This window comes from Haliotis cracherodii, unplaced genomic scaffold (genome assembly GCF_022045235.1).
Source record: "Haliotis cracherodii isolate W230 unplaced genomic scaffold, xgHalCrac1.p SCAF_13, whole genome shotgun sequence".
In the NCBI taxonomy this organism is placed as follows: domain Eukaryota; kingdom Metazoa; phylum Mollusca; class Gastropoda; order Lepetellida; family Haliotidae; genus Haliotis; species Haliotis cracherodii.
Window position 1 is genome coordinate 2,101,602 of NW_027266268.1, and position 144,179 is coordinate 2,245,780.

Below are 144,179 nucleotides of genomic sequence, written 5' to 3' on the forward strand. Positions count from 1 at the left end.
TGTTATTACCATTTAGACTCATCTAAAGCAATGATTGGACCCAGGTATTGGTGAGCTGGAGTCAATTTAGTTTAATCTCATGACTATCGTTGAATCGCATAGTCATTTACACATAAAAAATGCTACCTGTAGTAGCAGTATAGGTATATGAATCCAGCTCCAGTGGAAGTGAGCCAGAACCATCATTACCTATAAAAATTTATATCATTGGCTCCAGGTGGTGGTGAGCTGGAGCTGAATCTTATGACTATCATTGAATCGCATAGTCATTTACGCATAAAAAATCCCCCCTGTAGTGGTGGTATAGGTATATGAATCCAGCTCCAGTGAAAGTGAGCCAGAACCATCATTACCTATACTACTTGTTGTGTGTTGGTGTGAGACCTGGAAAGTGTTGTTTGCTATTTATGGGTGTTGTGAAAAGGGAGGTGGATTGGGGAGATGAAGAGGGGGGGAGCCCATGCTGCAGATGGAATGGAGTGGGGGGTAGGGAGGGGGGTGGGGGTGGTTGAAGTAAGTGGTCTGGGGAAGTGTAGTACAGTAATAGCACAAAAATACAGATAATAGGGAGAAAATAAGCATGCAGTAATAGGAGGAGGGGGAAAAGGTAGGAGTACTTATCAGTGAGAAAGATGGCACTTTGCTGTTGGTCTAGAAGGTTTGTGGGCTGAGAGCCGAGTCCGATTCCTAGCCCGCTGGCCGGCTTGGCCTAGGGGCGTACGTGGTGTTCGCTAGGGAGCCTTGGAGGGGTTATAGTTCGGAATCCCTACTTTGTGTAAAGTTCAAAGTACCGATATATGGTTTTGAAGGCGTTGATGATTGAATGTTAAGGTGTGACAAAATGGCGTCCGATCATAATGCCGGAAGTAAACAAACCTGTGTGTTTAGGTTAATTAAACGAAATTGTAACATATATACTCCCTAAACTGTGAGTCCCCTATCCCTACTCAGTACTTTAATCTAATTAGGACTGATCCATTACACCTGTAGGTATATTCCCTCTTTGCCAAAATAAACATGTCTAACAATTGGGACGTCTAACTAATGGGATATAACCTTCGTTAGTTACCGGCAGTCAGGATAAGGATGGACACTGGTGACCGCGGTGTCACACATTCCCAGACCTGGTGGAGGACGGACACACGCTTTGTGAATGAGACCAGGGTGCGTTCTGGTCGAGTCAGCTGGCTGTAGTTGTGGTGGATATTCTAATTCTAACATATATAAATATAGGAACACATATTCCGGCAATAATCTGACAGTCGACTGCAAGAATACGTGACACTACATCCGTAAGTGTATGATCCAAAGTATGGTAGTATACCCTTTCCCCTTCAGTACATGCATACATTAGTAACCAATCTCAAGTTTTGTACTGGGGTACGAGAGCGTCAGTGGCTAGATAAACATTAAATTATTCCTAAAACAATCCTCCACCACTCACTGCCGCAACACACGTCGCACTGCCGGATCTTTAACGTTCCTTAAGAAACGATTCAACAGTTACATGAAGCGCGTGTGTGAGCGCAGGTGGGGTTGTGTACCCTGATCTTGGACAGTACAGTCCTCACAGTCTGCCGAGATGGTGTGAGCAGGTATTGGATAGTATCACCCTTCAAGCAACACATCTGATGTTAGTCGTCTCCGCTAATCGTGTTTGACTAAATCAGACAACAAATCTCACACAACTTTTGACAGGAATGTTTATTTTATTACGGAATGTACATGCGCATGTGACATGATGTTAGCGGGACGTGTAATGTGACGTCTCAGTTGTCGAAGTTGCATGTCCAGATGCTGTCGTCCCAGACAAGACCCTTAGGACACTTCATGAGGTACGCAATGTAGTTCCCACACTGGTAGTAGCGACCTCTGTTGGTAGGATGGGGAAAGAACTTCACACGTCTGTCCGGGCAGTAACCTGTAACACACAACACGTATATCTGACATGGGTCATCACAACAGCCAAAGCTTACTGTTTACTGTCCACCAGCCTGTTAGTAACAGCAGTTGTCCACAGGAATCTTACCCCCACATCCTTGTGTGTTGCACTCCACTACTCCTTGCTCCACACTCTTGCCTTCACAGTCAGCGCCGCCGTTTTCAGGTTCTGGGTTGTCACATGACCTGACACGTGACTGCTTGACCTTGCCCCCTCCACAAAATGCTGAGCACTCCCCGCCGTCACTGGCGGTCCATTCACCCCATGCACCCCATCCTCCATCCACTGTGAAGTACAGAAGCAGGTGATAAGTCAGACAACCAACCAATTACTACCATCGTAAGCATACTACCACACATATTACCTCTCAACATGTATCAACCTTCCATTTTACCGTCCATTACCAACGTCAGGCTTTCTATGACACAACACAATCACGCATAAAGTGTCACGGATAAAAACACAGCGGACACTGTACAAGATATGAACGTAGTTATACCACAGTGGACAATGATGGGAATGTGAATACCCGGTATATGACAGCTGTCGGTGTTACAGGCCTGGGTGTACGTCTCCTTGCCCCCGTTGATTGGCTTACAGAACAGACCGCCCTGGCACTTCCTGGTTCTCACCACTGTCTGCGAGCCTCCCCCACAGCTAGCGCTGCACTCCCCTACACTCTCGCTCCACGAGGACCATTTGCCCCACACTGCAAACATGGCGAATATCAGGTCATGTGGGTAACCACCCATTTCTTAATTGTCATAGATGAACTTCTTTTCAGTTTGTTTGTGGACATTGTGAATTATAACGTTATTGCTTCTTTTTATGTGCTTATGAAAAACATCAGCAAGTGTTGGTAACTGAGATATGCTGCAATATGGAATCTACACAGCTGTTATCATCTTAACCAAAGTATTGGCATTAATAAAGAATTAAGGACTACTTATTCATTCTGCTAATCATTATTGTCGTGTGGAACCTTTTTTGCGAGTAAATGGACTGAACATTTTTACATACCGAAGTTTTGCTCAGGCTGGATTCTGAAAATGTCGAAAATGAAAACCAACTTAATGTTACAGTATGTGATAAGGTCAGGGCAGTGATGCAATAGAAGTATTATCGAAACGTATCAGACAGATCTCTGTACTCGCATCCTAAGATTGGAGGAAGCAGGACGATGGGTCCTCCACAATGGTAGAAGAACAATATACTTCTTTGACATATTCTGTGATATACATCATCATTGTTGGTTTGTTGTCGTTCCCAGATAAACAAGCTGACCTGTTAAATGAACAATATGTGAATGACGAGGTAAGTTCAATGTGGTGTATATGATAGAGGGTTAGTGACCTACTTCCACGGCAGAGCACACGACAGCCTTGTATAAAGTGAACAGTGACAATGTTCACCCCCTTTCAAGCCACACGAACTGATGGCTCATCTCGAGGTACATGCGGGTGGAGTTGGACGAGTATATAAACTACACTGGTACATTAGCGCTTTATAATTGTTCTACGCCTTGTCCAAATGAGAAACACCCATAGAACCAGAGCTCCTTTTTAAACAATAAATTGGAGTCAGTATAATTGTAATGCGAGCCATTAAACCAGTGGATGACATCATGAGCACCGTCGGGGTACGGGGACATCATCCATTCATTGTCACAAAATATATTAATTCAGTCTGCTCTTTGTCAAGCATGGGACTGGATTATTTCCCCTTCGGAAAGTATATCTGAGACTGTCTATCGTAAAACATACCAATCCACATAAATTCGAAGCAAAACAGTATCGATGTGGCATCAAGGGTATTTATAAATACGAGGTGGCATATGATTTAACATGACCTACTCCGCACGCTACTTACGTTGTCCCGGAGACGACGGCAAGGACGGCCACGACTACCACTGCAACACACACAGTCTGCATCTTTTACAGTTGTGCCAGTCTACTAAACTCTGTTGTCTTTTATAGGAAGTTCATCCAGCCTTTGAACGTTAGATGTTATACTGTCGTAGAGGGGCACTTAGAAACATATTTACAGAACGTTTTGAAATGAAATACATAATAAAGGAACAAGTACTTTAGAATGATATAAATTGAATATTTAAGTTGATAAGTACAGTGTGACGTCAACGCACCTAACTTTACAGTGTTTGCAGTGTCGGGGGGGGGGGGGGGGGGGGGGGGGGTGCTGTTCATGTAAGTTGTGTGATTTATGACATTGTACCCTGTGCATATAAAAAGACTTCACTTGAATTATAAGTTGTTCATTAATCTTGCTACAAAAACGTGTATTGACTAATTGTTGGAAGGGTAGTTTTGCAGCGTAAGCATGTTTGGTTTTAATTTGATCCTATTCATTTCCCCTTGATGTTTGTCCCACTTGAACATTCACACTGAGTGTAGCTGGTGTACAGTGTCCACTTGTGTAATACCATTAATCAGAGAGTGACAGACGGATAGTTTATTTGAGTTTCACCTTCAGTACAACACTTTATAAATAACGACACACACACAAGCCCCACATTGTGGAACTTCGAGAGACTGGAGTTCATCTTCCGCACCATCATACACATCGGACAATTTCTTTCCTCGGTCGCTAGATATTCATACATCCAAATTCTTGGAAAATGGGAGCAATCAATTAGCTATCAATGCATAAGGAACATAACGCTGTGTTTACTGTTAAATTTTATTTTTCTGAAATTACATTCCGTGAATATAGACGTCTTTTATGCCTATTTGGAATTGGTGAATTACCGCTGATGGTAAATAGAGGTAGGAGATATGGTATCGAACGATGTAACGGATTATGCACGCAATCCCAGTTTGTTCCCATCAGGAAATCGAAGATGACAACCATTTCTTACTCGTTTGTCCGTATTTTAGTTCCATAAGAAATGTATGCCACGATACTATTTAAATAACCCTAATGTAATCCAATAAAATGATTAATACTTTGATTAATTAACTGTGCTACATATGTGTTAGAAGCTCTTGCTTTACATGGGCCTGTGGTCTTTCTGCCGAAGAAACCAATGAAATAGATAACTTGTAACTCTCTGTTTTTAGGTTATGTTGTTTAGGTATCGAAAGAAGTTTTAACATCTGTATGGAAACTCTTACCATGGCAAAAATGTATCTATAGCGTCCCCTAGCTAGTACCACGTTCCTTCACATTACTTTCCGACTCACCTCGCTACATACAGCGGGAACACGATAAAGTAGCGGGGGAACACTATAGTATAACGTTTGTTTGTTGTTGAACGCCACTGAACAATAAATCCAGCAATACGACGGTGGTCTGTAAATAATCGAGTCTGGACCACACAATCCAGTGATTAACATGATGAGCATCGGTTTTCGCAATTGGGATACGATGACATGCATCAACCAAGTCAGCGAGCCTGACCACCCGATCCCGTTAGTCGCCTCTTACTACAACCCTGGGTTGCTGAAGACCAATTCTAAGCCGGATCTTCATGTCTTAAGCATAGCGATCGAACACGATATTATTGCGTTGTTATCCTCGCGGAGCAAAGTCGGAAAAATTAATCCAACTCAAGTCTAAATGATTTGGCACGTCCAGATTGTCTCAGCCCTGAAATTAAGCATTGGTCACTTATTCGTTCCGAGATAATTTATATTTGTTTCTGGGAAACCTTTGTTTCGGGGACTTAATGGTAATCTAAGCGGCCTCATCAACCCACGTGTGAGACGCCGTGTATGAACAGGCTGACGTTACCAGCTTCCCAAAGCCCGACTTAGTGGTCAGGAGCACGGTGTGCCAGAACAAGCATGTAGCATTATGAGAATCAAGGAGAGGTCACCTAGTATTAATATACCTAACAACGTGAGATCGACACTTGCATAACAACATCATTCCTGTTTTCGTCTTTACGTTCATCATTCAAAGTGCAGTAAAAGGTCTTTTCATCTGGCTTCGACAGCACATGCTTTATATATTCAAGGGATGCACGATCGCATACCGAACTGACATACGCAGTACTTGCCTAAGCATGTTCACTGTGTCACTGCTGGGCTGGCTGATAACACCATAGACTATATTACCAAGTGGACGTGTGTGGCGTTCAGCTGATCTCGTGCAGCAGTGATGGAACGTTGGGCGGGTCGTGTTGCTTTGGTGACGGGGGCTTCGGCGGGGATCGGAGCCGCAATCACCCGATCACTGGTCAAGAGTGGGATGAAAGTAGTTGGATGTGCCCGTAATGTAGAGCGAATCCAGGTAATGTCCTAGATTGACTTCTCATCTCTATCTCTAAATTATGTTATCAGCAAACACCTATGATGATATTTATAGCCATGTCTCTCATAAAGTTAACACCGGTGGATATACATTCCCGCAGTGTTGATGGCATGGCAAAGAGTATACGCACTACACGCACTACATACTTTACTATGCTTTCATATATTCGTGTTGTAGAAAATCGCCGATGAGCTGAAAGACGAGCCAGGATCACTGAAACCAGTGAAATGTGACGTCAGACAGGAGGAGGACATCTTGGCAATGTTCCAAAGCATTAAATCTGACCCTGACCTTGGAGGGGTGGACGTGTGTGTTAACAACGCCGGGTTGGGGCACGATACCTCGCTGATGGAGGGCAACTCAAGCCAGTGGCGGGAAATGTTGGATGTGCGTACACACCTACGAGGAGTGGCATATCTCTTTTGTATTAAAATTGTATTATTGTATCGATGTACTAATTTTGTATTTCCCGAACGATATGAACACGCGCATTCTGATACATGTTTAGCAGAATCAGTTTGAGACGTTAGTAATGATTCAACTAGTGTGAGATATTTTAGCAAGAGGTTGTGCTTCCTGTACTTTTAAAGAAAGAAAGGAAAAAGGGACAAGATCAACAGTGACACAATAACAAAAATATGAAGAATGATTTAGAATTTTAAAAATAAACAAATTTATTATTTAATGGTTTGGGACAGACATGTCACTCTGGTGTGAGGAATTGCAAAGCATAATAAGTGTCCTCCGACTTGGTCCTCTGTATACCTGCTCTACATTGATATCTGTGTCCTCCAGCTTCTGGCACTGTGTGTCTGTTCTTGTATCCTCCAGCTTCTGGCACTGTGTGTCTGTTCTTGTGTTCTCCAGGTGAATGTGCTGGCACTGTGTGTCTGTTCTTGTGTCCTCCAGCTTCTGACACTGTGTGTCTGTTCTTGTGTTCTCCAGGTGAATGTGCTGGCACTGTGTGTCTGTTCTTGTGTCCTCCAGCTTCAGGCACTGTGTGTCTGTTCTTGTGTCCTCCAGGTGAATGTGCTGGCACTGTGTGTCTGTTCTTGTGTCCTCAAGGTGAATGTGCTGGCACTGTGTGTCTGTTCTTGTGTCCTCCAGGTGAATGTGCTGGCACTGTGTGTCTGTTCTTGTGTCCTCCAGGTGAATGTGCTGGCACTGTGTGTCTGTTCTTGTGTCCTCAAGGTGAATGTGCTGGCACTGTGTGTCTTTTCTTGTGTCCTCCAGGTGAATGTGCTGGCACTGTGTGTCTGATCTTGTGTCCTCAAGGTGAATGTGCTGGCACTGTGTGTCTGTTCTTGTGTCCTCCAGGTGAATGTGCTGGCACTGTGTGTCTGATCTTGTGTCCTCAAGGTGAATGTGCTGGCACTGTGTGTCTGTTCTTGTGTCCTCCAGGTGAATGTGCTGGCACTGTGTGTCTGTTCTTGTGTCCTCCAGGTGAATGTGCTGGCACTGTGTGTCTGTTCTTGTGTCCTCAAGGTGAATGTGCTGGCACTGTGTCTTTTCTTGTGTCCTCAAGGTGAATGTGCTGGCACTGTGTGTCTGTTCTTGTGTCCTCAAGGTGAATGTGCTGGCACTGTGTGTCTGTTCTTGTGTCCTCCAGGTGAATGTGCTGGCACTGTGTGTCTGTTCTTGTGTCCTCCAGGTGAATGTGCTTGCACTGTGTGTCTGTTCTTGTGTCCTCAAGGTGAATGTGCTGGCACTGTGTGTCTTTTCTTGTGTCCTCAAGGTGAATGTGCTGGCACTGTGTGTCTGATCTTGTGTCCTCAAGGTGAATGTGTTGGCACTGTGTGTCTGTTCTTGTGTTCTCCGGGTGAATGTGCTTGCACTGTGTGTCTTTTCTTGTGTCCTCAAGGTGAATGTGCTGGCACTGTGTGTCTGTTCTTGTGTCCTCCAGGTGAATGTGCTGGCACTGTGTGTCTGTTCTTGTGTCCTCCAGGTGAATGTGCTGGCACTGTGTGTCTGTTCTTGTGTCCTCCAGGTGAATGTGTTGGCATTGTGTGTCTGTTTATGTGTTCTCCGGGTGAATGTGCTTGCACTGTGTGTCTTTTCTTGTGTCTTCCAGGTGAATGTGCTGGCACTGTGTGTCTGTTCTTGTGTCCTCCAGGTGAATGTGCTGGCACTGTGTGTCTGTTCTAGTGTTCTCCAGGTGAATGTGCTGGCACTGTGTGTCTGTTCTTGTGTCCTCCAGTTGAATGTGCTGGCATTATGTATCTGTTCTTGTGTTCTCTAGGTGAATGTGCTGGTATTATGTATCTGTTCTTGTGTTCTCCAGGTGAATGTGCTGGTATTATGTATCTGTTCTTGAGTCCTCCAGGTGAATGTGCTTGCACTGTGTATCTGTTCCCGAGAAGCCTATAAATCTCAGAGGGAACGAGGTGTCAATGATGGCCACTTCATCCTTATCAACAGGTGAAAAGATACATCAATCCATTGCTCAGTTATATGAAACGTTATTCAAATAGCCTCATCAGATTCAACCCTTTAATTACACTGGGGAAGTAGCTTTCGGGCAGAATAGAGGACAACACTGTCACGGAATATTTTATACACAATATATGAACAATAAAACAACACATACACAGAGAGCCTAACACTCACTCTGACATTTAAAGCACAACGATGAATGAGTGCAGCGCAGGCATACGTGAGGTGAGTTCCAACTCAACCTGCGGGCGTTACCATACAGCTGCACAGCATACTGCTGCTATGACAATGCTGCTATGATCATGGCAATATAAACGAAGATCACTCGATGAGACACCATCTTCTTTGACAAGACACAGGGTGTGTCAATTGCGATCTGGGGAAACAATAGTGTCATTGGGGATGACTGAAAGTGGTTCCGCATAAAGTGTTCTTTCTCTCAGTCAAGTGTTGGTCATATTTCTACGAAGACGAGTAGCATCGAATTTCACCTCTACAATATACACTGTTTCAGCATGTCTGGCCACAGAATCCAGCTCAGCAAAAGCAACCACTTCTACGCTGCCACCAAACACGCTGTCACTGCTATACTGCATGGGATGAGGTTTGAGTTCAGGGAAGATAAAGTGGCTGCCAAGGTGACGGTATGTACATGATATCCATCCATGATCACAATGGTTTTCCTTAATGTTGGTATTGGCACCCCAGTGTCATCGTGCCACTGAGATAGACCGACTGTCAACTGATTGCATGATGCAGACGACATATAATAAGTTATCCACGCGCCCATGTGCACACACATATCCATATCATAGAGCTACGAGTAACCTACAAAAGTACCCCTGTAATAATGCAGTGAAGTTTCCTAACTCACTAACTGATATTTTCCTATCCGACCTTGTGTCAAGAATGTTATTTTCCTATCTGACCTTGTGTCAAGAATGTTATTTTCCTATCTGACCTTATGTCAAGAATGTTATTTTCCTAACCGACCTTATGTCAAGAATGTTATTTTCCTATCTGACCTTGTGTCAAGAATGTTATTTTCCTATCTGACCTTGTGTCAAGAATATTATTTTCCTAACTGACCTTGTGTCAAGTATCTTTTTTTCCTAACTGACCTTGTGTCAAGAATCTTTTTTCCGTGATCATGAATACTGTTCTTTTACAGTCAATTAGCCCAGGTGATGTGGAGACGGAATTCCTGAACAGAATGTTAAAAGACGATGCTAAGGCTAAGGAAATCTATGGCTCGTCCACTGTAAGTTGTTACATTGAATGTCAATGTAGGTGTCCTTCCTACTATGCTGTTAAATATATCAATTATGGCTCAGAAACCAAATTTCTGTCATATCTGCCTTTTGCACTACGATTCAAGTAAAACATATCACTTAAGATGCCACCTTAAAGGGCCTGAGTAACTGATTTTCGGATATTTAAATCTTGATAAAATCGCAACCCTTTTAAAGGATGGATTGGTATTGATTCATGTCCGAATGTACTGGAATGTTGCAGTGCCTGCAGCCGTCAGATATTGTGGACGCCGTCATCTACGCTCTCAGCTCTCCTCCACGGGCACAGGTACGCCATGGGACTCAAGATGTAATACTACTGCAGTATAATTTACATAAATTAACATTATCATGACACCATCATTCTGCGGAGATAATCTGCTTGAGCTGAAACATTGTATTTGGGTGTCCTTGTGCATCCATGGAATAGACTCACTCACTGGCTGCCTGAGATGGTGGCACATGGACTTTTTTAAAGTGATGTTATACTAGTATCTATCGTGTACTGTAGTTCCTGATCTTGCAATACTACATGCCCACTGAGTCAATGGTTACTGCATATATAATGTGCTTCTGTTGGCAGATCGACGACATCTGGCTCCGCCCAATCGATCAGCTGGACTGATGCACACCGCGACCTGCACCTGCCTGTCCTTGTATCGTCGCCAACTACAATAAAAAGTTTTATAAAACGATTATATCACATTTGCTAAGTATTTTAATCATAACATGTTGAAGTTTTGGATAAATATGGTGAAACTACGAATGGAATTTTCTTATGTTCAACGACACATGTATATTTTTGGGATTCTGTTCGATATCTTTATGAATTACCGTTTGATGTTGTTTTTCTAGCACTTTTAATGATCATTAAATCTTGACTGAATCATCATCGCTGAACGCATTGGATACATTTAGTCAGTTATACAGCCAGCATTGCTAAACGCATTGGATACATTTAGTCAGTTATACAGCCAACATTGCTAAACGCATTGGATACATTTAGTCAGTTGTACAGCCAGCATTGCTAAACGCATTGGATACATTTAGTCAGTTGTACAGCCAACATTGCTAAACGCATTGGATACATTTAGTCAGTTATACAGCCAACATTGCTGAACGAATTGGATACATTTAGTCAGTTATACAGCCAACATTGCTAAACGCATTGGATACATTTAGTCAGTTATACAGCCAACATTGCTAAACGCATTGGATACATTTAGTCAGTTATACCGCCAACATTGCTGAACGCATTGGATACATTTAGTCAGTTATACAGCCAACATTGCTGAACGCATTGGATACATTTAGTCAGTTATAAAGCCAACATTGCTAAACGCATTGGATACATTTAGTCAGTTATACAGCCAACATTGCTGAACGCATTGGATACATTTAGTCAGTTATACAGCCAGCATTGCTAAACGCATTGGATACATTTAGTCAGTTATACAGCCAACATTGCTAAACGCATTGGATACATTTAGTCAGTTATACCGCCAACATTGCTGAACGCATTGGATACATTTAGTCAGTTATACAGCCAACATTTCTAAACGCATTGGATACATTTAGTCAGTTATACCGCCAACATTGCTGAACGCATTGGATACATTTAGTCAGTTTAAAAGCCAATTTTTGCTGAACGCATTGGATACATTTAGTCAGTTATACCGCCAACATTGCTGAACGCATTGGATACATTTAGTCAGTTTAAAAGCCAATTTTTGCTGAACGCATTGGATACATTTAGTCAGACAGACAGACAGACAGACAACACTGCTGAACGCACTGGATACAGTCAGTCAGACAGACAGCACTGCTGAACGTACTGGATACAGTCATTCAGACAGACAACACTGCTGAACGCACTGGATACAGTCAGTCAGACAGACAACACTGCTGAACGCACTAGATACAGTCAGTCAGACAGACAACACTGCTGAACGCACTAGATACAGTCAGTCAGACAGACAACACTGCTGAACGTACTGGATACAGTCAGTCAGACAGACAGACAGACAGACAGAAAACACTGCTGAACGCACTGGATACAGTGAGTCAGACAGACAACACTGCTGAATGCACTGGATACAGTCAGACAGACAGACAGACAGACAACACTGCTGAACGCACTGGATACAGTCAGTCAGACAGACAGCACTGCTGAACGTGCTGGATACAGTCATTCAGACAGACAACACTGCTGAACGCACTAGATACAGTCAGTCAGACAGACAACACTGCTGAACGCACTGGATACAGTCAGTCAGACAGACAGACAGACAACACTGCTGAACGCACTAGATACAGTCAGTCAGACAGACAACACTGCTGAACGCACTAGATACAGTCAGTCAGACAGACAGACAGACAACACTGCTGAACGCACTGGATACAGTCAGTCAGACAGACAACACTGCTGAATGCACTGGATACAGTCAGACAGACAGACAGACAGACAACACTGCTGAACGCACTGGATACAGTCAGTCAGACAGACAACACTGCTGAACGCACTGGATACAGTCAGACAGACAGTCAGACAGACAACACTGCTGAACGCACTGGATACAGTCAGTCAGACAGACAACACTGCTGAATGCACTAGATACAGTCAGTCAGACAGACAACACTGCTGAACGCATTGGATACAGTCAGTCAGACAGACTGACAGACAGACAACACTGCTGAACGCACTGGATACAGTCAGTCAGACAGACAACACTGCTGAACGCACTAGATACAGTCAGTCAGACAGACAACACTGCTGAACGTACTGGATACAGTCAGTCAGACAGACAGACAGACAGACAACACTGCTGAACGCACTGGATACAGTCAGTCAGACAGACAACACTGCTGAACGCACTAGATACAGTCAGTCAGACAGACAACACTGCTGAACGCACTGGATACAGTCAGTCAGACAGACAGACAACACTGCTGAACGTACTGGATACAGTCAGTCAGACAGACAACACTGCGGAACGCACTAGATACAGTCAGTCAGACAGACAACACTGCTGAACGCACTGGATACAGTCAGTCAGACAGACAGACAGACAACACTGCTGAACGCACTGGATACAGTCAGTCAGACAGACAGCACTGCTGAACGTACTGGATACAGTCATTCAGACAGACAACACTGCTGAACGCACTAGATACAGTCAGTCAGACAGACAACACTGCTGAACGCACCGGATACAGTCAGTCAGAGAGACAGACAGACAACACTGCTGAACGCACTGGATACAGTCAGTCACTCAGACAGCCAACACTGTTAACAGTGGAAGATACTTGTCGAATCTGAACCCTGTGGAAGGACAGTACTTTTGGTATCGGCCGACGAGTCAGTGAACTAGTGCGACAGCCGACATTGCTGTAGGTTGTATAAATGCGCAGTGAAGCGGTCATAAAATAATAAGACGCATTTATTTTTCAGTTATCCAAATTTATTCCGTCTAATTTTATTGTGATTCTATTGATTGTCCAATCAAATTTCAAGTACTTGTTGTAGAATTGGGAATATGTGAGTCCGGCAATCGGAGGCATGACGCAGCTGACACTAATGTCACTACATTGTATTAACATGAAGACAAATGGACAAAATTTAACAACTATTTCATAATGTTACATGCGGCATATTAAGGATTGGGTATAGTGAGAAACTGAAATAAAGCATTATTACAAACTAACGGTTGTGTTCAGTTGTGTTAAACCGGCCAAGGGTCAAATTGATAATGCTCTTCAGACATAATCCAGGACAAGTATCTCTTATTGTGTTGGTCAGACAGAGTTAGACAAACACATGTAACGCATTAAAACCTTCAGTTTTGTTTAGCAGATAACATGCACCACATTTACAAACAGTGGCATACTAGCTTGTCAGCTATCCTTCTTCATTCTTAACTTCACTCATAAACACGCTCATCACCAATGCCTCTGTCAAACTAAATTATGCAATTCCGTGGGAAAAAAGACTCAGTGGAGTTAGCAATAACTTTATCGCCATTTTAATAAGAAAATAAGATAACCCGAAGTAGGTATAATAGGTATAACACGGACGACAGCCACTCACATCACTCTGAGTCTTATTAATAAATGCACTGTTTATTCGTTACTATGTTTACTTTGTTAAATATTCACTATATGCTATATTTTACATTTGGCAATAACTGCAAATTCATGTGGTTATTGGAACATGTCACAATTATGTGTATATTTTAGAATGAATGATCTGTATTTCCTCCATTAATTTCGGAGAGTGATTGAATGTAATGAATAGATCATGTCAGTTATGGTTAATTTCATTAAGATGTTTTTAAACAAAGTCCAAAAGATATTCATTATGACAGCACACTGTCCATCATTTGAGTGTCGGCTCACTCGAGTGCACTCTATTTCGGGATCACTGGGGTGTACTCTATGTGTTTGCTCACTGGAGTGTACTCTACTTCAGGATCACTGGAGTGTACTCTATGTGTCGGCTCACTGGAGGGTCCTCTACGTGTCGGCTCACTGGAGTGTACTCTACTTCAGGGTCACTGGAGTGTCCTCTACGTGTCAGCTCACTGGAGTGTACTCTACTTCAGGATCACTGGAGTGAGTACTATAGGTAATGGGGGTACTGGACCACTTCCACTGGAGCCGGATTTATTACCTATACTGCTACTACAGGTGGCATTTTTTATGCCAAAATGATCATGCCATTCAATGATAGTCATGAGTTGTATTAAACGAAACATCAATATTAATCAAGAAGGCGTCTTTTTCTTGTTTGGCACCCCCGATTTCGGCATCCCTACAATATTTTTTTTTTTTCCACTAGCGCAATAGGATGTGTCCAAAGCATACAACTGTGCCCAACGAATTTCCAATTGAACATTTGTGCCCAACTACAGTATAGAACAAAAATGGAAGAAGCGAAATATACAACTATGGAGAGCATGGGCATATGTGCAGAAATGTCTGTGTTCCAACATATACTAGTGGAGAATGCATACGAAGACAACTTGCTACCCGATATATCCAAGGTAGACTATTTGGAAGGAAATCTGGGTAGAACACATCTAGAACCTTTGGAGGGCCTGCCAACATTTGTAGACGATATGTATGTATTTGGCTATCTAGAAGAAAACGATATAGTATCTCTACGAGGATCTGTGTCTTGCACAACTGGAGAAAATAGATCTGCAAAACGTATACTACAAGAAATACAAATAGCAACGCAGAAAGTATACGGATGTCGCGTGCATGCTACTATTGCAAATACAATTTCCTATATAGGAGGCTCCGGGATCAAAATACGAGACACAATACAACGAATACAAAAACAAACAGAATACAAAGTGAAGAAAAAATGGATGGAAAGATTTTCCAACGAAGAACCCAAAGGCATATTTGTATGCAAAATAGATGTCTCCGAGTTGTCCCTAGAGGAAACACAAAAAGGGTTGGATGCACTACACACGCAACTATATTCCTTCAGAGACGAGATATATTCCATAGACTATACTAGAGACTTTTCTGGTGTACTAGATAAGAAAAAACTAGTGGAATACCTACAAAGCGAGGGATACTTTCTACAAGGTATACAATACGATTGTGGAGAAAGAGAAGGAACAATTCTAGACAATACAGCGTCTGTAGGAGAACATGTATGTACTTGGGTATACAGTAGGAACAATAGAACATTTTCTGCGAAGATATACAACAAAGTTGTTTCCAATTTCGAAGCGGGGGACGTTTGGAATCCAATAGGAGCACATCTTTGCGAATATGTAGATTGTCCAAATAGACACCTACGAAAAACATTTTTGCATCCAGACGTACAGAAAAGAGGTTGTTCTCGAATAGAAGTATCTGTGTATGCACCAGACGAAGACATAGGACCTTGGGTTGTAGACGAAATTCTAGAGTTGGTATCCCCAAAAGAAGAACCACTATTTCTCGAACAACCACCAGAAAACCAATGGAGAAACTTGGCAAAGAAATTGGATAGATGTTGTATAGTCGCCTCTAGACCTCTTGGGAAGATATTTGTAGCATGGTATGCACACACAAAAACTAGGAGAATAGCAGGGATACATATACATCCGAAAAAAGAGACAGTAGAGGATACGAAGAAATGGGAAAGAGCAGTAGAATTTGCAATAGGAGACTTTGGGTTTCGCGCTTGTCCAATATTTCGTATAGACATCCTATCTTCCACAAATGAAGGTGTAGAGTTTGGACCACTTCGATGCTATACAAAAGCAAAGGATTCCAAAACTATTCTTGCGCCATCCAAACAACCAACAAAAATATCCAAGGCAGATACAAACCCTTCCATGCTTCTCCCAAGCACAGAACACATAGAATGGATATTCCGGAAAAACAAATTCCAGAGAATAGGAAAAGAAGTTTCCCAATTCCAAGCAATAGAAATGGAAACCAAAAGACAAATATCCACTCTTTCCAGATCCACTAGAGAACAAAGATTGCAAGACATAGAAGACTGGTTGGATAGCAATCTATGGAAAGAAAATATTGCAAAAATACACAAACAAAAAATACAAAAAGAAAAGGAGGAAAGGAAAAAGAGAGAACAAGAAATCGAAGAAATACAAAAAACATACAAGAATATAGAAGAATATAGAACTGCATCTACAGATACCAAAAATATTGTAGAACAAAATTTGGGAAGCTGGTGTAGAAAGGTGTCCGAATTTTCGGGAAAAACTATTTCTATACTTGGATGGAAAGGAGAACGTGTTGTAGCTAGATGTATCGAAAATATCGAAAATGTAGATGTATATTGTTTTCCCGTTATTTGGCAAACAAAAAGACTGCGAAAGATACTAGAATTGCTAGAAACAGCTGCACAACACACAAAACCGGATAGATATGGAAAGTCTTTGTATTGGATCCCAATGGTAGAAGGAGACGAATTGTCTTTGCACGTGGAAGAAACAAAATGTTCTACAACAACGAGAACAAAAAAATAGAATACAATCCACTAGTTGTAGAAAAAACACCAAACCAAGAACTACTAGCAGCAAATACAAAGATAGACAAATTCGAAGAAGAAGTGGAATATTCTTCCATACAATATATAGAAAAAGCGCCAGCATGGAAAGAATGTACAAAAGCATTGGATTTGGAAGGAGAATATACATGTAGAAAATTTGCAAAAAGTATATTTCGAGGATTTGAAAGGACTATTCTGTTTCTACAAACAACAGATGGATCGGAAATTCCAGTATATGGAACATTTTTGCAAGAAGAAATTGCAAAATTGGATCCCTTGGATACATATACAGCACACTGGAATGTACTCTATGTGTCGGCTCACTGGAGTGTACTCTACTTCAGGATCAGAGAAGAAGAAGAGAAAAGAGAACAATACATAGGAAGAAAGATAGATTGGTATCTATATCTGCAAAACACTAGTACGCAAACATACCACAAGGCAAAACAAGTCTAGAGTGTCCTATTCTATTTGTAGCAATATACAACTTTCCTCCATATTTTTTCCTACCCCAAACTTTCTCTTCTTCTCCTTCTCCAAGGTATCCATCTATTTCCCATCCCCCTTCTCCACAAGGATGCTTTCTGTTTTTCTCTATGTATTCTTTTGCAGTATATACATGTTTGGCATTTCCAAAATCATATTTCTTCCAATCTTCTACACAAAATCTTCTGGGCATACCATTTTCTTGGACATATTCCATCGTTGTTTCTATACTATACTATATATAGCAAATATCCAAATGGAAAATTTATAGCATTCGAAAAGCATCCTGTTTTGTGGGAGGGACCTGCGGTGGAACAATGGGAGCTTCCTTTTTTCTCCGTAGTTTCCATAGTACAACAATTGGAAGGAGAATATATCCCGCTATATTTGTGTATTTGGCAAACCATTGCGCTTTCTCTACATTCTTTTCCAAGGACTCTACTTCTTCTTCTATATCCTCCACATCCTTCCCCAAGGACTCTAATTCTTCTTTCTCCTTCGCAATATTGTTTCGTATATCCAACAAAACTCTATATATATCTCCCAATATATCTTCGCGAGACACATGCTCTATAGGGTTGTATGGTTCCACCTGTGTCGTGCTTTCTACAGGGTTCTCCGAGTTTTTCCATATTCTATACAACCTCCCAGCTCCAATACTATATTTTCTTTTCGCATCCGCCACAGAGATGCTCCCACGAAGGGCACAAATTTCTTCCAACTCTTCTTCAGATAGATTTTTCTTTCGCGGCATCGTATACATATTCTACGATATCTTGTCTCCAATAGGAATCCTATACATAGAAATTCCACGCACCAAGAATCCTGTACCTAGGAAAAGCAAGCAAATGCTTGTAGCAAAATATAGCAAAATATAGCAAAATGCTATAAATATTGTAGGGGTGCCGAAATCGGGGGTGCCAAACAAGAAAAAGACGCCTTCTTGAGCTAGAGCCAATTTAACTTAATCTCATGACTATCATTGAATTGCATGATCATTTTGGCATACAAAATGCCATCTGTAGTAGCAGTATAGGTAATAAATCCGGCTCCAGTGGAAGTGGTCCAGAACCCCCATTACCTATACTACTGGAGTGTCCTCTACGTGTCAGCTCACTGGAATGTACTCAACTTCAGGGTCACTGGAGTGTCCTCTATGTGTCAGCTCACTGGAGTGTCCTCTACGTGTCAGCTCACTGGAGTGTCCTCTACGTGTTTGCTCACTGGAGTGTACTCTACGTGTCAGCTCACTGGAGTGTACTCTACTTCAGGATCACTGGAGTGTACTCTACGTGTCGGCTCACTGGAGTGTACTCTACTTCGGGATCACTGGAGTGTACTCTATGTGTCGGCTCACTGGAGTGTACTCTACTTCGGGATCACTGGAGTGTACTCTATGTGTCGGCTCACTTGAGTGTACTCTATGTATTGGATCACTGTAATGTACTCTACGTGTCGGCTCACTGGAGTGTAATCTACTTCGGGATCACTGGAGTGTACTCTATGTGTCGGCTCACTGGAGTGTACTCTACGTGTCAGCTCACTGGAATGTCCTCTACGTGTCAGCTCACTGGAGTGTCCTCTACGTGTCAGCTCACTGGAGTGTAATCTACTTCGGGATCACTTGAGTGTACTCTATGTGTCAGCTCACTGGAGTGTAATCTACTTCAGTATCACTGGAGTGTACTCTACGTGTCAGCTCACTGGTGTGTACTCTACGTGTCGGCTCACTGGAGTGTACTCTACGTGTCAGCTCAGTGGAGTGTACTCTACGTGTCAGCTCACTGGAGTGTACTCTACTCCAGGATCACTGGAGTGTACTCTATGTGTCGGCTCATTGGAGTGTACTCTACTTCGGGATCACTGGAGTGTACTCTATGTGTCGGCTCACTGGAGTGTACTCTTATGTGTCGGCTCACTGGAGTGTACTCTTTGTGTCAGCTCACTGGAGTGTACTCTACGTGTCAGCTCACCGGAACGTCCTCTACGTGTCGGCTCACTGGAGTGTACTCTACTTCAGGATCACTGGAGTGTACTCTATCTGTCAGCTCACTGGAGTGTACTCTACATGTCAGCTCACTGGAGCGTCCTCTACGTGTCAGCTCACTGGAGCGTCCTCTACGTGTCAGCTCACTGGAGCGTACTCTACGTGTCGGCTCACTGGAGTGTACTCTACGTGTCGGCTCACTGGAGTGTACTCTACGTGTCAGCTCACTGGAGTGTACTCTACGTGTCGGCTCACTGGAGTGTACTCTACTTCAGGATCAGAGAAGAAGAAGAGAAAAGAGAACAATACATAGGAAGAAAGATAGATTGGTATCTATATCTGCAAAACACTAGTACGCAAACATACCACAAGGCAAAACAAGTCTAGAGTGTCCTATTCTATTTGTAGCAATATACAACTTTCCTCCATATTTTTTCCTACCCCAAACTTTCTCTTCTTCTCCTTCTCCAAGGTATCCATCTATTTCCCATCCCCCTTCTCCACAAGGATGCTTTCTGTTTTTCTCTATGTATTCTTTTGCAGTATATACATGTTTGGCATTTCCAAAATCATATTTCTTCCAATCTTCTACACAAAATCTTCTGGGCATACCATTTTCTTGGACATATTCCATCGTTGTTTCTATACTATACTATATATAGCAAATATCCAAATGGAAAATCTATAGCATTCGAAAAGCATCCTGTTTTGTGGGAGGGACCTGCGGTGGAACAATGGGAGCTTCCTTTTTTCTCCGTAGTTTCCATAGTACAACAATTGGAAGGAGAATATATCCCGCTATATTTGTGTATTTGGCAAACCATTGCGCTTTCTCTACATTCTTTTCCAAGGACTCTACTTCTTCTTCTATATCCTCCACATCCTTCCCCAAGGACTCCAATTCTTCTTTCTCCTTCGCAATATTGTTTCGTATATCCAACAAAACTCTATATATATCTCCCAATATATCTTCGCGAGACACATGCTCTATAGGGTTGTATGGTTCCACCTGTGTCGTGCTTTCTACAGGGTTCTCCGAGTTTTTCCATATTCTATACAACCTCCCAGCTCCAATACTATATTTTCTTTTCGCATCCGCCACAGAGATGCTCCCACGAAGGGCACAAATTTCTTCCAACTCTTCTTCAGATAGATTTTTCTTTCGCGGCATCGTATACATATTCTACGATATCTTGTCTCCAATAGGAATCCTATACATAGAAATTCCACGCACCAAGAATCCTGTACCTAGGAAAAGCAAGCAAATGCTTGTAGCAAAATATAGCAAAATATAGCAAAATGCTATAAATATTGTAGGGGTGCCGAAATCGGGGGTGCCAAACAAGAAAAAGACGCCTTCTTGAGCTAGAGCCAATTTAACTTAATCTCATGACTATCACTGAATTGCATGATCATTTTGGCATACAAAATGCCATCTGTAGTAGCAGTATAGGTAATAAATCCGGCTCCAGTGGAAGTGGTCCAGAACCCCCATTACCTATACTACTGGAGCGTCCTCTACGTGTCAGCTCACTGGAATGTACTCAACTTCAGGGTCACTGGAGTGTCCTCTATGTGTCAGCTCACTGGAGTGTCCTCTACGTGTCAGCTCACTGGAGTGTCCTCTACGTGTTTGCTCACTGGAGTGTACTCTACGTGTCAGCTCACTGGAGTGTACTCTACTTCAGGATCACTGGAGTGTACTCTACGTGTCGGCTCACTGGAGTGTACTCTACTTCGGGATCACTGGAGTGTACTCTATGTGTCGGCTCACTGGAGTGTACTCTACTTCGGGATCACTGGAGTGTACTCTATGTGTCGGCTCACTTGAGTGTACTCTATGTATCGGATCACTGTAATGTACTCTACGTGTCGGCTCACTGGAGTGTAATCTACTTCGGGATCACTGGAGTGTACTCTATGTGTCGGCTCACTGGAGTGTACTCTACGTGTCAGCTCACTGGAATGTCCACTACGTGTCAGCTCACTGGAGTGTCCTCTACGTGTCAGCTCACTGGAGTGTAATCTACTTCGGGATCACTTGAGTGTACTCTATGTGTCAGCTCACTGGAGTGTAATCTACTTCAGTATCACTGGAGTGTACTCTACGTGTCAGCTCACTGGTGTGTACTCTACGTGTCGGCTCACTGGAGTGTACTCTACGTGTCAGCGCAGTGGAGTGTACTCTACGTGTCAGCTCACTGGAGTGTACTCTACTCCAGGATCACTGGAGTGTACTCTATGTGTCTGCTCATTGGAGTGTACTCTACTTCGGGATCACTGGAGTGTACTCTATGTGTCGGCTCACTGGAGTGTACTCTTATGTGTCGGCTCACTGGAGTGTACTCTTTGTGTCAGCTCACTGGAGTGTACTCTACGTGTCAGCTCACTGGAACGTCCTCTACGTGTCAGCTCACTGGAGTGTACTCTACTTCAGGATCACTGGAGTGTACTCTATCTGTCAGCTCACTGGAGTGTACTCTACATGTCAGCTCACTGGAGCGTCCTCTACGTGTCAGCTCACTGGAGCGTCCTCTACGTGTCAGCTCACTGGAGTGTACTCTACGTGTCGGCTCACTGGAGTGTACTCTACGTGTCGCTCACTGGAGTGTACTCTACTTCAGAATCATTGGAGTGTACTCTACGTGTTTGCTCACTGGAGAGTACTCAAATTGGACATGATTTGTGACACACATGACTGTCTTGGAGCAGTGCTGGACAACTGCAGCTAGTCTGTGTTCTCTGCTGCAAATATATTTTCAGAATTCATAGACTGGCAGTAGAAAACAGGTGAGCCCTATTTGAAAGCCATTATACCGAACAATGTCATGTAGTGTGTGAACATATGCTTGTTCCATGGAGCTCCAGTTGCCGGCAGGTCCAGTAGATCCTATCACTGTGGCTTAGCCCAGATCGAGATGACATCATACAGAATCTTGTACAATCATATGAATCATTCAGATTCAAGTTCTTAAAAGGTAATGTGCAATATTAGATATGATATACGATCAGAAATTGTGACTTACAACCCGACTTGTGACGGAGACGACTTGTGTCTGAAAGACAGGTTTCTTGTTCAATAATGAAACGTTCCTTAACAAACCTTGCTGTCGTCGACCTTGTGTCATGCATTTTAGGCTGGTCCCGTTTCATCCCTCTATATACACTCTTCTAATGCAACCTCAACTTTGTCCAGACTGCTTAATGGATTACCAATGTACTCTTCAATATTGTATTTGAGTATGATAGCGACAGAACACATGGTTCTTTCATCATGTTAATATGATCTACAAGAACAGTTTGAACCCAGAGGGTCTGGGCATATTTGTCAGCCTTTATGTTTGCTGCTATATGCCACAGAATTACAGTGTGTGTACAGCAGGATTACAGTGTGTGTACGGCAGGATTACAGTGTGTGTACAGCAGGATTATAGTGTGTACAGCAGGTTTACAGTGTGCATACAGCAGGATTACAGTGTGTGTACAGCAAGTTTACAGTGTGTGTACGGCAGGTTTACAGTGTGTGTACAGCAGGTTTACAGTGTGTGTGCAGCAGGTTTACAGTGTGTGTACAGCAGATTTACAGTGTGTGTACAGCAGGTTTACAGTGTGTGCAGCAAGTTTACAGTGTGTGTACAGCAGGTTTACAGTGTGTGTACAGCAGGTTTACAGTGTGTGCGCAGCAAGTTTACAGTGTGTGTACAGCAGGTTTACAGTGTGTGTACAGCAGGTTTACAGTGTGTGTGCAGCAAGTTTACAGTGTGTGTACGGCAGGTTTACAGTGTGTACAGCAGGTTTACAGTGTGTGTACAGCAAGTTTACAGTGTGTGTACAGCAGGTTTACAGTGTGTGTACAGCAGGTTTACAGTGTGTGTACGGCATGATTACAGTGTGTACAGCAGGTTTACAGTGTGTGCAGCAGGTTTACAGTGTGTGTACAGCAGGTTTACAGTGTGTGCACAGCAGGTTTACAGTGTGTGTACAGCAGGTTTACAGTGTGTGCACAGCAGGTTTACAGTGTGTGTACGGCAGGTTTACAGTGTGTGTACAGCAGGTTTACAGTCTGTACAGCAGGTTTACAGTGTGTGTACGGCAGGTTTACAGTGTGTGCAGCAGGTTTACAGTGTGTACAGCAGGTTTACAGTGTGTGTACGGCAGGTTTACAGTGTGTGTACAGCAGGTTTACAGTGTGTACAGCAGGTTTACAGTGTGTGTACGGCAGGTTTACAGTGTTTGTACAGTAGGGCTTGGACGGGTCCAAATTCACTATTCGGGTACCCACCAGGCTATTACCCGACCCTCCCCGGATACCCAATATATGTTTCAAGACTTCGGTGTTAAATGTCTGATTGGGATCAGTTTGACCGTAGCCCTGGTAAAATGTATTTAGATACACGCATAAAACGATCTGGTCATGCATACACTGAAGTTGACTGAAGTTTCATCTTTATTCTAACCTTTTAAGGTCAGTTAGTGAGTAAGTGAGTTGGGTTTAACGCCGCTTTTAACAGTATTACAGTTATATCCTGGCGTGTCAGCTTAATGTGGGAGGAAAGCCCGAAGTGATGCAGGTCTCAGACGTTTACCACTTTGGTGAAACCCATGAGCTCGGGTATGGGGCTAACAAACCTAGAAACATAATCGGGGCGAATCGGGATTCGAACCCACAATCATAGGTTTCTGGCGCATCCGAAGAGACGCAACTCTGCACAGTGAATCGCAGCACCTAAGACGACTGGGCCACCCGTGCCCCCTTTAAGGTCAGAACGAAGGGGCGAACATTAGTGATTTGTAGTGTAACCATAGAGTTTTAGATATTTTTTTTTGTCATTAATAAATCATGTGACAAACCACAGGTCCGGGTGGTCCGATTGGAAATAGTTTGACTATAGCCCTGGCAACATGTATTCAGATACACATATAAAACGATATGGTCATGCATTCACTGAAGTTGAACAAATGAAAGTCAGAAGGAATGTGTGCATAGTCAGAAAGAAATGCGAACGTAAGTGACTTGTAATGTAACCATGGAGTTTGAGATAATGGTTGCCACTATACCACGTGATATCCGGGTCCGGATAGTCCTGTGGGTACCCGGGACCTACTCTGTACCCACCCAACCCGAGTATCCGAGTGACCCGTCCCAGCCCTAGTGTACTGCAGCTTTTATGTTTATACTTCCATGAACACAAACACTGTTGAAGTTCATTATTAATTATCCTCAAACATAATCCTATGTTGTATATCTCCATTCTATTGTGATAATCGAGAATATCCGCGTTGATTGTTTTCATGTAAAATACCAGTGTGGATGCACAAGAAGACCAGTACATACATAATAGATAATCCTCTTCTGCAAATGTGAGTGAGAAGTGGAGACATGGATAGGGGCCACTGGCTGACCACTCATTGTGTATCACTTTGCGAACAAAACAAATGTGCTTCAAAACAAAATGAATACAGAATGCAGCGTCTATTTTCCAGGTGTATCGTTTATACCTGTGTCCCGTCCCTGTCTCCTAGACTGCACACACTACACATCTAATCAAAGATGGTGTTACTCATCAGCATAAAAACAAACAGAACAAAGTTAATTAAGCATTTAATAAGTCAAGAAAATGTCGAACAATATATGATTTGTACATGAATGAAATGTTAAAAGCTACTTATCTACAATAAACACTATTTGAAATCGCCCTTTGAAGTGTTCATCTCCAGCCTGGTATGGATACCACAGGATGTAGTTGGTGTTCCAGATGTTGTTGTAGAAGTTGAAGGCTGTGCCGGTGATGTCCTGCTGGGTGATCGGTGTGAGGGGCACTGGGAAGGGGGATGGAGGATGATGCTTCGTACCCACATACACCAGGGGGACATCGGAGGACAACAGCCCCAGGCCACTCACTGCATTGACTGTGTAATACACACCTCTGTCAGTGGCTGGAGGAAACAACAGGCTCAAACATTACTGATAGCTTTGACATCTGACTACAAGTGACAGCAGGTCAGTTATATGGTTCACAACTTACAGGGTCAGTTATATAGATTACAACTTACATGGTCAGTTATATAGATTACAACTTACATGGTCAGTTATATAGATTACAACTTACAGGGTCAGTTATATAGATTACAACTTACAGGGTCAGTTATATAGATTACAACTTACATAGTCAGTTGGTCAGTTATATGGTTTATGATTTACATGGTCAGTTATGTGGTTTATGACTTACATAGTCATTTGGTCCGTTATATGAATTACAACTTACATGGTCAGTTATAAGGTTTATGACTTACATAGTCATTTGGTCAGTTATATGGATTACACCTTACATGGTCAGTTATGTGGTTTATGACTTACACAGTCAGTTGGTCAGTTATGTGGTTTATGACTTACATAGACAGTTGGTCAGTTATATGGTTTATGACTTACATAGTCAGTTGGTCAGTTATGTGATTTATGACTTACATAGTCAGTTGGTCAGTTGTATGGATAACAACTTACATGGTCAGTTATGAGATTATGACTTACATAGTCAGTTGGTCAGTTATATGGTTTGGTTATATGTTTACTTAATCATATCAGGAAATTATACAGTTGCAAGACTTGTGTTGATTATATTGAGTGAGTGAGTGAGTTTTGTTTTATGCCGCTTTTAGCAATATTCCAGCAATATCACGACGGGGGACACCAGAAATGGGCTTCACACATTGTACCCATGTCGGGAATCGATGTTGATTATATTGGTTAATACTGGCAGTAGAAGTTGGAGAGGTAGAGAGAGACAGAGACAGAGAGTGAGAGTGAGAGTGACAGTGAGTGGGAGTGAGAGTGAGAGAGAGTGAGAGTGAGAGTGAGAGTGAGAGTGAGTGAGAGTGAGAGTGAGAGTGAGTGAGAGTGAGAGTGAGAGTGAGTGAGAGTGAGAGTGAGTGAGAGTGAGTGAGAGTGAGAGTGAGTGAGAGAGAGTGAGAGTGAGACAGAGTGAGAGTGAGAGTGAGTGAGAGTGAGTGAGAGTGAGAGTGAGACTGAGAGTGAGAGTGAGAATGAGAGTGAGTGAGAGAGAGTGAGAGTGAGACTGAGAGAGAGTGAGAGTGAGACTGAGAGTGAGTGAGAGTGAGAGTGAGAGTGAGACTGAGAGTGAGAGTGAGAGTGAGACTGAGAGTGAGTGAGACTGAGACTGAGAGAGAGTGAGAGTGAGACTGAGAGTGAGAGTGAGAGTGAGTGAGAGTGAGTGAGAGTGAGAGTGAGAAAGTGAGTGAGCGTGAGACTGAGAGTGAGAGTGAGAGTGTGAGTGAGACTGAGAGTGAGAGTGAGAGTGAGAGTGTGAGTGAGACTGAGAGTGAGACTGAGACTGAGAGTGAGAGTGAGACTGAGAGTGAGTGAGAGTGAGAGTGAGAGTGAGACTGAGAGTGAGAGTGAGACTGAGAGTGAGAGTGAGACTGAGAGTGTGAGTGAGACTGAGAGTGAGAGTGAGAGTGAGAGTGAGACTGAGAGTGAGAGTGAGAGTGAGTCTGAGTGTGAGACTGAGACTGAGAGTGAGACTGAGACTGAGACTGAGAGTGAGACTGAGAGTGAGAATGAGAGTGAGAGTGTGAGTGAGACTGAGAGTGAGAGTGAGACTGAGAGTGAGAGTGAGACTGAGAGTGAGAGTGAGAGTGAGACTGAGAGTGAGTGAGAGTGAGACTGAGACTGAGAGAGAGTGAGAGTGACAGTGAGACTGAGAGTGAGACTGAGAGTGAGAGTGAGAGTGAGAGTGAGACTGAGACTGAGACTGAGAGTGAGAGTGAGAGTGAGACTGAGACTGAGAGTGTGAGTGAGAGTGAGAGTGAGAGTGAGAGTGAGACTGAGAGTGAGTGAGAGTGAGACTGAGACTGAGAGAGAGTGAGAGTGAGAGTGAGACTGAGACTGAGACTGAGAGTGAGAGTGAGAGTGAGACTGAGACTGAGACTGAGAGTGAGACTGAGAGTGAGAGTGAGAGTGAGACTGAGACTGAGAGTGAGAGTGAGAGTGAGAGTCATTGACAGAGGTAACTGGCAATAGTAATACTATCAACAAGACTGCCAAGTCCCATTTCGGTGAGCAGTTTGGCTGGGGTCGTACATGGCCTCATGGAGATGGACAGCCAGGCCATGACTTTCAGTCAGGTGAGCTAAAGACATCAGTTTACAAAGCAATGGATTTTAGAAGACATTAGAAAATGTAGTTTTACTAGATTAATGGCGCATATGAAGGTCACAAGGCTTTCTCACCATGCACATACTGACTGCCATTGAGGACAACACTGTCTGCAGCCACCAGCCTGCCAATCTTGGATATGTACCACTCCATGCGGGGCTGGGGAGTGGGGCTGAAACTGTAGGACAGTGACTCCGCCAGACGGGTGGGGTCCTTTTCAAACCACTGGACAGTCACATCAATTCCTGAAACATCCCTCGGGCCTTTTAATACATCCATGAACCTAATTAGAAGTATGCAGACACGAAGAAATACATTGTATTTCATGTTAACATGCTAACACTAGAAAATACATTTCCCAGTAGCACTAAGCTACACATATATCTGTAACATTAAGCTACACACCTCCCTGTAACACAAAACTACACACCTCACTGTAACACAAAGCTACACACCCACTGTAACACAAAGCTACACACCCACTGTAACACAAAGCTACACACCCACTGTAGAACTAAGCTACACACCCACTGTTATATATGCTACACACCCACTGCAACACAAAGCTCCACACCCACTGTAGAACAAAGCTACACACCCACTGTAGAACAAAACCACACACCCACTGTAACACAAAGCTACACACCCACTGTAACACAAAGTTACACACCCAGTTTAACACAAAGCTACACACCCACTGTAACACAAAACTACACACCTCACTGTAACACAAAGCTACACACCCACTGTAACACAAAGCTACACACCCACTGTAACACAAAGCTACACACCCACTGTAGAACTAAGCTACACACCCACTGTTATATATGCTACACACCCACTGCAACACAAAGCTACACACCCACTGCAACACAAAGCTACACACCTCACTGTAACACAAAGCTACACACCCACTGTAGCACAAAGCTACACACCTCCTTGTAAGTGTTGTTCATCAGCTCCGTGGGTGACATGATGCAGCCAGATCTCCCGTGGGGCTCCATACTTCTGATACATTGCTTGGTCTGCTGTCCTCAGTTTCATGAGCAAGTCACAGCTTTGATCATCTGCTAATTTGGTGAAGCAAAAAAACCAATTCATAGTCTGTAAGCAGGAATATGGTCTCCATACACTTTGAGGACATCTTTGACAATACAATTTTGATACACTGAATATTGACAGTCTTATATGTAGAAAGCTAGGTGAGGCACTTCCTACTGGAAGCATAGATGTCATTAGGCCTAGTTGGCTGCCACAGTGACAATCATAAGGCCTTTCCAATATTTTTCCAATTTGTGGTCAATAAATATGCAGATGTGTTCTATATAAGCAAATTATTCTTATGTGAAACAGATGAAAATAACTGTATGCAAAATACACCAACTCTTTGTTTAGAATAAACTACAGTTCCAATGTGCGATGAAGACACTCACACATTCTTTCATACAGACTCTCCATGAAGAAGCTCCACTGTCTGGAGTCTGGGCTGGCGTTCTTGGTGGAGTTGGGTTTATCATAGCCAGCCCCACCTCTGTAGTTGTACATGGAGGCCATATAATCAAAGTCTGTCTCGTTGTAGGTGACATACTGCATCTCACCCATAGGGTTCTCAGCAGACGCCCACCTCACCTGTCAGTTAAATCACAAGTAATTACCATGGAAACTTTCCCTTTTCCATAAGAAACATGTCAATAAGGAAACACTATCTGTAAGCATGCCTGTGAAGAAGCAGGAGTGTATGGCCTAAAGAAATGGCTAAAGCAAATTACTGTCCTGCTATAGTATGACTTACACCGCAACCCACTCCACATTCTTGTGTTTGGCTAAAGCAAATTACTGTCCTGCTATAGTATGACTTACACCGCGACACACTCCACATGCTTGTGTTTGGCTAAAGCAAATTACTGTCCTGCTATAGTATGACTTACACCGCGACCCACTCCACATTCTTGTGTTTGGCTAAAGCCAATTACTGTCCTGCTATAGTATGACTTACACCGCGACACACTCTACATTCTTGTGTTTGGCTAAAGCAAATTACTGTCCTGCTATAGTATGACTTACACCGCGACCCACTCCACACATTCTTGTGTTTGGCTAAAGCAAATTACTGTCCTGCTATAGTATGACTTACACTGCGACACACTCCACATCAGTATGCTGCGTTTGTCAAGTGATTCAGCTACACTGTGGCTGCCAGCCTACTGGAGCTCACCTTTACTACTTCTGTGACAGCCTGCTTCAGCCTGATGACTGATATCTACCACAGATTATCAGCCATTGAGGAGGACAATCTTTTAGAGAATGACAGTAGCATACATCATGAACATGAGAGCTTTGTGGTTCTCACTTTATTTATGCCTGATTCACGAGAACCTTCAAAAACTTGTAAAACAAAGCTACAGGGCTTACTTACATTCCCAAACCTTATCATTTCTCCAGACATATATTTCATAGCCACCATCTTCTCATTCAATGCAGACAAAGCTGTTTTAATTACATTTTATCACATATATGTACACAACTTTCAGTACGGAAACTATTTGGAATAGGATGCAGCATATTACAGTCATTACATGTGTGATAGATGCCAGCGGGGTCACCATCACTCAGTAAAGTGTGTGTTACCCTTGGTCCATATTACAGTCATTACATGTGTGATAGATGCCAGCGGGGTCACCATCACTCAGTAAAGTGTGTGTTACCCTTGGTCCATATTACAGTCATTACATGTGTGATAGATGCCAGCGGGGTCACCGTCACTCAGTAAAGTGTGTGTTACCCTTGGTCCATATTACAGTCATTACATGTGTGATAGATGCCAGCGGGGTCACCGTCACTCAGTAAAGTGTGTGTTACCCTTGGTCCATATTACAGTCATTACATGTGTGATAGATGCCAGCAGGGTCACCGTCACTCAGTAAAGTGTGTGTTACCCTTGGTCCATATTACAGTCATTACATGTGTGATAGATGCCAGCGGGGTCACTGTCACTCAGTAAAGTGTGTGTTACCCTTGGTCCATATTACAGTCATTACATGTGTGATAGATGCCAGCGGGGTCACCGTCACTCAGTAAAGTGTGTGTTCACCTTGGTCCCTGAAGGGTGCCTGTGAACATCGAGGCAGTGACATGCAAGCACTCTGGGACCAGTTATGTGTGAGCAACAAACAGAGGTTTCGTTCTTGATGTAAATATCAATACATGTGGAAACTTTAAAGATGGTCATAAAGATGGTCAACAGGTGAACGTCTGAATGTATGGCTACATGGTGCTGTTTACAGTATACAACACACCAGTGGCCTGCTTCCTCTCCACTTCCCCAAGTTTCTCTGGCCAATGACCAATAATGTGTCACATCTTCATTCACAGGGCCAGGGTTCATAGAATTGGGTACAGTTGCCCAATGCGTTTTAAAAATATCATGCCAAAACTTTCAAAATCCTTTAAGGCTACAGCAATAATGTCATTTTGGCAAAATCTGCCTCGTATGTTTTAATCCTCTAGGCATCGATGACACTCCATGAGAAGCAAGGCCACTGGGTGTGAAGAGAGTGTGGCTGTACTGACCCGGTTGTAGGGATCATATAGCTCCACCAACGACCCGTCCTCTCTGAACTGCAGCTTGATGCCATCAGTACATGTGAACACCTGGGTCATGTTGACTACCGGCTTGTAGCCTGAAGTAGAAGAATCACATAACAAGAGGCCCATAGGGCCTGTATCGCTCACCTGGTTATTTAAGCAATCATGACAAAATATACATATGCATTGTACATGTATATAATACTGCAAATATTTCGTAAGTTTGACTCAGCATTTAAAATTGGTGGATGGCAAATCTGACAGAATGAACATGTATTTCTCTAGATACAAATGTAGCATAAAGACCTGAACCATTTCCATGTTATGATCCAGGATTAATCATATTAAAGATATTATTCTCTTTATAACAAACAAATGTATCCGTTTATTATAGGGTGGGGATAATATTGGTTTGCATGTTATGGTCAAGGTTCGTACTCCTTTGGGAGTGCCAGAACTGAAGGGCCAGTCCTGGTAGCATATGTGCATTCGTCTCATTATACTCTCAATTGTACATATGGTTATACGGTGGGGATCTTAGCTGTGTACAAGTTATAAATAAACCCTTTTAGCCCCACCCCTTAGTCCCGGGGTTTGGGATAGGGTTCAGCCCCTCCATTTCTCCAATTTGAATCGCCACCATTGGAGAATGCTTCCAACCAAATATGGTTGATAACTATCTCTTAGTTCCAGGGAGGAATTCGTTTAAAGCAATACAGCCAAATTACCCCTATTTCGCCCCGCCGCTCAGCCCCTTAGGGGCTGATCAGCCCTTCCATTTGTACAATTTTGAATCCCCACCACCTAGGGATGCTTCCAACAAAATATGGTTGATATCTATTCTCTTAGTTCCAGAGAAGTAGTCATTTAAAGCAATTTAGCCAAATTACCTCTACTTCGCCCCACCCCTCAGCCCCACCTTTTTTACAATTTTGAATCCCCACTACCTAGGGATGCTTCCAGTCAAATTTTGTTAATTTCCAATTAGTAGTTCAGAAGAAGAAGTCGTTTGAATAAATTGTTGACGCACGGACGCTTGGTCCTTCAAACCCGGTGAGCTAATAAACCACTCTGCTAACTGCATAATCTATGTTCAGTCTGATTCAAAGCACTTCTGTTACTCATGTGACAAACCATCATAGGCTAAACCTGAGTCACTTGGACTGCCCAATCAAAATGAAGGATGCATGAAGGATTTTTCAGCCAATCAGTAAGCATTCTATAACAATTTCACTAAATTCTTAAATTGGTCAACATGATCCATTGTCAGTTACCGTTTCTGCTTGGTAAATATCTTCACCAAATCCATCTCCAAATTAACGATTTCAGTCTCAGCAAAAGTAAAACTTTCAACATTCCTATGACAGTACACTCAGTCAGGTTTGGATGTTGTCGGTGTTGGATATTCCTATGACAGTACCCTCTGTTCCTATGACAGTACACTCTGTCAGGTGTAGATGTTCCTGAAAGTACATTCTGTCGGGTGTAGATGTTCCTATGACAGTACACACTGTCGGGTGTAGTTGTTCCTGACAGTACACTCTGTCGGGGGGAGATGTTCCTGACAGTACACTCTGTCGGGTGTAGATGTTCCTATGACAGTACACACTGTCGGGTGTAGATGTTCCTGACAGTACACTCTGTCCGGTGTAGATGTTCCTATGACAGTACACACTGTCGGGTGTAGATGTTCCTGACAGTACACACTGTCGGGTGTAGATGTTCCTGACAGTACACTCTGTCGGATGTGGATGTTCCTATGAGAGTACACTCTGTCGGGTGTAGATGTTCCTGACAGTACACTCTGTCCGGTGTAGATGTTCCTATGACAGTACACACTGTCGGGTGTAGATGTTCCTGACAGTACACTCTGTCGGGTGTAGATGATCCTGACAGTACACTCTGTCGGGTGTAGATGATCCTGACAGTACACACTGTCGGGTGTGGATGTTCCTATGACAGTACACACTGTCGGGTGTAGATGATCCTGACAGTACACTCTGTCGGGTGTAGATGATCCTGACAGTACACTCTGTCGGGTGTAGATGATCCTGACAGTACCCTCTGTTCCTATGACAGTACACTCTGTCAGGTGTGGATGTTCCTATGACAGTACACTCTGTCGGGTGTAGATGTTCCTATGACAGTACACTCTGTCGGGTGTAGATGTTCCTATGACAGTACACTCTGTCGGGTGTGGATGTTCCTATGACAGTACACTCTGTCAGGTGTGGATGTTCCTATGACAGTACACACTGTCGGGTGTAGATGTTCCTGACAGTACACTCTGTCGGGTGTAGATGATCCTGACAGTACACTCTGTCGGGTGTAGATGATCCTGACAGTACCCTCTGTTCCTATGACAGTACACTCTGTCAGGTGTGGATGTTCCTATGACAGTACACTCTGTCGGGTGTAGATGTTCCTATGACAGTACACTCTGTCGGGTGTAGATGATCCTGACAGTACCCTCTGTTCCTATGACAGTACACTCTGTCAGGTGTGGATGTTCCTATGACAGTACACTCTGGGAGGTGTGGATGTTCCCATGACAGTACACTCTGTCGGGTGTGGATGTACCCATGACAGTACACTCTGGGAGGTGTAGATGTTCCCATGATAGTACACTCTGGGAGGTGTGGATGTTCCCATGACAGTTCACTCTGGGAGGTGTAGATGTTCCCATGATAGTACACTCTGGGAGGTGTGGATGTACCCATGACAGTACACTCTGGGAGGTGTAGGTGTTCCCATGACAGTACACTCTGGGAGGTGTGGATGTTCCCATGACAGTACACTCTGTCGGGTGTAGATGTTCCTATGACAGTACACTCTGTCGGGTGTAGATGTTCCTATGACAGTACACTCTGTCGGGTGTGGATGTTCCTATGACAGTACACTCTGGCAGGTGTGGATGTTCCTATGACAGTACACTCTGTCGGGTGTAGATGTTCCTATGACAGTACACTCTGGGAGGTGTAGATGTTCCTATGACAGTACACTCTGGCAGGTGTGGATGTTCCTATGACAGTACACTCTGGCAGGTGTGGATGTTCCTATGACAGTACACTCTGGCAGGTGTGGATGTTCCTATGACAGTACACTCTGGCAGGTGTGGATGTTCCTATGACAGTACACTCTGGGAGGTGTAGATGTTCCTATGACAGTACACTCTGTCGGGTGTAGATGTTCCTATGACAGTACGCTCTGTCAGGTGTGGATGTTCCTATGACAGTACACTCTGGCAGGTGTGGATGTTCCTATGACAGTACACTCTGGCAGGTGTGGATGTTCCTATGACAGTACACTCTGGGAGGTGTAGATGTTCCTATGACAGTACACTCTGTCGGGTGTAGATGTTCCTATGACAGTACACTCTGTCGGGTGTGGATGTTCCTATGACAGTACACTCTGTCAGGTGTGGATGTTCCCATGACAGTACACTCTGGCAGGTGTGGATGTTCCTATGACAGTACACTCTGGGAGGTGTAGATGTTCCTATGACAGTACACTCTGTCGGGTGTAGATGTTCCTATGACAGTACACTCTGTCAGGTGTGGATGTTCCCATGACAGTACACTCTGGCAGGTGTGGATGTTCCTATGACAGTACACTCTGTCAGGTGTGGATGTTCCCATGACAGTACACTCTGGCAGGTGTGGATGTTCCTATGACAGTACACTCTGGGAGGTGTAGATGTTCCTATGACAGTACACTCTGTCGGGTGTAGATGTTCCTATGACAGTACACTCTGTCGGGTGTAGATGTTCCTGACAGTACCCTCTGTTCCTATGACAGTACACTCTGTCAGGTGTAGATGTTCCTATGACAGTACACTCTGGGAGGTGTGGATGTTCCCATGACAGTACACTCTGTCGGGTGTGGATGTACCCATGACAGTACACTCTGGGAGGTGTAGATGTTCCCATGATAGTACACTCTGGGAGGTGTGGATGTTCCCATGACAGTTCACTCTGGGAGGTGTAGATGTTCCCATGATAGTACACTCTGGGAGGTGTGGATGTACCCATGACAGTACACTCTGGGAGGTGTAGGTGTTCCCATGACAGTACACTCTGGGAGGTGTGGATGTTCCCATGACAGTACACTCTGTCGGGTGTAGATGTTCCTATGACAGTACACTCTGTCCGGCGTGGATGTTCCTATGACAGTACACTCTGGCAGGTGTAGATGTTCCTAAGACAGTACACTCTGTCAGGTGTAGATGTTCCCATGACAGTACACTCTGTCCGGCGTGGATGTTCCTATGACAGTACACTCTGGCAGGTGTAGATGTTCCTATGACAGTACACTCTGTCGGGTGTAGATGTTCCTATGACAGTACGCTCTGGCAGGTGTGGATGTTCCCATGACAGTACACTCTGGCAGGTGTGGATGTACCCATGACAGTACACTCTGGGAGGTGTAGGTGTTCCCATGACAGTACACTCTGGGAGGTGTAGGTGTTCCCATGACAGTACACTCTGGGAGGTGTGGATGTTCCCATGACAGTACACTCTGTCGGGTGTGGATGTTCCTATGAGAGTACACTCTGTCGGGTGTAGATGTTCCTATGACAGTACACTCTGTCGGGTGTAGATGTTCCTGACAGTACCCTCTGTTCCTATGACAGTACACTCTGTCAGGTGTGGATGTTCCTATGACAGTACACTCTGGGAGGTGTGGATGTTCCCATGACAGTACACTCTGTCGGGTGTGAATGTTCCTATGACAGTACACTCTGGGAGGTGTAGGTGTTCCCATGACAGTACACTCTGGCAGGTGTAGGTGTTCCCATGACAGTACACTCTGTCGGGTGTGAATGTTCCTATGACAGTACACTCTGTCAGGTGTAGATGTTCCTATGACAGTACACTCTGTCGGGTGTAGATGTTCCTATGACAGTACACTCTGTCAGGTGTAGATGTTCCTATGACAGTACACTCTGGGAGGTGTGGATGTTCCCATGACAGTACACTCTGGCAGGTGTGGATGTACCCATGACAGTACACTCTGGGAGGTGTAGGTGTTCCCATGACAGTACACTCTGGGAGGTGTGGATGTTCCCATGACAGTACACTCTGTCGGGTGTGAATGTTCCTATGACAGTACACTCTGGCAGGTGTGGATGTACCCATGACAGTACACTCTGGGAGGTGTAGGTGTTCCCATGACAGTACACTCTGGGAGGTGTGGATGTTCCCATGACAGTACACTCTGTCGGGTGTAGATGTTCCTATGACAGTACACTCTGGCAGGTGTAGATGTTCCTGACAGTACACTCTGTCGGGTGTGGATGTTCCCATGACAGTACGCTCTGTCAGGTGTAGATGTTCCTATGACAGTACACTCTGTTCCTATGACAGTACACTCTGTCGGATGTGGATGTTCCTATGACAGTACACTCTGTCAGGTGTAGATGTTCCTGACAGTACACTCTGTCAGGCGTGGATGTTCCTATGACAGTACACTCTGTCGGGTGTAGATGTTCCTATGACAGTACACTCTGTCGGGTGTAGATGTTCCTATGACAGTACACTCTGTCAGGTGTGGATGTTCCTATGACAGTACACTCTGTCAGGCGTGGATGTTCCCATGACAGTACACTCTGTCGGGTGTAGATGTTCCTGACAGTACACTCTGTCAGGTGTAGATGTTCCTGACAGTACACTCTGTCAGGTGTAGATGTTCCTGACAGTACGCTCTGTTGGGTGTAGATGCAATTGTGCTCAGAAATGAGAGGTTGTAAAGGAAGCACAGCGTTACTTATATATAGTCGGCATTTCCCACTCAAATTTGTTTTCAAGGTATAGAATACAGATATGTTGCTGTACCTAGGGTGTAGAAGGCTCCACAGGATTTGTGAATTGAAGTCAAGATTTGTTTGACCCAAATGACCACCATGTGGCGCATACCAGATCAACTCCCCATCCACCCACCTGTGAGATCCGGTCTAGACGGGTCCTGTTCCTCCCACTCGCGCTTCACCTCCACAGCCAGAGGGTGATCCTGGAGGCTGAAGAACGCTAAGTCAATGAACTGCCGCTGTTCCAGCCATGCATTCTCACAGTTCTTGTAGTTCTTTCCTGTAGATTAGGTTACATGCAACATATGAAAGTTCTCTGCATGAAAGCTATTAGACAGTAATAAAGAAATATATATACAATACACAAAACACACCTGTGGATTGGAGGGCGGTGCATATCACACACACACCTGTTGACTAGAGGGAGGTGCATGTCACATACACACCTGTTAACTAGAGTGATGTGCATGTCACACATATACCCGTGGACTAGAGGGAGGTGCATATCACATACACACCTGTTGACTAGATCGAGGTACATATCACAAACACACCTGTTGACTAGATCGAGGTACATATCACAAACACACCTGTTGACTAGATCGAGGTACATATCACAAACACACCTGTTGACTAGATCGAGGTACATATCACAAACACACCTGTTGACAAGAGGGAGGTGCATATCACACACACAACACACCTGTTGACTAGAGGGAGGTGCATGTCACATACACAACACACCTGTTGACTAGAGGGAGGTGCATGTCACATACACACCTGAGGACTAGATCGAGGTACATATCACAAACACACCTGTTGACTAGATCGAGGTACATATCACAAACACACCTGTTGACTAGAGGGAAGGTGCATATTTCCACATGGGTGCATGTCAATACATGTTGTGTCTTCAATGTAGAATTTCAATTGTGGATTTGATACCTGTTAATTTCATTGAACTTAAAAAATGTTCATGTTCAAACAGTTGGTTTATCTCCAATCAACTATGACAAATTAAGAAATATATTTTGTAATAGAGGCAGTGATGGGGGATGTGGGAACTGTTAAGTCTAACATTGTTTTAACCCCCGGCCTTTCGCTCTCCATGTGGACGCTCTACCACGAGACCACAGATGCGGTTATAGGTTACTTAACTTCCTTTGAGAAGTATACATGAAACAAAAGACAATTTCACAGAAATTATGCTTTAATACAAAACTGACCATTCTTTGCAAGATTGAAGGCAGTGTTTGTCCAGTTGACAGTGTCTCCAACAGATGGCAGGCCCCATGTGTGTTCTGGGGCCTTGATGAGGTAGCGGACAGCAGCCTTGATTCGGGGATCATCTCCCGAACATTCACCTAGTGATAGAGGTCAGAAGTCATGAGTCTGAAGTCAAGGCCAAATATGCAAGTTAGTAGAAAGTGTCGAAAAAACCATGTAAGTCTTGGAAGGGTTCAGACCATTCCAAACACAACTGTGTAGACATGGAAAGGGTTCTAACCATTCCGACCACAACTGTGTAGATCTGGAAAGGGTTCAGGCCATACCCCACAACTGTGTAGATCTGGAAAGGGTTCAGACCATTCCGACCACAACTGTGTAGATCTGGAAAAGGTTCAGGCCATTCCGACCACAACTGTGTAGATCTGGAAAGGGTTCAGACCATTCCGACCACAACTGTGTAGATCTGGAAAGGGTTCAGACCAGGGGTCTGGAAAATTTAAAATCCCAATCGGACATTTGCATTTAGGCCACGCCCCTTCAAATAGCGTATTTTAGTACGACTTTTCACACACATTACAAGTTTACGTATTCATAATATGATGAATTATGAATTGTTTCAATTTAAATTGTTAAATTCACCGTACAATTAATAACAAATAATATCATTTTAGATATACATGGAAAACATACGTTTGTTTCTGTTATAATAACGATCTGTTAACGTAGTAAACGGTCTAATTAATATTCATGAGTTATATTCATGAGTCTGCTCAAGTGTACGCGTTGTAACATTTGGATCGAGACTATTATCCCATATTTGGTTATCACGTGACCTCATGGGAAAAGTGTTTTTTTAAACTAAAGATTTTTTAAAAACAAGACAGATAATTTAATCACAAATACTAAACTATCGTTGAAAGCAATAGTTATTTGAATACATTTTTCATCTGTACTTAATTATTGACCATAAAAAAAATTGATATTGATCGTCCGAGAAAGCAAAATGGCGGTCAATCAAGATTCAATATACGACTAGCTACTGAAAACAATAAAATCTGCAAATCTTCATTGTATGTTAACCAAGTGAAAGTCGTTAGCCATGACTTACAAAATGATCGTCTAGACTTTGAGGGTTTGGCAGATCCGCTCGACTGATCTGCATCGGTCGACTGGCTGTCGTCACGCTTTCGCTTTTTGTCTGAGGTTACGTATCGTAACATTGTGAGGATAATGAGGTACATCGATGATGCAAGGTATTTATGTACAGTTGTAAACACCTTTCACGCAAATTAACAAGATGTTCTCAGTAATTAATCCTCCATTAATCAGTGTCAAGTCAGTTTATTGCCTATTACAGTGATTGACCGATTGGACTATCATGTAGGTACGATGTATTTAAAGCAATCAAAACAAACAAAGCTTGTCAGTGTAGAAAATCTTCATTGTGTTGCAACTGCAGACAGAAACTGCTCAGTCCTAACTGTTGATCATGTCTGGTCAAAATTTAAGAATGTCCGGACAATACTTTTAAAATGTCCAGTAAGCAATATTTTAAACCGGACATTTGAGATTCCCAATCGGTCATGTCCGGCGCATATGACGGTTTCCGGACCCCTGGTTCAGACCATTCCAACCACAACTGTGTAGATCTGAAAAGGGTTCTGACCATTCTGACCACAACTGTGTAGATCTGGAAAGGGTTCAGGCCATTCCGACCACAACTGTGTAGATCTGGAAAGGATTCAGACCATTCCGACCACAAATGTGTAGATCTGGAAAGGGTTCAGACCATTCCGACCACAACTGGGTAGATCTGGAAAGGGTTCAGACCATTCCGACCACAACTGTGTAGATCTGGAAAGGGTTCAGACCATTCCGACCACAACTGGGTAGATCTGGAAAGGGTTCAGACCATTCCGACCACAACTGTGTAGATCTTGAAAGGGTTCAGACCATTGAACCCGCAACTGTGCATATTGAATATCCATATGTGCAAAAGTGCAGAAATTCATGCAAGTTCTCAACTTTACCCAGATGAAGGCAATAAAGATGACGGAGACTTTATCTGACAGTGAGGCCTACTGCACGCCTTGACGCGCCTCAAACACCTTTCTCCTGACTGTAAGGGTCTGGGTTAAGGTATACAACTAATCCCAGTACATGTAATGAACATTGCGAGTCAGAATTGCAAAATGTAGGCACATCTCTTCACAGGCACTGTTTGCTCCGGGAAGTAAGTCTGACAAATCCACAAAGCATGCCCTGCCTTCTGACTGGCTCAAAATGTAGCATGCACCAGTTTTGATTGACAGGCTTGACTGTCCTATATACATCTAATTATATACTTGTCTTATGAAAAACACCTTACCATGTTTGTCCATGTTTATAACATTTTTTTTCCATAAATCTATATATGGCTAAAGTTGTCCGGCCTGTCCGCTCTGTTCTGCATGTCGCCGGATATATTTAGGGTTAGTTGCCAAGAGTTATCTCTGTTTCATTTTACGGACGCTTCATCTCTCAATCTTACTCCTGGTTGTCTTACCAGCACTATCTCGTGCTAATACCTGGGATGTGACGTGGACACTTTCAAATGCCACTTTATGTCACACCATTGTCGAGGGAAGACATTCTCTCTTCCTCGACTCATCAATTCATGTTGATGTGATTTATATATTTTTACAGGTATGTACCCTTGTCTATCTACTTTCTTTATGGAAATCTAGTCAATAGAATAGGTAACGCGATTGTAGAAACTAAATCATTAATGTTGAAAATTGTGAATATAATACTCGGTCAAAAGGCATCGCGTTGCACGAGATTACTAATTCAACCACTAAGTTTAAAGCACCATCCATGTAAGTAAGATTGTGAGTGAAAGATCGTGTAAGTTCCATTCGTTTATCATGTATATATATATTTTATTAATACATAAAAGATCATAAAAATGTTACTTTGTTTATAATGTGGTGACGTCACATCTAACGTGTGCTGCCGAAAACATTTATTGCTTCAATTGTAGTATATAAAGTAACAGCGTTTGAATATTATATTATGTCATGCTATTCAACGTAATTATATTAGACTTTATGTCACGCCATTGTCGAGGGAAGACATTCTCTCTTCCTCGACTCATCAATTCATGTTGATGTGATTTATATATTTTTACAGGTAATAAATCCTTTTATACCTCATCCGCACCGCCTCAGTTCCCTCAATTACATCGTTGGCAGAACCCGCAACAAAATGGCGCCCGAACAGGGACTGAGGTAGAGCCACAACATCATTATCAACGTCATCACAACATCAACATCATCATTGAAGTCGTAATCGTCCACGTGATCATCGTTTTCAACCATATCATCCTTATCACCTGAATCACCTTCACAGACTTTTTAAGTATATACTTTGACATTTTAATGATTTTATGATCATAAATCTTTATTGTCAAGCTGTGATAATTTATATTCAGACAGTGATATTCAAGGATGACTGTGATATTCAAGGACGACTGTGATAGACATTATATGCAGGCAAGGGTGCTTTAGAATATTTCCACCTGTACTTGTGTTGTACGCTTCTCATGGCGATGGACTCCGAACACTTCAAGAAATGTTGACATTATTTTTTACAATCTGCAAAGATGAACTTTAACGTCTACTGATGGACTATTACACTTCTGAGTTCACGCTGGAAATGTGTATGCCGTGGAAATTGGTGATATCTATACTGCATGTTTATGCTTTACTACCAGCTTTATCTATTTATTAGTATTTGTGCGCAATAGGTCCTGTTGCATGTATATGTATAGATATATATTCTTATAAATCCATATAGTAGATACTTCAAGTGTTTATTATGTGATGATAAGAATATTGACTAACACTGCAGTTATTTATTATTAGTTAGTTGATACTTTGTCTGGGATAAACATTAGTGTTTAGCTTTAGTTATTAATATTAGCGTTAGATATTGGGAGACAATTAGACAATCTGTATAAACGATGTCTACTTAGATAATTGTCTCATCTTGGACTTTGTTATTCAATTTCTTAGATTATTTCTTAGTTTATTTCATTCTTCAATATCTTAATTTAGCATTAGTTTTAGTATTTACTTCATTGGGTGAATGAGAATGATCGCGACCCACATCACCGGCATTAGCACTTACTAATTAAACAAGCACTTGTTTTCGCGTCACTTTTCGCGTTCCGTGCCTTCACTTCGCGTGTTTACATCCGGTTACTTAACTTGTTCTTGACTACGCGTGTTGACATCGGTACTTCGCTTCCGCGTTATAGAAAATCTTATTTAATAAAATCATGTAAGGTTCATACCGAGTTTTCTTTTTAATTACTGGTGACACTATTCCTGACTTTGTCATTGGTAATTACCTCCCTTTGCTCTTCACTGTTATATGCTTTACATTTTATTGCTATGAACTGACGTTTGGGTTACACGGTATCCTTAGCGATATTGGTTGGCTGTCACATCCGTGGTTTGTATTTGGTTGGTTTGCTGTTCCTGAGTTGGCAGTTGGTCTTGTGTATACACAAGCTGGTATTATTTTTGTTCTTTATATTGGCTTCAGTTGGTGAGGCACTTGTTGTGTTCCTGTTAATCCTTGTTTACCACTGAGGATAATCGGAACTTTGGTGATTGTGCATCTGTTGTTCTGGCAATAGATAGTCCTGTATCCGTACTTCATTGTTCAACATGGCTTCTGGAGGTGAGAACTGGAATGATGACAAGCCCATAACACAGGAAGACGAACAGAAGATGTTAGCATATCTCACTACCACTGGCCGGTATAACATTCATCCTGTACCCCCTTCCTTCTTGCTTCACCAAAGCAACGTATCTACGCCAGTACATAAAAGGGAGCCCATCACGCCAAAACATCTAGGATTTCAACCTGGACACACCACTGATCAACATGTCCCTACAAATAGATCACCATACGAACACAGAGGATCTCTCAACCAGCAGATGTACCAATTTCAATTGCCTAGGATTTCCCATTTTTCCGGAGAAACTCCTGTACCGAAAACGGAGTCATCTTTTGAAACTTGGAAATGGGAAGTAAGATGCCTTATTCGAGATGATGCTTACCCACCTGCTATTCTGTCTCAGGCTGTGAGGAAGTCCCTCAAAGGTGATGCATCCAGTGTTCTTCTTTCACTAGGTGAGAGGGCAACAGTTGACACTATCGTGAGGAAACTGGAAGGACTATATGGCACGGTGGATAATCCGGAATCCCTGATGCAAGCTTTCTACACGACTCGTCAACAGGAATCTGAATCAGTTGCATCATGGGGAATTAGATTGGAAACCCTACTACAGAGAGCCACAGACAGAGGAAGCTACATGGATGCTACATCGAGAGACAGTATTCTGAGGAATAAATTCTGGAGTGGATTATTAAAGAATGCTACCCGACCTTCATTTTACTCAGGACAGGATTTTGAGGATCTTCTGCAGACCACCAGAGAAATTGAACGTGAGATGCAAGGAGAGCCACATCCAAGGATGAGATCCAAGGTCCAACAGCAACCACACGTCATGGATAGGAACCCCACACCAGATACAGATTATTCTGCCAAGATATCTCAGCAGCTATCAGAAGTTATAAAGAGACTGGACAAGCTGGAACCAGCGCAGCCAAAGCAACAGCCCCAGACGGACAACAAACTTTTGAAGCAGATCTTGGATAGACTTTCAGTATTAGAAGCCCAGAAGGATTCTTCTACAGTTACAGGTATCCCAGTTAGAGGCAGAGGTCGTGGAAGACTTGAACGTGGGAGACGTGGTGGATCTTTAAACTAGAATGGCCTACTGCTGAAGGGCTAGTAGAGGCCAATGGAAGTGATAGCCCTAAACCAACAGATCTACATGACAGAATGATCGGAGAGGCTAATGAAACTCAAGTAGTCATCGCTGGAGTTAAATGTTCTGCACTTTTAGACACCGGATCCCAGATTACAACTGTCAGTCAAGCCTTTTACAACTCTACATTATCAGAGATTGAATGTCGGCCCCTAACTGAGTTTGAACTTCAAATAACTGGAGCTGGAGACACTAACATACCTTACTCTGGATACATTGATGTATCAATCTACATTCCTTGCTATGATGTCGAATTGCAGATTCCTATACTAATAACCAAGGATACAAAATACAACAAGGACATCCCTGCAGTGATTGGCATCAATGTTCTTAAGAGATTAAAATCCAGAAACCAGGAAACAGGAAAGGTATTACCAAAGGAATGGACTACTGCACTGGATTCAATTAGTTACAATGGCATTCTAGGAACAGTCAAGTCTACCAATGATAAACCTATCATTATTCAGCCAAATCAGATGGTCACCCTCAGTGGAATTATTCGTCATAGTCCAGGGAATTACACTGCTGTTACTGAACATCTTGAAGTTGAATACGACATGCATACAGGTTTGTCTGTTTGTCCACGCCTAGTTGAAGTTGGAAAACATGGGAAGTTATCCAGAATACCCGTTCGATGCTGCAACCTGTCTGAAAGAGTCATCACCATTCGTCCAAAGACCAGACTCTGTCAACTCCACCAAGTTCGTGTCATTACATAAGTGCCCCTGGATGTATCTGCTAAAAAGACGAATCATGTATCAGAGGACACAACAGATACTTCTTCTCAGCACTGCAAATCAAGGATTGATCTCTCTTACAGCCATCTTGATGACCCACAGAAGCAAGTAGTCTCTGACATGCTACAGCGTTGGGATTGCATCATGTCTTCAGATATCACAGACTTAGGTTGCTGCAACACTGTGAAGCATGGAATCAGGTTGACAGATGATACTCCTTTCAAGCAGCCACATCGAAGAATCCCTCCTGGATTATTTGAAGAAGTAAGGGAACACTTACATGAGATGATAGCATGTGGAGCCATTAGAGAATCTCACAGTCCCTACTCATCTAATGTGGTGTTAGTCCGCAAACAGGATAACAGTCTACGTTTCTGTCTTGACATGAGATTGTTGAATTCAAGAACAGTTCGGGATTCCTACTCAATTTCAAGAATTGATGAAACTTTAGATTGTCTGTCTGGATCGAGATTGTTCTCCAAGTTGGACTTGCGCTCTGGATACTGGCAAGTTGAGCTTGAGGAAAAGGACAAGGAGAAAACTGCATTTTCCGTTGGACCATTAGGTTTTTATGAATGTAATAGAATGCCATTCGGTCTAACCAATGCTCCAGCAACATTTCAAAGGCTCATGGAGAAATGCATGGGAGATTTAAATCTAAGAGAATGTCTCATCTACCTTGATGACATCATCATCTTCTCAAGCACATTTGACGAGCACTTGGAAAGACTGGAAGCAGTATTTCAAAGACTCAGAAATAACAGACTGAAGCTAAAACCATCTAAATGTCAGCTTTTCAGAGAAAGGGTGAAGTATCTTGGTCACATTGTATCTGTTAATGGAATCGAGACTGATCCAGAAAAGATTAGTGCTCTGAAGACCTGGCCAGTACCACAGAATACAGAAGATGTTCGCAAATTCCTAGGATTTACTGGGTTCTACAGGCGATTTGTGAAGGATTTTGCCAAGATCACAAAGCCACTCAATGATTTGCTCGTAGGACAACCCAAGAAGAAGAGCAGGCGACCTACAAAAGAGATCAACAATTGGATCTGGTCAGGAGAACAGCAAGCAGCATTTGATACTCTCATCCATCATTTAACGCAACCACGGATACTCGCCTATGCTGATTATTCCCTGCCTTTTGAGGTACACACAGATGCAAGCGGAGCTGGACTTGGAGCAGTTCTTTATCAGAAGCAACAAGGACGTTTGAGGGTTGTAGCCTATGCCAGTAGAGCTCTACGGAAGAGTGAGAAGAATTACCCAGCTCACAAACTGGAATTCCTGGCACTCAAGTGGGCAGTAACTGACAAGTTCCACGAATATCTCTATGGAAACAAGTTTGAAGTGAAGACAGATAATAATCCTTTGACATATGTCCTCACTACTGCTAAACTTGATGCCACTGGACATCGCTGGCTAGCAGCACTTTCAGCATATGATTTCAAGATCATTTATCGCCAGGGAAACAAGAACCAAGATGCAGATGGATTGTCCAGACGGCATAATCATGGAGCTGATTTAACCAAACTGGATGTTCCAAGTATCAAGGCCATCTGTCAAGTTCACCAGGCGATAGGTACTCGTGCTGAAAGTCTCACCTTTCATGAGGATGCCATATATCCAGAGGAACCATCCCTGCCTTTAGCCTCGAAAGAACACAACTGGAGGAAAGAACAATCACTGGATAAAACACTTGCTCGGCTGATATCACTTTTGAACCTAGGACACAAGCCAACAGCACGCCAACGTTCTCTTGAAGATCAATCCATCAGGAAACTCCTTCTGGAATGGGACAAGTTTTTCCTAAACAAAGGAGTTCTCTATCGAAGTGTGAACAGTTGTGATGGAGTTGTACATCAAAAAAAAATGTTACCAACCATACACAAGGAAACAGTTCTCAAGGCCATCCATGATAATTCAGGACATCAAGGCAGAGACCATACTCTTGACTTAATTCGAAACAGGTTCTTCTGGACTGGTATGAATGAAGATGTAGAGAGATACATTCGTAAATGTGGAAACTGCATCAGACGAAAATCACCTGTAACAAGGAAATCAGCTGAGCTAGTCAACATTCAGACAACCCAACCAATGGAACTAGTGTGCATGGACTACTTGCAATTGGAGGAATCAAAAGGAGGATTCGGGAACATTCTTGTGATCACAGATCATTTTACAAGATATGCTATTGCCATACCAACCAAAAATCAATCCGCAAAGACAACAGCAAGAGTTCTTTTTGATAATTTCCTTGTGCACTATGGATTTCCAGCCAAACTTCACAGCGACCAAGGGAGAAACTTTGTAGGCAATATCATCAAGGAGTTATGTCAACTGACAGGAATTCGGAAGACTCGAACCACACCATATCATCCCCAAGGAAACGGAATGTGTGAGAGATTCAACCAGACTCTTCTGAACATGTTGGGAACCCTTGAAGAAGATAAGAAAAATGACTGGAAGACTTATGTTTCTCCACTGGTTCACGCCTACAATGCCACAAAGCATGAGAGTACAGGATACTCACCTTTCTACCTTATGTTTGGTCGACATCCACGCCTGCCTGTTGATGCTTTCCTTGGAGTCAAGAAGATTGGTGATGACCACACTACAACGACTGAATATATCAACAAATTGAGAAAGAGATTAAACTTTGGCAAAGGACCGACGAAGACACTTCATCGGAACATGCTCCTCCCACTTGTGTCAATACCAGCAGAACCAGTGTTTGGACATCAAAAAAAAAATGAAAGAAAGGCAGGGATGAAGAAATCTGTGTCCTTGAAGGTGAAAGAATACCAAGAACTCATGGAGCCAGAAGACGAAGAACCCGAGGAAGTATTTGTATTGTTACCAGATCATATTAGTCCACCAGTGTCTCAGGTTACTGGATCCAATGGAACTAACTTTGGTCGAGATCTTGAAGAAAGAACTGACGCTAATAGAGAGGAATCCATGGAAACAGTAGGAACTGTAATGGAGCTTGAAGACTCATTTCCTGCTGACACGTCTCCTGGACCATCATCTAAGAGTTCTCCAACACACTATACTTCCAGCCCTCCTTAACAGTCATCTGCTTCAGCGGAAGAGGAGCCCGGTACAACGTCTGCTCATGACGAGGATGTAGTTGCAGACTCCACTGATCATGTGTCAGAACGGAACTCTGATATGGGGAGGCCTACCCGTAACAGAGCTCCTCCGTTTTGGCTCAGAAATGGCGATTGGGTAACTGACTACAGTATTCTTGCCAAACCATCTGTTTACTCTGATAAGGATGTTTTCCTTTCTGAGGATACATCATCGGCCGCTGGTATCCCAGAATCGTTTGAGGTTTTTGTATAGTTGTGTTATTAACTTTCAACGTTGTGAGCTCATAATGTGTGTAAGTAGTTGTATAAAGGTTTCACTTTTCTCTGTTTGGATGCTTCAGCACATTTAAATGTTGAGGACAACATTTCTCAAAGGGGGGGAAGGTGTCGCCGGATATATTTAGGGTTAGTTGCCAAGAGTTATCTCTGTTTCATTTTACGGACGCTTCATCTCTCAATCTTACTCCTGATTGTCTTACCAGCAGTATCTCGTGCTAATACCTGGGATGTGACGTGGACACTTTCAAATGCCACTTTATGTCACACCATTGTCGAGGGAAGACATTCTCTCTTCCTCGACTCATCAATTCATGTTGATGTGATTTATATATTTTTACAGGTATGTACCCTTGTCTATCTACTTTCTTTATGGAAATCTAGTCAATAGAATAGGTAACGTGATTGTAGAAACTAAATCATTAATGTTGTAAATTGTGAATATAATACTCGGTCAAAAGGCATCGCGTTGCACGAGATTACTAATTCAACCACTAAGTTTAAAGCACCATCCTGTAAGTAAGATTGTGAGTGAAAGATCGTGTAAGTTCCAATCGTTTATCATGTATATATATATTTTATTATTACATAAAAGATCATAAAAATGTTACTTTGTTTATAATGTGGTGACGTCACATCTAACGTGTGCTGCCGAAAACATTTATTGCTTCAATTGTAGTATATAAAGTAACAGCGTTTGAATATTATATTATGTCATGCTATTCAACGTAATTATATTAGACTTTATGTCACGCCATTGTCGAGGGAAGACATTCTCTCTTCCTCGACTCATCAATTCATGTTGATGTGATTTATATATTTTTACAGGTAATAAATCCTTTTATACCTCATCCGCACCGCCTCAGTTCCCTCAATTACATCGTTGGCAGAACCCGCGACATGCACATACTGTATGTTAATAGGAAAACAAGGGGTGCGATGTGCCCATGCCTTGTGTTGTGTTCTGCTCCCTAGCAAGGTGCAGGTAATTGTCCACTAGCATGTGGCATGTAGGAGGAGACTTGATGGTGTATATACCCACCCTTCCTCACACAGACCTGCAGCTTGTTGGCAAAGGCCCAGTACCTGGCCATCTTGACCGGGTCCGAGGAGATGCCCTGTACCCAGGTGTCGCCAACCTCCACTTCCACCACAGGGAGCTGGCCTTTGATTGGTTGAAGTGCTTCGATGAAGTTGTCAAACGTAGATGCCATCAGTTTGGCACCAGGAAATTCTCCGCGAAGGACTTCATAATTGCTTAGAATCTCCTGGTAAACAACGTTAATGTCATTAGAAGGTATACTCACCAAACATGAGGCAGTTCAGAAGAGTGTAAAACAATAAATTTACAATTAATTTGGAAAATTCGCAATTCTGATTGGTCAATCAGAGGTATCAAATCACAATAATAACCTCTGATTGAAACTGCCCTATATAGTTATTTTGTTTGACATTCTTTCTCAATCATTGACCATGTACAATTTGAAACAACACGCTAATTAAAAACTGAGAGATGCACTTATTCAAAGAATGTGTAGCAGTACTGGTAACTTTGGGGGCAGAAAGAAAACATATTGATTGTGTATATCAATTTAGCACAGTTAAATGTACAGGTACCCTAGCTCTACAATGAAAACAGTATGTGTAGCTCCTAAAACTTGATGTATATGAAAAGTCTGGATCATTTCAACATTCTAAAAAATATGGGGAAAACAAAACAATACTATTTCATTAACAAAATGTTATGTTGGCCATATGAGAAGGTCCTTTCCAGCCTTTGAGACATGTCTTGATTGCAGACAGTGTTAATGTGAGAATGAAGCACCCTGTGCCAGGTAAGTATGTGTGAACTGTGTGCTTGTTCAGTAAATCACAGGTAAGTATGCGTGAACTGTGTGCATGTTCAGTAAATCACAGGTAAGTCTGTGTGAACTGTGTGCTTGTTCAGTAAATCACAGGTACGTATGTGTGAACTGTGTGCATGTTCAGTAAATCACAGGTAAGTATGTGTGAACTGTGTGAATGTTCAGTAAATCAAAGGTAAGTATGTGTGAACTGCGTGCATGTTCAGTAAATCACAGGTAAGTCTGTGTGGACTGTGTGCTTGTTCATTAAATCACAGGTAAGTATGTGTGAACTGTTTGCTTGTTCAGTAAACATAAGTAGGTCCTTCCCAGCCTTTGAGCCAGGTCTTGTTTGCAGACTGTGTTAATTTGAGAATGATGCACCCTGAGCCAGGTAAGTATGTGTGAACTGTGTGCTTGTTCAGTAAATCACAGGTAAGTCTGTGTGGACTGTGTGCTTGTTCAATAAATCACAGGTAAGTCTGTGTGAACTGTTTGCTTGTTCAGTAAATCACAGGTAAGTCTGTGTGGACTGTGTGCTTGTTCAATAAATCACAGGTAAGTCTGTGTGAACTGTTTGCTTGTTCAGTAAATCACAGGTAAGTCTGTGTGGACTGTGTGCTTGTTCAGTAAATCACAGGTAAGTCTGTGTGGACTGTGTGCATGTTCAGTAAATCACAGGTAAGTCTGTGTGGACTGTGTGCTTGTTCAGTTAATCACAGGTAAGTATGTGTGGACTGTGTGCTTGTTTAGTAAATCACAGGTAAGTCTGTGTGGACTGTGTGCTTGTTTAGTAAATCACGGGTAAGTCTGTGTGGACTGTGTGCATGTTCAGTAAATCACAGGTAAGTCTGTGTGGACTGTGTGCTTGTTCAGTAAATCACAGGTAGGTCTGTGTGGACTGTGTGCATGTTCAGTAAATCACAGGTAAGTCTGTGTGGACTGTGTGCTTGTTCAGTAAATCACAGGTAAGTCTGTGTGGACTGAGTGCTTGCAATTGTTCAGTAAATCACAGATAGTTATGAGTGGACTGTGTGCTTGTTCAGTAAATCACAGGTAAGTATGCGTGAACTGTGTGCATGTTCAGTAAATCACAGGTAAGTCTGTGTGAACTGTGTGCTTGTTCAGTAAATCACAGGTACGTATGTGTGAACTGTGTGCATGTTCAGTAAATCACAGGTAAGTATGTGTGAACTGTGTGAATGTTCAGTAAATCACAGGTAAGTATGTGTGAACTGTGTGAATGTTCAGTAAATCAAAGGTAAGTATGTGTGAACTGCGTGCATGTTCAGTAAATCACAGGTAAGTCTGTGTGGACTGTGTGCTTGTTCATTAAATCACAGGTAAGTATGTGTGAACTGTTTGCTTGTTCAGTAAACATAAGTAGGTCCTTCCCAGCCTTTGAGCCAGGTCTTGTTTGCAGACAGTGTTAATTTGAGAATGATGCACCCTGAGCCAGGTAAGTATGTGTGAACTGTGTGCTTGTTCAGTAAATCACAGGTAAGTCTGTGTGGACTGTGTGCTTGTTCAATAAATCACAGGTAAGTCTGTGTGAACTGTTTGCTTGTTCAGTAAATCACAGGTAAGTCTGTGTGGACTGTGTGCTTGTTCAATAAATCACAGGTAAGTCTGTGTGAACTGTTTGCTTGTTCAGTAAATCACAGGTAAGTCTGTGTGGACTGTGTGCTTGTTCAGTAAATCACAGGTAAGTCTGTGTGGACTGTGTGCATGTTCAGTAAATCACAGGTAAGTCTGTGTGGACTGTGTGCTTGTTCAGTTAATCACAGGTAAGTATGTGTGGACTGTGTGCTTGTTTAGTAAATCACAGGTAAGTCTGTGTGGACTGTGTGCTTGTTTAGTAAATCACGGGTAAGTCTGTGTGGACTGTGTGCATGTTCAGTAAATCACAGGTAAGTCTGTGTGGACTGTGTGCTTGTTCAGTAAATCACAGGTAGGTCTGTGTGGACTGTGTGCATGTTCAGTAAATCACAGGTAAGTCTGTGTGGACTGTGTGCTTGTTCAGTAAATCACAGGTAAGTCTGTGTGGACTGAGTGCTTGCAATTGTTCAGTAAATCACAGATAGTTATGAGTGGACTGTGTGCTTGTTCAGTAAATCACAGGTAAGTCTGTGTGGACTGTGTGCTTGTTCAGTAAATCACAGATAGTTATGAGTGGACTGTGTGCATGTTCAGTAAATCTCAGGTAAGTCTGTGTGGACTGTGTGCTTGTTCAGTAAATCACAGATAGTTATGAGTGGACTGTGTGCTTGATCAGTAAATCACAGATTGGTATGTGTGGAATGTGTGTGCTTGTTCAGTAAATCACATGAAGGTCTGTGTGGACTGTGTGCTTGTTCATTAAATCACAGGTAAGTATGTGTGAACTGTTTGCTTGTTCAGTAAACATAAGTAGGTCCTTCCCAGCCTTTGAGCCAGGTCTTGTTTGCAGACAGTGTTAATTTGAGAATGATGCACCCTGAGCCAGGTAAGTATGTGTGAACTGTGTGCTTGTTCAGTAAATCACAGGTAAGTCTGTGTGGACTGTGTGCTTGTTCAATAAATCACAGGTAAGTCTGTGTGAACTGTTTGCTTGTTCAGTAAATCACAGGTAAGTCTGTGTGGACTGTGTGCTTGTTCAATAAATCACAGGTAAGTCTGTGTGAACTGTTTGCTTGTTCAGTAAATCACAGGTAAGTCTGTGTGGACTGTGTGCTTGTTCAGTAAATCACAGGTAAGTCTGTGTGGACTGTGTGCATGTTCAGTAAATCACAGGTAAGTCTGTGTGGACTGTGTGCTTGTTCAGTTAATCACAGGTAAGTATGTGTGGACTGTGTGCTTGTTTAGTAAATCACAGGTAAGTCTGTGTGGACTGTGTGCTTGTTTAGTAAATCACGGGTAAGTCTGTGTGGACTGTGTGCATGTTCAGTAAATCACAGGTAAGTCTGTGTGGACTGTGTGCTTGTTCAGTAAATCACAGGTAGGTCTGTGTGGACTGTGTGCATGTTCAGTAAATCACAGGTAAGTCTGTGTGGACTGTGTGCTTGTTCAGTAAATCACAGGTAAGTCTGTGTGGACTGAGTGCTTGCAATTGTTCAGTAAATCACAGATAGTTATGAGTGGACTGTGTGCTTGTTCAGTAAATCTCAGGTAAGTCTGTGTGGACTGTGTGCTTGTTCAGTAAATCACAGATAGTTATGAGTGGACTGTGTGCATGTTCAGTAAATCTCAGGTAAGTCTGTGTGGACTGTGTGCTTGTTCAGTAAATCACAGATAGTTATGAGTGGACTGTGTGCTTGTTCAGTAAATCACAGATTGGTATGTGTGGAATGTGTGTGCTTGTTCAGTAAATCACATGAAGGTCTGTGTGGACTGAGTGATTGTTCAGTAAATCATTGGTAAGTCTGGGATCACAAATAATATAAAGAATGGTTAGCGTTGTGCTCATTCGAAAGTTCGTCAACTATTATTCACTTACATTGATACTTTGTGGAGGCCCACTGTTGTCAGATCTAAAGGCAAAACACAGGACATCTGTGAACCCGTCCACAATGACACAGTTTTCTTTCGACATCCCTTGAGGGTTGGCAGGGTTTGGTCCTGGGTTTAAGGGATACCCACCTGACAGGCAAAGAAACAGTAGGTGATGAAGAACCAGGCATATCCCCAACATAAACAGGGTCAAATGAATGGGAGTGGGTGCTGCAAGCTGATTGGTTGAGAAACATTGTTAAATGGGACTGGGTTTTATTGTGGTCGAAAGTGCAAAAGTCCAATCAAGTCCACATTAAGAAATATCTCATAAATGATTCCATAAATGTATGCACAAAATCTAGAAAAATAAAGTAGTTTATTTCACAATAAAACATTGTTCTATCATGACATCATTTCTGGAGATTCAAACATGCGCTCACAACTTGACGACGTCACATGTTGGACAACGTTATTTTTGAGAGGGGAGTGTCTGTGAGTTGTTCCCCATAAATGTAGCTGGGCAACACAGATAAATGTGATGGCCGAACGACCGCATCCAAAAGCGGAGGAGTTATGACAATCGCCATGGGGAGAAAAGGTCCAGGTAATCAACGGGAGGATTGTGAGAATATTAGGGAAATACCAACCTGTGCATAAATTGTACTTCTAGCTGATTTGATTCTGTTGAGGGAGTCATCATTATTAAAATATGGGTAAATATTTTTAAAACTTGTACATTTCATCATCATCCTTAAAGAGGCTGTATATAATGCTGATATCTCATATAAGAAATAAACACCCCGAGGTCATTGTTTATCGTACAAAAAACACTGCAGTGAGTAAAAAACATGTTGTGGCCGAAATATCAGATGTTACTTTTCCATGATATCATTTGTCCTTTTCGAGTTCAGCAAATTAAAAAATTAACTCAGACCTCATTCCTGTTACTGAAATTTGCACGATATAGTCTGTTCCAGTATTTGCAAAATGTATATCATGTATGGCGTTACTTTGTGAATATTTTACAAAGCATCCTGAATAAAATGAATATATATATACATGTATATATATGTATATGTTTACAATTTCAGGAAGTATTTGTTATGAATAATGAATTGTCGACAATATAATGAAATTGTAACAAGAATGAAAGCCAACAAACACAACATACAGTTTATAGTGGTATTTCTACTTAATAAGTATTATCCCATAAGGAAGAGAATAACGTTTCAGAGTATATGCTTAATCCTTTCTTCAGGTGAATGAATGCTATGAGGCAGAGAGCATATATATAATAATATATAATTAGCGCTTATACTATGGAAGCCAGTACTTAAGTTATCATAGATAAGTAAGGCAATGGACCCCATACATCCATATGACTATATCACCCTATACATCCACATGACTACCGGTATATCACCTTATACATGCACATGACTATATCACCCTATACATCCACATGACTATATCACCCTATACACCCACATGACTATATCACCCTATCCACATGACTATATCTCCCTATACATCCACATGGCTATATCACCCTATACATCCACATGACTATATCACCCTATCCACATGACTATATCACCCTATACATGCACATGACTATATCACCCTGTACATCCACATGACTATATCACCCTATACATCCACATGACCATATCACCCTGTACATCCACATGACTATATCACCCTATACATGCATATGACTATATCACCCTATACATGCACATGACTATATCACCCTATACATCCACATGACTATATCACCCTATACATCCACATGACTATATCACCCTATATATGCAAAAGACTATATCACCCTGTACATGCACATGACTATATCACCCTATACATCCACATGACCATATCACCCTATACATCCACATGACTATATCACCCTGTACATGCACATGACTATATCACCCTATCCACATGACTATATCACCCTGTACATGCACATGACTATATCACCCTATACATCCACATGACCATATCACCCTATACATCCACATGACTATATCACCCTGTACATCCACATGACTATATCACCCTATACATGCACATGACTATATCACCCTATACATGCACATGACCATATCACCCTGTACATGCACATGACTATATCACCCTATACATCCACATGACTATATCACGCTATACATGCAAAAGACTATATCTACCTGTACATGCACATGACTATATCACCCTATACATCAGACTTTATCCACTATAAATCTACATGACCTGCCTGCACATCTCACCTTTGTTCCACATCCCAATGACCTGAACGTCTGTGAACTTCCATATGAAAGGGTTTGGGACAGCCGGTGGACTTGTACCTGGGTTGACCCCAACCGACACAGCCACGATGTTGAACTTAGTCAAACTAGGGAGCACCGCCGCTGTCATGCCTGCACAGAAGGCAATCAAATCATGCTTTACCAAGAGAGCACCAATGTCTACTTCTGAAGGCAAGTCAAGGTGCTACTTCCAGCCACACCAGTATTATCTGTCCTTCCACGTACCTGGGACATCCCTCTGACTCAGTGTAGCATACTTTCTTTTTATGCCAAACTCGGCATCCACATCCAGGCTGATGTTCAGACTGAGCTCAAACAAGGCTTGGTTCATGTTCTCCGGCTGCATGTTCATAGGTCCAGCATGCCACGTGATATCACCACGCATCACTGCATCCCTGAAGGCTGCCACATCCTTGGTACTGGGGCACTAAGGAGACAGCAGATACCGGTAAACAACATCCTTCAGTGGGGCACTAGGGAGACAGCAGATACCTCTATACAACATCCTTCAGTGGGGCACTAGGGAGACAGCAGATACCTCTATACAACACCTTCCAGTGGGGAACTAGGGAGACAGCAGATACCTCTATACAACATCCTCCAGTGGGCCACTACGGAGACAGCAGATACCTTTATACAACATCCTCAACTTACCAAAATGTTCCCAACATTCAACAGAGGCATCCACTTAACTTACCACAATGTTTGCAATATTCAAGAGAGGTGTACACTTAACTTTCCACAATGTTTGCAACATTCAACAGAGGCGTCTACTGAACTTACTGCAAGAGTGATGTTGTTGAGAATAAGGTTTGGACAGTCTAGATACAGGCTGACCAGCCAAGGATGGGTGGTGTAGATGAAGGTTTCTTCATACTGATCATGCCTCAGTTGTTGGGACAACTGTACGGCCCGGGGAAAGTACAGTTGAAAGTAAGTATTCAGTACATTGTTGATGAAACCTACTGTTGGAGAAATACCATTGTAACCTACATCTGAAAAATTCAAAGACATACCTCAGTTAATCAGATGGAGACATAATGAAATTAAAGAACTTCATCTACTGTGCAGTAAAATTCATATAAAGTCACATGAGTGTTAGACTACTAAGCAGGGGCTAGTAACAACATGAACAATTAACTAGTCACTTTCCCAGCTTCAGACTGATTGAATACTAAAGTTATGTATGAATGAGCAGGCTCCAGAACCAGCATGGCCAGGGGTCACCAGGGGTTTCAGGAACCAATGCCTGGGTGCCTGGCATTAGGGTAACTAACTGTCATGTAACTTTTTTTCACTACAAATAACCTCAACTGAACACTGAACATTGTTTTGATCTGTTCTATTGTCTGCCTACATCCAAGATAATCTGTTGTACTCACCAAGGTGGTTCATAAAGATGATGTGCACTGTCTCCACACTGCTGGCTGCCTTCCCACACTGGACTGGCTGCCCTACCTACAGGCAAACAGTCACACAAGAGTACACAACATTGGAAGTCACTGTATGTACTTGTGTTTGGCAGTTTATTGTTTACATCAACGTAGCCTGTAAATTCATGGCCCAGTTCGGACCATCCAAGGGAGCGTCCCTTACCCACACCGTCAGAGCATGAGCACATGCAATCAGCCGAAGGACAGAGAACCACCATCCTTTCACATAAAGTCAGCACCCTGACCAATAAGCACCCCTCACTAATTTCTAGATGCTTACAAGTGTCCCCAACAAACACTGAACATTTACATCACTGTCCCTATTTTGTTAAAAAATTCTTTTTAAAAAAACAGCAAGGTAGAAGGGTTAGATAGGTATTTACCTGGTTTATCTATTTTCACAGATATCGTTAGTGCATCAGAAATAACAGTGAAAATGCAACCATTCAGAATTATAATTGGTGTAGCTGAAACTTTTGAACATTTAAAGAAGAAACATTATTTTGTTGAAATGCACAGTAAAAGATGGTATCAGTAATTATTTTCTATCACCTCCTCCATCTTTTGTGAGTGAGTATGGTTTTACCCCGCTTTTAGCAATATTCAAGCAATATCATGACGGAGGACAACTGAAATGGTCTTCACACATTGTGCTCATCAGGGGGTCGAACCCCACTCTTCGGTATGACGAGCAAATTATTTAACCATTAGGCTACCCCAACGCATCATTTAAAGTATGTGAACAAAATTATTTATCATGATATTTAAAATGATATGAAAGAGCAAGTGGTTGCGTGGAATTCGATATGTTAACCAAGCAAACAAGTCTGCGTTTATGTTTCCATAAACCCAAAAAATAATAAGGCCACGCCCATTAATGGACTACTGTTTCCTGATTGGCTGATAATAGAATGAGCTGGTCTTGGGTTGCTATGGTGCTGGACCAGATGTCACTGATTTTGTATTGCCGTCATATAATAGTCTATTATATGGTCTCTGGTGTTATTGAATATAAAAATGATAAATAAGTAGTATCATGTGCACATTTTGAGTGAATTGTCTACCGGTAAAAATGTTTCTTCCTCAATTTACGCAAAAAGCATGTTGAAGTCAATTCTTAAATATTCATATGAATTAAAATCAATATAGATATTGAATTACAAGTTTTGGAACTTTCTAAGGTAATGAATACAGTTTGTTTATGTGTAAAGTAACATGTTATACTTGTAGTACAAGTAGGCTGATTATGCACTGTTGTATTTGGCAGAGATCAGCTACAAGAACAGATGAAGACTAACTTTAGGACAACACATACAATATAAGGAATTAAAGTTATGAATTCAAATTCCTGTTTTGTTTTCATTCAACATAGAAAACCCTATTTCAGACCATACTTGTTATGGATTCTGTTGCAGGAATATATCATGCTTTCCATTTATTACAATTTTGGGAATGACTTCCACACATGAACTAGACATGCTTGCACACGAATGGATCCACTTTGGTTTCATATGTTGATATCACACCAAGAAAATCTGGTATAGGTGTTGTATGAATATATATATAAGCAAGATATACGTTGTCATAATGTTTGACATGGACATGGTAACCACGTCCTGCATTGGTTGTATTATCCTCCACATATATGCAAAACATTCGCTGTCCCAATATTTTCAAAAAAAGTGTTTAAACATAAGACATAGATGTTGTGACAACATTCTGCATTGGTTATATTTTGGTTTACACACAATGCTGTAGCAAACAATCTGGGAGTCTACAGATTGACATTGTGGCAACGTAACCTCACAACGTTGTAGCAACCAATCTGGGAGTCTACAGATTGACATTGTGGCAACCTAACCTCACAATGTTGTAGCAACCAATCTGGGAGTCTACAGATTGACATTGTGGCAACGTAACCTCACAACGTTGTAGCAACCAATCTGGGAGTCTACAGATTGACATTGTGGCAACGTAACCTCACAACGTTGTAGCAACCAATCTGGGAGTCTACAGATTGACATTGTGGCAACGTAACCTCACAATGTTGTAGCAACCAATCTGGGAGTCTACAGATTGACATTGTGGCAACGTAACCTCACAATGTTGTAGCAACCAATCTAGGAGTCTACAGATTGACATTGTGGCAACCTAACCTCACAATGTTGTAGCAACCAATCTGGGAGTCTACAGATTTACATTGTGGCAACGTGTGGTAGATAGTAGATCTGTATATATATTAATCATTTTTTATTAATTAGCTTTTAATTTACTATGTATGTTGTCAATAATGTTATTTTGTATATTTCAGATATTGCAGTAATCAAGAATTATTTATTGTATTTCTCATTTCAGGCTGCATACTTAAGTAGTTGTATGTCAAGTATTATCATTAAAGCCCTATTCTAATGTCATGTTTTACTTAGTGGGTCAGTCAACTGCTTGGTGGTTAATCAGAGTGTAAGCCCAGGCGTCCTCTGGATTGGCTAGTTTTAAATCTCTGTGTCCCACTTTCAAACCCCTTTGTATTCACCCTGCACTTGGCATTACTACTTCACTGTGCACTGGACTGGAAGAAAGGATATACTTATATAAAGGTTAGTAGTTAAAGTTATAATTGTATTTTATGCCAGTATAATTATGCAAATCACTTAAGTTTAATAAATGTCTATATAGATCCTTAATTATATTCAAACATGTCACATTTACTAGTATTAGTGTGTGCATGGTGAGTGTATGATTACTAGATAAATTTCATTTCACTATATGTGTGTCTGTGTTAATCTAGGACATTTGTGTATTCTGTAACTTGTATTGTGTATTAATAAGTTGATAATAGTTTACATGTAATGTTCATCTGTGTAGATAAAAATACCTTCATGATGTATTTTATATCATGAACAGGTTTTCACGAGGGATTTGATATATTTACAAGGGATTGTGACCACCGACCATACACCCCAGTGGGATTCACCGGGTATATATATACTTATATATTGCTTGCATTGTAACATAATATTATATTTATTGTACCATATTTATATTAAATGTGTAAATCCATTAAACTTACATATCTAAGTTTATAATTGTGAAATGTTATAAATGATATATCATGTATAGCTTATAAGTGTAGTAGATTATTATTTAATCTGCTTCGGTTTTGATGTACTAGATATAATTGTATGTTTATTATTGTATTCATTGTTCCAGGGTGTCGGTTTATCACGGCAGAAAATAAATTAATCAGACCTCACTCCCTAGCCTGTGTCATTATGTTAATTGGGATAATACATATGCACATATAATGGCTACAACAAACGTAACCTCACAATGTTGTAGCAACCAATCTAGGAGTCTACAGATTGACATTGTGGCAACATAACCTCACAACGTTGTAGCAACCAATCTGGGAGTCTACAGATTTACATTGTGGCAACGTAACCTCACAATGTTGTAGCAACCAATCTGGGAGTCTACAGATTTACATTGTGGCAACGTAACCTCACAACGTTGTAGCAACCAATCTAGGGAGTCTACAGATTTACATTGTGGCAACGTAACCTCACAAAGTTGCAGCAACGAAAATCAACGTCACAACACTGTCACAACGTAGAATTTTGCTGGGTATCCTTCAATTGTAGGAATCCCAGGTTAAAAGCTGGAGGTCCCCAAAGTCTAATATTGAATATTTATATCATGTATATAACATCTGACACAAACTGTATACTGCATATGGCACTAGTTTATATTACATCTGACACAACTGTATATAGTCCATATTGTACAAATGTATATTAGGCCTACATATGACATGTATATATATATTATATTAGGCACTGGTTTATATTACATCTGATACAACTGTATATAGTCCATATTGTACAAATGTATATTAGTCCTACATATGACATGTATATATATATACTATATTAACACTGGTTTATATTACATCTGACACAACTGTATGTAGTCTATATTGTACAAATGTATATTAGACCTACATATGACATGTATATATAATATATATGGCACTAGTTTATATTACATCTGACACAACTGTATATAGTCCATATTGTACAAATGTATATTAGGCCTACATGTGACATGTATATATATACTATATTAACACTGGTTTATATTACATCTGATACAACTGTATAAAGTACATATAGCACAAATGTATATTAAGCCTACATGTGACATGTATATATACTATTAAGGCACTGGTTTATATTACATCTGACACAAGTCTACATTAAATCTGACACAACTTTATAAAGTACATATAGCACAAATGTATATTAAGCCTACATATGACATGTATATATACTATATTAGGCACTAGTTTATATTACATCTGACACAACTGTATATAGTACATATTGCACAAATGTATATTAGGCCTACATGTGACATGTATATATTATATTAGGCACTAGTTTATATTACATCTGACACAACTGTATATAATAACAGCAGCGGGTGACCTCGCCTTGGTGAACACTATCAAGCTGACTGTCGTTCATTTCCCGATGAACATAAGTATGTCATGTGATTACGTTGTCAATCGAGAGGAATCATACAGAACTATGTTAGGGGAATTCCTCAATGTCTAAAATAACATTAAAAATGATTAGGGACAACTGACGACTTTGATTCAGGCTATGAATGATGTGGGATTTGAGTCCAGACAGATCATGTGTATGTCGGGTCACTGACATGAAGGATCCATTCCAAGCTGAAAAAGAGAATGCTCAACTTACCGAAAGAAATCATTGAGCTCCATACTGCCGTGTATTGCTTTGGGAAATGCAAACGGCCACCTCAAGCGGTCATCACCAGCAGTAGTATGACTCAAACACACACCGTTCACAGAACATTAATATCAATCCATTTTCAGCATCAGACATGTCTAAATTTCTTTCCAACACTAACTTTTTCTGGGTGCTCATTTCGAGTGAATGACATTTCCGTTGCCGCCATTTTCTACCGTTTGTAAAACCAAGGGATGTCACTCCAAATGGAATGTTTGGGACCGATGACGTCACGACGTCACAACTCTCCTCATTGATATAGTTCGCTTTAAATAATTAAAGTTTGATGTTTAATGGATTGTTTTGTTATGATTTATGTATTTGTCAAGATAAGGATTGAAGTTGTTGTTTTGTTGACATTCATCAGCTGATGAAGACAGTGCCTCACGTGTGCAAATTTACCATGATGCGTCAACAAATACAACTTAAATCCTTGAATAGTACATATTGCACAAATGTATATTAGGTCAACATATGATGTGTATATATACTATTTTAGGCACTGGTTTATATTACATTTGACATGAGTCTATATTACATCTGACACGAGTCTATATTATATCTGACACAAGTCTATATTACATGTACATGAATACAAGGGTATAAACCATACATGAGGCCTACATATGACACAACCTGTGTGGAGTCTGGGTAAGTATTGGCCTATACTGGTCCCAGAAATCTATCTATTCTTGTCGTAAGATGCTAAATGGATCAGGCAGTAAGACTCGGTACTTGATTAATTACATGTGATTGTACCCAGACAGTGAGTACCATTGCTCGTAATATTAATCGCTGGTTTGTCTGGTTCTATTTTAGGACCAATGTCATATAGCTGGAATATCATTGCGGAATGCACCATTACACAACAAAGACACAAATCATAAGACACTAGTGTAGGCCTATATTATATATATCCCAAGGGTTTTTCATACATCACGGTTACAAATTAATCCCGGAAGTCAATTGATCCTTGTCATAATGTCAATAAGGATTTTAGTGGGTCCCTAGATTCTTGTATCACAGGAGCAATCCTCAAGGACCCAAGGACCCACATTACTTTCGAATCAAACACAACATGCTTTCAGACTGCTTAATACATATATATTGTTACTTTAATAGGCCTACAAAGTTAGCCTACAAAGTTAGCCTACATGTGACCCTAACTTAGTTGCATGCCTTCGCCTCACCCCATCAAACATAATGAAATCATAAATGAAATATTATCGGGTTTCTATTGTCACCTAGCAATAATTATTTATCGTCATACAAATACATCTACTGATTCACCATATCACTTGAATGTACACCTACCAATGCAACGCCAATGAAAAAACATATCGTTTTTGTCAAATTCCGAATGCTTCTCCACGCGGCCATTTTGTCTGTCATATGATCAATCACGTGTTCTCTTCACGGCCCTCGATATGTCACATAACCCAAAGCAGTGCAATGTCCAGAGCACTCGTGAACTTACGAACTCGTCCAAACCAGGCTATATTCCATTTTTACGGATTTTGTTTCTGAAGCGTTTGGTCGGTCGGTCGGTCGAAATAAAACAAATTTCATTCAACGTTGTGTTAGGGGTTTGGATGGTAGGTCGAAAAAAGAAAGAAAAGGTCAGTAACCCGAGGGAATAAATGAATGGCCTGACTATATGGGTTATTCTCTAAAAAAATAACATTTCCTGTCCAAATGAATTTTCTTGAAAACAACTCATAATTCATGTTTTCAGATTACTTGATAATGAAGATATTTAGCAGATGTATGTAATATTCTGATCAAATTGCTGCTATAACCTTATGTTAGCCAGCAAAATACGTTAAAAGTGCAGAAACTTGTTGTCCACAAATAAAAAATCAAACTTTATCAAATTATCTTAAGTCTCTGGGAACAAATACTTCCCAAAGCCCTGGTGATTTATGTAGCATGACATCATGAAAGGCTGATAACAGCAGAAAGCGGTTGGTTTTCCACTTGGATTTATTATTTTTGGAAACAGTAATCTTATCCAGAGTAGTAGTGTCTATCCTGTCACCAGATAGTACAAATACAAATAATAATTGCTCCTTTGGTAAGCCAGAAGGCTAAGGTCTTTGCAGGTCTCTTCCTTTCCAGTACTATCATGGCACCATATGCTCAAGCAATTTATATTGGTGCAGTGTCTTCAAAATAACTGGTAAATGTTGTCTTTTGATGTGTACTTTTTGTAGGTGTCTGTGCTGTCACCATGCATTTTGGGTTTCGAAATTGTTATTAACAAAATCAAATATAATGAGTATATTTGACTGTCAGAATGGAACTCAACCAGTGTGCTTTTGTTAGTGCAAGAGAAAAGTCATTGTCCTAAGCTGGCATTATGTCATAGTTTGTCTCTCCTGTCACTGTCTCTGCTGTCACCTCAAAACAAATGACAGGACAGACATATTTAGGCAACAGCACAGACATATAGTGTTCAATAAATGTTTCAACATATATATATTAAAAGACAAAGAAAACATGAATGGTAATGTATTTTGTATGTTTGCTTGTTGCATGAAAATCTGAATATTATTAACATTTGGGTCAATAAACACTGATTACACTGCGCAGTAGATCTTTGGTAACAGCACAGACTTTTAATAGTGACAGCACAGACACATTTCAGTGACAGCAAAGACATTTTAGGATTTTTTTTATCATGTTGACACAAATAATGAACAATTATTCATTTACTCGCATTACTGTTGTACATGATTAAGAAATGTAACATATTTAGCAAATTTAAATGAAAGTAATGTACCATGATCACTTCAAACACAGTGTCTATGAGTGACTGTGACAGCACAGACACGTAACAGTAACAGCACAGACATTTAGTGTTTAATAGAGATTTTGAGAAAGTTTTGTTCAATGTTTCAGTGTCTTTAAAACTCTACCTCTTAGGCTTTTGTTAGTTACAGGCAAAAATGAATTTCCATTAACATTTGGGTCAATAAACACTGATTACACTGCACAGTAGAACTTTGGTAACAGCACAGACACTTTTCAGTGACAGCAAAGACATTTTAGGATATTTTTACCAAGTTGACACAAATAATGAACAATTATTCAATTTGCTTGCCCGACTGTTGTACATAATTAAGAAATGTAACATATTTAGCAACTTTAAATGAAAGTAATTTTACATGATCACTTCAAACACTGTGTCTATGCGTGAGGGAAAGAGAGAAGTGGAGGTGTGTGCTGACATAATGGAGTGTATGAGTGGGAAAAAGAGAGAAGTGGAGGTGTGTGCTGACAGAATAGAGTGTATGAGTGGGGAAAAGAGAGAAGTGGAGGTGTGTGCTGACAGAATGGAGTGTATGAGTGGGGAAAAGAGAGAAGTGGAGGTGTGTGCTGACATAATGGAGTGTATGAGTCAGGGGAAAGAGAGAAGTGGAGGTGTGTGCTGACAGAATGGAGTGTATGAGAGGGGAAAAGAGAGAAGTGGAGGTGTGTGCTGACATAATGGAGTGTATGAGTGGGAAAAAGAGAGAAGTGGAGGTGTGTGCTGACAGAATGGAGTGTATGAGTGGGGAAAAGAGAGAAGTGGAGGTGTGTGCTGACAGAATGGAGTGTATGAGTGGGGAAAAGAGAGAAGTGGAGGTGTGTGCTGACATAATGGAGTGTATGAGTCAGGGGAAAGAGAGAAGTGGAGGTGTGTACTGACAGAATGGAGTGTATGAGTGGGGAAAGAGAGAAGTGGAGGTGTGTGCTGACAGAATGGAGTGTATGAGAGGGGAAAAGAGAGAAGTGGAGGTGTGTGCTGACAGAATGGAGTGTATGAGTGGGGAAAAGAGAGAAGTGGAGGTGTGTGCTGACATAATGGAGTGTATGAGTCAGGGGAAAGAGAGAAGTGGAGGTGTGTACTGACAGAATGGAGTGTATGAGTGGGGAAAGAGAGAAGTGGAGGTGTGTGCTGACAGAATGGAGTGTATGAGAGGGGAAAAGAGAGAAGTGGAGGTGTGTGCTGACAGAATGGAGTGTATGAGTGGGGAAAGAGAGAAGTGGAGGTGTGTGCTGACAGAATGGAGTGTATGAGTGGGGAAAAGAGAGAAGTGGAGGTGTGTGCTGACAGAATGGAGTGTATGAGTGGGGAAAAGAGAGAAGTGGAGGTGTGTGCTGACAGAATGGAGTGTATGAGTCAGGGGAAAGAGAGAAGTGGAGGTGTGTGCTGACAGAATGGAGAGTTGGAGTGGGGGAAGGAGAGAAGTGGAGGTGTGTGCTGACAGAATGGAGTGTATGAGTGGGGAAAAGAGAGAAGTGGAGGTGTGTACTGACATAATGGAGTGTATGAGTCAGGGGAAAGAGAGAAGTGGAGGTGTGTGCTGACAGAATGGAGTGTATGAGTGGGGAAAGAGAGAAGTGGAGGTGTGTGCTGACAGAATGGAGTGTATGAGTGGGGAAAGAGAGAAGTGGAGGTGTGTGCTGACAGAATGGAGTGTATGAGTCAGGGGAAAGAGGTGTGTGCTGACAGAATGGAGTGTATGAGTGGGGGAAAGAGAGAAGTGGAGGTGTGTGCTGACAGAATGGAGTGTATGAGTCAGGGGAAAGAGAGAAGTGGAGGTGTGTGCTGACAGAATGGAGTGTATGAGTGGGGAAAGAGAGAAGTGGAGGTGTGTACTGACAGAATGGAGTGTATGAGTCAGGGGAAAGAGAGAAGTGGAGGTGTGTGCTGACATAATGGAGTGTATGAGTCAGGGGAAAGAGAGAAGTGGAGGTGTGTACTGACAGAATGGAGTTTATGAGTCAGGGGAAAGAGAGAAGTGGAGGTGTGTACTGACAGAATGGAGTGTATGAGTCAGGGGAAAGAGAGAAGTGGAGGTGTGTGCTGACAGAATGGGGTGTATGAGTCAGGGGAAAGAGAGAAGTGGAGGTGTGTACTGACAGAATGGAGTGTATGAGTGGGGAAAAGAGAGAAGTGGAGGTGTGTGCTGACAGAATGGAGTGTATGAGTGGGGAAATAGAGAAGTGGAGGTGTGTGCTGACATAATGGAGTGTATGAGTGGGGAAAAGAGAGAAGTGGAGGTGTGTACTGACATAATGGAGTGTATGAGTCAGGGGAAAGAGAGAAGTGGAGGTGTGTACTGACAGAATGGAGTGTATGAGTCAGGGGAAAGAGAGAAGTGGAGGTGTGTACTGACAGAATGGAGTGTATGAGTGGGGAAAGAGAGAAGTGGAGGTGTGTGCTGACAGAATGGAGTGTATGAGTGGGGAAAGAGAGAAGTGGAGGTGTGTGCTGACAGAATGGAGTGTATGAGTGGGGAAAGAGAGAAGTGGAGGTGTGTACTGACAGAATGGAGTGTATGAGAGGGGAAAAGAGAGAAGTGGAGGTGTGTGCTGACAGAATGGAGTGTATGAGTGGGGAAAAGAGAGAAGTGGAGGTGTGTGCTGACAGAATAGAGTGTATGAGTGGGGAAAGAGAGAAGTGGAGGTGTGTGCTGACAGAATGGAGTGTATGAGTGGGGAAAAGAGAGAAGTGGAGGTGTGTGCTGACAGAATGGAGTGTATGAGTGGGGAAAAGAGAGAAGTGGAGGTGTGTGCTGACAGAATGGAGTGTATGAGTGGGGAAAGAGAGAAGTGGAGGTGTGTACTGACAGAATGGAGTGTATGAGTGGGGAAAAGAGAGAAGTGGAGGTGTGTACTGACAGAATGGAGTGTATGAGTGGGGGAAAGAGAGAAGAGGAGGTGTGTGCTGACAGAATGGAGAGTCTGAATGATGATGAAATTCACCAAAAGACAAGTAAGGAAATGGTACAAAGTTCAGACGATGATAAGATGGAAAGACAAAAGGAAGTACACCAGCCAGTTGATACAAATGAATTCGTTGTCATTGTGTATAACATATCATATCCTGGTTATGTTGAAGATACAGAGCTAGGTGAAGTTTTTGTGGAATATATGCATAAAGCGGGAAAGCACGTCAATGCAAATTGTTTCTTCTGGCCACACAAACTTAAAGACAAATGCTGGTACCAATTTGAGGACATAGTTAGCTTTGTACCAGAGCCTTCCAAAATATCTGTCCTCTGACTATTGTGTTGAGTCTTCTTTGTGGGAAGATATGTTGGAAACAATTCATGGCAAACAATAACCTGTGTTTATATGTGCACATGAATGAGGTCAAGAATGATTTACTGAATGTTATCATACAATGCTATCATTTGGTAAAAGACTTTGTCTGTGCTGTTACTGTTGAAGTTTTGAAAGTTGACTATTCTCGTTTCCTTACAGCATTTTGCTTGGAATAAGCAACAATAACCTCAAAAAGTGCCATTAAGGTTGTTGGTAGAGTTTCTGATCAAGTTCTCTTTTTGAGATGAGCAATTCCACATAAGATTGGTTTATGAATTTTTGCTTGTCTGTGCTGTTACCAAACCTCACATTTTTATCTAATTAAGGTCACATACAAAATACACCTAACACTTTGATATGCACATTCATTGAGTTTCCCTTTTTTTGACTACCTTTACTTCTGAAACACAGAACACAGAAATAGTTATTATAGTTTTGGCAATTACAAAATATTTTGTCTTTCCTGTTACCATGTTGTCTGTCCTGTTACCGTGAATGTCTTTCCTGTCACCAGGTTTCTGCCATCTCAAAAGTTATAATTGGTTCAACTCTGCTGACAAAAATATATATAATTCATAAAATGAGTGTAATAACTATTATTACCTTATAGAATAATGGTAGTTCCATTTCAGTGTAAGCAGCAGACAAGTTATCGTACATCTTTTTGCAAATAACTCCATTGTATGCATATATTTACAGTCTAATAATTTAGTAAAGACAATAAATGAAATTTTAATGTTGTTGGTATTTGAACTATGCCCAAATGCAACAACCATATCATAAATTTAATTCATTTTAGATTTATGTTCGGTGACAAAAACTGAATTTTATGCACGGTAACAGCACAGACATTTGGTACAGAAATGCCAAAAATAGTTTTCTGCAAAAAGGAAAATAAGACATATTAAGCCTGCATACTTTACACTTGTATTCAGTAATTGTTATGTTGTTTATCTGCTCAACAAAAACATTTCAAAAATGAATTCTGATTCGTTGATTTTTCATTGGCCAAAATGTTACTTTTTTAGAGAATGACCCATATATCTATAATTCATGTGACGCCTCTCTATTGTAATATTTCCCACGAATAAGTTCAGTCAAAATAGCTGAACCCCCTTATTACCATTAACTATTATATAGACTCGTGTGTCCTGTTTCAGCAGGGCTTAGACGCATTCACCGTGTCCACGGGGGGTACCCGGACTGCCCTGGGCTTCTTTCCGGATTTCCCCAATTTTAATTGAGTAACTTTTTATTCAAATTTACTCCAGGGCTCAAAAACGAAAACAGACAAAAAGTATGATAGGACGAATGACCATCCCAAGTTTAACAAAACAATAAGTGGAATGAGAGAGCATTTTAACATAAGACATGGTTCTTTTTTCAGCTTGAACACGCTCATCGGGTGCCGTCATTTGGAAATACCCCTGATTGTTATAGTTTAATAATAAAACAAAGTATCCATGCAGTGAAAGTATTTTTGGATTGCGTCGATAATACGATTACTACTCCCTTGTTGTCATCTACGTTTTCTGGTATAACCCTACACTTGTGTATTTGTCGTCATTCACTTGATGCTCAGTTAATGAATTTATTACAGGTACAATTAGTGGTAGCACCTCTCAGAATACCTGACAAAGGTTCCCATTTGGCATTTATTGTGTCTGGGGTAATTATTCAAACTAAATCCAGGTTTGAGGTGCTGTGAAATGTGTGTTTTCTAATATGCACGTGGCAGCCCAGCAAGAGATGAAAGATCAGTTGATTTACTTTTTTTGTAAATCAACGGATCGTCCCTAGTCGTCAAAGGATCGACGTTATGAAAATAGTTGTCACGTGGGCTTTCTCAGCCGACCTTTGAGACTTGACACCTATGTGAAACACCTGAAATAATCAGAGTGATCAGTTGAGAAACGAACACAGCTTATAATATCCCGAATCGATGTATTTTAAAATGTTTGATTGTTACAGTGACACGTGACATCGAATAGGTTTCTTTGTACAGCTGCAGGCGTGTGGGATATTGTTCCTTTGTGTGCCGAAGTGGTAAAGGTCTGAGACCTGCATCACTTCGGGCGTTCCTCCCACATTAAGCTGACACGCCGCGATATAACTGGAATACTATCAAAAACGGCGTTAAACCCAACTCACTCACTCACACTCCTTTGTGTGGATATTCACGGATACATTCCTCGGACAAGGAAGCTGCCTAAAATTATACACATAAATTATATGACATAAATAATACACAGTTTGTAAAATGTGATTCTCTCCGGCAATTTATGAAATGTGTAAATATTTCAGTCACTTTGACTGAAAAATCTGTCCATTTATTTAACAGATCGACTAAAATTGATTAAGACAATCAAAAGGGCCTAAAAGCATCACAATAGATTATTATGTAGGATAAGAAGCAAACAAATATAGAAATGTACTTTTATTCGTAACATTTTCAGTCTCTTGGTAATGGTATTAAAGATAAAAATGTTTGGAATTCGTTGTCATAATAATACAGATGGACATATTTTTCAGTCAATTTGTAAAATAACTGAATATTCAGGCGTTTGATAAATTTCCTTAGTGAACATTTTGCACATTTTAACTGTAAAAAATATAAACACGATAAGATAAGCAATGCTCAGGAAAAATATTTACTTTGTGTTGCAAGTCAGAATAGTGTAAACGAAAATCGCACAATTATTAAGCAAATGCCTTACCAAAACTTCGTCACCATTACCGATGCTACCCACAAAGATACCTACATTTCCTTATTATTTCCAAAACTGTATTTCATTTTGTTGATCAATGTGACCATACGCCCGTATACTATCAATAAAAGTGACAAATGAGCTTACGAATTGCGCAGCACAGGCCACGAACTAGTCTAGGTTTCTGCTATATCATCCGGGTACTCACGGGAAACGGGTAAACATTCCCAAACCAAACCAAAACCAGGAATCACAATTTCAATATAACAAGGCCGACTGGGACAAATTTCAGGAAATCTGCAACCAAGCTAACCTTGCTGACCTAGAAAGTAACAACCCCGAGATTTACTGCAAAAACCTAGCAGACTATATAATTAACGCAGCCCAAAACTCTATCCCTTTCAAAACAACCAAAATATGCAAAACTTCGGTACCATGGTGGAACGAAGAAATAGAACAAACTAGGAGAAACCGTATTTAATAAAGCCAAACGTATCTCCAAGCATTTAAAAATAGCAGACGAACTAAACCAGCAAGTACAAAGCTTACTCAAAACAGCTAAAACTAAAAACTGGAAGAATTAACCACCACACAGACGCCAGAACGGTCTGGCGTAAAATCCACGCCATTAGAGTAAAGAAACGCCAAACAAAAAACACCTAATATTAATAACCTAGCAAACCGCTTGTCGGCCGTCAGCAGCAACAGCAACTTAAACCAAAATTTCAGGAACATCTAAAAACAGAAACCAAAGTTTCCAAACAACCAAAAGATGAATAATTAGAAATAAATCTCCCATACACAATGGAGGTGCTACTCCACGTCATCAACAACAGCAAAAAGGGCACAGTCCCAGGTTTAGACCTAACCTCATACCAGATAATTAAACAACTCCCCGAAAACTCCTCAAAAACCTACTAAAGCTCTATAACCTCATCTTCCTAAACGGTCAGGTCCCAACACCATGGAAACAAGCTCTGGTCATACCAATCCCTAAACCTAATAAACCAGCTGACCAGGCCACGCTTTAACCACTAGGCTACCCGACCGCCCCTCGCCCGATAAGAGCAGGACATTAAAACAGGCCATCTCAATACACAATACACAACAGGCATCTTTCTAGACTTCTCCAAAGCATTCGACATGGTTTGGCACAACGGGCTAATAGAAAAACTACAAGGACTATAGGACTTAAAGGTGAAATAATAAACTACATCCAAGATTTCCTGACAATTGACAAACCGTAAAATTACCGTTGGTATAGACCAAACTCTATCGGACCAAGGTCTCCTAGAAAATGGCTCTCCCCAGGGCAGCATCCTAAGTCCCACACTCTTCAATGTAACGATTAATGATCTCTTCGAGGGACTATCCCCTAAAGTAAACACTTCCAAATTCGCAGATGATGGAGCTCTCTGGATCCTCACAAAAAGCATTAAAATGGCCCAAAACTTAATGAAATTCAACAATGGGAAGACAAATGGGGCTTCTCAATAAACCCTGAAAAAGAGGGAATAGTATTTAACAAAAAACAAACCAAATTCCTGGGATTAATCCTCGATCAGCATCTCACATGGGATGCTCATATAAAAAAAACCTCAAAATCAGATGTAGTAAAGATCTAAACACGCTCAGATGCCTCACGGGCTCTAACTGGGGAGCCTCTAAAAATACCTTATTATCACTATACATATCACTAATTCGATCTAAATTAGACTACGGTAGCGCCATATACAACACATTAAACAACTCTCTAAACAAGCAACTAAACTCAATCCAGTATCAGGCCTTAAAACTAATCGCCCGAACTCAACAAGGCAACTCTAGCCCCGCACTCCAGGCCTTAACAGGAGAAATCCCACTAGAATTATGAAGATAACAACTAGCCCTAAACTTCTGGGCCGCATCCCAATCAAACTCCCTAATCCAAGACATCTTAAAAAACAACATAAGCCCCCCAAAAACAAGCGTTAGCCCGGAAAAACCCACTACTGACCCCAATATCACAAAGAACAACAAACTACTTAAATGAACACAAACTAAATAATCTAATACAAAACACCAAACCTTCAAATATCTACACCCCAAAACTTCCAATTCCCAAAATAGACAACACTCGCCCACACACTAAATAAAAAACCCGACCCCAACATCGCTAAAACCACCACAGCTCTTCACAACCAGTAATTTAAAAAACACACCAAAAATTACTTATCCTAACCGACTTCCCTCAGCGGACTCAAAGCCCTCAAAAACAAAAAAACACTAAAAACCGCACAAAACTAATAAATCAAATATTAAAAAGCTCAAACGAACTAACTAATGCAGGGAAACACGTAGAATTTATATGGATACCCGCACATCTAGGAATTTTCGGCAATGAAATCGCAGATAAAATAGCCAAATTGTCCCTAAAACTATAAGACATAAGCCTAAACCTTCCAATCTCCAAAATCAGAAATCAAAAGCGATACTAAACAAACGATGTCCAAAAAAAATGGCAAATTTACTATCAAAATTCAAACTGTCAAATTAGGAAAATACTTTAAAAAACCCTCACTAAACCCACTTAAAACAACTGACAGAGCCATACCTAAGCTACAAACATGTCATACCAAATCAAACAACCACCTTAAAATAGCTAAACTACACGCCACGGGTACGTGCCCACACTGCACCCAACAAGAAACCCCTAGAACACGCACTCATCCACTACGAAATACATAGAGCAATACTACAAACTACTCTAAACCTAAATACGGGACTAACTCTAGAGTCTATCCTAAACCCACTAAATAACGCACAAAAATGCCAAGCCCTGGCCCAATTACAACTGGCCTAATAAACCGATTCTAAATCTCAAATAAAGAAACAAATAAAAACTACATAAACAAATAACCCTCCACCACAAACATTTCCCTTAGTCCACCCATTCACACACACCCTCAAAATCCTAATATAAGCAACCCCTAAAAAACCCTCCTCGGTGGCACTTTCCCTTTTTTTCCCTTTTCGCAAACTACAAAATGGACTGGCGGGCCCGTGTGCGACATACGCTTGCAGTCGGAAAGCGCACGTTAAATCTCCAACTTAAGTGAGTAAGTAAGTAAGCACAGGCCCTCTCCTTCCCACATGGTCTGCCACATGGGGTTTGCACTGATGCCAGTGGTGGACATACATGATACTGGCTGACAATTGTGACATTCTGATTTTATTCAAGGGAGTTTCATTTGCTGATGTCAGTCTTGATGGTTGATGGTTGAACAACTATCCCCATCCTCCAAACTGTCGACACAATACCTGCCTTTTTGTTCTCATTCATGGCATAACTTGTAATGGTGTTGTTAATTGCTTCTTATTTGATATTGATCCTGTTCTGTTTTTAGGAACAACCAATGTTGGTTGGGAAAGTTTATTTTACTTGTTAGTTCAGGTTATTTCAATAAACTATATTTATTGATATAAATGTTTATGCTGTATTTTGCTTTCCAAGCTTGCTGTCGAGAGTTTTCACTGAGGCTGAATTTGTTTTAAAAAGATGGAGGCTGGGTTTTCTATTTCAGGCTGAGACTTTTTTCCAAACTTATTGTGATTTGATACATCTGATTGACCAATCAGAATCGAGTAATATCAAAATTCTTGATATAATTAGGCGATAAATATGTTGTGTTTTCAAGATAGAGTGAGCTTACGTGTAGATTTAACCGCTGAAAGAAAAATGTGAAAATATTTTCTAAGAAATGCACCTATTATTTTAATGTACCTATTCCAAGTATAATGTCTATGTCTTGATATAATGCGGTCTTGTGAATGTACGGTCAGAAGTATCTAGACCAGTCAGAAATATCCCTTTGAGATAAATGTCTATTCTGTAATACAGACATCCTTTCCATAATATGATTCTTTGTCATGGGAAAGCTGTATTCATTTTAACATGTTATTTCCTAGAAAGAGAATAACTGATGTCATGTTATTTTCCTTTCATGAAATTCAAACGTACAAAATCTTGAAAAATCAACTTTAACTGTTCTTAGGGTTCATATGCGTTATGAGAAAGACATTTGTAGAAATATTATTATGTTTACCTGATATCTGTATTTGTCTTTAATTTTGCTCCACAGCTCGGGGAACAAATAAACCGCATTTGAACAGTGCGGTATATACATGTATAATAATATTAATAATAAGCCTTTCGGCTCGGAGCCCTAATAATAATAATATTGTTGTTGTTGTTGTTGTTGTTTAACACCGCACTCACCAATATTCCAGCTATATGATGGCGGTCTGTAAATAATCGAGTCTGGACCAGACAATCCAGTGATTGACATCATACGCATCGATCCATGCAAATAGTTGTCATCATCATCATCATCATCATCATCATCATTATTATGTTAGTAAAATAGAACTTTTTACTGTCTGAGCATGACAGTAAGATATGCCAAGGAGTACTAGGTAGTAGTGGTAGTTGTCGTCGTCGTCATCATCATCATCATCATGTCTGAGCATGGGAGTAGGAGATTCTAATCAACCCACAGGAGCGCTAATTATGTTCATAGTTGCTGAGGTTGTTTCAGGAAACACAGTTTTGTGATAGAGCATGTGAGCATCCAGCGAAAAACAAAAGATAACAAGCATGAAATACTCATTTCCCCCGCCAATATGACATGTTCGGTTGTGTGCAAGGTAAGAAATGTTGTACGGTTTTCAAGGTTTGCCCCGGAAGGAGCACTACCGACATTTTTCAAAGTCGTTGCCAAAGAAACTCGATAATATATTTTTTTTCAAATCCCAAACCATCAAAAGGCACCAGTTCACCACTAGACCTATCTATGTTCCAAGTTAGGTTAAGATACCTCTCATGTTTTTTTAGTTCTGCTCCGGAAACGAGACGTGACGGACGGACGAAAGGACCGACGGACATCACCAATTCCTATACCCCCTTCCATTTCGTGGCGGATGATAATAACGGTAGTTTTTACAAGCAGCCCATTCAAATCAGCATTCCGTGAAAGAGAAAAGACCAGATTTTACCCACTTTATTTTCAAATAATGGTGTAATAAACAACATGATTTGTTATTGAAAGATGATATCAAATCAAAGCATAAGAAATACTTCTTTTTTCAAATGGAGTATTGACAATCCTACAGTTAACTTGCCCCAGACAAGAATACTGTCAGATTTTCATAAGGACTCATATGCTGGATGCAGTTTTCTTATCGCCATGGCTAGTGGCGTGCTTTTTTAAGCGCGTGCAGCGAATTGTCCAGGAAACATCCGGGCTTCTAATCCCTTGGAACAACGTTTTTCAGCAAATCACACAGCAGCTCACACTCCCATTCGGTTTACAGTAAGTAATAACACCTCTAATCCCATGTGTCAGTTAATCAGGACTAAATACATGTCTTAACGATCTTCTTCATAACCCCGCTACATAGAAGATAACGCACTGTCAAACTGTACAATGGTTGCCATGTCTTACGCTACCAACAGTCAGGCGGGAGAAGTAGGACAGAGCGTTGCACAGGATTATAAACAGCGGGTTAATATAATGCAAAAAATATACTTTTAAAATAGACGCAGCTTGAAGAATATTTGGTTTTTGACATGCTCTACATATCTTCTTCGTTCTGTTACGCAGCTTACAGATTACTAACCATGTTGCTCCTGTAGAGGTGGAGGTGATCAGTAATTGATGTGTTGTAGGTTCATGCCATTAAATGAGTCATTATGACACGTATTAGTCGGGTAGCTTTATTGAAAAAAAGTCTCCCCCTGTTCTGTACAAATAACTTATGGCATATATATTATTTACATCTTTCAAAATATATTTACTGGCATTCAAACACTTATGCCCCCTAGAGACTGTATTATGAACATCACAGTGTGTTATCACAGACAGCTCCGGAACGTCCACTTGCCTAACAACGGAGTCGGTTAACTAGCATACACTAGTGGCTAATGGTGGAGTCGGTTAACTAGCATAAAGTAGTGGCTAATGGTGGAGTCGGTTAACTAGCATACACTAATGGCTAATGGTGGAGTCGGTTAACTAGCATACAGTAGTGGCTAATGGTGGAGTCGGTTAACTAGCATACACTAATGGCTAATGGTGGAGTCGGTTAACTAGCATACACTAATGGCTAATGGTGGAGTCAGGTCACTTACTCATTGTGAAGCATGCTAACACTTCATAACAAACAATAGCTCTGAACAGTTAACAGTTCCAATTAATATTTTCACAGCCTCTGCTTTGTTTACGAACATACATGCACTAGTATGCTTCACGCATCAAATACAATGTACTTCTTGACAATATCCGGCACAGGAAGAAGTGCCACCCTCTCGGGCAAGTTGCCTGCAAGCTGTTTCCTCAGGAACAACCGCACCAGCTGTCTGGCTGGCAGGGGTCGGGCTGCCACCTCCATCAGGATCGTCCGCTCGTGAATAGTCAGTCCCGTGGATAGTCGGATAGCGCCCAGGTCAAACACTGAACCTGCCTGCATCAGCAGGTGGAAGATCTCCTCTCTACTCTCCACGCGGCTGTTAGGTAGATAGTGAAGAATTCCGAATGGGTCTTTCAATCGCGTCACTGACGATGACCCCTTGAAACTGACGTTGGCACCGTATTTGATTAGCAGCCGGGGAACATCGATAGTCACTGAGTCTGCTATACAACGCAGGTACTCGGTGAGAGGGGCGAGACAAGGGGAGGTGTAGCTCAGGACGTCGGAATGGGCATTGGGATCAGCCCCATTCTTCAGCAGTACCTCCACTATCGCCTTCTGCTGCTTCAGGTGTGGAGTGGCACAAGCCAGCATCAGCGGTGTGGTGTTCTCGTCTGTCAACTCATCTATTTCAGCGTCCCATTTAATGAGAATGTCGCACAGGTCAGGTCTATCGGCAGCGACTGCGGCGTGAAGGGCAGCATACTTGTAGTCGGCGGGACGGCCTGGGTGCGCCCCGTGGCGTAGGAGATATGACGTTATAGCTAGATCGCCCTTCTGGATTGCGAAAAATAGAGCTGTTTTCTGCTCAAATTTTGGAGAACACGTTAGGTTGACGTCTGCCCCATGTTTGTATAAAAGTCTGACGGCCTCAAGGTTGTGTTGTCTGCTAGCTTTCATCAAAGGACTAACTCCGCACCTGTTGCACACGTTAGGGTCTGCTCCAAACTGAAGCAATAATTGGACACACTCGATATGCTCTAACGGAACCAGATTTATTTCATAACCCATGAAATATTTGTGATCTGGTCTTGCTCCTTTTTCCAGAAGAAGTCTCACACATTCGATATGGTTGTTTTCTATGGCGAGATTCAGTGGTTCAATCGTAAGATAGCCAAGAGTCTTCATGTTTTCATCAATGTTGGTGTCGTCTGTAAAGAAGTCTACCCACGCGCCATGTTCAATGAGTATCTTCATGGACTCGAAGTTGCCCTTCCTGGCACACAGGTGTATGGGTGTGTACCCGATGTCGTCGGGCTGGTTCACTTGGGCCCCCCTATCCAGCAGGAACTTCACACAGTCGGAGTAGTCAGCGTAGGCTGCGTAGTGAAGTGGACGCAGACCTCTCTTGACGGGGCCGTTGACGACGTTGCCACACCTGAGAATTACCCCGATGTCGTGAAGGGAGGACCTGTACGTGATGCAATCTGCCAATAGACGCAGCAGATAGTCGGGGTCAAACACAGACGACCTCTCAGTTCTGCCTTCGTCACTTCCTTCAGCTTCCTCTCCTTTACTGTTACTGTCACATCCTTCACCCTCCTCTTCCCCGCCTTCACCGCCACACCCACCACCCTCCTCTTCCCCGCCATCACAGCCACGTCCTTCTTCTCCCCCTCCTTCACGGTCCTCGCCGTCGTCTGGTCTGTCACGCTGAAAGAGAAAGATAGCATTCATGTTATAGTGAGTGAGTGAGTTATATTGCGGCGTGTCAGCTTAATGTGGGAGGAACGCCCCAAGTGATGTAGGTCTTAGACGTATACCACTTCGGTGAAACCCACGAACACGGGTATGGTGCTGACAAACCTAGAAACATAATCGGGGCGAACCGGGATTCGAACCCACAATCATAGGTTTCTGGCGTGCCTAAGGAACGCAAATCTGTACAGCGAATCGCAGCGCCTTAGACGGCTGGGCCACCCGTGCCCCGCATTCATGTTATAGGTCAGTGTGGAGTAAATGTAGTATTTCAAAATGCGAAAATAAACGTACGCATATATCAAACTTAAATACTCGTAGCTTAATATCATGGCATTAAAAGAAATATTATTCATATGGTTCAAGAATACGAACTATACATGGCATGATTGAAAGCAGCTGTAGTCCTCTGCCTGTAGTAGTTGGTACTATACAGGGCGTGATTGAAAGCAGCTGTAGCCCTCTGCCTGTACTAGTTGGTACTATACAGCCGTGATTGAAAGTACCTTCAGTCCTCTGCCTGTAGTAGTTGGAACTATACAGGGCGTGATTGAAAGCAGCTGTAGCCCTCTGCCTGTAGTAGTTGGTACTATACAGGGCGTGATTGAAAGTACCTTCAGTCCTCTGCCTGTAGTAGTTGGAACTATACAGGGCGTGATTGAAAGCAGCTGTAGCCCTCTGCCTGTAGTAGTTGGTACTATACAGGGCGTGATTAAAAGTACCTTCAGTCCTCTGCCTGTAGTAGTTGGTACTATACAGGGCGTGATTGAAAGTACCTTCAGTCCTCTGCCTGTAGTAGTTGGAACTATACAGGGCGTGATTGAAAGCAGCTGTAGTCCTCTGCCTGTAGTAGTTTGTACTATACAGGGCGTGATTGAAAGCAGCTGTAGTCCTCTGCCTGTAGTAGTTGGTACTATACAGGGCATGATTGAAAGCAGCTGTAGACCTCTGCCTGTAGTAGTTGGTACTATGCAGGGCGTGATTGAAAGCAGCTGTAGTCCTCTGCCTGTAGTAGTTGGTACTATACAGGGCGTGATTGAAAGTACCTTCAGTCCTCTGCCTGTAGTGGTTGGTACTATACAGGGCGTGATTGAAAGTACCTTCAGTCCTCTGCCTGTAGTAGTTGGTACTATGCAGGGCGTGATTGAAAGCAGCTGTAGTCTTCTGCCTGTAGTAGCTGGTACTATACAGGGCATGATTGAAAGTACCTTCAGTCCTCTGCCTATAGTGGTTGGTACTATACAGGGCGTGATTGAAAGCAGCTGTAGTCCTCTGCCTGTAGTAGTTGGAACTATACAGGGCATGATTGAAAGCAGCTGTAGTCCTCTGCCTGTAGTAGTTGGTACTATACAGGGCATGATTGAAAGTACCTTCAGTCCTCTGCCTGTATTAGTTGGAACTATACAGGGCGTGATTGAAAGCAGCTGTAGTCCTCTGCCTGTAGTAGTTGGTACTATACAGGGCATGATTGAAAGCAGCTGTAGTCCTCTGCCTGTAGTAGCTGGTACTATACAGGGCATGATTGAAAGTATCTTCAGTCCTCTGCCTATAGTGGTTGGTACTATACAGGGCGTGATTGAAAGCAGCTGTAGTCCTCTGCCTGTAGTAGTTGGAACTATACAGGGCATGATTGAAAGCAGCTGTAGTCCTCTGCCTGTAGTAGTTGGTACTATACAGGGCATGATTGAAAGTACCTTCAGTCCTCTGCCTGTATTAGTTGGAACTATACAGGGCGTGATTGAAAGCAGCTGTAGCCCTCTGCCTGTAGTAGTTGGTACTATACAGGGCGTGATTGAAAGTACCTTCAGTCCTCTGCCTGTAGTAGTTGGAACTATACAGGGCGTGATTGAAAGCAACTGTAGTCCTCTGCCTGTAGTAGTTGGTACTATACAGGGCGTGATTGAAAGTACCTTCAGTCCTCTGCCTGTACTAGTTGGTACTATACAGGGCGTGATTGAAAGTACCTTCAGTCCTCTGCGTGTACTAGTATGGAACTATACAGGGGACAGACACCACCGGGAACCAATATGCAACTTGCAGATATATACTTGCAGAGAGACGTCATTCTAAGGTTAGTTTGCAATGTATATTAATAAGACTTAGTGTTTTTTAATGCACGTCAATTTTCACAAAGAGTGATTACTTTGCAGTAGAAATTGTCTGATTAATAAATACATTTTACATATACAATTTTATAACTTAACAGAAAAATTGTTAATCAGGACTTCATCTTCATCAAACCAAACTCCACTCTGTGTAAGAAATGGGTGAGACAGTTATTTCCCGCCGATTGCAGCTTTGTTGGCGTAATACGTGCAGTCGCCACAGTTGACGTACACGCACGTGACAATATAGACGCCATTTGAACACTTATGAGCAGGGTTCTCGACATAGAAAAAGGTATAATGTCTTCACTACAACTAATTATTGGAATGATAAAGAAATAAGTACGTTCCTGTCTGTACAGTACTCGTGTAATAATTCATGTATGTCTGAGCGGACACAAGACATGGCAACACTCGACCATACGGTTGGCCTCATTCTGACCCTGAAGGGGCTGGGTACATTACACGAATACATGACCCTGAAGGGGCTGGGTACATTACACGAATACATGACCCTGAAGGGGCTGGGTACATTACACGAATACATGACCCTGAAGGGGCTGGGTACATTACACGAATACATGACCCTGAAGGGGCTGGGTACATTACACGAATACATGACGATTTACCCATCTCTTACTGTCACCTTTACTTCGGATGTTCAACACACACACGGGGTGCACAACCCACGCTGGCGTCCAAGTGAACAACAACCCAGTGAGGGAAGGTACTTCGGATGTTCAACACACACACGGGGTGCACAACCCACGCTGGCGTCCAAGTGAACAACAACCCAGTGAGGGAAGGTACTTCGGATGTTCAACACACACACGGGGTGCACAACCCACGCTGGCGTCCAAGTGAACAACAACCCAGTGAGGGAAGGTACTTCGGATGTTCAACACACACACGGGGTGCACAACCCACGCTGGCGTCCAAGTGAACAACAACCCAGTGAGGGAAGGTACTTCGGACAACCCCGGACAAGATAGGTTGGAATTACCAGTTCCAGACAGCACATCTGCGACCTTCAGAATGATGCAACGTACTCACAGTAAACATGGCGTGTTTACATACATTGAATCAGGTAGCCTAGGACAGAGGTGACACAAGCGCCTTCATTGGAAATAGTATACATCGTCACGACGGTCACGCCACGGAACAAAGCACCTCAACACCTAATTTCCATGTAATGTTTACAATGACTGTTTACAGAGCTTATGCCGTCCCAACACTTACACATCACAGGGACACAAGTAATAGTCATCAGTCCGCATCTCGACTCCTGCTAGAGCGACACATACCTGTAACAGCGGCGTCTATGTATGGGGACATAGATATACTCAATGTACTTACATCAGACGGAGCTTGTTCCGACATGTTTGCCCCTCAGTACCCCAGTTCTCCAGCAGCCAGTGCAGGATCTGATTTCATGGCTATTTCCAGCACACTGTTTCTAACTCGCCTATACTGCCGTACTGGAGATGCGCCAGTTCGCTAATCAAAGAAACGTGGAGTGGCTCCAGGAGTTCAACTGACGTCGCGATGTGATTGTGTTGTTGTGCACTCATATTGCGCAGTTGGAACAACCCGACTTGATGTGTCCAACAACTGAAGCCAGTCAGTACATAGAGTGATGAACACTACGTCTACCAATAGCTTGCTGTATCTGTGCACGCTGATCCAGAGGGGTGGGTGCTGGGTTGCACAGCCCCCTTCCCATATCCCCATTGTTAAGCATACCAATCACGTTGACGTATACATAAAGTACTTTTCTTTTTCAACAAACAATATATTAATAACAATAATCTCTCCCTAATTTAGCGCATTAATCGTATTTTAAGGGCACCCCCTCTCTGTATCCGCGCTTAACTGGTGAAACCGTTTGTTCCTATGCTGTCTCTTCTTACAGACTGATTTTTCCTTCAGTTGTAACAATGACTTTGTGTAGAGCTTGTGTTTGTGTCACACTAGCTCTTATAGATATTTATTATAGGTCTTTTCTTTCTGTGACATTAAACAAATCATCTGTGGACATAATTCCACGTGATAGCCTGGACTGCACAGACTGTCAGGATTTCATATAACACAGGAAGGGCCAGCCGTGGCGCTTCTATTTGCGTGGATGCGGTTCACTGTTCTAAGGGAAGCAACTCTTCACTGCGAATTAGGTCGAACTATAAGATGAGTTAAACTGCGTAAAATCCCCCCTAGTGATGGAACACGGCACTTGTTTCTTCCCAGCTGTAGACGTCAGCGGTGCATGTAATCAACACTGAGGATATATCCGGAGAGCTGAAGCTTTGCAAATATGTCATTTCGTCAGAGCCCTGACTATCTGCAGGTGTGTATACCGCAGCTATCGTATGGAAGTGTTGCCTTTCATAATTACAGGAATGTTTGGATATATGCAAGTAAAGTTCAGCTTCAACTGATATTATCATTCAGTGAATAGCCATCTATGACAAACATACCACTGGGAACAAAATATTACTTGTGGCGATACGAAATGTACGATTTGGAAGTTTGTACACAACAATTTGTCCGTTAGCCCGAGTCCCTGCAAGTTGTGTTCATGCAGTTAGACTCCTGTGGATGTAAGCTAGCGGTCCCACCTGCCTCATCTTTAACCCTCACTGTCAGACTGCCATGTGTGTGGTACGTTACATAGATGGTCAGCCCTCAGTGTCCCGCACCTCCTCCACAAGGTTAATTACAAGCCACTGACCCGCACATGACTCTGCTGCTGGCCATGGTGATGATACCCCAGCTGCTGTAATAATTTGTATTGGCAGCACTGTGAATATTTAAAAAGATATAATCAACTTTCTTAACTGAGGGAATATATAAAAGATATATAGACTCCCTGTTAAAATATATAGAGTACCTGTTAAAACCTATATACCCTGCCAAACTGCCATTTCTGTAAAGAAGGACGTGTCCCATGTCCTTAAAAGGAATTGGGAATGAGGTACGGAGGACAATGAATCAATATAACCACATATTTAAGACAATGTGAAATGTGTAAATAAGCAATAAGTAAATAAAGCTGTTTTCTTTCTTTTTAACTGGACATGATTTCAACTGAATTTGATGTAATGTACACCACACTGCGTGGGGACCCCATTTCTTCATATCTACAAACACTACTGTCGCGTTGGATACAAGTTCACACAAGAGTATTGCCAATAACGACAATATGGATACATACGTACATTGAATACAGTGGCTACATAGATGCATTGCGGTCAATACAGACAGGGAATATACACACATTACAAATAAATAAAGACATTGATGAATGTAACAGCGGTTAATTAGAATCATAACCTATTCTTCTGCTCATGAAACGGGGGGGGGGGGGGGGGGGGGGGCGGCGGTCAGGTAGCCTAGTGGTTAAAGCGTTCGCTCGTCACGCCGAAGACCCGAGTTCGAATCCCGACATGGGTGCAATGTGTGAAGCCCATTTCTGGTGTCCCCCGTCGTGATAATGCTGGAATATTGCTAAAAGCGGCGTAAAACCATACTCACTCACTCACTCACTGCTCATGAAACCATAAAACCAGCCGAACCTAGACCTAGTTTTGACACAAGTCATACTTCAAACATGAGTGATTTTTATCATAAATGGACAACTTGATCACACAGTTGATACATAGGCATGCATTTTTAATGATATATTAAGAATCACATAGGGACAGATAATCGTAACTATTCCTTGCCAACCATCGCCAGTAAAGGGCCAGTAATGGGAAAACAAGTTATTAAGGAACACCAAATGAAAGATAATGACAGGTGATGCGTCTGAACACCTGTTCATGGCTAGTAGACACTTGAGAAAATTACATCATGATATTTGAACAATCACAAAATCATGTTCTATTCCACAGTCATAATCCATATTTGTACCATTTAAACAAAAAAATCATACAATTTGCATCAAAGACATTGTTTAATTATGTAAGTCACATAACTGTGCTGAAGGAGTGTATGTGTACTGGTTTGAAGGATGAAACTCCAGCACAGTTCAAATCTCTACATAGAAGGTGTTGAGTTATGTGCCTCTGAACCGGTGTATACATGCATATAACCCTTGCTACTAATATATCTGAAAATAAATGTCTTAATGCAATAAAATAGATGTTATATATAGATATGGTATAGTGACTATCAACACCACCACGAGCTTACAATTCGCGATCTTTCTCTTATGTCCCGGGAACACACATTGCTATTCTCATTCATGTCCTGCATTGAATAAAACTTAAAAGGTTACATACACATTTCGATAAACACTAATAAAAATATCCATGATTGAATGACGAACGGACAACAAAAGCTGTAATCAAGTCTTGCATTTCCTCAAACGCTTGGTGATATTTTAGAAAATTATTTTTTGTGCGAGACATTTTATACAAATCATCAGATACGTTAGACACAATTCATCAGTTCATGAGGAACTGGCCATTAGATATTCTTGGATGAGTGTGTATGGTGGTGGGTCGATCGTTATTGCTGGTGTCAATGATTAGTTGTACACACACACTACACTAGCATACAACGTGGCGCATGATGACGTCAGGTAAATGCCAAACTGGGTAAAGCCATGGGGATATGACGTCTGAGCAACGTGGTCAAATAGATGTAGACACAGAGAGGCAAATAAACACATGGGGTTAAACAGACAAAGACTTAGAAGCACAATATTGAAGTGCCCAAATCGCACACGTTTCCACTCCACTAAGGCGAGCACAATGCTCTGGGAAGTGTCTACGATTTGCGGTACTTCAGGCATTTCCTCTCACATTAAGCTGACGCACGCGCCGTGATATAACTAAAACAGTTCCAAAAGCAATTAAACCTAACTCACTCACTCACTGAGCGTATATGTTTGCTGTATCAGCAGACATTGCCCTGACAGGTTTCCATACGAAGCAACAGAACGTCACGCTTCATGGTGCACGTGCAGCGTGTGGGGATCACGTGCAATTAAGGATGTGGTCACAACACTTTGTGTCTCGACCTGCCAGCATCACGCCACAGACAGAGGCGAGCCGCCAGGTGGGTAGGCATTTTCTAATGCTCATCTATGATCACCCATGTTTAATTGTATTACGGAGGTTAAGCTGAAGTGCTGTCTATTTTGTATATACAAGGGTATCTGATTTGGAACCATTGTTCAAATCTATATCAGAATAATTATGTTGTGAGCATTTTGCATTACTTACTCACAACCTATTACTTAGAAATATATTACTTCCTAACTTTAAAATAGAAAAGGATTCTACTTGTCAGGTCGGTTCTGAGGTCTCGCTATTGGAAAATATTATCACAATTCACTTCAACCACAAATGTGGTTTCCACATGTCTCCAACAATGTCATATATATATTACCGTACACCACAAACAGACCTCGTGTAGACACATAATGGATAATGCCATCCGGCCCTATGAGATTTGTTTCTTCGGATGCGGTAGCCAAGAAACTCGTTTACTATTGGGCGATACACTACAGGCATCGGGCTGTGACGATGTTAAGGATGTGACGATGTTAAGGATGCTGTTTTGGTTTGGGGGTGATGCCTAGCAGTGATGAAGTTATGCTAATGCTTCCAATATCTCAAATTACCTTTGTACCAGGAGGGCATATCCAATTTGGAGCCCACCCTCCTCAAATTGGAACATCGGTGAAACAAATCTCCTCATTAGATTTGCATGGACACATATTCAGAAGGACTATATCCAAGTTTATATCCTAAACCTACGTATTTGGTGAAACGTTAGACTTTATGGCTTTCTCAGTCATTTCAATGTCATTTATATACACCTCAGATGGGCGTCCGTATGCAGGTTAGCTGACCTGGTATATATTAGCTTGCGCGTCACATTCAGAAGGGTGTTCTTGTAATGTTGCACTTTTACTAACAATATGGTACCTTGTGGTATTATTATATTGCAAATACAAACAATAACTTGAAAGTTGAATGCAATGTTTTCTAAATATCAATGAACGAAAACTTGTCAGTTTATAGGACAATAACTTAGCCATAATGATTTATATGCATAATTTCCACAAAGACGTCGCACGTTCTAGGACCTTCTGTGTGTTACCATTGCCGAGTTATGAATGAACAATGTCTCCATAGTTGTGGCAAATTCCCACCCCAACCTCTCCGTGTTAACGTGTACACCACGGTTAATTCAAAGTACGGAAGAGTCCGCTTCCCCAATGCGAAAGGTAGATATTTTGATCAGTGAATGGTATAACATTTTACGGGAATTCTGTCCCTACAAGATGACAGCATTTGAGTTCGATCCCCGGCCGCATCATACGAAAATACGTTAATATATAATTGTTGCCTCCCTACCGCTCGGCATAAAGAGGATAAAACAAGGTCTTAAGTCTACTGCGTATCAAACTTATAATTCTTTCAACATGCCTTGACCACATTATCTAGAGCAGCTTTGGTTTAGCCTACTTGGATGCGGACACTTGAATGCTCTTTTAAGCAGACGCAGACCTGAGTTGATGTACATTTGTCGACACCAGGTATGAAGTTCACTTACTAATATCAACATCAAAACTCCTTTTGAAAGCGTAATTTCATACGAATGAAAGGAAAACCATCTTAGGACATGCGGAAGAGGGGTCACACGAAATGAAAAACGTACTAACCAGTATTATTCAAGAAAATTACTTGTATTATTGACTTGTTATAATGACGGTTACAAAATACGTAGGTTTAAGTGATCAAATAACCCTCCATAGCTGTATAATTGTCTTGCAACCCTGATATTCATGGGGGGGGGGGGGGGGTCGATGGCGGGGTCGATGGCGATGGCGGTCGGGTAGCCTCGTGGTTACCGCGTTCGCTCGTCACGCCTAAGACCCGGGTTCGATTCCCGACATGGGTACAATGTGTGATGCTCTTTTCTAGTGTCCCCCGCCGTGATATTGCTGTAATATTGCTAAAAGTGGTGTAAAATCATACTCACTATATTTATGGATATGTAAGCTATCGAAGTTTGTTTCAGGTTTAATGAAATGAAATTATCCAATGAAATTATATACTTGTTATTAATGTTAAGAGCAATCGGAATCAAGCACTCTTAAGTATCATGGTAGATTAATTCAACAGTTTTGAAACCGGCCCATCAACAACCGTCCACCCTCGCCAACAATGTACGTTTATGTAAAACGCCAGTGGTGAGGTGAAATGGGGTTTGACTTCGCGTCCAAGATTATTGCACTTATATAGCGATGTATGTCCGTGCGTGCGTGCGCGCTAGTTCCGACTGATGCCGATATATAGCCCACTGAGATACCATGCCGTTTAACATGAATACCCCACTCAGACACAGTATACTGACTCCAAGCCGACCAGTCCTTGTTTTAGCCCCTTAATGGCGAGCGCCAGACAGAGTAACAAGTATCATCTTTTAACGTCTTTTGGTACGACGCGGCCGTGGATCGAACATTCCGCTCTCTAGTCGGACGCTCTACCACTAGACCACGGAGGCAGTCTAAAACACCTGAGATCAAACGCTCCTACAGTGATTGGTATACTCTGGACAACGGAGTCATCTCCTTGCTGTCGCTGACGGCAATATGATTTTCGACTTGTCCTTGCAATATGTTCTCTGTATAGTGTGGGCGCATTAGACTGACATGTAGCGTAGTCCCAAACATCGTAGTCTTAACGCAGAATTCTTAGCTGTGAACGCTGGTTCTTCAAGCTTATTGTTGCTTCTTACTGACCATGTTTGTGGTTGTGGATGGCTGGGAACAACGCAGTCTGTTTGATTGTTAAAGGGTCTATATTTTCAGAATGATCAAAGTGATGTTACCAGCTGTCGTAGCGGTGCTGCTATTGCTGTCGCTGTTGGTGAGTTCAAATGACAAGTCTCCCTGTACGTAGGACTGTTTTTTACAAGGCAGTATTCCCCGAGGAGATTTGAATACTGGTGGCGGAAGGGAAGCAGCATGAGTGATAATGTAACGTACAGTTGACAGGTGGTACTGTGACTGTCAACTCCAGGTTAATGAACTGATACGTATCTTCAGATTTCAATAATTTCCAGAAAGTCTTGTCTCTTTGTTTTCTGTGTTACGTTTGTCAAGCGATGACCATTTTGTTAGGGTACGTCTGTGATTTGCTAGCGTTCGAGTAGGTGCGTACGGTTTCTGAACTTCAAAGTATTATTTGCCATGAACTATTTTACATTGTGTCCCAAACCGATGTTTGTTTATTATGTTTAGCAGCACCTGTTACTGAGTGTGCGTACCGAGAGTGTTATTTTCGCCAATACGGTTGGCCATGTTATTGAATCGCTGGTCTGCTATACATACAGTATCAATCTTATTCAGGCGTTTTATTTCACTTTCATTAATATTTTTTTAACGTTTAGAACTTTCAGTCTGACATTTTCTTGCTTAATGTTAGGCTCAGCTAATTCCCACTGGTCACAAGAGATATGTAATGACAACACAATAAGACAGTGACTATGAAAGCTTTGGGTCGCATGGTAATACTTCAAAGTTATGTATAGCCTAGTGGTTAAAGCGTTAGCTCGTCATGCCGAAGACCCGGGTTCGATTCCCGAGGTGGGTACAATGTGTGAAGCCCATTTCAGGTGTCCCCCCGCCGTGATATTCCTGGAATATTGATAAAAGCGGCGTAAAATCATGCTCTCACTGTACAGGGATACTCGATAGGCGAAATATACACACCACCAGTATGGCTGGGACTGGGAGTTTATAAATATGTTCATCCAGAGCATATTGTCATTGTCCTTCTGGAAATTACTTGCCCATTTCATCATCGCCCACACACCTTGCTAACAGTGCTTACACACGCTTAGATTTCCTACACTAACCCAATATGTCGTCATGATGCTGCAAGTATTGGCAGCTTGAGACTTTGCAGTATTTTGCACTGTCAAAAGGTTGTCTGTTTTTCCTCTTGTAGGTGAAATGCTTTCTTGTAAATTAAGTATTAATGCTCCACATTATTGTCATAGAAACAAACTATTAAAAGTTTTTTGTGATTGATATTTTAGAATAGGCATGTCTAACGTAGCACTGAAAACTAGTTTTCCGCATCTTTGCTATCAGAAGTAAACCTATTTGCACGGTGTTATTTGTCTCAGAAATTGTTTCAAACAGGTTTTATTTAATACCATAGGCCAAGCAGTCTATAAGACTAATCATAGTACAAACTAGCTGTTAAGTTTTTATACCGATATTTTTAAGCGTGTAATCATGTACGTCGGACACAAAGTACCGTTTATGTGAACCGGTTTTCAGCTCAAAACAAATATTTTCTTACCGCATGTTTCCAAGCAGTTTAGCGTCAATACGGAGTCGTTGGGTCTTTCCCGAATCTTATAACACAAAACGTAATTTTCGTTCAGCACATGTCCAAATATATCATGAATATTAACCCCTATATTAAGATACCTTACACGCGTGCCACTACAAGGATTGTAATTGGAGATAGAGGCAGTATAAGTATGGTTACTCTCGGGAATGAGATGGAGAGATCAGCTTGTACATGTCTTAGTAACGTTGTACCCATGCCAGTTAAATTATCAACAGTAAGTCAATGACTGGTGCAGCCACCCCGCACACGAATCGCATGCGCAAGACGTTTCCTCGTGCTCAAAAGCAGACGCCTGATCCTCAACTGAGGGATGTTGCCTTTCCTGGGTTAATTTTGGGAGATTCTGTTTTGGAGGGACCCTGGCTCTAATCCAATATCCCAACTGATCCCATAGATCCTCGATGGGACTGGGTTCAGGGCTTCGGGAAGGCCAAGGCTGTCGCAATGGCGTTGTTCTGGAGATTGTCGGTCACAGCTCGTGCTCGGTGCGGTCGGTGTCGTCCATAAAGACGGGACGAGTAGCAGTTCGAGGTTATCAAAATGAAACACAAGAAAACCGTCCAATATGGTATCTTGGTACCTTTGTCCATTTAATCCCCTGAGCTGTGACCATGTCAAGTTGACATTGAAAGGAGCAACATCCTAACTTATATTAATTAGTGACAGTGGTGTTAGTGACAAACCACTGCAAAATAATTCTGTAGTTTCCCTGCTCAGGGGCAGGAATATTAACAGATGCCCTTGTCACAAGATGAAACAAAATCGGATAATTCACTGCATGTCCAGCGCTTTTGTGTACTTGTTCAGACGGTATCCTCCTTGCGTAGGATAAAGCTGTACAATTACTTATGTTTAACCTATTTGCAACCATTAACTGTCTTATAAGCAAGTTTGGAGCAGAGGCAAATGAGAGAGAGAGATTATTTATTTCCTCCAGATGTCATTCCAAAGATTACAATGAAAATATATTCAATTACACACAGTTAACACATTAAAAAAAGGCATAACATATTTACAATTACAGTTTATCAAATTCAGATACCTAAATGTTGACAGATTTTCACTAGAAGATATATATCAAAAGATGCCTTAGTTTGTACAGATACGAGGAGAATTGAAGTATAATAGTTTCCCAAGTGTGTTGATCCAGATTGTGAGTAAATTTTGTTTCAGCCCCAAATAAGACTGATAACATATGTTTCATCTTGCATTTCAAAATCAACATATTTTTGAACGTCAAGTACGTCAATGAGAGAAGAAAAAAACGCATTTCTTTCTGATATCAGCGCTTCACAATGTAAAATAACGTGGCTGTCATAGTCGAAAGCATGCCTATTACAGAGCATGCACTCTTTCGAAAGTTTACTACGTGATGAGACTTTTACACAGAGTTGTAAAGCAGGTCGATATTCCGGGTACAGAAAAGCTAATTGCCAAAGTACATGGTATGTTAATTTCGTATGAATTCTCTTATAACGGGACATGCTTGCGTTATTCGATACATTTGTGAGCCATGATTGTTCTTCGTATTTGCATATAGTTTCGTTAACACGATTTCTCCATTTTAATTTTGGAGGGAAAGTACCGTACTGAGTATATGTACGAAGGTAGGGACCCAGATTGTATTCATCAAGTGTTGATTTAAGATCTCCACAGATTGTCTTTGAATTGACAGGGCTTGCAATGGATGCGCAAAAAATATCTTTTGCAAAGTTATTACAGTTCAGATTGGATAAACGACCAAGAAATAAAAGTTTGCATTTATCAATATATGCAGTAATTGTCCAAAGTCCAAGGTTCGAAATAGTAGATTCTGAAGTTCTTTTATCAAGACCCTGTAAAATGCGTGCAAAATATCTTTGCGTGCCTTCCAACAGAGCGGCATGTTGACCCATGATGTCATAGAGTAATTCACATCCATAAAGGCTGGTCGTGAGTATCATTCTGAGCCATATTTTCACGCTTGAAATTGGATGAAGATCATAACTATTTAATCCTAAAGATCTTAGGGAGTTAATATTTTGTCTTGCATTCTGACAGTACTTTTAAATTCTTGTTTTACAGGACAGATTGTATGTTAGAAGTATTCCACCATACACCGTAGAGTCAGTTGTAGTGATGTGTATATTACCAAGTTTACAATGAATGTTATATCCCATGCGTTTTGCTTTGGTGAACACAATTATTGCACTTTTTGATGGATTATATGTTAGGCGCCACCTTGAGGCATATGTATGTACACTATCAAGGGATGTTTGTAAGCCCCTCGGTGATGCGCTAGTAAGTGTAGTATCGTCGGCAAGCAAGACTGCGGGAATATCCATACCATATGCACGAATGCCACATTGTGCTTGTCTAAGGGCTGTAATGTCATTTATAAAAACAAGAAAAAACCAAGCAGAGAGTACTCTGCCTTGACAACACCTTGTTGAACCATACATCTGTCTGATTGTTCACCTTGGTAGGAAATATAAGCATAACTATTTGTATGACAATGATGTAGTAATTTCCATGTATTACCTCTAATGCCCAGTTTATGTAGTTTGTAAAATAATCCATCGTGCCATATCCTATCGAATGCTTTTTCATTATCTAAGAAAGCTCCATAGACAGCCGAGTCCCTTTGAATGTAATACTGAATGCCTTCGATCAAAGTAAATACTGACATAATAGCTCCATGTTCTTTTCTAAAACCAAACTGTAGCATATCAGGAAAGTCTGGGTTAAGTCTACATAGTTTGTATTCTATACGTTTGAGCAGTATTTTTTCAAAGAGTTTACAGAGACATGATTTGAGAGTAATACCTTTATAATTTCGAGGGTCAGATTTTTCATTCTTCCCCTTATATATTGGTATGACCATACCAAGTCTATAATCATAGGGTACATATTGTAGTTTCATCATATGATTAAAAAGTATACGTAGGGAATAAATAAGATGTTCTCCTGCATAGATAATGTTCATTTGTAATCTTATCCGGACCTGGGGATTTATTCCTGCTGAGGGATTTGACGGCCTCTCTTATCTCTTGACATGTAAATTCTTTTTCCAATTCCTAATCAGGCCTTTCTCGTACCTGTTTTAATATCTGTACCTTACTAGTTATATCTTCTTTAAGTACATCATCAAAACCTTCGGAATGGTAGGGTTTGGCTAAATCTGAAAAATATTTACCCCATAATGTGCAAATAGCTGAGGGTGTAGAACCACATTCATCCTTATAGTTAAATATAGGTATCTCAGCCACCCGCCCCTGTTGTTTTCTAACAGTTTTATAAAAAGAATTTATATCAAGTTCAGCTGACCTCTCAATTTCCCTTAGGGTATTCTTTTTGTTGGACCTTTACGATTTTCGATAGAGGCGCCTGAAGTGTCTCTTTTCGGTTTTATAAGAGATGCGCGAATCCGAGTTTTCGTCCCTGGGTTTTCCGTTATTTAGCCATGCGCGTCGAGCAGCCCTCATACGGTAATGTGCATCATTTAGTCCATCAGGTTTCCAGAATGGTTTGAGATAAGGTTTATATTCACATTTAGGGATACATTTGGAACTTGCAAGTAAAAGGCATTTACTTATATGGTCGCTATATGAGTCAACATTTTCAGGCTGACAAGACAGATTACAGTCGTGAAAGGAGTTAAGATATGTACCAAATTCACGCTGGTACATGAGTATATCATCTTGACTTGCTTTGTTCCATTTTGGAACAGGGGGGTTAATATTGAGATTATTTCGACCAAAGGCTCTCAATATCATAGATAATAAACATGGGAGATGATCTGACACCGTATAAGGGCATGTATCTATAACATGGAGATCGGTAACATGGTCTTTTATCCACGAGAGTACCAAGATATAGTCAATCATACTCTTTAAGGTGTTATCCTTGGATCTACATGTATAGCGTGGGGAATGGGTTGCGAGCTCACTAATGGTGTGTAGGAGGTGTCTATCAGATATAGCAGTGCTAACTAGCTTATCCCGGGCAGAGAGATTGTGCTTACAAATATCTGCATTAAGATCACCAAGGATAAAAGTAACACCCTGTTCAGAGATCATCATACATATCTATGCGTTCAAGGGCGTCACAATACACAGAATGTAGTACATTAGTTGAAGGTAGGCGACATGCTATTACATAAATATCACAGTGTCGCCGAGTTAGTTTGATAGCTATTGTATGGTCTGTGCTTACAGTGATAGTGTGAGCTTTCCACTCGCTGTTGCTATTAACTAAGATTGCTAGTCCATCTGATCCCCGAAAACAGCATGTTTCCGGAGAAACAGCATTATAGGATATCAAATTTAGATCCTGAAACATATTTAATTTAGACATTCTATTTTCAGGCAGCCAATGCTCCTGTAGGGCCACAACATCAACATGTCGAGACAATGTCTGACGAATATAGTCCGTACCGTGGAGAACTCCACGTACATTCCATGTTAATAATGATAGCGTCCCACCTTGATCAGTGTTCTTTCTAAACTGGATGTGACACATGAATGTTTTATCACCTGTCGTTATGAGAATCGGCGTTACGAGATGGCATCCGGGGCTTGGGTACATATTCTCTCGTTTTAATACCTGGAGGCCAAAAATCTGGATTAGTAGAAACGAAGTGTTCATAGTCGTTCAAGTGTTCTTGCACAGTGTAGGTGTGTTGGTAGTTGTAGGGTTGATTCTTCTTCATAAGTCGGACAAAGGTGACACGCACACGCATATCCTGGGCGTACTCGTATATCAGATCTTTGACAAAGTCAAATGGTTCATCAGCTTTGATGTTGTACAGAACTAGTCGTTTTGTCCGGATTCTCGGTACACCTTCTAGGGCGTGATACGTCTTTGCCAGTGATCTGATGGGGTACGATTTCGGTTTCTCGTGGGTGAGGTGGTTATCAGTGGGGGATCGGTAGGTTTTCCTCGAGCTCACCTGTTGCCACGGCTCTGTTTCACGATGTTCATCGTGGTAGGTGAAGTCATAGTCGTAGTTCCGTTCAGTTAGATCACGGTAATCGTGTCCTGATTTATCCTTGCCCGTAGCGATGTTGTCTTGGGTAGGTGTTGTCTCACGTTCACGACGCTGGGTGTCTGAGTGAACACATGGCTTTGGCCTGTCTTGCGCTGATCTGTCTTCATCCGTGTTAATATCAGGTGTATTTGACATCGATGCTGTTGGAGATGTAGTTGTGGTAAATGGGCCATCTGTTTTATGTGATTCGACGGTATGAGCTACTGTCACGTTAAGTTTATTTTCACCATTAGATTTATGCTTGTTAGATATAGTGGTAATCTTGTTTTCGATGACTTTGAGTTTGGAGTCAACTGAGTAGTTCAACCGGAGCATTTCATTTTCCAGTTCAATAATATGATCACGATATGATTTGTTTTGTTGATTGCACAACTTTAGCTCTGCCCTCAACTCCGTGCGCCTGTCTTCAGAGTCGCTCAGTTTGTTATTTAGTTCATTGACAAGTTTGTCCTTTTCACAGATAGCCTCCCTGAGTAAGTTCATTTCGCGGGTGAATTTGTTTTCCAGTTGTGCTAATTTGTTTTCCAGTTGTGCTAATTTTGTTTTCAGCCATATCATTTCCACGAGCAATGCACTGTTTTATCTGTATAACATGGCTGAGTCACTCTCCTCGAGTGGTATGACGTCAGCTGCAGTGTGCTCAGTTGTATCGTCATCCTCTTCATTATGCGTACACATAGACTGGTTTCCCATGGATTTAATACTTGCTCGGCTGAGTACCTTTGTTTGCAATACATGATCCGGTATGCCACCTTCCAAATAGTGAAATATGTAGTATATATCCTGTGAGTATTTGTTGAGTACAGCCTGCTTATCATTGTTCTTGGCTCTACGGGAAACCAATTTCCCAGGTGGAAAATCATCGCATGTATCCCTTGCATGGTCGTAAATACTTTCACGTATGTGATTTAGTTCACGTGGGTCACTCTTGTATATCTCAGTCAAAGATTGTTGGAAAGACTCTTTGTCTTTGTGTCCCAGCTTACGCTTGACTTCGTCATAGAATGCTTTGTCCTGACTGTCGCTTGGCTGGGTGTTGTAGAATGTTTCCTCAACATCGGTCATTAACCAATCAAGGTAGAAGCCTCCAAGCTCGGCTGGTACGTGAGCCCTAATCAGCCTCAAACCCACAGCACATTGTAATGATATAGAAAGTTTTAAGTTATTTCCAATAAAGTAGGAACTGTTATGAGAAAACCGATTTCATACATCAAATCAGTACCTTGAGATATCCAAACTGGGCATGTTTTCGCATTGTAGACATTCTTGTAGTCCGTAGAATATCATTTGTTTTGAAGAGCATTGAAACTGCGACCATTACAGTTCACGCATGCGCCAACTAATGAACTTATGTTTAACCTATTTGCAACCATTAACTGTCTTATAAGCAAGTTTGGAGCAGAGGCAAATGCCTTTACCGACAAGTCACAAGTTTTAAAATAAGTCGCTTTAACCAACTCTTTTGTACTAATGAAAATAGCACGTTAAATTATGTAAATACCTTTGGCCGGGGCTAGCCACAGCGCAGAGAGTTCTGGACAAAAATAGGTTTGCAGAAATTAAAATGGGACATGTTTTATACTATTGAATGACAGGTTATACTTTTGAAACGCTCTCCCCAGGACTGGCCTACGAGGACGTGTTACTTGTACATTGTTAATATATTTTTTTAGAATACGGCGCTTGCAATTCCGGCCGGTTACGTCCTCCAAGGTAGGTAGAACATTTTTATCATGAAATAATGTATTGTGATGAAAGGTAGTGTATACCCGTGAATATCCGGTTAAGAATAGGTCTTCACCAACCCATGCTTGTCGTAAGAGGCTACATACTGGATCGGAGTTTGGTTAACCATGTTTTGGGACGGGAGTGTCAATGTCTATAGTTTTCTTTTGCGGGGAAACAACCTGTGTATATATCAAGTGCTAGGTGTAGAACGAGCAGTGCAACATACATTGATGACGTCTGTACTGGAAACCGTTGTAAATAATGCTTTAATATTGAAATCTCCACCTTACGGCGACTGCACATTCAGAAAGGACTACTAACAGCATCATGTTTGTCCAGTAAACCACACCTGCGGCAGCAATTTGAAGGCGGAGAGCAATGTGAAAGTAACCACGGACTTAACTGTTGAAGTGAATGTAGTGTGCAAAAACCGGACAATGGTCGTCCCACCAAAGGACTATGTCGACTTCCCGTTCAAAGCGCACTACACGGGAGACGTGCACAAGCAGTGCTTGTTCAAGGTAGGAGGGGCAGTCTTTGAATATAGTGTGGTTCAGATGGGACTGGTGCATGTGGTTGAGATGGGACTGGTGCATGTGGTTCAGATGGGACCGGTGCATGTGGTTGAGATGGGACCGGTGCATGTGGCTCAGATGGGACCGGTGCATGTGGCTCAGATGGGACCGGTGCATGTGGCTCAGATGGGACCGGTGCATGTGGCTCAGCTGGGACCGGTGCATGTGGCTCAGCTGGGACCGGTGCATGTGGTTCAGCTGGGACCGGTGCATGTGGTTCAGCTGGGACCGGTGCATGTGGTTCAGCTGGGACCGGTGCATGTGGTACAGATGGGTCCGGTGCAAGTTAAAATTGGATTGAATAAACGTGAACTGAAAGGCCAGATAAGGTCAGGTGCAAAACTTGGTTTAAACCGAACAAAGTGCGAAAGATGTTTTAGAGGGTGGAAATACTTTTTGGCGACCTATTCCGCATTGGTTTCTGGCAGTATGACCTTGAATCCATACTTTGTGCAGTTCGAGCAAATATAAACACCTGTCAATTGTTCCTCGGCTGACATGTTCGTGTCTCTGGTTTTCACATCCAGAAGACGACTCAGTGTTTCAATAACACCTTTCTACCCAATGTTGACGCCGGACCATGTCCAATAGTTCTATTCTGATGCTTGGCGAACTTAAATAAAATAACAATCGAGGAAATGAAACGCCTCATGTTGAAAATCCAGATACACTACACAAGTATAATATGCGATCATATAACATTAAAAACTGACAATACCGACCATGATTTAACAAATTTATTTTTCTTCAGGAAACAATGTGCCCATAAACTGATCCTTTTTTTGTGTGATAAAGTACTTCAGACGATCTGTCTACACGAAACTCTCGTTGAGATCCGGGCTGGAATAAATCATCATTCTATTGCTTGGGGCTAGAGGTGACAATTACTGAGTGCTCCGGCTTTATGATTTCGCAAGAATGTCCCTGTTACGTTAAACAACATTCGCTCACTTTGTATGAAATAGGGGTTGCTGAGCATCATTCATATGCTGCACCATTCTCATTTCATGTTTATTTCTGTATGTTCATTTACATAGACGCCAAATGTGTCATTTAAAAGAAATCGTCTGAAGATATTCCAGATAAACTTTATCTGTGTAGTCCCGCAGACATTCAGGCACCTGGTTCCTGTTGGTGAACGTCAAATGGTCCGAGCCCAGGGAGACGCTAAAGACCAAGAAGGAGCAGTATCTAATCACGTGTACACTCGACCCCCATGCTATGAACCAGACAGCCCAGCATCAGACCAAGGACGGGTAGGTATCGCATCAGGCCAAAGTTGCTGATATTACGAACGGTTTCCGTCAAAATATCGCTAGAACGTTGACCATTACGTAATTTCACTTGTCATTGAGAAGTGTACCAGACTGGAACCAGCGTTTGTTGGCGACTTGCGAATATATGTAAGTTGAAGAATGTGTCTGCAGTATATCATGCTTGTGGAAAAAGACAACTAATATGTGTATCGGGTGGTCAAGCTCATCGGATGGACCCCTGTTTTGTCTGTCTGCAGCCCTTATGGGGATGTAGTCACCAATTGCTGCAACATTAAGTCATGGTAGGACAGATTAATTATATACTGAACCGCATAAGAAACGCCATCCCAAGTAACATTAGATGAAAAGTTGTCATTTAAATATCTGGGTATTTTTTGTCAGTTTCTAAAATTTAGCATGACCTTTTCCGTAAAAATACAATTTGATGATAAAAAAAACGAACCAGATGACAGTAAAACCGATCGCCCAAACGCATCACGGCAACGGCCATGGTAACCCAATGCACGTGAATTCCGTGCAAATTGAAATGCACATGCGTTCCCCCATTTCTTGCCCTATAAAAATCCACCCAGATCGGATAACATTCATTTGTTATTGAATTGCTACCACATACCAAGATTGACAACAAATTAGCGACACCAAGCCCTTGCACGATTGCAAGCTGGACAAACCGCCCGGCAAGTTGCCAATCCAGTTGCCACCAGCAGTGGAGAAGAGTCCTCTTCTCAGACGAGAGCCGTTACTGTATCTCAACAGCAGATGGCTGAGACGTGGGGAATTATTCGGATGCTTGTGTTGAGAGACTCGTGGGGTGGTCTGAGCATCACGGTGTGGGGTGGAACTGGTCTTGCACAGAGGGTCGGCTCTGTGGTCTTCCAGAACATCGGTCCAGCGAGAAACAATGGTGTCACAGCAGCTCGGTACATTGATCAAGTCTTGAGACCACACGCCATACCTCATTTGGCACGTCGCCGCAACCACGTGTTTCAGCATGATAACGCCTGTGCCCACACTGCGAGAGCAACAAGAGACTTCCTACATTTTCTCAGAGACTAGTGTTTCACTTTAAGAACATTTGACACTTTAATTTCAACCTTGATGATCAGTTTTGCCAAGTTTCATCTTTTTGAAATGTCTCAAAGTACGTTTACAGTGTTTGGACAAATAAGGTTTCTCATATTTCTATCCATGGTGACGGTTCTTTTGCGGTTCAGTATAGTATGAAAGGATCGGGCCAGAACTTTTTGAGAAGTATACATGGGTGACCCCATTGAGACGGGACAACATCCGAGCTAACTCGCTATCACACTGGCTCAGTTGCCCTTTCTTTGCAGTTTGTTGGGACCACTTGAGATTCAGCAGCGGATGGGTGTCCCATCAACATCCTCCTACATCTTACAAGTCACTAACGTCAATGGCCGACCGATACTGTCTCATGTCGCGATTGGCCGGAAGATCCAACTGTTGGCGACTATGAAAGGTAAAGTCTTCAGGTTGGAAGCCTGATTATTTTAACGTTTTCTAACTAGCACAGTATACAAAAGGTAGGAGTTAATTTATGCTGCATAAAGTATTTAGTTCCCCGCTATAGAAGTTTAATATATTTTATGACTTTCCTCGAAAAGGGACTAATTTTATTCATGTTAATACCCGCCCACTGCGTCATACTGTTAACCGGTTTAGAATACAAATGTGGAGATATGTGTATAGTTGGACGACAATATGCTTTCAATATTGTGGCTCAAAAGTATACATTTGTTGCAGTTTAAAATCACAGCCTATATCTAGATGCAAAAATAATCTGTAAACACATGCCTTTGGTGTAATGTAGTTTTAAGCAAGAATTCTGGTGTCCCCAATCTGCACAACTAAAATAATCAAGGTTAAAACACACAACACAAGACGCTTGCTGCGCTGCGTATTTATATAAGTTTCAATGGATCCATGGCTTAGACCTGTGTCTTCCTCAATTTCAGCAGTAGTAATACGTCTATCGGACAGTATAAGTTTTTCTATCTCCTTGATATATGGAAGTTTATTGATGGAAGTTGAGTGACGTCCAGACCTAGGGTCATCAAGGCGTGTTCTCCCAGCCTTAAAGGGGCACTGATCTCAAGCAATTCCCCGGGACTGGTTGTTGCCTTTGTTACGGATTTTTTTTACCCCGTGAGTACTCGGATGATACGCAACGCAACTGAGCGTGACAAGAGACTGGGCTACCGTCTGCAAGGACAGCTAAATAAACTTGGGAGCAATAATTGTTTTACGCATTTTTGAACACGGATTGGTTAACCGTGATCTATTTCGACAAAGAGCGCATGTTAATTAATTTCTTCAGCCTAAACAGACAAAAAACGACAGAGCTCATCAGATGTCGTTTGGAAATACCCCAGATGGCTAGTTTAATAATAATTAAAAAGTATCCATGCAGTGAAAGTATTTTCGGATTTCGGATTGCGTCGATAATGATTACTACTCCCTTGTCACCCACGTTTTCTGGTATAACCCTACACTTGTGTATTTGTCGTCATTCACTTGATGCTCAGTTAATGAATTTATTAGGTATAATTAGTGGTAGCACAATTCAGAATACCTGACAAAGGTTCCCATTTGGCATTTATTGTGTCTGGGTTAATTATTCAAACTAAATCCAGGTTTGAAGCGAGGTGAAATGTGTGTTATGTAATATGCACGTGGCAACCCAGCAAGAGATGAAAGATCAGTTGATTCACTTCTTTTTTTTGTAAATCAACGGATCGTTCCTAGTCATCAAAGGATTAACAGAAAATACGTTGACTGATTAATCACTGTTATCTTGCACAGTGGATAATATGTCAAAAGTGAGTGTTTACGTGTCCAGGTTTACTAAAGCGAAGGGAATACACTCATATCATGTCTTGAAGTGACGATTTAAAAAAAACATACTTTGATTGATTGCTCATTGTTATCTAACTCAATGAAATTTTTTAGGAACCGTGAACGTTATGAAAATAGTTGTCACGTCCGCTTTCTCAGCCGACCTTTGAGACTTGACACCTATGTGAAACACCTGAAACAAGTGATCAGTTGAGAAACGAACACGGGTTATAATATCCTGAAACGACGTATATATATTTTAAAATATTCGATTGTTATAGAGACACGTGACATCGAATAGGTTTCTTTGTACAGCTGCAGACGTGTGGGATATTGTTCCTTGTTGTGGATATTCACGGATACATTCCTCGAACAAGGAAGCTGCCTAAAATTATACACTTAAATTTGGTAGGTTATAATTGATATTTGCATTTTGTTTTCCTTCATTTGCTGTAGCATTGGACAGATTCATTCTTGGTCCTCTACGTCTTGGTTGGGAAATTCTTCGATGCGCGATAGACGTTGTTTTCACAAGTCTTTTCCTTTGTAAGCTTGTATATATTAGTCAATTTGTAAAATGTGATTGTCTAAGGCAATTATGAAAATGCGTAAATATTTCAGTCATTTTGACTGAATAATCTGGCAATTTCTTTAACAGATTGACTAAAAATATATTATGTACGATTAGAAGCCAAACAAAATAGAAACGTACTTTTCATGGTAACGTTTTCAGTCTCTTGGTGATATTTAACATAAAAATGTTTGGAATACGTTGTCATAATAATACAGATGGACATATTTTTCAGACAATTTGTTAAACTGAATATTTATTTAGGCGTTTAATAAATTTCCTAAGTGAAAATTCTGCACATTTTGACTGTAAAAACATAAACACGATAATATGAGCAATGCTCAGGAAAAATATTTACTTTGTGTTGCAAGTCAGAATAGTGTAAACGAAAATCGCACCATTACCAAGCAAGTGACTTATCAAAACTTCCGCCACCATTACCGATGCTACCCACAAAAATACCTACATTTCCCAATTATTTCCAAAACTGTATTTCAATTTGTTGATCAGTGTGACCATACGCCCGTATACTATCAATAAAAGTGACAAATGCGCTTACGAATTGCGCAGCACAGGTCGCGAACTAGTCTAGGTTTCTGCTATATGATTCGGGTACTCACGGGGGAAAAAACAATAGCAAAGGCAACAACCAGTCCCGGGGAATTGCATTAGATCAGTGCCCCTTTAAGCATAGCTGTCCAACGTGGAATAGCAATGGCACCTCAGGCCATACGTACACTTGTGACATGCGGTCATGAATTTCTTGAAGTACTTTTCTCTAAAGTAAAACTTGATGACTGGTGGGTACTCGCTCTTTTCCATTTCAAACTGGCTGTCACTAGTATACAGACACTCAACAGACCAAATACACGTGCAATGACCTACACAAACATGTACTATAATGACTAGTTCACTTTATGGCCCCTAGTTGAAAGTTAGTCAGGTCTAACCCTTCTTGACAAGATTTCGTATATGCACGCACGCACGCACTCGCGCGTAGGTCCGTATTGTGATAAAACATGTTTCCGAGCGGGTATCCGACTTTGTTGAAATTCTTAGGCGCTCGGTTTCGCTGATGTGTTTTGAATCCCAGCTCCATTGGCCACGTTTTACCGGCGTACGTTAAATCAGGGGAAGTCACTCGGTTTAATATCTTGCTAATGGCACGTCGCTGCTACCTTCGACAGTGTTTCAAAGAAATCTCTTGACATCAGATATGTTGAATATCCTTTGTTTGGTTTTCTTTCCATTTACACAGATTGTATTTCTTGTAAACATGACATTACACCCAGGGCAATCCTGTTTTGCAATATGGGGCGTAGCGGTGAGATAGCCAGCATGGGTGCAATGTGTAAACTCCATTTCTGGTGACCCCATGATATTGCCAAGAGCGGCATAACACCATACTTATTAAAGCTCTCTTCGTGAAATGCACACGCGGTTCTAGAGTTGAACGTCTGTATCTATGGTCCTGTGTATCTGACAGTGGCGTGTTCATGGGGAATGTTTTCAACGATTGAATGGGGATTCACTTCTTTAACATCTTTATTCGTTTAAGTTCTATGCAAGTATCCACATACTGATGGTATGTGTAATGTCTGGAGCGCATAATTTATGCCACAGTCGGCAATATTCCAGTCATTTCATTCCAGAACAGAACTCGAGAGCCGGTCGTCTTTTCGATCATCAGTGGTTGTGGAGTGGTTCATTATGAAATTAGAAACGTGAACATTGTAACGACGAATCAAATAGTCGGTTCTTGTGACAGCTTGACCAACAGATTTTGCTTGTCTTCTCGAATGTAGGTATTTACAGGTGATTGAACCTTGTGGGGGTGTCTGTGGGACTATCTGAGACACGGGTATTTGTGGACTGCTTGCCGATGTTGGCGGGCTGACAAGTTGAGGCCATGTTTTACTTCCTGGTGAGTAATATGTACCTGTGTTGATACTCCACAGCTGCTAACAATGAACTGGGTTTCCGTGCCGTAAGCTGCGACGCCACAGGAGGGAGTGTGTCGTATTCCGTATTACGTGGCGGGTAAGTGTAGCCTCTGCGTCTTACCATTCAGTTGTAGCTTACACGTGTTGCAGGTGTGGCGGTGGTAACTGTAACCTATGTGTTGCAGGTGTGCCATGTTAATTACTGTTTGCATGTGTTGCAGGTCTGCCATGGTAACAGCTGGTTGCAGGTGTGCCATGGTAACAGCTGGTTGCAGGTGTGCCATGGTAACAGCTGGTTGCAGGTGTGCCATGGTAACAGCTGGTTGCAGGTGTGCCATGGTAACAGCTGGTTGCAGGTGTGCCATGGTAACAGCTGGTTGCAGGTGTGCCATGGTAACTGCTGTTTGCACGTGTCGCAGGTGTGGCTGTGGTAAGATAAACTGTATCTGACATGCATCGGTGTGGTAATCTCTATATCTACTCGTGTTGCAGGTGTGGCGATGGTATCGTGTTTCCCAGGACGGAAGGCTTCGTTACCAAAGGCCTTGAAGTAAGAAGTCCATTCTTTGGTACTTTCAAGCTGAGGAATGAACCCTATGTTACCTTCAAGTGTAACTTTACATCCTGCAAGAAAAACTGTGACGGTGTAAGCTCAGCCAGTGTTAACAGGTCTACAACAGACCATGTGTGCAAGGTCGATGTTTAACGAGCACTCGGCAGTAATCCAGCTATATGACGACGGTTTGCAAGGTCGATCCCGCAGACCCATTCTGAAACGTGAATCCCACACTATCTGCGCATTGGTGTCACTGCTTGATGGCGTGACTCCATGATAAGGCGGATAGTTTGGTAACCGAGACGTGTAACAACAATGTGGTATCAAGTCTGTTAACGTCTTGGTTATGCTGTTTCGTGTTCGTGTTTCGTGGTGTGTGGGCGATCAGACTGGATACTGTTTACATGGACAAGTTTTTATTATATACTGAACAACAAAAGTTCCTGTGACATTGAATAAGATTTAATGTAAATTGTTTTTTACCAAATCTGAAACAATTTGGGTTTGCAAGAGATAAAAGACTCCTGAAAGTGTTCGTATTTGCAAAACCGACTTGATTTCATAAAAAAAAACATGAACATGCCAAAATGTCACTTTACAAATCAAAAGCGTGTGTCCACCTGGTTGCGATAACAAAGCAACATATCTTCGTCTCATGGAATGGACCAGGCGTCGCACAAAGTCCTGTGGGATATCTGTCCATATCTGCTGGAGCATTTTTCGAAGTTCCTGGAGTGCCTGTGGAACACGTGGTTGACGTCGCAGACTCCGATCCATCTCTTCCCACCGGCGAGCCTGCCAGAGGATGACATTCACGTTGTTTTGTTGAAGAGCCTCCTGAACAAGTCGGGCAATATGAGGCCGGGCGTTGTCATGTTGAAAGGTTATGTCTGGGCCATTACGACCCTAAAACGCTAGAACAGGGCTGATGATCTCGTCGCGGTAGCGCTGTCCATTGGGATTTCCCTCTACCACGATTAAACGGGTCCTCTGTCTTGCTGTAATCCATCCCATACCATAACGCGTCCCCCCCGAACCGATCTTCTTCCATGAAACAATGATTGACGTAATGTTCACCTCAACGTGGGTACACTCGAATCCGTCCATCACTGTGGATGTGGTGAAAACGACTCGTCAGTGAATAGAACCTGTCCCCACTGCATGACCGTCCAGCGTAGACGCTGTCTTCACCACTGTAGACGTGCTTTACGGTGGTTTCTTGTCAAAATGGGACGTCTGGTGGGTCTTCTGTCGACAATCCCTGCACATCTCAGACGAGGCAGTACGGTTTGTGAAGATATTCGTCGAAGGCCAGGGATGCTTCTTGCAGTCACTGTTGGTGGCTGGAATCGATTTCGTAGGTGTGTTCGAATTTAGTTGTCTTTTCGGTTATTGGTTACGCGTGGCCTGACACTCCGAGGATGGTCTGACTGCATTCGTCTGTTGCCAACGTTGCCATAAACACCAAATGGTGTTTATGTGGACGTTAAATTGTCTTGCAACATCACGTTGAATCATCCTGCTTCAGGTATACCTATGGCTCGCAGACGCTCATTTTCAGACAGGCGTGGCATTTCGTAATGTTGAATAATTGCGTAATTTTGTTGTTTTTCTGAGTGGTTGTCGGCACGATGCAAAACAATGCATATGGAATCCATGTTCTTATTCTCATTCTTTGGTAGTGAAATGCATGGGGCTTGCATAAAAGTCAACTTTTGCATGAAATGCATGCTTTTCTGTAGCAGTTGCGTTTCTGTAACTTGATTCCATACATGTACTACAATATTGAAAACCAAACTTTACTTGTTTGAAAGTTACACAAAATATTGGTGTCACAGGAACTTTTGTTGTTGAGTATACATAAGGTTTCCCCCGTCTGTGGGAGTAATGTTGTAAAGATTTCTTAAAGCATTTTATTGTGCAAATTTTAGGTTAACGATAATGTCAGATTTTGGATAATGTCAGATTTCTTTGCAGGATTCCTGCAGGTATGAAAGGCGTCGACGGGATACGAGACGCCATGAAGGTAATTAACATGAGATGCCCTACTCTACGGTAGGTCGGCGGGTTGGCATAATGTATGGTGTTGACATGTCAAGCCGAGGGTCCTGTCTCAGTTTCCAACAAGTTAACTCTCCAATTGTGGTGCTACGACCTGAACTGCTAAAAACGTAATATACGAAGTTCCTCATAAATCTGATTTAGTATTCAGTTTATATGTCATCTCAAGTGTTTCTGTTGTAGAAAACCCTGTCGAAATCGGACTGTCGTCTGATCGCTTGAACATTTTTGAACCGGAAGCTAGAGAAAGTGGACTTGACATGGCCCAGAGAGTGCAGGAGCTTGTTGATATGGGCATTGCCGTCGTACCCGAGTCTTGCAAGATGTCCGGTCAGGGAATGGTGTGTCGGGCGGCAGATGACTACAGCAACCTGAACATTGAAGACCGAGATGTCAGCTACGGAGTTTTGGCGGTTGGGCTTCTCCTGCTCCAGGCGTGCGTTACCCTGGGCCTGGTGGGGGGTTTGGTCATGGCCAGCAGACGGGACAGACGAATCGAAAAGTCAGCTTCATGAGCTTCTTCCATCCTCGCTTGCAAAGGGAAATAAATTCTGTGACGTAACATGTTTCTGCTTTTTCTATTAATACATCATCAGGCTACACTCATTTACTCCTTCGAAGTAGCAGGTTGTTCGAAAGCAGGTGTTAACTTTGATCATAAAGCCACCACTCGACAATAAGCCAGGGAGCTACATGATTGCGGATTATAAATAATCGAGTCCAGTGATTGGCGTCACACGCAATCAGCAGTCGATGACCGCCTCCGTGGTGGAGAGCGGAAGGTCGGGAGTTCGATTCCCGGCAGCGTTATGCCAAAATACGTTAAACCTGTCGCCGGCTCGGAGACGGTATACTCATACTGTGTCTGAATTGGATGTTCGTGTTGAACTGCGGTATAGTATCTCGGTGGCCTAGCACTTTTAGACAAAACGGACTATAATGCGCGCATGCACGTCGCAATACAAGTGCAATAACCTTGAACGGGAAGTTAGACCTCATTCCATGTCACCTAAATACTTCACTACTGGGAACCTAATGGGCATAAGTTGCCCATGGGAGGACAGAGCCGCAATTCGAACTGTTGCCTTGTCCCTAAGGCGAGCCGGGATCACCTGATCCTGGGTTAGCATCTCAAATCTTGATACCAGTTCTCGTGAGTTTATAAAAAGTGGCACATGTGGGTATTCTTCGCATTACACTGATGTTATTTGTTTGTTGGTTAACCCCGCGCTCAGCAATATTCCAGCTATGACGGAGGTCAGTAAATAGTCTGGACCAGACAATCCAGTGATTAGCATCCATGTACACTATTATGACTGACAAACAGCTCGGTGAGCCTCACAATCCGATCCCGTTAGTCGCCTCTTACAAGCATGGGCTGGTGAAGACCTAACACGATGTTCACGGGTCATTGTGAAGGTTATCAGTTTTACCTACATGCTGTGGGAAGTACAAGGAAGCAGTGTTTGGTCAGCGAGTTAAAACACATCTCGTATGCAGAAGCGACTCATTCAAGGTCATTTCTGGTACGTATACTGAACCGCAAAAGAAACGTCACCATGGATTGATATGAGAAACCTTATTTCTCCAAACACTGTAAACATACTTTGAGACATATCAAAAAGATAAAACATGGCAAAACTTAGCAAGGTTGAAATTAAAGTGTCAAATGTTCTAAGTGTAGGAGAAACCATGTCTCCGAGGGATTACTGTGGGAACGTTCCCGAATGTGAGGGTTTACAATCTCTAGTAATCTCGAGGAGACATGGTTTGTCCAACTTATAAACCGACTCATCGCATAGACAACGTTTTTAATTAAATAACTAATAAAAACTCTCATATGTATAACCTGTATCGGAGATGAAATATCGCCTGCAATCATGAACCCGGTTCAATGAAACGGGTGACCTCAGCACGTGGGTTTTGCAGCGGTGCGAAATCTGCACGTGCGTCTCGCAATGGCACGAAATCTGCACGTGCGTCTCGTAGTTTGTTCTATCAAGGGTTTACAATGATTGTAAGCCCTCCTCCTGCCCTCCTGCAACACCAGTCTGAGAAAATGGCATCACAAGTATCTCGTGTGTCCGCCATGTGCATCAATGTCTGCCGTGGAATGGATGAGGCGGTTGATGAAGGCCATAGGCACATGAGCCCACACTCTGAGGAACGCCTGGCGCAGTTCAGCTACAGTTGTCGGCCTTGGTCGGACGTCATTCAGTCCTCTTTGAATCTCGTCCAACAGGTGCTTAGTGGGATTTAAATCGGGACTGAGGGCAGGCCACTGCATAGTGCTGATGTCATGCTGCTGGAAGTCTCTTGTTGCTCTCGCAGTGTGGGCACGGGCGTTATCATGCTGAAACTCGTGGTTGCGGCGACGTGCCAAATGAGGTATGGCGTGTGGTCTCAAGACTTGATCAATGTACCGAGCTGCTGTGACACCATTGTTTCTCCCTGGACCGAAGTTCTGGAAGACCACAAGGCCGACCCTCTGTGCAAGACCAATTCCACTCCACACCATGATGCTCGGACCACCCCACGACTCTCAACACAAGCATCCGAATAACGTTCCCCACAGCGTCGCCAGATGCTCTGCCATCTGCTGTTGAGATACAGAAACGGCTCTCGTCCGAGAAGAGGACTCTTCTCCACTGCTGGTGGTGCCAATGCTGGTGATGTGTTGCCCAGTGAAGACGGTCCCGTCGATGACGTGGTGTCAGAATGGTCCTCGGTGTGGCTTGTGACAGTGAAGGTATCTGCTTGTCAATCGTCGACGCACAGTGTCCGCACTCCTATGTCGCTGGTGTGTCCCCATGGACTGTCGAGTGGTTTCCGCAGCAGTAACAAAGCGATCTTGAAGATGCTATCGCACAATCAAACGATCCTTACGTCGGTTGGTTCCCCTTGGTCTTACACTACGTGGTCTGTCATCCGTAATGTTGGTGGTCTGGTACCGTTGCTGGAGCCTGTATGTGGTCCTTACGTGGACTGGGGGGCACGGGTGGCCCAGTCGTCTAAGGCGCCGCTATTCGCTGTGCAGAGTTGCATCCCTTGGGCACGCCAGAAACCTATAATTGTGGGTTCGAATCCCGGTTCACCCCGATTATGTTTCTAGGTTTGTCAGCACCATACCCGTGCTCGTGGGTTTCACCGAAGTGGTAAACGTCTAAGACCTGCATCACTTCGGGCTTTCCTCCCACATTAAGCTGACACGCCGCGATATAACTGGAATACTGTTAAAAGCGGCGTTAAACCCAACTCACTCACTCACTCACCTTACGTGGACTTGAAATCGTCCAAGGGCTTGGTGCCGCTGATTTCTTGTCAATCTTGGTATGTGGTAGCAATTTAATAACGAATGAATGTTATCCGATCTGGGTGGATTTTTATAGGGCAAGAAATGGGGGAACGCATGTGCATTTCAATTTGCACGGAATTCACGTGCATTGGGTTACCATGGCCGTTGCCGTGATGCGTTTGGGCGATCGGTTTTATTGCCATCTGCTTTGTTTTAATCATCAAATTTCCGGACAAGGTAATGTTAAATTTTCTTAACTATAACAAAACATACCCAGATATTTAAATGACAACTTTTCATGCAATGATCGTTGGGGTGACGTTTCTTTTGCGGTTCAGTATATAAAGATATAGGGAGACAAAGGATCACCTTGTCTGCAACCCCTAGATATTTTGCAAAATGGGTATCCAAAGCCATTAACTATACACCTCGTCATAAATATCGCACCACACGTTTTAAATCAAAAGTAGAAAATATAATTTTCGGTTTTTTTAACTACAAGTACATATACTCACACGCAAAAGAAATGCAAGTCGATTATGCAGTATACATGTTATTTATTTTCAACAGTAAAGACAAGAAATACTAATAGGGCAAGATTGACAAAAATTTGACTGAAGACAGTTTAATGGATTAAAAGGCAGATGACATAATTGTTGTTTTTTCAAATGTTAAGGGCTTGCACAGTTTTGGGTCAATACCCAAAATGTCAGTCAATACCTGCTGTTACCACCATTAGCATTGATCACTGCCACACATCTCCTGTACATTGAGTGGATCAGACGATTTGCGAAGGCCCTAGGGATCCTCCTGCTGCTTCCAGAGCAGCTGTGCGTAGTTCATCGACAGTTGTAGGGACTGGGCGCAAACCACATCCCACAAGTATTCGATGGAGTTCAGATCAGGGCTGAGGGCTGGCCACGGTAGAACACGGATGATGTGTTGTTGCAGAAAGGCCATGGTAGCTCTGGCAACATGGGGACGAGCGTTGTCCTGCTGGAAAATGTGTTGTTGATGTTGTGCATAAAATGGAACAACGTGGGGTCTGATCACTTGGTCGATATACCGCTGAACAGTGACGCCGTGTCCCCGACCTTGACCAACATTCAGCAAGCACATGGGTCCAAGTCTCGCATTAAGTCCAATCCCTGCCCGTATCATGACGCTAGGTCCACCCCATGGATCCCTTTCCACAACGTTTCTGTCAGCGAAACGATCACCTCGACACCGCCAAATTCTGACTCTTCCGTCTGCATGGGAGACACAAAAGCGACTTCATCAGAGAAAATGACACGCCTCCACTCACGATGACGCCAACTGAAGTCGTGGTTGGAGAACAGGACGACGTGCTGGTCGGCGACATCTGAGGTTGTTGGAACAGAGACGTCGGATCACAGAGCCCCGGCTAAGGTGTCGATTATGTGTTCCTATGGTCTGTCGAGCACTCTCAGTTGCAATTAGGAACGGATGTCGCTGGTGTTGATGTAATCTGCCGATCTTGTCGAGGTGTGGTGACCCTAGCACGACCGCTCCGAGGAAGGTCATATGTGGTCTGTGTAGCATTGTATCGATGCAGGAGACGGTAAATTGTGGTTATGTTAACGTTGAAATGACGGGCAACATCTTGGACAGACTCTCCAGCTTCCAAACGTCCGATAGCCTGGTTTCTCTGAATTTGAGTTAGGCGTGGCATTGTTGACCAAGGAGTGGTAGGTCCAAGAATCGGCCACAGTTTTATACCCACTACAGTTCGTGATAGTTCGTGCATTTTCGATTTCGCGAGAAATGGGTGCATGATACCCACACATTTATTGAAATGGTGCGTTTTGGCGATTCGTTTTTTATGTTGCGTTTTTCCTCGGGGCTTCCAAAATGCAACTAAATATATTGATAACACCATCAGGCTTCACTACATGCTGAAACTTGTATCAATTTATTGTTCCGTGTTTGTTACTACCTGTTGCGCAGTGGAATTTTAAGTATTAACAAAAATGAGAATTCCCTCACTGTTGTATGCGGGGAACTAAACGTGACTATCTTGATATGAAATAATTCAGATAATAAATTCGGGGAACTAAACGTGATTCTCTTCTTAGAACAGCTGAAGAAATGTAAATGTGACAAAATTAACTTAATATGATTCTCAAATCTATTGCTATCAACCTATATCAGTCCAGCCCTATTTTGGCTAGCATTGTTGCGCCCGATTGCGACATCCTGTGCCCACTAACACGTTCTACTACGTCCTACCTTGACGAGCTATAGAACGAAACTGTTCAATGTACGTCCTATCGCGACGACATATAAAACCAAAACTGACGAATATGCCTCCCATCGAGCCGAACTATGAAACCAAAGTGACGAATGTACGTCCTATCGCGACGACATTTCAAAACCAAAGTGACGATAACTCAAGCAATTCCAATCTCCTCGCTCCGCACGTGCTCGGGCAGCCCGTGCAATGCAATACTTATTTCCGCGAAGGAAGATGCGTTTCCGCTATCTGTTCCCTCTTTGGCATGTCTTTAAACCATACCCCCTTCCATGATTGACACCTGTCAATCATAGATTGAAAACTATTATCCTGAAAGCTAATCAAGACCATTTGTTTCACTCGAAGAAACCCATTCTAGTGGACATACTTTGTTTGCTGGTCTTTTCACTACTGACTGTCTTGTCTTAATATCAACGACACGAACATGGCCATCTTTTCCTGGATAGACCTTCAATATTCTGCCAAGTTGCCAGTTTCCACGAGGCGTGTCGGGAGATATTACTAAGACAACATCTCCAAATTGTAAATCCCTCTGAGGAGTGTGCCATTTTCTTCTGGTGTTGAGGCTTGGTAGCCATTCTCTCATCCACCGGTGCCAAAAGTGACGAACCAATTCTTGAATTCTTCTCCACCGTTTGCGTGGATTGAAGTCTGTTGTGTCAACTGTGTCAGGTGCGAACACGCCACCAATCTGGCCATGTAAGAAGTGATTTGGCGTGAGAGGTGTACTGTCTTGTGGGTGAGCAGATTGGTACGTCAACGGACGAGAGTTGATAAGAGCCTCTGCTCCAGTGAAAGCTGTCATCAACTCTTCATCTGTGACATCACCGGCACTAAGGATTGAAAAAATGGCACGCTTAGCAGCTTTTATCATGGATTCAAACACCCCTCCAAAATGTGATGCATGAGGAGGATTGAAACGCCATTTGATGCCTTTGTTTGCAAGTGAACGTCTCACTGCATTCTCATCAAGGAGTAGGAGCAGCTCCTTCAATTCCTTGACCGAACCAACGAAGTTGGTACCATTATCAGATACTACCAACTCAGGAAGACCTCTTCTGTTAATCATCCGATAAAAGGCATTTAGAAAAGAGTCCGTATCCAATCCATAGGCCATTTCCAAATGAACAGCTCTGGTCGACAAGCATGTAAACAGACAGAGGTAACGCTTCTGTCGATGTTTACCTCGACCCTGAACGGTCATGAATGGCCCAGCATAATCTACCCCAGTTTGTGTAAAGGCTCGAAGTGAAACTCCCATTCTCATTTTCGGCAAAGGAGCCATAACTGGTTGAACTGGCCTTGCCTTATTCAATAGGCACCGTGAACATTTCCTTTCCCATGACCGAATCGCTTCTCTAGCAGAGATAATCCAGTACCTTGTTGAAAGTGAAGCTAATGTTTGGTTCGTTCCAACAACATGCTTACCTTCGTCATGATAATGCTTGACAATAAGAGTTGTCACCCAGCTGTTTTTGGGCAGAATGATTGGGAATTTTGTATCTAAAGGTAAGTATTCAGCATACTCCAAACGTCCCTTCATCCTCATGATTCCGTTGTCATCCAGCTGAGGATGAAGGTTCAGGATTTTCGACCCTGATGGTAATGGCTTTCTGGACACTAATGATGAATATTCTTTTGGATAAGATTCCCTCTGCACATCCATGATGATTCTGTTTTCTGCGTCACTTATCTCATCTGGTGATAATTCTCCTTCAACTTTATCATCTTTTGATGCTATACAATTGTGAAGGAACCTGTAAACCCATGCATTCACTCGTGTGAGTCTTCTCCACGAGGAGAATCTGGAGGGTTCTAGTCGCCATGACTCACAGGGCACCGAAACAAAACTTGCAGATAGAATTCTGTTTCTGTTCACCTCCCTTTGTTCATCTACCTTGATAGATTTCAGCTTAGTTTCTGGCCATTCAGTTTCATCTCTTATTAAATAAGAGGGACCTGACCACCACAATGAACTAGCTACCAACTGTTGAACTGTTGCTCCTCGACTAATCAAGTCAGCAGGATTTGCTTCTGTTGGAGTATGTCTCCACTGTGAAGGACTTGTGACATCCTGGATTTCACCTACCCTGTTGGCCACGAAAGGTTTGAAAATTCTGCTGTTATTTCTAATCCAGCATAACACGTTCATGTTGTCTGACCAGAATATCACCTGTTTCAAGTCAACATCAAGTGCTTCCGTGATATTCAGTGCCAATCGTAGCCCTAGAATCGCTGCCATTAATTCTAATCTGGGTATACTGACAGCTTTCAGTGGCGCAACTCTGCTTTTTGAAGCTACTATTCTGCTCAATTTGTTACCATTTGGATAAGCAGTTACTGCATACACAACCGCTCCATATGCAATCTGCGAGGCATCAACATAGGTATGTAAAGTCAGAGAACTGATGTCTTTATCACTGCAAAGACACCGGGGAACCTGTACTGTCTCTAGACCATTTAGATCTCCTAGCCATTGTTCTATTCTGTTTCTCAATGCCTCATCTACTTCATCATCCCAGTCGAATCCCGCCATCCACATCTCTTGTAGGATTACTTTAGCAATGACAATGAATGGTGCAATGAAACCCAACGGATCAAAAACCTTGGCAACATATCTAAGGAAACCTCTTTTGGAGATTTTGTCATGTGTAATAGGGAAGTTTACCCTAAACGTAAACCAATCATTTGCGGCTATCCATAACAAACCAAGAGTTTTCACAGATGGCAAATGCCCTCTGTTGAGATCAACCTCATTTACTCTATCTCCCTCAGGTATGCCATCTAATACCTCAAGGTGATTAGACATCCACTTTCTGGCATGCATACCCGCCTTAGACCATAGGTTTTTCAACTGTTCATAGAGTTCTAGACCCTTTTTTTCATCTTCAACAGAATTCATACTATCATCCATATATGTTGATTTGATGACAGTTTCTGCAGCCAGTGGAAATTCTTTGATATGAACTCGTGCATTTTCCTGTGCCACGAACTGGGCCAAGAATGGAGAGGATGTAACTCCAAATACAACCCTACCGAATTCATACACGTCAGGACTTCTAGTCATATCCATTGACCTCCACAGGAATCTATGATAAGGTCGATCACTTGGTGATATACTGATCTGAAGAAACATTTCAGCTATGTCACAGATAAGTGCCACTGGATGTCTTCTGAAGCGGAGTAAGACATCAAACAACTCACTTTGCAACTTTGGTCCTGCATGTATTGCATCATTTAAAGATAGGTCATCATGTTTAGCTGATGCATCGAACACAATACGAACCTTTGTGGTACTCCTATCCGGACGCAAAATGGGAAAGTGAGGAAGATACCATCTTGTTTCACTAAATGATTCATCTTGTTGAATTTTGCGAATGTATCCTTTCGACAAGTACTCAGAGATAATATCATCATAAGCCTTGGCTATTTCTGGATGTTTTGTCAACTTCCTTTCCGTACTGTTAAGACGTTTAACAGCCATGAGATAGTTGTCAGTCAGTGAATGAGCATTTTCATTCCAAGGAATACCTATTTCATATCGACCATCCTTATGAGTGAGTGTTTCATGGGCATACTTTAAAACCTTTTCATCATCAGGCTTCATTTGTGATGTTGGGTTTCCTTGATCTATTTCCCAAAACTTGTGCAGTAACTCAGTCAGCTCAACATCGTTGCTGTTAGTGAAGAATGAACTAACAAAGTTACGTTGTTCAAACTTACCTTGATCAGATAAGCTACCTATGCATGTCCATCCAAGTGGGGTAAGTCTTGCAACTGGATCACCAGGATGCCCAGTCACCTCTCTAAACGACTGGTGCAAATCCAAATGATCGACTCCGATAAGTAATTCAACCCTGCAAGGCTTTGATACTTTTGGGAATGGTATACTTTGTAAATGTGTCCATTTGTTTCTGTGCTTTTGCCAGTCAATCGCTTGCAAATTGCCAGTCACAGCATTAGTTGTCATTGCAGACATCTGAATACTAAGATCACCACTGACACTTTCAAGCTTAAATTCTACTGGTTTTGTCTCAAACGATTCTGTGTGACCATTTAAAACATTTACAAAGATCTTCTCTGGCTCACCCTGTAAACCCAACTCAGCTGCAATGTCGGCATTAATGTAAGACTTTGTGCTCGCATCATCCAACAAAGCGTTTACTGTAATGGTCCTAGTCCCATTTTTCAATACCACTGGAACAGTGCGAAGAGCCATCAAAGTGTTTGACGTCAGTGGCATTGTTGCATGAGACGTTTCAGTTTGATCACGTTTTTGAGATTTCGATTTTTCTGCATCGTGACCCAAATTTACCACTGACTCAACTTGTGGTTTAGCTATATCTCTGTTTTGGTAGGTACGCGAAGTCTTATCAATGAACTCATTCTTTCCAGAGTTTTCATTATGCAATAGTCTGTTGTGGTTCTTTGAACAACCTGATATACCACACAGCCTATTTTGACGACAGCTGTTACCCAGATGATTGCCCCTAAGACAACGAAAACAAAGCTTCAATCTTTTGGCTTCGTTCCATCTATCAGAAACAAGCATACCTTTGAAAAGTTTGCAGTTCCAAATGTCATGCTCTTCAGCACATACACCACAGATACTAACATCACTAACAAATGTGCTAGACATTTTCTGTTTTGCCTGTGATCTCTTACCTGGTGTAGTCAATCCATGTACTGATTCCTTTGCAACAATCTGAAATTCTGATTCTAACATTATCCATTCTCTGAGAGTCTCTACTGACTCCTGTCTGTCCCTTTCATACACCCACCTTTGATATTGAGCGACCATAAGTTCAGTCATCTTTTTCAACAAAGTGGCATAAAGCAGGCCATTACCCAACTCCTCTACCCTGTCAGACTCTCTGATGTTTGCGACTGCAACATCCAAAATATCCGCGAATTTCTCTAGATCCTGAACATGGCCTTCACGAATTGGTTTGAAATTACTAATTTCCTCATTTTGGATTGCAATCTGTCGCCTCTTCCCACCAAACTTTCTTTCAAGACGTTCTAGTGCAACATCATAAGCTACTGAGCTGTGGCCTAAAGACTGAATTGATTTCAACGCTTCGCCCGATAGATATTGGCGTAATTGCAACAACTTGTACTCAGGTGTGGCTGGGGACTGATCTATGCAAGTCATAAAAGCCGCCTTCCAACTTTGATATGTTTTTATATCACCTGAGAAAACAGGTATCGACACACGTTTCAACTGTTTCCACATGTCGTTCCCTATGGCCTTATTATCTGACTTACCTGGGCATTTTGTCCTACCAACATGCAATGCTAGCTCATCCTTCTGACCATGTTTGTGTCCTTCAGAGACCAAATGTTCACGGTCGGCTACTTCAGATTGCTGCGGAGATACAGCACTTTGTTGTTTAATCTGGGATCTCTTTGGTATGCTATATAGCCTGCCTAACCTTCTACTGGACACAGAGCTATTTCCTGATCTGTTAGACCCTGATCTGCTTTGCAGATATTCCTTTACAGATTCAAGAGCAAAGTTATTTTCTTCCTCCAAGCTATCTATTTCTTGATCCAACTTTTTAACATTACCATGTTCTTCCAGTTTAACATAAACCCTTGATAGCTCTATCATAACATCCATTGCTTTCACAAAATGATCATTCATTTGATCGACACCATCCCTTACCTCTTTCCGTGATGGTTGATTCTGACTTTCTATCAAAGTAGTAAGCTTATTCCTAGCTTTGGTACAACTAGATTTGGCTGCTGCCTTTAGTTGTTTCAACACACGAACTCGTTCCGCCGTCTCCGAGAGGGATCCAGTTTCCGACATATCTGCTCTACACTGGCTATCTATTCCAGTTTCAGACATAGTTGGTCTAAGCTGTCCATCTGATATCTAAATACAATTCTAATAAAGCTTTTAGTTCAAATGAAAATGTAACAGAAAACCACGCTCTGCTACCATTGTTGCGCAGTGGAATTTTAAGTATTAACAAAAATGAGAATTCCCTCACTGTTGTATGCGGGGAACTAAACGTGACTATCTTGATATGAAATAATTCAGATAATAAATTCGGGGAACTAAACGTGATTCTCTTCTTAGAACAGCTGAAGAAATGTAAATGTGACAAAATTAACTTAATATGATTCTCAAATCTATTGCTATCAACCTATATCAGTCCAGCCCTATTTTGGCTAGCATTGTTGCGCCCGATTGCGACATCCTGTGCCCACTAACACGTTCTACTACGTCCTACCTTGACGAGCTATAGAACGAAACTGTTCAATGTACGTCCTATCGCGACGACATATAAAACCAAAACTGACGAATATGCCTCCCATCGAGCCGAACTATGAAACCAAAGTGACGAATGTACGTCCTATCGCGACGACATTTCAAAACCAAAGTGACGATAACTCAAGCAATTCCAATCTCCTCGCTCCGCACGTGCTCGGGCAGCCCGTGCAATGCAATACTTATTTCCGCGAAGGAAGATGCGTTTCCGCTATCTGTTCCCTCTTTGGCATGTCTTTAAACCACTACCTATTTGCTTAAAACCACCTGCGTTTATTTTGCGCGTGAGTATATTTCATACACTACACCATCTGTGAACATAATATCACAAACACACCCTTTTCCGAGCTGCACGTGCATGCTTGCGTTGATGGGGTCGGTTTGCATAGCCTTTTTTGGCGTATGTTATGTTGGCAGACACAGCTAAAATCTGGTTTTATTTTGACCAACCAGTGAAATGCCCAAGTGTCCAGTGCCTCTGAACCAAAGATGGCAAATTATTGGTATGCACAAGACTGGTATGTCATGTACTGCTTCCGGTGAAGTGAAGGATGCACCGAGGTCTGGACGTCCCAGAAAAACCAATGACAGGGAAGATCGTGCACTCGTATGCCAAGCCAGACGAAGCCCAAAGTCTACTTGTACACAGCTGCGACATGGATCGCATCCATACAACAGAGTGTCCATCAGCACCATCAGACGACGCCTAAATTATGCAGGATTGAGAGCAAGACGACCAATAAGACGTCCACTCCTCACAAATCAGCACCACCATGCCCGTTTAGCCTGGTGCCAAGCACGTGCTCGCTGGAACCTGAGGACATGGAGAAGTATCCACTGGTCCGATGAAAGCAGATTTTTGCTGCATCACACAGACGGGAGGGCAGGAGTTTGGAGGCAGGGAGGCACAGCATATGATCAGGAGAACATTCAAGCTGATGTTCCATTAGGGGGTGGATCCGTCATGGCGTGGGGGTGTTGTTCCTACGATTGTAAACTTGACCTCATCACAGTTCCCGGAACACTGAATGGACAGAGGTACCAGAACTTGATCCTGGACGGTGCTGGTGTGCCTCATAACCATGCTCTCGCCACACATCCAGTCTTCATGGACGATAATGCCAGACCACATCGTGCTCGAGCTGTTGTTCAGCATCTCCAACACAATGCCATTGAGACACTACCCTGGCCTGCCAGAAGTCCAGACATTAATCCTATCGAGTATTTGTGGGACATTTTGGGACGTAGGGTGAGAGCAAGGGATCCTCCAGTTCAGAACCTTCAGGAATTGACCCATGCATTGCATGATGAGTGGCAGCAGATCCCCCAACAGAGATTCAGACGTCTGGTGACCAGGATGAGACGGCGTGTAGAACATGTTATCCTAGTGCAAGGCGGTTACACCAGATACTGAGTTAGCCAGTCATTGTGGACCTTACTAGTGTGTTCGACATTAATGAAATATGAACTGTGTTGTGTGTCTGTTGTAACGACTCCGGCAGCCATACTTATTTCAACCTTATTTCACGGTGATTTTAGTGAACTTTAGTTTGTTACAATTATACCCTCAAGTAGTGCTCAAATTCGGTGTTGTGTTGTCAATTTTCGGACTGAACGCTCACTTGAGGCCATAAAAACAGTTCAAAGTGCTTTTCTAAGCACCGTTTTTATAAGGTTGAAGATCCAGTTTTACTTAGTGAAAAAGTGGATGGAGTGGATTTATGACGAGAAGTTTAGTACACAGGATTGAATTTCATTGTAAAAAGTTTTTATCCATCTTCTTATTTAATTCCCAAAACCAAAAAAAGTTTAGTGTTTCGTCAAGTGAATTCCCAATCAAATGCCTTTTCAAAATCTACAAGTAATAATAGACCTGGTATCTGATAGGTACCCGTATAGCCCAGTAGATATTGCTATTGATGCTATTTTATAGAATACTGATAGCAAGCTTATTGGTCTCCAGTTTTCAAATGTTGTCTTGGTTTATTTCCTTTTGGGGTACACGTTATTATTCCTTATCTTTGTAATATTGATAATTGTCCATCATTGTAAGCTTCATTTGAGGATGTTGTGAGATATTTCCCAAGATCATTCCAGAAAAAATATAAATGCCGCTATATATCCATCTGGCCCAGGACGCTTGACATTTTTAAAGTGCTTAACAGCTTTTTGTACCTCATTGTGGGTCGCCTCACCTTCCGGCTGTTTCATTGGACAGTTGAGGAATATCGTTTTCTTTCTGTACCGATGATTGAAATATCATGTTTTAAGTATGATTCGAGTAATAGACGTTTACTTCTTTCAGTATATCATCTTGTGATTCAATCATTCTGCCATCTTGCTGTTTTGTTCTGTTTATGGATTTATTGAGAAATACTCAAAACAAAAGTTCCTGTGACACCAACATTTTGTGTATCTTTCAAACAAGTATAGTTTGGTTTTCAATATTGTAGTACATGTATAGAATCAAGTCACAAAAACGCAACTGCTACAGAAAAGCATGTATTCCACGCAAAAGTTGACTTTTGTGCAAGCCCCATACATTTCACTACCCAAGAATGGGTATAAAAACATGTGCGTTAACGGGATTCTATATGCATTGTTTAGCATCGTGCTGACGACCACCACTCAGAAAAACAACAAAATTACGCAATTATTCAACATTACGAAATGCCACCCCTGTCCGAAAATGAGTGTCTACGAGCCATGTGATGTTGCAAGACAATAGTCTCGTTTTCACCTGGGCGGTCGGGTAGCCTAGTGGTTAAAGCGTTCGCTCGTCAACCCGAAGACCCGGGTTCGATTCCCGACACGGGTACTATGTGTGAAGCCCATTTCTGGTGTCCCCCGCCGTGATATTGCTGGAATATTGCGAAAAGCGGCGTAAAACCATACTCATTCATTCAATCATTCGTTTTCACTTCAATCACAGCGATGGACGGATTCGTGTGTACCGACGTCGAGGTGAACGTTACGTTACGTTACGATCGGTTCGGGGGCGGCAGCGTTATGGTATGGGGTTGGATTACAGCAAGACAGGACCCGTTTGATAGTGGTAGAGGGATTTCTCAATGGAGAGCGCTACCGCGACGAGATCATCGGCGCTGTTGTTCTACTGTTCTTGCGTCGTCATGGCCCAGGCATTACCTTTCAACATGACAACGCCCGGCCTCATATTGCTCGACTTGTTCAGGATTCCCCTAGCCGGCTCGCTCCCCTGATCTCTCACCAATCGAGCACAAGTGGGATGAGATGGATCGGAGCCTGCGACGTCAACCACGTGTTCCACAGACACTCCACAGACACTTCGAAACATGCTCCAGCATATATGGACAGATATCCCACAGGTCTTTGTCTGACGTCTGGTTCATTCCAGGAGACGAAGATGTGTTGCTTGCATCGCAACTAGAGGTGGACACACACGCTATTGATTTGTAAATTGACATTTTTTGTATGTTCATGTTTTTTTATGAAATCACGCAATTTCTGAAGTCAGTATGGCACATTAAACCATTTGAACACTTACAGGAGTCTTTTATCGGTTGCAAACCGAAATTGTTTTAGATTTGGTAAAAAACATAACTTTGCATTAAATCTTATTCAATGTCACAGGAACTTTTGTTGTTCAGTATAGTTTACTGTTTCATTACTTACTAACGGAAAAAGTAACTGTGCTTCATATAAAGTTCAATGAAAATAAATTTATTATGAAATTAAATAATGTATCTTTCAATACATATTCTTGAAGACATCTCGATGTTAAAGTCAAGATTCACAATTTGTTTGTTTGTTTGTTTGTTTGTTTTGAGCTGGGAGTTTTAATTGAGACCAGGTATTTTTTCAGCTTCATCTGTAAAACTTATTATGTTTTTATTAAGAGCCAAAATATTATTTTCTAAAATACACATTGCAGCAATGTAATTTTTGGGGCAGGCCATATTGTTTTTTCAACTTAATGAAGCATAATTATTTTTTTCAAAACTTTTCAGGAACATTTCTTTCTTTTGGATAAAATGCTTGCGAGGTGCCAGCGGCTGCGAAGTCAATGGTGTCAAGGTCACATTGTATGGCCACAACTGCGATGGAGAAAAGTCTTGTTTAGTGACGAGTCACGTTTTATGCTTCGCCGTGTCTCGCAGGGCAAGACTGACAACAGCCTTTTGCGAGAATCACAACATCCAGGTCCGGCCATGGCACTCCAGGTCTCAACCCAATCAACACAATCAGACCGCCTCCGTCGTCTAATGGTTGAGCGTCTGCCTTGAGAGCGGAAGGTCCGGGGTTAGATCCACGGTCGCGTCAAACCAAAAGACGTTTAAAGGTATTAGTTGTTGTTACCCTGTCTGGCGTTCGGCATTGATGGTCACACACACACACACACACACACACACACACACACACACACACACGCAGGACTGATGATGTCACTACTGTAGATTGTGGTTTGTCGGTGCCCTGTCGCGAGATACTATCCATTTGGGTTTCCAACTGAACACCACCCAGTGGGCGTAAGACTCATAATGAGACAGCCGGCTAGGACAATTTGCGTATTCTGCCTAAGACTTAAGCACTCAGCAGAGATATGATCCTGGCTTGGCATTTTTGATGGATTACATTCAAACTGCTGATGAGCCAAGTAAATCAAGTCTCTTCTTGACCAGTCCCCTAGCAAAACACGACGATCTACTGTTATTTGTTGCTCCGACGTTCATACAGCTTGGCCCTCACTCTATGAAGGTTCACACTCCAATGAACTCACACAAAATGGAAGAGAGGATGGCCAAGGTATTACTGTTACCACTTCTATTAATGATTTGTGTTCTCTCATGTTTGCTGATGATGACTCAGCAATGTCTGACACCTGTTCACGACTGCAATATGTCGCTATAAGGCTGAAATAATGCCGACGTGACGTTAAATTGTAACTCACAACTGCGAAGAGAGAATAGCTGTGCTGGAAATACTGTGTAAACAAACTGATGTAAAAGGACGTTTGAATAAAACTAAGATTATTGTGTTTAGAAATGGTGGTCCTTGATGGCCATGTGAAAGGTGGCTGTATAATGTACTCCTGTAGAAACAGTATCTTTAGGAATACCCAGGACTTGTTTTCACCCCAAAGTGAATCAGGAGCAAAGCTCAAACCTGTCTTGTATCACAAGAAAATAAATCAATATTTTCTGCAAATACTTACCTAAGGAAACTTGGTAATATCAGTTGTCCAGGTATATTGAAGATATTTGATTTAATGACACACCTATTCTATGTTATGGTCCTCGATTATGGGGCACCCCATATCGTAATACTATTGAATCTGTACATATTAAAGTTTGGAAATCAAGTTCCAAGGTTGGTAGAACAAATTGGACTAGACATGACAAAGTCCATTAAGTATTCGTAAATACTATTTCAATAAACAAATAATAGGTTACCAAAACAATGTTATATAAAGCTAAAATCCTTATTCTGTTTAAATTTTTATTTGGCTTTGTCTTGATTAGTCAGTGAATAGAAAACGTAGCAGCCCTCATTGCACTTTTTATGGAAAGATTACACGATAATCTATTTTAGTCATGGCAAGAGTCCTTATTAGGTGTGTTTACTATAATCAGTTTAAATCCCTTCTAAATATTGAAAGTTATTAAAGCATAGGTGACCTTCCTCAACATTGTAGATTTAGATGCTGCAATTGTATGCTTACTGATTTAAAAATGTAACATACGAGGGCTGGTCCAAAAGTTCTAAGCCTCGCAAACAAAATCAACAGTTGTGAAAGCGTTTATGATTTTATTTTTCAACATAATTCCCCTGCTTTTCAATACACTTCTCATATCGATAGTGAAGCTTTTCAGTTCCTCTCAGGAAGAAGTTTTCTGAAGCCACCCTAAAACACATTCACGACAGCTTTGAGGACATCGTTGTCGTCATAGCGCTTTCCATGAAGGTGTTCTTACAGTTTAGGAACCAGGTGGAAATCACCTGGTGCTAGGTCTGGGAGAATATGGAGAGTGAGTAGGAAATCTTAGAACCCACAGTGTCGCACAGCAGCCTTTGCAAGGCGTTGTCATGATAAAGTAGAACTCCAGCAGTCAGGATTCCTCGTCGCTTTTCTTTGATAGAATCTCTCAGTCGATGAATGAAATTAGCAAAGTAGGAACCGGTAATCGTCTTTTGACTTTCTATGTAATCAACAATGATCATACTCTTTGCATCCCAGAATACAGTTGCCATAACATTCTTCACTGATCTTGAAGACTTGAATTTCTTTGGTGCCGGAAAAATGGAATGGTGCCATTCCTTGGATTGACGTTTTGAATCATATCGGTAGACCCATGTTTCATCACCCGTTACTAATCACTTTTTGAATTTGACGAAATCCTCCTCAATTAGCTCTAAAGTTTCACTGGCAATGTCAGTTCCTTTTCCCTTCAGATAAGAATTTAGAAACTTTGTCACCCAACGAGGAGATATCTTATTCATCTGTAAATATGCATGAATGATAGTATCAATGGCTCGATGGCTTAGACCTGTGTCTTACTCAATTTCAGCAGTAATAAAACGTCTATCTGACAGTATAAGTTTTTCTATCTCCTTGATATATGAAAGTTTATTGATGGAAGTTGAGTGACGTCCATCATCAAGGCGTGTTAAGCCTTAAACATATCTGCCCAACGTTTAACAATGGAATAGCTATGGCACTTATCCCCATACACTTGTGGCATGCGGTCATGAAGTTTTGGGGGAGTACTTTTGTCTAAAGTTAAAATATTGATGACTGCTCGGTACTAGTTCTTTTCCATTTCTGTGTCCATTTGGACCCCTATATACAAACGGCCTCAGCAGACCAAATGCACGTGCAATGAAGTACTCAGTGTACTACTTTGACTAGCTCACTTTGTTATGTCCCATAGTTGAAAGTTAGGCTTTTTGACCAGCCTGCGTATAATGAAAGATAGTGTATGTCATGCAAACGTAAAGGCTATAATTCCATCGAATACCCTGCATCTTTTACATCAGACCATGAATTCCCAAGTTGGGCTGTCATCACTCCATAAATCTTTTCAACAGACTATGATACTATGGTTAGTTTTGAGGTAAACCCCAGACCCAAACCAGTAGCTCATCCGCAAGGGGGAAACGTCACCTGTTTCCAATAGCATACATTAACTAGATGCAGATACACCCGTGTGTCATGTTCACGTCGTTGGTGGATATGCATGGCGACCTGTCTTCTATGACACTTTCATGAAGGGTTTCACTAGTGTGTCATGTTTAGAATGTAGACACGTTTAATATTTAAACATGCTTAAAGATTTTAAAAAATTGTAATTTAAACATGTTTTAACATGTTTAGAATTTGACATGTTTAAATCAAGTACATATCAGGTAGTAAGTCAAATGTGGATAAGATGTATCATATATATTGAATTTAGATGTGCAAACCAGATTCACAGGCACTTGCATAACACATATGCCACCAGGACTTACAACGAACTTAGTACAATTTTAACATACAAATGTACAAATAGACCCATCTTGGTTAATGGTGACTGGGAAAATTGACACTTGTGACGACAACAGTGTTCGTAGCGCAGGTGGCAGCGCGAAGGACTACATTTCGGGAGGTTGCAGGTTCGTTTCCCGCCAAGGTTTGAATATCTATGTGTTCGTAAATTGTTGTTGCTCTATGACTGATAGTATTTCTCGGATACAGAAATACTTCTCTATCCCCATTAAACACTGACAAAAACAGGGCCCCTTTTTCAAATTACCTACGATGAATATCATTTGGGATATACGGGCCTCTCTCACATGTAGACCAAAAACACGTTTTGCTGTAAACGCAATCCTTAACCTGTTTAAGCCTAAACAATTCAAACTTTATGGGACAAGGAACGTATGTTGGTTTGTGTTCAGAATCTAAATACATTTGGTACAGTGTAGTTAAGGTGATTTAGATATACTCAATAGAAGAAACATTTAATGACAGTTCATGTACATGCAATTCTGTCTTGTTTGTTAAATGATTTGAAGTATTTTAGCTTTTCTCATTAGTTACTGAGTAAGTTTGGTTTAACGACACTTTGAACAAATTTCAATTGTATCATGGCGTGTCAACATACTGTGCTAGGAAAGACCGAGGTGGTGCAGGTCTCAGATGTTTGCCACTTTGGTGAAACCCACGAGCACGGGTATGGTGCTGAGACAGCTCTGAGTGTTATGCAAAATAACGTCAGGGGTCCTTCTGAGGCATCGTGCGTGAGGCACATGGAACTCACGCTACCTTGACATGTCTCCATCATCTGTCCAAGCATACACGTACAATAGGCGTACAATCCATCGGCTCCTGTGGATGCTCTGTTTCGGGCTTCCTGACTGACTATGTCAGTCAGGTTTTGTTGATAGAGGTATTACATAAAGATCATTTATAAACTGTAATTGACATTTTTTAGATAGCACTGGGGATTATAGGTCCAGCCCGAAAGGGACTTCTGATTAGAGGGGATACGACGAATGTTTGCTGTAGAGAAACGAGCAAGAATTTCGAGGCACTTTGGAAACATATTGGAACAATTAGGCAATATAGATAAATGACGCTTTAGAGAAACCTATTAAAGTGGTTGCACTATGACATTGCTAATAAACATAGAATCAGTATGGTTGACCCACGATCAGAGGTTTCTGGCACGCCTAAGGGATGCAACTCTGAACAGTGAATTGCGTCTCAGAAGCTCGGGCCACCCTTGGCCAACTTATTCCCATGTGCGTATCCTGCCGTGTCAGCTGTAGAATTCCATGTAGAATCCCATCTAAAATGTAGTGTGAGTTTACTTTAATGTAGCTTTCAAATGTATAATTACAGTAATAATGTGATGTGTTAGGGTAATGTGAGAGTCAAAATTATGTACAATAAATCGTGATAGGTGTTTCAAATTCTTATTTTTTTGCTGTTGAAAATAGTTGAATAAATGTGACAACATCATACCATGAAGGGTATTTGATGGGGATGTGTAAAAGTCAAGATTGGTGAAGAACTTCACATTTCAAAAAATAGTGAAACTCATCTCCAGCTACATTTGAACTGCACAGTTTACATATCTATCTTCCCTTGATCCATTCTGTCGTCTGCCAGTCTCAATCAGTAAGTTATGATTTGATGTTCTAAATTTTAAGATCGGGAAACAAATACATTTTGGAAGAAATAAGTATTTTTAAAAATTGAATGTTAGTTTATAGTGTTGGCATTTAATCCTTGAACAAGTGGTTACGTCCTCCCTCTATTATTGAAACTACCGATGTTTAAGGCCCTGGTGTGCTATAGAATATAATGATGGACTGAATGTATGCTACTTTACTTCAGTCAGTCCAGGTGACTGAGTAAAGGTTTTGCAAAATTTATCCAAGCACATTTGGACATCATGGGTTGTTAATATTATGCCAAAACGACAACATTGCTTGGTACATTGTTATAAACAGTGGCGTTGTAATCAGCAACTACTAAACCTCGGCGGGATACGCACCTGTGACCTCAAGGTCTGTAGCTCACAGATGTCAAGTTTCCCAGTCACTATTAACCTAGCTTGGTTTATTTGTACATGTAATGGTGATACTGTACCAGGTTCGTATCAAGGCCTGGTGGTATCTGAGACACACAAGTGCTTCAGAATGGGATTTGCACATCTAATGTTAATGTATATTATACATCTTATCCATGTGTGGCATATTTGCTACTCATATGCAATTTATTATAAAAAGTGTAAATTCTCAACATATTTAAACTTTACTAGACGTGTTAGATCATTGGAAGTTGTGATCAGATGGTGTTTAGGCTGTGAGACGATAGCTCATTTCACGTGTTTAGACGGAACACACCAAATCTGCATTCCGTTTTCATTTACACACATCCCTAAACATGTCTTATATGTGTTTTCATTCTTAACACGTGTTTTACAGTGTGGACGTTTCTTTGTTTTATTCTTTCTTATTATTTGTAAACACAATATGTATCCTACTATGCACTGACACACAACATTCGAGAATTAAATGATCACAAACAAAACCACAATAGACGCACACCCTATGAAAATCATGTCCAACCTACTGAAGCTATACACTGACAGCTCCACTGACAAGGACCATCTCCATGCTTGATGGTGATCACAAGCGGCCTGTGTCAGCAGTCTTCTTGTCGAGGAGACATTAATATTTGTACAGCTGTAGGACCCACACTTTTCATGTTTGTGTCTCCTAATACTTAGAACGTTATTTATTATTTCTAACACGTTATAGTGTCCTGCACAACGGTCAGTGCAATGCAGTAGTTAATGCGCAATGTATAAGTTGTTTGGCTGAGCTGTTCTTTTGTTTATAATCCTGAGGTTATAAGTGAAATAGATAAACTGAATCTAAAGAGTTTTAAGACAATTTCCTGTTTCGTATTTATTGTCTGTATTAATATACAATTATTTTGAAATTGATATTTTTAGGTGATGATAACAGTAAACGGCTTTCACCAGATTGTTTGACACTACGGTAACCGGTTATTGCGGAAACCTCGCTATCCGAACTATACTGTTTAGGAACCTCTAAAGTATACAAATACAAGGGGGTAGGGGGTAAAAAGTTATTATAACATTATAAATGGATAAATGATATACTTTCATTGTCAGCTTCCTGTATGAGAGAAATACTATAAGTCAACACATTTATAAACTCGGCGGGAAAAAATCCTGCAATCGCTAGTCCTTCCGCTACCCCCTGTGTACGGAGACAGTGGGCGTATTGCCTGATGATGTGGACTTTATTGAAACAGGTATAAATTCTAAACATGCTGTAACGTAATTAAATTCTGAACATATATATTATGGGAATATGGGAATGTTGTGTCGAGGTGGTGTATAGGCTGTGAAACGATAGCTCATTTCATGTGTTTAGACCTAAATGCGTTTAGATAGAACACACCAAATGTATATCCTGTTTAGGATTTAATAACATCCCTAATCATGTTTAGATCTACACAGGTTTTGTCTGTGTATACATTTTAAACACGACTTTTACAGTGTATATATAATGAGGGGAATTAAGGATAATTCGGGTAAGATTGTTACACGTACAGTGTTCAGTAGTCGAGCTACAACGTCCTGTGAACAAACACCAGTGTGTGGCCTCGGACTGATTGAGTAGGTGGGGTGTGTTTTGCCCCGGCCAGCATCCCCGATAGTTTATGTCAGACTATGCAGTGCCATTATACAGTGCCCATATATACAAGATGGTGCTTATATAGATGCCGTTTATACTCACATAGATCATAAAGAGAGGATTGTGGCAAGTGGCATGTGGTTGAGATATTTAGGGTTTTAAGATGATTGGAATGTACTGGTCGTGATATAACTGGAATACTGTTTAACATGGTGTTGAACCACGCTCCATCACTTGTTCCTTCCTGTAGGCGTATACAACTGGAAGATGAGGTGAAGTGTAGCTCGCCTATATGTCGTGTTCAGTTAAATCGTACAGTGTAAACGTCTTTGTCTAAACCACAGATAAGGGACGCAACTCTTCACTGCAAAGTACAGCGCTTTGGACGCTGGGTCAACCGAAACCACGGAAAAGGACAGAAAACGAATTCTTCAAAAAGTACCAAACGAGTTGCTACATGCATTTTTATTGTCAATACTTACATGCAGTTCACTTCAATCACAGACGTGCGATATTTGCTGAAATTAATATTTATTTCATTGGAACCCATTTGATCTGAAATACATACCGCATTCCGAATGAACTGACCGTGGTGAGTTCAACAGAAGAGTTAGTACAAACCTTTACATTGAAATCAGCTGACCTCACTGATGAAGATACACCCGTGTATATTGTAAAAAAAGATGGAAATGAGGAAGGAAGAATCGTCAAGGAGGAGCAACATTCTCTGCAGGTAAAGAATAATTACATTCAATTGACGCTTGAAAATCAACGACAATGTAATGATTATTTATCGGCAAGATAAGGTTGGTAGGCCTGTAGAAAAACATGGAAAATAAACTCAACCCAGACATTTATACTAACAACCAAATTCATGTATGAAACTAACAATTATGAAACAAAATTGGTCTCGGGAAATCCTGTAAGTCTCGTCCAAAGTTTGGTCGAGGTCTTGTCTGTTTTCTTCATGACGATATGTTGTACGGACAGTATCATCTTGTCGCTATGAAACCAATATGGTGTCATTTTATGGTTGTTTTGGATGGTATCCACCATGCTTGAAACGGATTTTCAGGTGTAAAAAAACCCAAATTCCTCATGTCAGATTGTGCCTGGGTAATTTCCATAAACACTTTACACCTGAAGGAAACATTTGAAGATACAATTTGTTTGTTAGGGAACGTTTTTGAGACTTTCCTCTGGCCTGTGGGTATGATTGCAAGAAATTTGGGTAATGCCTGTCTGAAAGTACCGAAACCTACACATAAACCCTCCCTCCCGACACACACATGCAGAGCGTTCGATCGTGACGCCGATGGCCCGGGTTCGAGTCCCCACGTGAGTACTATGTGTGAAACCCGTCTCTGGTGTCCCCCGCTGTCATATAACACTGCTAAAAGCGGCGTAAAATCATGCTGACTCACTCACTAGGAAGTCTGTCGTTGGTGAGTACTTCACGGTGTTATATTCGTGGACATGAAGCAGTCAGTGTAGCGCCTCTCTGTCGCAGCATTGCAACGGGAACCAGTCTCCAGCCACTCCTACATGCCTAGTCAGACCCCAGGGATTAAATTAAAAAAGGGGTCCAACACAAGTCTTGATTGGTTTGGCCTCTGCCTCTGCTCTGATTGTTCTTGGCTCCATTTGTTTTTTTTATTTTTTATTTAGTAGATATAGATTTTAAACAAAAGAACTCTATTTCTGGGACTACATGTCAGCCCACTAAATATCATACATTGAAATGTCTTGAAAAATGAGTTGAAATTGAATGTTCAGTGTGCATCCCCGTGTGAATCCTTCCCCTAGCCGAGGCTATTTTACACCTGGCTGGAAACACCATTGGAGCTTTCATTGAAGCCCGTACCCGCATTCATCTACCCGCGGTTGTGTAGGCTACCGTGGATAGACTCTGTGGGTTGTGGGTTCGACTCGGCCATTGCGGTTACCAGGGACATTTGTTGGACGGGGAAGTAACAAGCCGTGGGTTCGATTCCGGGCAAAGTTACAGAACCACTGTTCACGCAGCGTAACGAATACACATATGTGTAATATAAATCATTGTCTTGGTCTACTACACTGACATGTTCCACAGAGCACAGTGAGAAACTTTCAAATCGTCACAGTAGTAGATCTGTACGTGGCCATATCGGTAAGGCAGTTCATTTCTACCATTACAATCAATGCGAGGAGCCGTGGTAATTAATGTAGAAGGTGTATGTAGGGGCTACATGGATGACATACTTCAAGTTTATCTCATTTAATTCCACCCCCTGGTTTTATTCTATTGAGGTCACTGAGAACAATTGGCAAACTACACTTTTTCGGTATGCATGGAGCACTGCAAGCAAAGGATTATGGGTAATGCATGCCAAGGCTCTTCCAGCAATTGTGGTCCCTCCCTACGGGGTCGCTTATCCGGCAAAAGCTAATGTGCGTGATTTTTACAGCTTTCAAATTGAAAAGCTACGTGCAGTTTCCATGGAAGAAACGAAACACACTTAATATGTAGTTTCTCTCAGTTACTCTAATTAAAATGAAGTAACCGACACAGAAAGCATAATTAATGTGGAAGGGCGATTTGAGAATATTTTAAGTTGGCATATGCTTATATAAACTGTGAAGAAGGTCTAAACACACCGGTTGTTGGGGATGTGGGATTGTGGGCGTGGCGCCAGCTGTCTTAACGGTCACCGCAAGTATATCTGCACGGCGATCAAATCAACTGTACCTGCATAGTAGGACTGTAGGTACTATGTAGGTCAGAGCTGCACATACCGCCAAGCAGATGGCCTGGAGGAAAGGGGGTGGGTTGGACGAGATCTGCCTACATGTACGACTGTTATACACTGTGGGAGTAACTGGACAATAAGTATATATATCGCGAGATCATTTCTTCCATGATTGGTTAACTTGTCCGATGTCAACATGACAATAAGCATTATCAAATATTAGTCACACGATTCTGCTTCCAACTACAAGTGAGCGCGAGGTAATATTACAGTATGCACGATGATATCGTTAGACCAGTGATAAGACTGCGAGCTCCGTCAATGATAGTGATATTACTTGATTACTGGATCATTGCAAGTCTTCCGATATCTTTTATAGTCGTCAGGACGCCATGACATGCTGAACCATTATGTAACTTTGCCGACTCCGGGTAGAAACTAGAACTCCCAAGGACTTTACAAGGGTCATCTAAAATGGGGATTGGGGTGTGACATATGGCTGTATGTATGTCGCACTGGCTACTGGGGAGCACCAGTGCCGTAACACTGGCTTGTCTGGTCACACCTGGACTGTACACAGGAAACATCGAGGACACCTGGACTGTACACAGGAAGCACCGAGGACATCTGGACTGTACACAGGAAACATCGAGGACACATGGACTGTACACAGGAAGCACCGAGGACACCTAGACTGTACACAAGAGCACCGAGGACACCTAGACTGTACACAAGAGCACCGAGGACACCTGAGCTGTACACAGGAAGCATTGAGGACACCGAGACTGTACACAAGAGCACCGAGGACACCTGGACTATACACAGGAAGCACGAGGACACCTAGACTGTACACGGGAAGCACCGAGGACACCTAGACTGTACACAAGAGCACCGAGGACACCTGGACTGTACACAGGAAGCACCGAGGACACCTGGACTGTACACGGGAAGCACCGAGGACACCTAGACTGTACACAAGAGCACCGAGGACACCTGGACTGTACACAAGAGCACCGAGGACACCTGGACTGTACACAAGAGCACCGAGGACACCTAGACTGTACACAAGAGCACCGAGGACACCTGGACTGTACACGGGAAGCACCGAGGACACCTAGACTGTACACAAGAGCACCGAGGACACCTGGACTGTACACAAGAGCACCGAGGACACCTGGACTGTACACAGGAAGCATTGAGGACACCGAGACTGTACACAAGAGCACCGAGGACACCTGGACTGTACACGGGAAGCACCGAGGACATCTGGACTGTACACAGGAAGCACCGAGGACATCTGGACTGTACACAGGAAGAACCGAGGACACCTAGACTGTACACGGGAAGCACCGAGGACACCTGGACTGTACACGGGAAGCACCGAGGACACCTGGACTGTACACAGGAAGCACCGAGGACACCTGGACTGTACACGGGAAGCACCGAGGACACCTGGACTGTACACAGGAAGCACCGAGGAAACCTAGACTGTACACAAGAGCACCGAGGACACCTGGACTGTACACAGGAAGCACCGAGGACACCTGGACTATACACATGAAGCACCGAGCACACCTGGACTATACACAGGAAGCACGAGGACACTAAGACTGTACACAAGAGCACCGAAGACACCTGGACTGTACACAGGAAGCACCGAGGACACCTGGACTGTACACAGGAAGCACCGAGGACACCTGGACTGTACACAAGAGCACCGAGGACACCTGGACTGTACACAGGAAGCACCGAGGACACCTGGACTATAAACAGGAAGCACGAGGACACCTAGACTGTACACGGGAAGCACCGAGGACACCTGGACTGTACACAGGAAGCACCGAAGACACCTAGACTGTACACAAGAGCACCGAGGACACCTGGACTGTACACAGGAAGCACCGAGGACACCTAGACTATACACAAGAGCACCGAAGAAACCTGGAGTGTACACAGGAAGCACCGAGGACACCTGGACTGTATACAGGAAGCACCGAGGACATCTGGACTGTACACAAGAGCACCGAGGACACCTGGACTGTACACAAGAGCACCGAGGACACCTAGACTGTACACAAGAGCACCGAGGACACCTGGACTGTACACAAGAGCACCGAGGACACCTGGACTGTACACAAGAGCACCGAGGACACCTGGACTGTACACAAGAGCACCGAGGACACCTGGACTGTACACAAGAGCACCGAGGACACCTGGACTGTACACAAGAGCACCATGGACACCTGGACTGTACACAAGAGCACCGAGGACACCTGGACAGTACACAGGAAGCACCGAGGACACCTGGACTGTACACAAGAGCACCGAGGACACCTAGACTGTACACAAGAGCACCGTGGACACCTGGACTGTACACAAGAGCACCGAGGACACCTGGACTGTACACAGGAAGCACCGAGGACATCTGGACTGTACACAAGAGCACCGAGGACATCTGGACTGTACACAAGAGCACCGAGGACACCTGGACTGTACACAAGAGCACCGAGGACACCTAGACTGTACACAAGAGCACCGAGGACACCTGGACTGTACACAGGAAGCACCGAGGACACCTGGACTATACACAGGAAGCACGAGGACACCTGGACTGTACACAAGAGCACCGAGGACACCTGGACTGTACACAGGAAGCACCGAGGACACCTGGACTGTACACAGGAAGCACCGAGGACACCTAGACTGTACACAAGAGCACCGAGGACACCTGGACTGTACACAAGAGCACCGAGGACACATGGACTGTACACAGGAAGCACCGAGGACACCTGGACTGTACACAAGAGCACCGAGGACACCTAGACTGTACACAAGAGCACCGAGGACACCTGGACTGTACACAGGAAGCACCGAGGACACCTGGACTGTACACAGGAAGCACCGAGGACACCTGGACTGTACACAAGAGCACCGAGGACACCTGGACTGTACACAAGAGCACCGAGGACACCTGGACTGTACACAGGAAGCACCGAGGACACCTGGACTGTACACAAGAGCACCGAGGACACCTAGACTGTACACAAGAGCACCGAGGACACCTGGACTGTACACAGGAAGCACTGAGGACACCTGGACTATAGACAGGAAGCACTGAGGACACCTGGACTATAGACAGGAAGCACGAGGACACCTAGACTGTACACGGGAAGCACCGAGGACACCTGGACTGTACACAAGAGCACCGTGGACACCTAGACTGTACACAAGAGCACCGACGACACCTGGACTGTACACAGGAAGCACCGAGGACACCTGGACTGTACACAAGAGCACCGTGGACACCTAGACTGTACACAAGAGCACCGACGACACCTGGACTGTACACAGGAAGCACCGAGGACACCTGGACTGTACACAAGAGCACCGAGGACACCTGGACTGTACACAAGAGCACCGAGGACACCTGGACTGTACACAGGAAGCACCGAGGACATCTGGACTGTACACAAGAGCACCGTGGACACCTGGACTGTACACAAGAGCACCGAGGTCACCTAGACTGTACACAAGAGCACCGTGGACACCTGGACTATACACAGGAAACATCGAGGACACCTGGACTATACACAAGAGCACCGAGGACACCTAGACTGTACACAAGAGCACCGTGGACACCTAGACTGTACACACGAGCACCGAGGACACCTGGACTGTACACAAGAGCACCGAGGACACCTGGACTGTACACAAGAGCACCGAGGACATCTGGACTGTACACAGGAAGCACCGAGGACACCTGGACTGTACACAGGAAGCACCGAGGACACCTGGACTGTACACAAGAGCACTGAGGACACCTGGACTGTACACAGGAAGCACCGAGGACACCTAGACTGTACACAAGAGCACCGAGGACACCTAGACTGTACATGAACATGAACATCGCCGGGAGTCGCCACTCCTTGTTTAGTTAATATCAGTTGTTGACAATATATATATATATATATATATATATATATATAGGTGAGGTGAAATTGGGTTTAACGTCGCGTCCAAGATTATTGCACTTACATAGCGACGTGCATGCACGTGTGTGTGTGGCTACTTGTACTAGTCCGGACTGATGCCGATTTACAGTGCTAGCTCACTGAGATACCATGCCGCAGTTTAACATGAATACCCCACTCACGCACAGTATACTGACTCCGAGCCGGCCAGTCCTTGTTTTAGCCCCTTAATGCCGAGTGCCAGACCGGGTACCATCTTTTAACGTCTTTCGGTATATATATATATATATATATATATATATATATATTCTTTACTGTCTATACTGTCTCACAAATATTGTTTGCTTCACGGCACTATTAGCTTTAAACTACATTCATCAAGTTGTAAACAGGGGTGATATTTATGTCTATGTCGCCTTTTGCTAAGACTAAGGTCTTGCTTACTGCCCAGACATCTGTAGCGGATGACGATCGATAGGTGCAATGCCATGATATCATCAATGGGCTGCTCTGTGGCAAACTGCAGGTGGGCGACACTGGTCGCCCTGCACAAGGAATACATCAAATAATTTAACACATTCGAAATTATGAAAAAATACTAGGCAAATCTAGTTAGCTATATATTCCACTTGAAATAAACATTAGAAACAAATGAAAGAGAGATGTGTTTAATGAAAGATTTCAGAGACTAATATGCTAATCTACGATACTGGGATATACCAGGAGACCCTGTGTGATCGCCTGATCACTAGTGTGCTATGTACCTGTACACGATCAGCACTGTACGGCCGCGTGCTGGAACACTCACGTCAGGGTGTCAGGTGCTGGAACACGCAGCTCTCACATATAAGCAACATTCTATCTCAGCTTAGTTCTTACACTATCTGCTCCATTTAAAGTATCGGCTCAACGACACCCTAGGCGAAAGCTAGAAGACTTGGCATATGCTGACATTGATATAACAGACGTATTGGCAATCAGTACCACGCAAAAATGATCTGTGAACGATAGAATGTTTTTGTCATAACTGTTAGATACATTATACTGTCTGCAGCTGCAGTGGGGAACAGACGTACCTAATACGGAGGTCACGTTATGAATGTTAGTCTTCAGTGTGTGTGCGTTTGTGCGTGCGTGTGTGTGTTTGTGTGTGTGCGTGCGTGCGTGCGTGCGTGCGTGCGCGCGCGCTTGGGGATAAAAAGCCAGTTAAGAATATCTTGATGGATGAACACTGGATGATTGTATTTGGCGTTGACTCCCCTTCTGTCTGTGAACACCAACAAGTTGAAACATGGTTGTCTCGCAGTGTCCCATTCACTTGTCTCTCTGAAAGTATAAGTATCTAAAATATTGTTTTCTTTTCTCAAATGACACGAACCCGCAAAGACGAAATATGTATCACAAACACAATGCTATATAACAGTGTCATCTATAGGCCTTAGAACTCATCTGCTGATTTTAAGGCATTCCAAACAATAGAAATCAAAGCAAACATTTATCGGATCATGTAAATATACGTATTGTATTCAGTCGGAAAGAACAAATGCCCTTCCTTCACGTGTGTTGTTGACCGATAAGGGTCAACTTCCGTGTCTGAACTAAACCAAAACATTGCTTGTGGCGTGGGGGTGACGTCATTGTCACATGACTCGAGGTCTATTGATGGGAAGCGAGGAGGCCTTGCACGCACAGCAAGCAGCCATTGCTGATCCCGGCACAGTCACATTCTCCCTGTTACATTTCTATATAACACAAACCGGTTGTGGCTAGTGCGGGCTGGTACAAACATCCCATTTAGCTTTTCAAAACATTGTAATGAAATCGAGGAAGACGCCAGGCGTAGTAATATCAGTACGGGAACCCATAGTGGGAGGTTTGTATGGGCAGGGTGTATAATGGAGTAGGTTTACATACAGCTAAAACAACCATGTACCCTGTATACTACAATCATACAGATTCATGCATAGAGAATGCCGAGAAATGTTGCCAATACGTTGATTCAGAAAAACAGCGCAGAATACTGGCTTTAAGAATAGTCCATGTTCTATCAAGAAGAAAGGACATCGTTGGAAAATGTATGTGCAGTATTACATATATATATATATATATATATATATATATATATATATATATATATATATATATATATATATATATATATATGTGTGTGATATGTCCATGTAATACATCCGGAAGCCTGCTCAGTAACCCTTGGGTGGAACACACTGTGCGCGTCCTGGGGGAGAGGGGTTGCAGCGTATTCAAGTAATGTCTTGATTCTGTAGTAGCCTCTGCAGTGACCTGAAACAGGGACATATACTGTTTCGAAAAGGACAACACAGTTGTATTTGTAGATGTAGTTATTGAAGTACCATATCTTCAGATGCATACACACATACACGGGGATATGTAATACCGTAAGCCGAATCTGTGTACTTCACAAGCTGCAAGATATACTAAGCCCAATACACTTGTTTCTAAATTCTTTGTGTAAATTGTCGTGGTCACAGTGTACACAATCTCCGCCTTCCCGCGAGGCGGGCCCACATGCAGCAATGACGGGGTCCATTTTGTAGGGTTTGTGATGACGTGATGTCAAAGAAGTTCCCTCACTAAGCCAGTGCTATAATGTGGTTTGGTAAGAGAGTTGTACTGCAGCCTTGTAAGCCCACGTCTACACCCATGTGTGTGGAGGCGATACTGCGCACGCTGTGGACCCAGCAACTCTGATGCACAGAGTGCGTATCCTTTCATGTCAGAACATATGACCAGTTAATCGGAATTTTCCAGTTTTGGGAAGATGGATTTTATGCAAATGGGTACGGAATCGTTGAAACAAGCGATGTGTTGATAATGAAATACCATCGTGAAGATCGTGCACGTATTGACAGGTTTCAATCAGTCAGTATGCAATTTAGTGTACTGCAATCGCCGTAGCATCGTGTGAGACTAATGTGCAATGTACAATTCATAGATACATACATACATACATACACATTTGTCTTATGACTGACGGGTTTCGAACACGCGTAATAAAATCACTCAACAGCATTAAAGATACTGCTGCACTGAGGGTACAACATGGCTAGATGTATCTTGTATCTCACTATGGTCACATCAAGATACTGGTGCACTGAGGGTACAGCATGACTAGATGTATCTTGTATCTCACTATGGTCATATCAAGATACTGGTGCACTGAGGGTACAGCATGACTAGATGTATCTTGTATCTCACTATGGTCACATCAAGATACTGGTGCACTGAGGGTACAACATGTCATGTTTCTGTGTGTGTATCCAACACGTTTCCGGGGTTATGATTGGGGATGTAAAACTGATGGGAACAGGGGAAGTGAAACAGAGGACGAAGGTCGGGGGTCTCCTCGCGATATTTAGATATTTGTTTCAGCTACGACTTCAAAACCAGATATATTTCTTATATTTCTAACTATGAGCCCGAATTGTCTTGTAAGAAAAACACCTAGCAACAATGTCATTTTTGTGGCAGGCATATTTTTCTAAACAGTCCGAAGGAGAAATAGTTCTTTTCAAGAATTTTCGGAGACAATATATTTTTTTCAGCTGAAACCGGAAATAAAGATTGACAGTGACAAAACACAAAACTGTATGACAAAAGGGATGATTCCCCCTTTATGTCGAACAACATTCCAGCAGCTCCAGGTGAGGTTAACGTTGTTTTCTCTTACGATGAATTCACATATTTATGACGTGTTAATAATACTCAAATATACTGCATTTATCCATGTCAGTAGTCAACCAGTTATTGACTATTCTGAAAGACAAAATGATTGATAACGTTCGTCGAGGCTGCCCAGTATAACACAGTCATGCTTACCGTGTTTTTCACGAGACTATTCTCATTTTCCGCGCATCTAAAATAGGGCTCACCTAAACATGTACTTGTTTAGATTTCAATCAAACGGGAATGATCGTAACACCTCGGTACACTGCACGTGAATATATCTAAATGAATTTCCCCCACACTGAAAACAGGTTCTATAGTATGATCATTCCTACCACCAATACAACTCATTTACTAGTTAGATCTAAATTCTCAGCGGAACTGACAATCGTTTACATCTACACAATGTTTGAGGTACATTCGAGCATGCTCCGTCTACGAAGGTTTCAAAGAGCGTCAAAAGTTGTTTGATCAGGGTTACAACACTCAAGGCCAGGTTTTGTGGTAGACCTGTGGAAACATTACCAAATGTATCGCACCAGTGAAAAAATATGATGTCTGCTACAATTCCTTAATTTGAATTATACCTCGTGTTTTAGGTGAACAATTGACTTGCCTGTGTATGTGTTTGTGACGGGTGCCACCGGTGGTGCAGGATAGGTTCACCCCTTCGCGAACTCCTGGTACCATCGTATCATCATTCATGAACACATTTTTATGATATAATCCGAATCTTACCATGAATTCTGCTTTTAACAGCGATTTCTTATGATTGTGGAAACGGTTTTGTCACTTTAATTTGTTTGTCTCTGACAAGAGGCTTGTTTGGATAAACATCAACAGCTGAGAATATGACAACGTATGGCCGGATTTGTGTGTTTGACAACACTGTTGACAATATGAGCAAAGCATTATATCAAAAGATTTTCACATTTTTATTAGACTTGTAAAACCGACGGAGATTTTACGTCTGATTCATTCTCTCTGTTTCATTACTGCACATGAAACGAATTTCAACGAAACGAGTTCCAATGGTTTAAATCTAACCAATGTCTGATGTGTCATGACATGACATACAGTCCGTTTAGTTCACATCGGTGTTCTACTGCTTACGTACGTAATTTCCGGTGTAGGCAGTCGCGCGCATCTTTTTAATACGCTGGTTACCGGGCCCGGTAATCATGTGACAACGGCCCGCGTGATGAATAGTCATGGTGTTGGCGAATGAATGGCATAAGGAAAGCCTGCACTACTTCTGTGTTGAATGCTGTGCTTTTGTTTGGAGGTTGGGTTTTTGCTCAGTGTAAATGGTAATGAAGAAGACGTTCATGTATGTTTATGGGCTTCTCCGCGTGCAGGTTAATTATTGTATACACGCGTATACACGTGTAAGAGCTTGTTGGGTTGATGCCACAGACGTGTATTGTTCCTGGGTTATGTCATAATGTGTTCGTGCCAAGCCTCGTCACTATTGTCACTCGTCACTTTGATTGATATGCAAAGCACACTGACAGTTGCAGTTGTCCGTTCGTCAGAAACTTCATCTTTATGTGATGGCAACTCGGGCATGGCTTCCACATCAATCAGATTTTATCTGTTAAGGTTTTTAAAACGTTATTTTAGAAATGACTTATCTAGGAGATATACCCGTTTCTCTGGATACCCAAAGGTGCAGCTTTTGTGAAAACGAATGTAACTTAATCGTGTAGTTCCAGCGTTCACCAATGTGTGTAGTGTCACATCCTTCTGGGGCCTTTACATGTGTGTAGTGTCACATCCTTCTTGGGCGTGTACATGTTAATGCAGTATCATGTTGGATGTGGTAGGGTATTGATTTGAGAAGATATTTACTCAAACCTATATCTCGCTAAATTTGGGACAAAGTAGTATTTATTTGTAATAGACATTGGGCTACAAGGGTTTGAATGAAAATCTTAATTTATGCATGTTACTGCTAATGATAAATATGTAATATATATGTGGACATGTGACAGAGTGGAAATACACTGTTAATACATCAGGATTGTCGACGGTTTCCATGTCGTCTTAACTAGAACAATGAACAGGTATGACGGCCATATCTTAGTACATGATCCGCATACCTTTCTCATTAATAAACGCATATGCATGCATATACAAAATGTTATGACAGAAGTCAATACATTTGCTACACTGGACTTTTTCAGTTGAATATTAAAGAAGCACTGGACGGGTGCCAAATAAGGAACAGACACTGGGTTGGTGTTATTCCATGTACAGTTATACGATCCTGCCCCTGGAATGTTCAAATGTGCCTAGCTGATTCCGGAATGGGAAGCTTATTTATTCTGACAGATCGACCGTTTTCAACAAAGCATATTCTGTGAAAGGTGCTAAGGCTCTCCTTCGATGCCTCTATCAACCGACAGTGGAGATGTTCGGGTGAGCGTTTGCTTAGTGCCAGTTCCTGCTCTTCCCTGTGATTGTTTAATCTTGATCACGTGTTTCTTATTTCCAACTCGAAACAGAAGTAATCGGAAATGTTCTAAGCATCTGTGTTGTCTGTCTGTCTCTCTGTCCATGAAATGTCATGAAATGTCAACGTCGACGTCTTGCAGCTGGAATATTGCCGAGTGCGGCGTTAAACAACAAACAAACATTGGAGACAACTGACATAAATAATGATGAATTTGTGCATATTTATCTTTGAGGAATGGTCCTCTTTCACGCGTTCAGAAAAGGGTATCTGTATCTAGACAAGACAAGTTCATGTTAAGTGTGTGTATGATGTTAAGTCATCTGTCTAGACATATATACATGTAGTAAGAATTTAACAGAATTTAATAGTGAGTTTGACCGTGAACCACATGCTTGTTCAGTCCACCACAGTAGCTACGTGTTTATATCATTCTTGTAGAAATATCCAGCTTCTAGCTTCTGTTTCAAAAAAACAGTGTCAAATGTTCAGATTGATAATCTGTTTTAATCATACTCTCAAGTTTAACTTTAATTTTTAACAAGTCCTTCCATTTTTCCAAGAGGTGTGTATCTTGATGTGTAGGGGTAAGGTCTGGGTGTCATGGTAAGGGCGGGTATCTTGATGTGTAAGGGTAAGGTCTGGGTGTCATGGTAAGGGTGGGTATCTTGATGTGTAGGGGTAAGGTCTGGGTGTCATGGTAAGGGCGGGTATCTTGATATGTAGGGATAAGATCTGGGTGTCATGGTAAGGGTGGGTATCTTGATGTGTAGGGATAATGTCTGGGTGTCATGGTCAGGGTGGGTATCTTGATGTGTAGGGGTAAGGTTTTGGTGTCATGGTAAGGGTGTGTATTTTGATGTGTAGGGGTAAGGCCTGGTTTTAGGGGTTTGTGTCGTGGTAAGGTTTTTTTGTAATTGCACTTAGCGATATTCCAGCTATATGACGGCGGTCTGTAAATAATCGAGTCTGGACCAGACAATCCAGTGATTGACATCATGAGCATCAATCCAGGCAATTGGGTCACGATGATATGCATCAACCACGTCAGCGAGCCTGACCACACGATACCATTAGTCGCCTCTTACCATAAGCACGGGTTGCTGAAGACCAATTCTAAAACGGTTGTTCGTGATAAGGGGTGGCTGTCATGGTATGGGGTATGTGTCTCGTGGAAATAGGTGTTCGTCGTGGCAAGGGTTTAGTGTGGGTTGGTTGGACGGGATTTCAGTATGTGTGCCAGTAGATGTATATAAGTGTCATATACGTTAGAAGTAAAACAAGGTATACATACGTCCTATGTATAAAGGTGCGGGTGCAGGTGCTGTCCTACAGTGTGCAGTACATAGCTTCAGCAGTAGTGGG

At 42.1% G+C, this 144,179-nt stretch overlaps 5 protein-coding genes across 8 annotated transcripts; 2 read left to right on the forward strand and 3 right to left on the reverse strand.

Annotated features, from left to right (window-relative positions):
* Positions 1 to 1,699: 1,699 nt before the first annotated feature.
* LOC139459500 (thrombospondin-1-like) lies at positions 1,700 to 6,190 on the reverse strand. 2 transcript variants are annotated; one of them, XM_071240955.1, is made up of 6 exons: positions 6,019 to 6,190; positions 3,812 to 3,969; positions 2,963 to 2,985; positions 2,472 to 2,651; positions 2,030 to 2,227; positions 1,700 to 1,921 (listed from the first exon to the last, which is right to left on the reverse strand). In XM_071240955.1, the coding sequence occupies exons 2-6, from the start codon at positions 3,871 to 3,873 to the stop codon at positions 1,770 to 1,772; spliced, it is 615 nt and encodes a 204-aa protein (XP_071097056.1). In that variant the 5' UTR covers positions 3,874 to 3,969; positions 6,019 to 6,190; the 3' UTR covers positions 1,700 to 1,769. The 2 variants fall into 2 exon arrangements, with proteins under 2 accessions (XP_071097056.1, XP_071097055.1); XM_071240954.1 differs by having other exon boundaries at positions 5,961 to 6,190.
* LOC139459495 (dehydrogenase/reductase SDR family member 11-like) lies at positions 6,002 to 10,749 on the forward strand. The gene is made up of 7 exons (XM_071240949.1): positions 6,002 to 6,193; positions 6,392 to 6,601; positions 8,538 to 8,632; positions 9,162 to 9,291; positions 9,819 to 9,908; positions 10,163 to 10,228; positions 10,523 to 10,749. Exons 1-7 carry the CDS (start codon positions 6,062 to 6,064, stop codon positions 10,562 to 10,564), a joined length of 765 nt encoding a protein of 254 aa, XP_071097050.1. The 5' UTR covers positions 6,002 to 6,061; the 3' UTR covers positions 10,565 to 10,749.
* Positions 10,750 to 25,019: 14,270 nt separating this feature from the next.
* On the reverse strand, positions 25,020 to 82,447 carry LOC139459490 (uncharacterized). 3 transcript variants are annotated; one of them, XM_071240943.1, is made up of 14 exons: positions 82,283 to 82,447; positions 57,227 to 57,302; positions 56,628 to 56,839; positions 56,070 to 56,271; positions 55,806 to 55,955; positions 53,537 to 53,679; positions 49,260 to 49,485; positions 38,221 to 38,358; positions 37,128 to 37,274; positions 31,174 to 31,283; positions 29,037 to 29,232; positions 28,539 to 28,673; positions 27,678 to 27,848; positions 25,020 to 25,367 (listed from the first exon to the last, which is right to left on the reverse strand). In XM_071240943.1, exons 1-14 carry the CDS (start codon positions 82,304 to 82,306, stop codon positions 25,093 to 25,095), a joined length of 2,205 nt encoding a protein of 734 aa, XP_071097044.1. In that variant the 5' UTR covers positions 82,307 to 82,447; the 3' UTR covers positions 25,020 to 25,092. The 3 variants fall into 3 exon arrangements, with proteins under 3 accessions (XP_071097044.1, XP_071097043.1, XP_071097041.1); XM_071240942.1 differs by lacking the exon at positions 82,283 to 82,447 and adding an exon at positions 63,402 to 63,483 and having other exon boundaries at positions 28,539 to 28,670; positions 57,227 to 57,298; XM_071240940.1 differs by lacking the exon at positions 82,283 to 82,447 and adding an exon at positions 63,402 to 63,483 and having other exon boundaries at positions 57,227 to 57,298.
* Positions 75,935 to 82,261, reverse strand: LOC139458732 (ankyrin repeat and SOCS box protein 3-like). Its single transcript, XM_071240138.1, has 3 exons — positions 82,231 to 82,261; positions 81,556 to 81,617; positions 75,935 to 78,776 (listed from the first exon to the last, which is right to left on the reverse strand). The coding sequence occupies exons 1-3, from the start codon at positions 82,259 to 82,261 to the stop codon at positions 77,181 to 77,183; spliced, it is 1,689 nt and encodes a 562-aa protein (XP_071096239.1). The 3' UTR covers positions 75,935 to 77,180.
* Positions 82,448 to 88,755: 6,308 nt separating the features above from the next.
* On the forward strand, positions 88,756 to 107,420 carry LOC139459492 (vitelline envelope sperm lysin receptor-like). The gene is made up of 9 exons (XM_071240945.1): positions 88,756 to 88,812; positions 97,012 to 97,051; positions 97,406 to 97,587; positions 98,743 to 98,897; positions 100,253 to 100,398; positions 104,304 to 104,385; positions 104,781 to 104,934; positions 106,822 to 106,870; positions 107,089 to 107,420. The coding sequence occupies exons 1-9, from the start codon at positions 88,756 to 88,758 to the stop codon at positions 107,418 to 107,420; spliced, it is 1,197 nt and encodes a 398-aa protein (XP_071097046.1).
* Positions 107,421 to 144,179: the final 36,759 nt, after the last annotated feature.

Bases quoted from the DNA above. Each gene is read 5' to 3' on its own strand.
- LOC139459495 (XM_071240949.1), top strand. From the start codon at position 6,062: ATGGAACGTTGGGCGGGTCGTGTTGCTTTGGTGACGGGGGCTTCGGCG. The intron at 8,633-9,161 runs GTGAAAAGATAC...ACACTGTTTCAG, and splicing joins CACTTCATCCTTATCAACAG to CATGTCTGGCCACAGAATCC. The intron at 10,229-10,522 runs GTACGCCATGGG...TTCTGTTGGCAG, and splicing joins GCTCTCCTCCACGGGCACAG to ATCGACGACATCTGGCTCCG.
- LOC139459492 (XM_071240945.1), top strand. From the start codon at position 88,756: ATGATCAAAGTGATGTTACCAGCTGTCGTAGCGGTGCTGCTATTGCTG. The intron at 98,898-100,252 runs GTAGGTATCGCA...CTTTCTTTGCAG, and splicing joins CAGCATCAGACCAAGGACGG to TTTGTTGGGACCACTTGAGA. The intron at 104,935-106,821 runs GTAAGCTCAGCC...ATTTCTTTGCAG, and splicing joins GCAAGAAAAACTGTGACGGT to GATTCCTGCAGGTATGAAAG.
- LOC139458732 (XM_071240138.1), bottom strand. From the start codon at position 82,261: ATGTCCCCATACATAGACGCCGCTGTTACAG. The intron at 81,618-82,230 runs GTATGTGTCGCT...CTTGGACGCCAG, and splicing joins CATAGACGCCGCTGTTACAG to CGTGGGTTGTGCACCCCGTG. The intron at 78,777-81,555 runs GTAAATCGTCAT...TTTCTCTTTCAG, and splicing joins AAGGTGACAGTAAGAGATGG to CGTGACAGACCAGACGACGG.
- LOC139459490 (XM_071240940.1), bottom strand. From the start codon at position 63,483: ATGACAGACAAAATGGCCGCGTGGAGAAGCATTCGGAATTTGACAAAA. The intron at 37,275-38,220 runs GTCAGTTTTGTA...CCTAATCTACAG, and splicing joins CTTCAATCTTGCAAAGAATG to GAAAGAACTACAAGAACTGT. The intron at 31,284-37,127 runs GTGGGTGGATGG...CTTCTACTTCAG, and splicing joins GTCTAGACCGGATCTCACAG to GCTACAAGCCGGTAGTCAAC.
- LOC139459500 (XM_071240955.1), bottom strand. From the start codon at position 3,873: ATGCAGACTGTGTGTGTTGCAGTGGTAGTCGTGGCCGTCCTTGCCGTC. The intron at 2,228-2,471 runs GTATTCACATTC...TGTACTTCACAG, and splicing joins CGACAGCTGTCATATACCGG to TGGATGGAGGATGGGGTGCA. The intron at 1,922-2,029 runs GTAAGATTCCTG...TGTGTGTTACAG, and splicing joins CAACACACAAGGATGTGGGG to GTTACTGCCCGGACAGACGT.